At 43.8% G+C, this 120,972-nt stretch overlaps 2 protein-coding genes across 4 annotated transcripts; both read left to right on the top strand.

The window, feature by feature from the left end:
- The first annotated feature begins 30,709 nt into the window (after positions 1 to 30,709).
- On the top strand, positions 30,710 to 58,383 carry LOC124011305 (magnesium transporter protein 1). The gene is made up of 10 exons (XM_046324534.1): positions 30,710 to 30,870; positions 31,466 to 31,635; positions 33,105 to 33,222; positions 37,151 to 37,291; positions 38,988 to 39,128; positions 39,231 to 39,320; positions 45,245 to 45,308; positions 45,411 to 45,485; positions 57,984 to 58,074; positions 58,147 to 58,383. Exons 1-10 carry the CDS (start codon positions 30,781 to 30,783, stop codon positions 58,160 to 58,162), a joined length of 996 nt encoding a protein of 331 aa, XP_046180490.1. The 5' UTR covers positions 30,710 to 30,780; the 3' UTR covers positions 58,163 to 58,383.
- Positions 58,384 to 80,190: 21,807 nt separating this feature from the next.
- LOC124011285 (cyclic nucleotide-gated cation channel-like) lies at positions 80,191 to 118,943 on the top strand. 3 transcript variants are annotated; one of them, XM_046324506.1, is made up of 13 exons: positions 80,192 to 80,547; positions 80,677 to 80,725; positions 81,087 to 81,202; positions 86,919 to 87,029; positions 87,469 to 87,648; positions 87,848 to 87,955; positions 104,251 to 104,357; positions 104,615 to 104,874; positions 107,171 to 107,380; positions 116,008 to 116,286; positions 116,635 to 116,849; positions 116,960 to 117,191; positions 117,703 to 118,941. In XM_046324506.1, the coding sequence occupies exons 3-13, from the start codon at positions 81,087 to 81,089 to the stop codon at positions 117,922 to 117,924; spliced, it is 2,040 nt and encodes a 679-aa protein (XP_046180462.1). In that variant the 5' UTR covers positions 80,192 to 80,547; positions 80,677 to 80,725; the 3' UTR covers positions 117,925 to 118,941. The 3 variants fall into 3 exon arrangements, with proteins under 3 accessions (XP_046180463.1, XP_046180462.1, XP_046180461.1); XM_046324505.1 differs by having other exon boundaries at positions 80,192 to 80,725; XM_046324507.1 differs by lacking the exon at positions 87,848 to 87,955 and having other exon boundaries at positions 80,191 to 80,725; positions 117,703 to 118,943.
- Positions 118,944 to 120,972: the final 2,029 nt, after the last annotated feature.

Here is a 120,972-nt window from a genome sequence, read left to right as displayed (position 1 = left end):
GTAGATCTACCTGGTCTGTCATTTTATAATAGAGACAGTAGATCTATCTGGTCTGTCATAATATAATAGAGACAGTAGATCTAGCTGGTCTGTCATAATATAATAGAGACAGTAGATCTAGCTGGTCTGTCATAATATAATAGAGACAGTAGATCTACCTGGTCTGTCATAATATAATAGAGACAGTAGATCTAGCTGGTCTGTCATAATATAATAGAGACAGTAGATCTAGCTGGTCTGTCATTTTATAATAGAGACAGTAGATCTAGCTGGTCTGTCATAATATAATAGAGACAGTAGATCTAGCTGGTCTGTCATAATATAATAGAGACAGTAGATCTAGCTGGTCTGTCATAATATAATAGAGACAGTAGATCTAGCTGGTCTGTCATAATATAATAGAGACAGTAGATCTAGCTGGTCTGTCATAATATAATAGAGACAGTAGATCTAGCTGGTCTGTCATAATATAATAGAGACAGTATATCTACCTGGTCTGTCATTTTATAATAGAGACAGTAGATCTACCTGGTCTGTCATAATATAATAGAGACAGTAGATCTAGCTGGTCTGTCATAATATAATAGAGACAGTAGATCTAGCTGGTCTGTCATAATATAATAGAGACAGTATATCTACCTGGTCTGTCATTTTATAATAGAGACAGTAGATCTAGCTGGTCTGTCATAATATAATAGAGACAGTAGATCTAGCTGTTCTGTCATAATATAATAGAGACAGTAGATCTACCTGGTCTGTCATAATATAATAGAGACAGTAGATCTAGCTGGTCTGTCATAATATAATAGACACAGTAGATCTAGCTGGTCTGTCATAATATAATAGTGACAGTAGATCTAGATGGTCTGTCATAATATAATAGAGACAGTAGATCTAGCTGGTCTGTCATAATATAATAGAGACAGTAGATCTAGCTGGTCTGTCATAATATAATAGAGACAGTAGATCTACCTGGTCTGTCAAAATATAATAGAGACAGTAGATCTAGCTGGTCTGTCATAATATAATAGAGACAGTATATCTACCTGGTCTGTCATAATATAATAGAGACAGTAGATCTAGCTGGTCTGTCATAATATAATAGAGACAGTAGATCTAGCTGGTCTGTCATAATATAATAGAGACAGTAGATCTACCTGGTCTGTCAAAATATAATAGAGACAGTAGATCTAGCTGGTCTGTCATAATATAATAGTGACAGTAGATCTAGCTGGTCTGTCATAATATAATAGAGACAGTAGATCTAGCTGGTCTGTCATAATATAATAGAGACAGTAGATCTAGCTGGTCTGTCATAATATAATAGAGACAGTAGATCTAGCTGGTCTGTCATAATATAATAGAGACAGTATATCTACCTGGTCTGTCATAATATAATAGAGACAGTAGATCTAGCTGGTCTGTCATAATATAATAGAGACAGTAGATCTAGCTGGTCTGTCATAATATAATAGAGACAGTAGATCTAGCTGGTCTGTCATAATATAATAGAGACAGTAGATCTAGCTGGTCTGTCATAATATAATAGAGACAATAGATCTAGATTGTCTGTCATAATATAATAGAGACAGTAGATCTACCTGGTCTGTCATAATATAATAGAGACAGTAGATCTAGCTGGTCTGTCATAATGTAATAGACAGTAGATCTAGCTGGTCTGTCATAATATACTAGATACAGTAGATCTAGCTGGTCTGTCATAATATAATAGAGACAGTAGATCTACCTGGTCTGTCAAAATATAATAGAGACAGTAGATCTATCTGGTCTGTCATAATATAATAGATCAAATCAAATCAAATTTATTTATATAGCCCTTAGTACATCAGCTGATATCTCAAAGTGCTGTACAGAAAATAGAGACAGTAAACAATGCAGGTGTAAAAGCACGGAGACAGTATATCTACCTGGTCTGTCATTTTATAATAGAGACAGTAGATCTAGCTGGTCTGTCATAATGTAATAGAGACATTCGATCTAGCTGGTCTGTCATAATGTAATAGAGACATTCGATCTAGCTGGTCTGTCATAATACAATAGAGACAGTAGATATAGCTCGTCTGTGATAATATAATAGAGACAGTAGATGTAGCAGGTCTGTTATAATATAATAGTGACAGTAGATCTAGCTGGTCTGTCATAATATAATAGAGACAGTAGATCTAGCTGGTCTGTCAAAATATAATAGAGACAGTAGATCTAGCTGGTCTGTCATAATACAATAACGAGAATAGATCTAGCTGGTCTGTCATTTTATAATGGAGACAGTATATCTAGCTGGTCTGTCATAATATAATAGAGACAGTAGATCTAGCTGGTCTGTCATAATATAATAGAGACAGTAGATCTAGCTGGTCTGTCATAATATAATAGAGACAGTAGATCTAGCTGGTCTGTCATAATATAATAGAGACAGTAGATCTAGCTGGTCTGTCATAATATAATAGAGACAGTAGATCTAGCTGGTCTGTCATAATATAATAGAGACAGTAGATCTAGCTGGTCTGTCATAATATAATAGAGACAGTAGATCTAGCTGGTCTGTCATAATATAATAGAGACAGTAGATCTAGCTGGTCTGTCATAATATAATAGAGACAGTAGATCTAGCTGGTCTGTCATAATATAATAGAGACAGTAGATCTAGCTGGTCTGTCATAATATAATAGAGACAGTAGATCTACCTGGTCTGTCATAATATAATAGAGACAGTAGATCTACCTGGTCTGTCATAATATAATAGAGACAGTAGATCTAGCTGGTCTGTCATAATATAATAGAGACAGTAGATCTAGCTGGTCTGTCATAATATAATAGAGACAGTAGATCTAGCTGGTCTGTCATAATATAATAGTGACAGTAGATCTAGCTGGTCTGTCATAATATAATAGAGACAGTAGATCTAGCTGGTCTGTCATAATATAATAGAGACAGTAGATCTAGCTGGTCTGTCATAATATAATAGAGACAGTAGATCTACCTGGTCTGTCATAATATAATAGAGACAGTATATCTACCTGGTCTGTCATAATATAATAGAGACAGTAGATTTAGCTGGTCTGTCATAATATAATAGAGACAGTAGATCTAGCTGGTCTGTCATAATATAATAGAGACAGTAGATCTAGCTGGTCTGTCATAATATAATAGAGACAGTATATCTACCTGGTCTGTCATTTTATAATAGAGACAGTAGATCTAGCTGGTCTGTCATAATATAATAGAGACAGTAGATCTAGCTGGTCTGTCATAATATAATAGAGACAGTAGATCTAGCTGGTCTGTCATAATACAATAGTGAGAATAGATCTAGATGGTCTCTCATTTTATAATGGAGACAGTAGATCTACCTGGTCTGTCATAATATAATAGAGACAGTAGATCTAGCTGGTCTGTCATAATGTAATAGAGACATTAGATCTAGCTGGTCTGTCATAATACAATAGAGACAGTAGATCTAGCTGGTCTGTGATAATATAATAGAGACAGTAGATCTAGCTGGTCTGTCATAATATAATAGAGACAGTAGATCTAGCTGGTCTGTCATAATATAATAGAGACAGTAGATCTAGCTGGTCTGTCATAATACAATAGAGACAGTAGATCTAGCTGGTCTGTCATAATAAAATAGAGACAGTAGATGTAGCAGGTCTGTTATAATATAATAGTGACAGTAGATCTAGCTGGTCTGTCATAATATAATAGAGACAGTAGATCTAGCTGGTCTGTCAAAATATAATAGAGACAGTAGATCTAGCTGGTCTGTCATAATACAATAGTGAGAATAGATCTAGATCGTCTCATTTTATAATGGAGACAGTATATCTACCTGGTCTGTCATAATATAATAGAGACAGTAGATCTAGCTGGTCTGTCATAATGTAATAGAGACATTAGATCTAGCTGGTCTGTCATAATATAATAGAGACAGTAGATCTACCTGGTCTGTCATTTTATAATAGAGACAGTAGATCTAGCTGGTCTGTCATAATATAATAGAGACAGTATATCTACCTGGTCTGTCATTTTATAATAGAGACAGTTGATCTAGCTGGTCTGTCATAATGTAATAGAGACATTCGATCTAGCTGGTCTGTCATAATACAATAGAGACAGTAGATATAGCTGGTCTGTCATAATATAATAGAGACAGTAGATCTAGCTGGTCTGTCATAATACAATAGTGAGAATAGATCTAGATGGTCTCTCATTTTATAATGGAGACAGTATATCTACCTGGTCTGTCATAATATAATAGAGACAGTAGATCTAGCTGGTCTGTCATAATGTAATAGAGACATTCGATCTAGCTGGTCTGTCATAATACAATAGAGACAGTAGATATAGCTCGTCTGTGATAATATAATAGAGACAGTAGATCTAGCTGGTCTGTCATAATATAATAGAGACAGTAGATCGAGCTGGTCTGTCATAATATAATAGAGACAGTAGATCTAGCTGGTCTGTCATAATACAATAGAGACAGTAGATCTAGCTGGTCTGTCATAATAAAATAGAGACAGTAGATCTAGCTGGTCTGTCATAATACAATAGAGACAGTAGATCTAGCTGGTCTGTCATAATAAAATAGAGACAGTAGATGTAGCAGGTCTGTTATAATATAATAGTGACAGTAGATCTAGCTGGTCTGTCATAATATAATAGAGACAGTAGATCTAGCTGGTCTGTCAAAATATAATAGAGACAGTAGATCTAGCTGGTCTGTCATAATACAATAGTGAGAATAGATCTAGATCATTTTATAATGGAGACAGTAGATCTAGCTGGTCTGTCATAATATAATAGAGACAGTAGATCTAGCTGGTCTGTCATAATATAATAGAGACATTCGATCTAGCTGGTCTGTCATAATATAATAGAGACAGTAGATCTACCTGGTCTGTCATTTTATAATAGAGACAGTAGATCTAGCTGGTCTGTCATAATATAATAGACACAGTAGATCTAGCTGTTCTGTCGTAATATAATAGAGACAGTATATCTACCTGGTCAGTCATAATATAATAGAGACAGTAGATCTAGCTGGTCTGTCATAATTTAATAGAGACAGTAGATCGACCTGGTCTGTCAAAATATAATAGACACAGTAGATCTAGCTGGTCTGTCATAATATAATAGAGACAGTAGATCTAGCTGGTCTGTCATAATGTAATAGACAGTAGATCTAGCTGGTCTGTCATAATATAATAGAGACAGTAGATCTAGCTGGTCTGTCATAATGTAATAGACAGTAGATCTAGCTGGTCTGTCATAATATACTAGACACAGTAGATCTAGCTGGTCTGTCATAATATAATAGAGACAGTAGGTCTACCTGGTCAAACAACCGATTGGCAGGACCTCCTTTCGGGTACGGTTCAATAGCTTGAGCTCGTCTCACGGTATCCTCAACTTGCCACGAGATCGGAGCCACGATCTTAGCAGCAGGAAGGACAGGCATGTCCGTGTCATCTCGAATGGCAGGAGCGTAGACTCGGGACAGGGCATCCGGTTTGAGATTCTTCGACCCGGGCCGATAGGTGAGGATAAACTGGAATCGATTGAAGAAAAGAGACCATCTAGCTTGTCTAGAGTTCAACCGCTTCGCCTGCTGGATATACTCCAGATTTTTGTGGTCCGTAAGCACTTGAAACGGGTGAGAAGCCCCCTCGAGCCAGTGTCTCCATTCCTTCAATGCCATCTTAACCGCTAGGAGTTCACGATCCCCCACATCGTAGTTCCTCTCAGCCGGGGTAAGCCGGTCTGAGAAGAAAGCGCACGGATGAAGCTTCTTGTCTTCACCCCTCTGAGACAGGACAGCTCCAACACCAACCTCTGAGGCGTCTACCTCCACCACAAACGGTTCATCCGTAGTCGGTAGTATCAGGATGGGAGCAGAGAGGACACGCTGCTTGAGTCCTTGGAAGGCCGTCTCAGCTTCTCTTCCCCACAAAAACCTTGCATTGCCACCCTTGGTTAAAGCTGAGAGAGGGGCTGCCACCAAGCTGAAGTTCTTGATGAACTTGCGGTAAAAGTTAGTGAAGCCCAGGAAACGCTGAACTTCCTTAACGGATTTGGGGGTGGGCCAATCCGCTACCGCCCCTACCTTCCTGGGGTCCATTTGGACTCGACCGGGTTCCACTACAAATCCCAGGAATTGTACTCGGGATGAATGGAATTCACATTTTTCCGGCTTAACGTACAGATGGCTGTCTAGGAGGCGTTTGAGTACTTGTCTGACATGCTTAGTGTGATCTTGAAGAGAGCTCGAAAAGATGAGGATGTCATCCAAGTAAACGAACACAAATATGTTGAGCATATCCCTAAGCACATCGTTTATGAGCGCTTGGAACACCGCTGGGGCGTTGGTCAGGCCGAAGGGCATCACCAAGTATTCATAGTGACCAGTAGGCGTGTTGAAAGCGGTCTTCCACTCGTCACCAGGTCTGATCCGCACAAGATGGTATGTGTTCCGCAGGTCAAGCTTAGTGAAAACAACTGCTTCCTGGAACAGCTCGAAGGCTGTGGCCATAAGGGGTAGCGGGTAATGGTTACGGACGGTTATGGCATTGAGTCCCCGGTAGTCGATGCAAGGATGTAATCCACCGTCTTTCTTGGCCACAAAGAAAAACCCTGCTCCCGCCGGGGAGGTGGATGGACGCATGAGGCCTGCTTCCAGAGCGTCCTTGATGTAGGTATCCATAGCAGCTCGTTCGGGTGGAGATAGGGAAAAGATCCGACCCCTGGGGGGGCAAGTGCCCGGAAACAGTTCGATGGGGCAATCATAAGGTCTATGGGGTGGTAGCATGGTGGCCCTCTGTTTGCTAAATACCAGTTTGAGGTCATGGTAACACTCGGGAACTCGGGTCAGGTCGATGGATTCTAAAGACTCGGGAGTAGAACTCGGGAATTCGGGAAAATACAAGTAGCTTGGCACGTAGGACCCCACTGCTTGATAGTGCCCACAGACCAGTCGATGTGAGGGTTATGGCTGTGAAGCCAGGGGTATCCAAGGACGAGAGGGAACTCTGAACAGGAGATCAAATGAAAGTTCATCAATTCCTGGTGTTGTGAAACTGAAAGTCGCAAGGAGGTAGTGACATGAGTGACAAGTCCAGATCCCAAAGGGCTTCCATCCAATGTAGTAACCCTCATGGGGTCACTTAGAGGTTCAGAGGGAACGCCATTCTCCTTCGCCCAGACACCATCCATGAAGTTACCTGCGGCTCCAGAGTCTACCAAGGCTTGAAGTTGAAGCTTGTGGTTGTCCCAGGAAAGGGTGACTGGAATGAGCAGACGGGAGTTGGACGGATGGGAGGAGGTTATGTTTCCCGTTACAGTTCCCCCCCCCGGTCTGTACGGGACAGAGCGTTTCCCTGGAGCCCGGGACACGTGGAACGGAAATGGCCCGGTTTGCCGCAATATAGACAGCGTCGCTCCCTCATCCGGCGGTCTCTCTCAGCCTGGGAGATGCGTCCAATCTGCATGGGTTCCGGTGGAGCCAGCGAGGATAAAGGTGGGGACTCGGAGCTGGGACTGATAGGGGCTAGAGGTCTACGGTTGAGTTCTCTCTCTCTCAGACGCTGGTCAATGCGTGAGGCCAACTTGATCAGGGACTCGAGATTGTCTGGTGGTTCCCGAGTGGCCAGTTCATCTTGGATAGTGTCGGAAAGGCCTTTCAGAAAGCACACTGTGAGCGCCTCGTTGTTCCAGCCACTCGCTGCTGCCACCGTGCGGAACTGGATGGCATAGTCCTTCACGCTGCGCCGACCTTGGAGGAGAGTCAGGAGCTGTTTGGCTGAGTCAGAACCACTGCTTGGGCCTTGAAACACTCGTTTGAATTCCTCAGCAAAGGCAGAGTAGCTGGCACAGCAGGAACTATGGGCATCCCACACAGCAGTAGCCCAGGCCAGGGCTTTTTCCGACAGCAGGGTGATGCTATATGCGATCTTAGACCGGTCGGTGGGGAACGACGAGGGTTGCAGCTCGAAGGAGAGAGAACATTGGGTGAGAAACCCTTTACAAGCACTTGGATCACCTGAGAACCGTTGGGGAGGTGGAAGACGAGGTTCAGCCAGAGGGTTAACTGCCATGGGTACGTGAATCTGAGGTACTGGGACGGGAACTATTGCCGGGGTAAGTCGATCAGATATCTGCTTTCTGGAAGTCAGCATCTCCGACAGAAGATGAGAATGTCTAGCCATTAAGGCCTCTTGCTGAACCAGGGCGGCTTCGTGGCGTTGGACAGTCTCCTGGTGGTGGGACAGCATGGCAACAAGGTCCTGGGAACTGGCTGCCTCTGGGTTCATTATTGGCTCTGTGTTTCTGTCAGGACCCGGTTACAAACCCGGGTCTCCGGAGTGAGAAACAGTCACTTAACCAACTGAGCCACAAATAGCCAGCAGAACCCAGAAGATGAGGCAGACACAGCAGTACTTGAGACAGTGTATTTAATGAAGTAAAAAGTGAAGTTCTTCAGGAAAACATGTAACTCCACAACCTCAAAAGGAATTCCACAAGAACAAAGGTAATCCTCCAAGACAAAAAGGTAAATCCACAAGGTGGAAGGTAAAGCACAAAAAGCCTCAAAAGATACTCAAAAACAAACAAACAAGAACAAAAACAGAATTCCACAAGAGAGTCCACCGGGATCAACAAGAGTTCACAGAGTACTAGGGCTGGGTGCTAACATACAAACACAGAGCAAAGAACTGAGGAAAACAAAGGGTTTAAATACAATCAGGGGAAACGAGGCACAGGTGTAAATAATAATAATATATAATAAAATAATAATATATGCCATTTAGCAGACGCTTTTATCCAAAGCGACGTACAGTCATGTGTGCATACATGCTACGTATTGGTGGTCCCGGGAATCGAACCCACTACCCTGGCTTTACAAGCGCCATGCTCTACCAACTGAGCTACAGAAGGACCACATTAATAATGGGGATCAAGGGAAAACAAAAGGTCAAAAGGCACAATGGGGGCATCTAGTGACCAAAAACCGGAACAACCCTGGCCAAATCCTGACAACAGAGACAGTAGATCTAGCTGGTATGTCATAATATGATAGAGACAGTAGATCTAGCTGGTCTGTCATAATATAATAGAGACAGTAGATCTGGCTGGTCTGTCATATTATAATAGAGACATTAGATCTAGCTGGTCTATCATAATCTAATAAAGACATTAGATCAAATCAAATCAAATCAAATCAAATTTTATTTGTCACATACACATGGTTAGCAGATGTTAATGCGAGTGTAGCGAAATGCTTGTGCTTCTAGTTCCGACAATGCAGTGATAACCAACAAGTAATCTAACTAACAATTCCAAAACTACTGTCTTATACACAGTGTAAGGGGATAAGGAACATGTACATAAGGATATATGAATGAGTGATGGTACAGAGCAGCATACAGTAGATGGTATCGAGTACAGTATATACATATGAGATGAGTGTGTAGACAAAGTAAACAAAGTGGCATAGTTAAAGTGGCTAGTGATACATGTGTTACATAAGGATGCAGTCGATGTTGTAGAGTACAGTATATACATATGCATATGAGATGAATAATGTAGGGTAAGTAACATTATATAAGGTAGCATTGTTTAAAGTGGCTAGTGATATATTTACATCATTTCCCATCAATTTCCATTATTAAAATGGCTGGAGTTGGGTCAGTGTCAATGACAGTGTGTTGGCAGCAGCCACTCAATGTTAGTGGTGGCTATTTAACAGTCTGATGGCCTTGAGATAGAAGCTGTTTTTCAGTCTCTCGGTCCCAGCTTTGATGCACCTGTACTGACCTCGCCTTCTGGATGATAGCGGGGTGAACAGGCAGTGGTTCGGGTGGTTGATGTCCTTGATGATCTTTATGGCCTTCCTGTAACAACGGGTGGTGTAGGTGTCCTGGAGGGCAGGTAGTTTGCCCCCGGTGATGCGTTGTGCAGTCCTCACTACCCTCTGGAGAGCCTTACGGTTGAGGGCGGAGCAGTTGCCGTACCAGGCGGTGATACAGCCCGCCAGGATGCTCTCGATTGTGCATCTGTAGAAGTTTGTGAGTGCTTTTGGTGACAAGCCGAATTTCTTCAGCCTCCTGAGGTTGAATAGGCGCTGCTGCGCCTTCTTCACGACGCTGTCAGTGTGAGTGGACCAATTCAGTTTGTCTGTGATGTGTATGCCGAGGAACTTAAAACTAGCTACCCTCTCCACTACTGTTCCATCGATGTGGATAGGGGGTGTTCCCTCTGCTGTTTCCTGAAGTCCACAATCATCTCCTTAGTTTTGTTGACGTTGAGTGTGAGGTTATTTTCCTGACACCACACTCCAAGGGCCCTCACCTCCTCCCTGTAGGCCGTCTCGTCGTTGTTGGTAATCAAGCCTACCACTGTTGTGTCGTCCGCAAACTTGATGATTGAGTTGGAGGCGTGCGTGGCCACCAGTCGTGGGTGAACAGGGAGTACAGGAGAGGGCTCAGAACGCACCCTTGTGGGGCCCCGTGTTGAGGATCAGCGGGGAGGAGATGTTGTTGCCTACCCTCACCACCTGGGGGCGGCCCGTCAGGAAGTCCAGTACCCAGTTGCACAGGGCGGGGTCGAGACCCAGGGTCTCGAGCTTGATGACGAGCTTGGAGGGTACTATGGTGTTGAATGCCGAGCTGTAGTCGATGAACAGCATTCTCACATAGGTATTCCTCTTGTCCAGGTGGGTTAGGGCAGTGTGCAGTGTGGTTGAGATTGCATCGTCTGTGGACCTATTTGGGCGGTAAGCAAATTGGAGTGGGTCTAGGGTGTCAGGTAGGGTGGAGGTGATATGGTCCTTGACTAGTCTCTCAAAGCACTTCATGATGACGGAAGTGAGTGCTACGGGGCGGTAGTCGTTTAGCTCAGTTACCTTAGCTTTCTTGGGAACAGGAACAATGGTGGCCCTCTTGAAGCATGTGGGAACAGCAGACTGGTATAGGGATTGATTGAATATGTCCGTAAACACACCGGCCAGCTGGTCTGCGCATGCTCGGAGGGCGCGGCTGGGGATGCCGTCTGGGCCTGCAGCCTTGCGAGGGTTAACACGTTTAAATGTCTTACTCACCTCGGCTGCAGTGAAGGAGAGACTGCATGTTTCCGTTGCAGGCCGTGTCAGTGGCACTGTATTGTCCTCAAAGCGGGCAAAAAGTTATTTAGTCTGCCTGGGAGCAAGACATCCTGGTCCGTGACTGGGCTGGATTTCATCTTGTAGTCCGTGATTGACTGTAGACCCTGCCACATGCCTCTTGTGTCTGAGCCATTGAATTGAGATTCCACTTTGTCTCTGTACTGACGCTTAGCTTGTTTGATAGCCTTACGGAGGGAATAGCTGCACTGTTTGTATTCAGTCATGTTGCCAGACACCTTGCCCTGATTAAAAGCAGTGGTTCGCGCTTTCAGTTTCACGCGAATGCTGCCATCAATCCACGGTTTCTGGTTAGGGAATGTTTTTATCGTTGCTATGGGAACGACATCTTCGACGCACGTTCTAATGAACTCGCACACCGAATCAGCGTATTCGTCAATATTCCCATCTGACGCAATACGAAACATGTCCCAGTCCACGTGATGGAAGCAGTCTTGGAGTGTAGAGTCAGCTTGGTCTGACCAGTGTTGGACAGACCTCAGCGTGGGAGCCTCTTGTTTTAATTTCTGTCTGTAGGCAGGGATCAGCAAAATGGAGTCGTGGTCAGCTTTTCCGAAAGGGGGGCGGGGCAGGGCCTTATATGCGTCGCGGAAGTTAGAGTAACAATGATCCAAGGTTTTACCACCCCTGGTTGCGCAATTGATATGCTGATAAAATTTAGGGAGTCTTGTTTTCAGATTGGCTTTGTTAAAATCCCCAGCTACAATGAATGCAGCCTCCGGATAAATGTTTTCCAGTTTGCAAAGAGTTAAATAAAGTTCGTTCAGAGCCATCGATGTGTCTGCTTGGGGGGGGATATATACGGCTGTGATTATAATCGAAGAGAATGCGGTCTACATTTGATTGTGAGGAATTCTAAATCAGGTGAACAGAAGGATTTGAGTTCCTGTATGTTTCCTTCATCACACCATGTCCCGTTAGTCATGAGGCATACGCCCCCTCCACTCTTCTTACCAGATAGATGTTTGTTTCTGTCGGCGCGATGCGTGGAGAAACCCGTTGGCTGTACCGCCCTGGATAGCGTTTTCCCAGTAAGCCATGTCTCCGTAAAGCAGAGAACGTTGCAGTCTCTGATGTCCCTCTGGAATGCCACCCTTGCTCGGATTTCATCAACCTTGTTGTCGAGAGACTGGACATTGGCAAGAAGAATACTGGGAAGTGGTGCGCGATGTGCCCTTTTTCGGAGTCTGACCAGAACACCGCCGCATTTCCCTCTTTTTCGGAGTCGTTTCCTTGGGTCGCTGCATGCGATCCATTCTGTTGTCCTGTTTGTAAGGCAGAACACAGGATCCGCGTCGCGGAAAACATATTCTTGGTCGTACTGATGGTGAGTTGACGCTGATCTTATATTCAGTAGTTCTTCTCGACTGTATGTAATGAAACCTAAGATGACCTGGGGTACTAATGTAAGAAATAACACGTAAAAAAACAAAAAACTGCATAGTTTCCTAGGAACGCGAAGCGAGGCGGCCATCTCAGTATAGACCTTAGATCTAGCTGGTCTGTCATAATATAATAGAGACAGTAGATCTAGCTGGTCTGTAATAATATAACAGAGACAGTAGATCTAGCTGGTCTGTCATAATATAATAGAGACAGTACATCTAGCTGGTATGTCATAATATAATAGAGACAGTAGTTATAGCTGGTCTGTCATAATATAATAGAGACAGAGACAGTATATCTAGCTGGTATGTCATAATATAATAGAGACAGTAGATCTAGCTGGTATGTCATATTATAATATAGACCTTAGTTCTAGCTGGTCTGTCATAATACAATAGAGACAGAAGATCTAGCTGTTCTGACATAATATAATAGAGACAGTAGTTATAGCTGGTCTGTCATAATATAATAAAGACAGAGACAGTAGATCTAGCTGGTATGTCATAATATGATAGAGACAGTAGATCTAGCTGGTATGTCATAATATAATATAGACCTTAGTTCTAGCTGGTCTGTCATAATACAATAGAGACAGAAGATCTAGCTGTTCTGACATAATATAATAGAGACAGTAGATCTAGCTGGTCTGTCATATTATAATAGAGACAGTAGATCTAGCTGGTATGTCATAATATAATAGAGACCGTAGATCTAGCTGGTCTGTCATAATATAATAGAGACAGTAGATCTAGCTGTTCTGTCATAATATAATAGAGACAGAGACAGTAGATCTAGCTGGTCTGAAATATTATAATAGAGACAGTAGATCTAGCTGGTCTGCCATAATATAATAGAGACAGTAAATCTAGCTGGTCTGTCATAATATAATAGAGACAGTAGGTCTAGCTGGTCTGTCATAATATAATAGAGTCATTAGATCTATCTGGGCTGTCATAGTATAGTAGAGACAGTAAATCTAGCTGGTCTGTCATAATATAATAGAGACAGTAGATCCAGCTAGTCTGTAATAATATAATAGATACAGTAGATCTAGCTGGTCTGTCATAATATAATAGAGACAATAGATCTTGCTGGTCTGTCATAATATACAAGAGACAGTAGATCTAGCTGGTCTGTCGTAATATAATAGATACAGAGACAGTAGATCTAGCTGATCTGTCATAGTATAATAGAGACAGTAGATCTAGCTGGTCTGTCATAATATAATATAGACAGTAGATCTAGCTGGTCTGTCATAATATAATAGAGACAGTAGATCTAGCTGGTCTGTCATAATATAATAGAGACAGCAGATCTAGCTGTTCTATCATAATATAATAGAGACAGTATATCTAGCTGGTCTGTCAAAATACAATAGAGACAGTAGATCTAGCTAGTCTATCATAATACAATAGAGCCCGTAGATCCAGCTCGTCTGTCATAATACAATAGAGACCGTAGATCTAGCTGGTATGTAATATTATAATACGACAGTAGATCTAGCTGGTATCTCATAATATAATAGAGACAGTAGATCTAGCTGGTCTGTCATAATATAATAGAGATATAGAGACAGAGACAGTAGATCTAGCTGGTCTGTCATAATATAATAGAGATATAGAGGCAGAGACAGTCGATCTAGCTGGTCTGTCATAATATAACCAGAGAGGTAGCACTCCTCGCAACTTTACAGGCAGCATTTCGCTCCACACACCCAACCAGGAATACATTCAAGGCAAGTAAATTACATAGTACACCCTACTGTACATGTAGATATATATACATACATTTTTACTACTTTTTGCACCTTTTATTTCAATTTTAATTAATTAATATATTCTCCTCCCTGCTACCTGATGAAGCCGAGTAAGGCAGAAACGCATCGTATCTGGGACTCCTCTAGATCACCAATCCACCATCCTTCTAAGACACTTTTTTGAAGATACCCACCAGCACCCCCAACGGACGAGAACCTTTTTTCTCCAAGTACTCTGGGGACCCCGACCTTGGCGACTCCCCCGCAGCGATTACACCCTAAGCAATTAGGCCCTTCCATACACCAAGCAAGAAGACAGGAGGATATGGATAGACCGGACTCCTTCGGGACCTCTCGGGGTTCTGTTGGCAGACCAATCGGCTCAACCCTCCCAGCCCCACAAAAACAGGAGACTCGCATACCGCGCTGGACGACTATCTACCCCAGTTTAGAATTGGATTGGCAGTATGTTCAGTAGCGCGTGTTTCATCCTAGCGGGTTGGCGCAGTTAAGTCCTCGAAAAGTGGGGCTTTTGGGTCAGGCACTGCGGCTGGAGGACTCGCGTCGGCTGTGTAATCCTTGGGGTGCCCAGATAATGTCTGGCGGAGAATTGGATCCCACAGAACAATTTTTCACTGGGGGACCTCTTACCCCGCAGTACTAAGCCTGGACAACCGAACCACTTTTTTACCTAGACTACGGAGAAAAAAAATTGCTGTCTTGGGTTGACATACCACTGGAACACTACGATCCTGGAAGGGAGTAGCTCCACGGGTCACTATCGCCCAAACCACTGAATTACCTACGACTGAGATGGTTGGTATGGACACATGGCAATCAACTTCTACTACTGGCAGACGTACGATACGAAAACCAGAGAAGATTTGCCTGATCCTCAACCCTCCATACACCTACCCAAACACAGGACGGAACTCCAAGGGCGGATGCATGACAACCGTAGAGAGAGCTTGCCTTCTGGGTTTTTGTCTGCTCAAACCACTGGTAGTTTAAAGACTAACCACTCGACATGGACACATGGCAACCACTGAAGTCCGGACCTGCACAAGGTACGCAACTCAATGGTTTTGCCTGATCCTATGCCAAGTATACCCATACAGACCAGCTGGATAGACTAGACATGGATTAATTCAGAGTTAGGATCCTGGAAGGGAATAACTCTTAATTACACACATGATTGAAAACATCCAGGACCAAAAGACTGACGAACACTGAAGTAAATACATAGACAACGTGGAGCTAAAAAATAAGGATCCGAAAGAGAGTGAACTCCTAGGTTGCACTATGCTTTCCACTTAGACATCATGACCATACCACTCGACATGGACACATGGCAACCAACCGAGGACCGGACCTGCATAAGGTACGCAACTCAAGGGTTTTGCCTGATCCTAAGTCGAGTTGACAGACCTAACTAAACCTAACCTTAACCATTCTGAAAAACTATACCTTACCCTAAACCTAACCCTAAGCTTAACCATTCTAAAAACCATACCTAACCCTAAAGACAGATAGTCTTTAAACCCAACCAACGGGTTAATCTACAAGTGGGCAACCATGGGGCCTACTACTTTGGCCGGCCGCGCCTGGACCCCTCCGGCCCGCGCATATATGATGTGGAGTGCACACCCCTCCCTTCCCCCCCTTCGGTTTCCACGTGTCAGAGATGGAAGTGGATCAACCGACTCAAAACTAGAAACCTAACCCTAACCCCTAACCCTAACCCTAACCCCGTAACCCTAACCCTAACCCATTAAAAGGGCACACCTACAAACGGAACTCATAACCCACTTCCAGGAGCACCCCGTCACACACCTTACCATATCAGGGATACAGTCACATATAGGCTGGACCTGTGGGCAGCGAAAGATGGTAGAACGGGAGTGGATCCAGCACCTACAGACAATAACGCCAAATGGCCTGAACGAGTGGTTTTAGAAAATGGGTTTTAACAGACAGGAAAATGGATGGAGAAGAACATGGTTTTATTAATATTTTATTTTTACTCTCTATATATTTATGGTTTGTTTGGTTTTAGTTTGGCACTTCCTCTTTTAGGTTTTTCCTTTCCTTTAAAAAAACAATAAAACCATTTAAATGCACAATATGGCGTTTATGTTCATATTTAACAACACTATGGTTGAATAAATCTCTCACCACATCGACTTCTGCACTGCCACCCAGAAAAAGAGGCAACTTGGAGCTTACCTCAGTTTTATTTATGGTCTTAGGAGGACATCTACGGGCCTTTTTAAGTACTACACCTATTATATCAGATCATCAGAAATGGGAGGGATAAACAGGAGATAGGCCTGTGCACCGTAAAACGAACTAGTTGAAACGAAACACATTTATATTCAAAACCTAACCCTAGCCCGTGCCATCCCTGGGTTGTCCCTCTACAAGCATAGCACTGCCCTCAGGTGCTGGCTTCTGCTCCCCGTGTGGCGTGTTGCTCCTCCGCTGTCCACGGGTCATACACATCTGGACACACCGGGAGAGCAATAGCGCTTGTGAATCACAGCAACATATAACATTGAATCACTCTTCTCTCCCCCAACAGTTATTATTTTTTATTTCTTTGATTTGTCTCATTGTGCTAGAGGGATCGAATTGTATCCATATATAGAACTACACATAACAACTAAGGAAATAAAAAAGTACAGAATAATAGAAAATGTAATAGAACTGAACAGAGTAACAAGACGGGGACAGAATAGGGAGGGAAAGTTAGGGAAGTAAAGTATCAGAGAGGGAAATATTGGGATAAATGAGGGACTATCATGACAAAGGATATTTAGCTGATAGAAGATCTGACTGGGAATATCGTTAGGTTAATTTAGAACAAAGTCTGGAAACTAAACGGAAAAGCAAACAGAAGAAAGAGGAGCTCAACATATAAGCTCTTGTAAGGCCATACATTTCCCGCCTTTGAGTATCTCCCGCTGGTAAATTGAACCAATAGATAACAGAAAGATAGAAACGCCCAATTTGGGCACAGTGGCTGGGTCTCTCCCTCCTAATTCCGCCCATTTTAAAAAGGTACGGGGGTTCTCGGTCGAGGAAAAGATCCCTCTGAAGAAGCAGAAAGTTCTGCGAAACGTCAGGGCTTTGCAAACAGGACTTCACAGTGGATTTTAACATTGCTTGGCTTTTAATCACCTTTTTGATTTTAACCAATATAATTAAAAGTTACGTTTTAGAATTAAGATGTGGAGGGGTAAGCGGGAGCTCATTGTCTAAAGGTGCACAGACACTTGGGGAAACAATTGGGATTTTAAACCTGTGGGACCAGATCATTTAACAGGATTGGACCCAGAAAGGACAACGGATTACCGCCCCAGCCTTTGAATTCGGGAACGCTAAGAAACAATCGGTACACCTCATCTCCATCTCCATATCGCAATAACCCGGTCTACAAAGAACACGGCGAAAGAACAACGGATCACAGCCCCAGCCCTGGAATTCGGGAACATCAAGAAACAACCATAACCTCATCTCTACCTTCATACTTCAATAAACCCGGCAGACAAAATAACAAGGCGGTAAGGACTGGCTCTGAGCAGCACAAAAAGTATCGTGCTGTTCAGGCCTTCACATCTTCTATTTCTAAATATAGCATTGCCCTGCTTTTTTGAATTACACTGTTCGGTCCTCCTCGACTGAGAACAACCTGATTGTAGTGTATTAACTAGGAAGCGCAGTATTTAGGTATTTTAGCCTCAGGGTTTAGTAACAATGCAGGCATTAATGCATTTAAAGACCTAGTCATGATAGGATACCACAACCCCAAACCCAACCCTACGCATACAGACGGCCTGGCCTATACGAACCCCCAGATGAGGAGACAAGACAGACTTGCCAAACTGTACTTTAAATTAATACAGGCAACCCACCACATGGAGGTGGTGGAAAAAGCACTTAAAAACCAGACATTCCCCACTGGCATGATGAGACAGGTGCATTGTGTCACCAACTTTATCAAACCATCTTCACCCACAGACAACTCCACAACACCAGTGGATGCAAAACAACATGAATATACTACAGGCACATTACCAGGCAATCACCTACACCATTACACAACAAATAAACACACCCAACACTCTGGCACCGACAATTGCAACAGGCTGGGCACATAAGAGGTACAAACATAAATTGACACTCACCACTATCATTAGAGTCGAAACCACCTTGAAACCCCCTGAGGCCACGTCCTCTCCCCAACAAACAACTATACAGACCAACACAATAGGAGACCAACCACATACATTTCCAGCAATAGAACACACCCCACTACAAATTTCCCGACCAACGATACTAACTTCAATTCCAAACCCAGTGCCCCTTCTCTCCTCAGCAGAGGAATTTCCACCTCTATCAAAACCTTGCCCCCTGCCAAAAAAACAACCATCATACCTACAGACACTCACTGGGAAAACAACCGACCCTGAGTGAAACCTATAACCTTCACACACAGACTCTTTCTTCACTCCCTACCCTCAACATCCACTCTCGCTGATTCCTCCCTTTCCAATCAAAAAGGAGAGGTAAACATAGCAACTGGAAAGGAGAAATGGAGAAGTCCAGTGGGCCCCCCTACTCCTAAAGCAGTCACCCCTACTCCTAAAGCAGTCACCCCTACTCCTAAAGCAGTCACCCCTACTCCTAAAGCAGACACCCCTACTCCTAAAGCAGTCACCCCTACTCCTAAAGCAGTCACCCCTACTCCTAAAGCAGTCACCCCTACTCCTAAAGCAGTCACCCCTACTCCTAAAGCAGTCACCCCTATCATAGCCCAGGTTCACCACACAGCCAACAGTCAAACAGAAACTTGTACACTTACAGCTACACCCATCAAACAAAACACTAATGCAAAGGAGCACAGAGTAATGTATCAATATTACTTAGGGACATAATTACATCTGCTCCTCTTTCACCCACAGGAGGCGCCAGGCAAGGGGTACAGACAAGGACAGGGAAACTCAAGGGGCACATGACGATGATTAAAGGGCAAGACAATGGGCAACACCACAAAGCTCCCAAATCCGAACCCCCACAAAAAACTAATATAGCTGTGCCTCTGCCTGTCCAGGGTCCCTGTACAACTGGCGCCTCAAAATACCCACCATCACCCCCACCACAGCCCCATCTCCAACCCCAACCACAGCCTAAACCCACACACCCTTCCCAAAAACCCTTCTATCACAAGGCTAGGCCGAACTACAAGGTTGCAGATTGGAACATTGAGGGACACACACCAACACTCATCATAGGAGACTCAAACCTCAACCGGATCCCACCATTCAATAACCCCAACATCCAGGTAGACAGTTACCCAGGGGCAACATTCTATCATTTCATAAATGTACTGGAGAAAACCCCCATACACACAGACACAGCGACTGTTGTTATCTCGGTGGGCTTGAACAATAAAGACCATGACCCATTCCAAACATCACTAAAACAGCTGGCAGGTATGCACAAGGAGGCAAAGAAAACATTTCCAAACGCAACAATATACATTCCTGTCATCAGCCATTCACCTCTTCTTACCCCACAGCAGAAGAGAAACCTTAAGCGCATCAACGCTTACATCACCACTAACTTCCCAACCCTATTAGAGATCCCACAAGACACATTTCACACAGCAACAGATCTCATACACTGGACATCCACCACAGCAGACCTCATCTTTCAACACTGGTGTAGACAGTTAAATTTACATTAACCACAAGCCACAGTCTGGATAGAAATCATTTTTCTTGCAATCTCTCTCCTTCCCCAATAACCAGTGCAGATCCCCCACCAAGGGGAGCAGCGGACCGGTCAACAACTAATATCATGAATCTTTCCAAATCTTTCATACCCACAGCAGCACAGGTAAAGCTCCTGGAGAGAGGGTTGACATTCATCCCTCACCCAAACAAATTTGATTGGGAGGAATTTCAAAGGGACACCCACAAATACCATAGAAGACTTAAACTGTTGGACTATTTTGACTACAACACAGATGACAATCACCTACCATTTACTTTACCATCTACCTGGGAACCTAAAACCTCCCAGATAGATGGTAGAATCAGGAGACTAATCAGAATAGACAAAAACACACTTCACAACCATCAGACTCACACAGTTCCTCCTGGCAGACCGATTGTCTCAGACTGCAATAGTGAATCCTATAACATTTCACAATATATAGATCATCATATCAACCCTCTCTCCACTAGGCACCCCAGCTTCCTCAGGGACACCTACCACTTCATGGAGAGGATTGGACCCATAGTTGTTCCCTCCCATACACACATATTCACGATAGATATTGATAGCCTATACACCAACATAAATACAGCAACAGGAATACAAGCAATTAGAAACATCTTTAAGAGATACCCAGACAACACTAGACCGGACAAAGAAATATTACAACTATCAGAAATCAGCCTGACTAGCAATGACTTTTTATTCAATGATCATTATTACCTGCAGGTGGAGGGAACAGCTTTGGGCAAAACATTTGCACCTGCTTACGCCAATATATACATGGCTGAATGGGAGAGAGGGTATGAGATGAAATTTGGGATCTCTAGCCCTTCGGGAAGTATTTTTAATCATTTTTTGAAAATTTCAGAACTGGGCCGAAAAAATGACAGAGTCCCCACTTTTCACAGCCGTGCACCTGGTGATTGAAAATCGGCACCTGGTAACCCAAAAATATAATTACAGTTCTAAATGCACTTACCGGTGTTCCAGATATTCATGCCAACTATGTGAGCACCCTACTACGGCCCTCTATCCATGGGGGGCCGTCCTGAGTGCTTTATGGACGGTTTAAAATATTCTGATGGATGCGGATTGTGATATACATCCGTGCAACTGGTGATTGAAAATAGGCACCTGGTAACCCAAAAATCTAAATACGGTTCTAAATACATTTACCGGTACTCCATACCTAAGGGAACATTTTGACATTTGCCATATGGTTAGTGAGAAAGTCCACATTGCAAATGTACGGTCCCTTACTAGACATCCACCAACGTTTCTAAAATTCGCGGACGGCGGCGGGCCGTGCAGCAGGGCCGGATCTTCCGGGAAGTCATCAAACGAAGTCTCTCGGACATTCGGTTTCAGTTTTCTAAAATGTTCAAATTTTGGTCATTTTTCCGCTGTCCCGGTAAATCTCACAAGAAGGCGAGTGGAATCATATTGCAAATGTTCAAAACATCACCAATCACGACGTGGCCTTTTCTCCTAAATGGAAAATACTTTGAAGATGAAACTTGGTGAGCATAGGTTTGGCATAATGGGCAGTTGGCCCTGAACAAGATGGCGTCGAGGCCTCAACGGTTTTTGAGTGATGGCCATTCTTCTGGGATTAAAGATAAAAAAATGAAAATATAGCTCAAATTTTTCCGCTTCACGTCAAAGTAAATGAAAACCTACGGTGTCAATAAAAAATGAACCAGCCATTTATCTATTGTAATTTAAGAGAAATCGTACAATGTACAATTGGTGATGTTTAAAAAAAAGTTACAGATCCAGATCCAGTTGCAGCGTGTTCAGACGAATCTTTTTGAAGTGTGTTTCCGAGCTCTGCGAGATTTCTGTGATTTTCTGTGATTTTCCGAAAGAACACACACTCATTCAACCCTCTGTAAATATGTCAGTTCTGAACATAAAGACTTAAAACTCAATATACTGTACTATAAGTGCCTACCCAAAGGAGGATATGTGTTCACTTTCAGCTTCCTGTGTAAAGCGGAAGTGCCTTAAAATGGTGTCATAGGTGCTGTTTCGACTCATTCACACACACACACACACACACACACACACACACACACACACACACACACACACACACACACACACACACACACACACACACACACACACACACACACACACACACACACACACACACACACACACACACACACACACACACACACACACACACACACCATGCTGGTCATTTGAACATCTTGGCCATGTTCTGTTAAAATCTCCACCCGGCACAGCTAGAAGAGGACTGGCCACCCCTCATGGCCTGGTTCCTCTCTAGGTTTCTTCCTAGGTTTTGTCCTTTCTAGGGAGTTTTTCCTAGCCACCGTGCTTCTACACCTGCATTGCTTGCTGTTTGGGGTTTAGGCTGGGTTTCTGTACAGTACTTTGTGACATCAGCTGATGTAAGAAGGGCTTCATAAATCCATTTGATTGATTGAGTATAGGGTGACACATTGTGTTGCGACACTAGTACCGGTAGTTATAGGGATATTAGAGCGTTAACTGTCTGCTTGTTCAGTTCAGTTTTTAGCTCATGTCTTGAACTCTGGTTCAGTCTGTACTCAGCTTAACTGATGGGAGGACTTTGACTAAGAGGGAAAGGAGCAGGGCCACGGGGCATGGTTCCCATTAGGTCCACGCTTTTCTCAATGAGAGATATTTCAGTCAGGTAGAGGTCATTATGTTAGATTAGTATGGCTCATATTCTGGTTGTCTGCCCACTAGCCATTGGCATTGCCTTGGACTGAGTGTGGCGGATTGTACCGAGGACACAGTGTATTGTAACACCTTTCAGTATATTGTACCCTTTCAGACAATTTTTGTGAACTCAGTCGATTCACTTAATGTTTGGTGCAGTGTGAACTCTCCAAAGGAAATTTCTCTGCAAAGGACTCCTCAAAACAGCCACAAACCCAACTGAGAACATCTGGAGAGGTGGTTGGAGTTCGGTTCGCTTGTCATTATTCCTGCACCACATACTACACTACTGGAACAACGTTTCCTCAGCCATTGTCATGGTTCCACCTGTCACCAGAGGGCAGCAGAGACCGTCCTGGAGATGTTAACGACACTCAGGTTGTCATGGTTCCACCTGTCACCAGAGGGCAGCAGAGACCGTCCTGGAGATGTTAACGACACTCAGGTTGTCATGGTTCCACCTGTCACCAGGGGACAGCAGAGACCGTCCTAGAGACATTAACGACACTCAAGTGTGTCCTATGTACTCAGTATGATGTCACTGTTAATTAAAAGAGGTGTGTTTTCTGTTTTCCATTGCTGAAGCTTGAATTGTTTACAGTGTGCATTTGTTTCCTGAGGGAGTTTTTGAGACTTAGCGTTTGTTGTTTTTCAAGTGTACTGTGATCCTGTGACTACGGTTTCTCAGTAAAGTATTACGTTTAAGGAAAATATATGAATGTTCTGATGAGGTGATAAGGGAACTATATGAATGGTCTGATGGCTAGGTGGTAAGGGAACTATATGAATGGTCTGATGAGGGGGTAAGGGAACTATATGAATGTTCTGATGAGGGGTAAGGGAACTATATTTTTATTTTTTATTTTTTTATTTCACCTTTATTTAACCAGGTAGGCTAGTTGAGAACTAGTTCTCATTTGCAACTGCATTTACATTACATTGACATTACATTTAAGTCATTTAGCAGACGCTCTTATCCAGAGCGACTTACAAATTGGTGCATTCACCTTATGACATCCAGTGGAACAGTCACTTTACAATAGTGCATCTAAATCTTAAAGGGGGGGGTGGGTGAGAGGGATTACTTATCCTATCCTAGGTATTCCTTAAAGAGGTGGGGTTTCAGGTGTCTCCGGAAGGTGGTGATTGACTCCGCTGTCCTGGCGTCGTGAGGGGGTTTGTTCCACCATTGGGGGGCCAGAGCAGCGAACAGTTTTGACTGGGCTGAGCGGGAGCTGTACTTCCTCAGTGGTAGGGAGGAGAGCAGGCCAGAGGTGGATGAACGCAGTGCCCTTGTTTGGGTGTAGGGCCTGATCAGAGCCTGGAGGTACTGAGGTGCCGTTCCCCTCACAGCTCCGTAGGCAAGCACCATGGTCTTGTAGCAGATGCGAGCTTCAACTGGAAGCCAGTGGAGAGAACGGAGGAGCGGGGTGACATGAGAGAACTTGGGAAGGTTGAACACCAGACGGGCTGCGGCGTTCTGGATGAGTTGAAGGGGTTTAATGGCACAGGCAGGGAGCCCAGCCAACAGCGAGTTGCAGTAATCCAGACGGGAGATGACAAGTGCCTGGATTAGGACCGGCGCCGCTTCCTGTGTGAGGCAGGGTCGTACTCTGCGGATGTTGTAGAGCATGAACCTACAGGAACGGGCCACCGCCTTGATGTTGGTTGAGAACGACAGGGTGTTGTCCAGGATCACGCCAAGGTTCTTAGCGCTCTGGGAGGAGGACACAATGGAGTTGTCAACCGTGATGGCGAGATCATGGAACGGGCAGTCCTTCCCCGGGAGGAAGAGCAGCTCCATCTTGCCGAGGTTCAGCTTGAGGTGGTGATCCGTCATCCACACTGATATGTCTGCCAGACATGCAGAGATGTGATTCGCCACCTGGTCATCAGAAGGGGGAAAGGAGAAGATTAATTGTGTGTCGTCTGCATAGCAATACTAGGAGAGACCATGTGAGGTTATGACAGAGCCAAGTGACTTGGTGTATAGCGAGAATAGGAGAGGGCCTAGAACAGAGCCCTGGGGGACGCCAGTGGTGAGAGCGCGTGGTGAGGAGACAGATTCTCGCCACGCCACCTGGTAGGAGCGACCTGTCAGGTAGGACGCAATCCAAGCGTGGGCCGCGCCGGAGATGCCCAACTCGGAGAGGGTAGAGAGGAGGATCTGATGGTTCACAGTATCGAAGGCAGCCGATAGATCTAGAAGGATGAGAGCAGAGGAGAGAGAGTTAGCTTTAGGATGCAGAGAGGGAGGAGAGGAGGGTTGAGGAGGCAGAATCAGGAGATAGGTTGGAGAAGGTTTGAGCAGAGGGAAGAGATGATAGGATGGAAGAGGAGAGAGTAGCGGGGGAGAGAGAGCGAAGGTTGGGACGGCGCGATACCATCCGAGTAGGGGCAGTGTGGGAGGTGTTGGATGAGAGCGAGAGGGAAAAGGATACAAGGTAGTGGTCGGAGACTTGGAGGGGAGTTGCAATGAGGTTAGTGGAAGAACAGCATCTAGTAAAGATGAGGTCGAGCGTATTGCCTGCCTTGTGAGTAGGGGGGAAGGTGAGAGGGTGAGGTCAAAAGAGGAGAGGAGTGGAAAGAAGGAGGCAGAGAGGAATGAGTCAAAGGTAGACGTGGGGAGGTTAAAGTCGCCCAGAACTGTGAGAGGTGAGCCGTCCTCAGGAAAGGAGCTTATCAAGGCATCAAGCTCATTGATGAACTCTCCGAGGGAACATGGAGGGCGATAAATGATAAGGATGTTAAGCTTGAAAGGGCTGGTAACTGTGACAGCATGGAATTCAAAGGAGGCGATAGACAGATGGGTAAGGGGAGAAAGAGAGAATGACCACTTGGGAGAGATGAAGATCCCGGTGCCACCACCCCGCTGACCAGAAGCTCTCGGGGTGTGCGAGAACACGTGGGCGGACGAAGAGAGAGCAGTAGGAGTAGCAGTGTTGTCTGTGGTGATCCATGTTTCCGTCAGTGCCAAGAAATCGAGGGACTGGAAGGAGGCATAGGCTGAGATGAACTCTGCCTTGTTGACCGCAGATCGGCAGTTCCAGAGGCTACCGGAGACCTGGAACTCCACGTGGGTCGTGCGCGCTGGGACCACCAGATTAGGGTGGCCGCGGCCACGCGGTGTGGAGCGTTTGTATGGTCTGTGCAGAGAGGAGAGAACAGGGATAAACAGACACATAGTTGACAGGCTACAGAAGAGGCTACGCTAATGCAAAGGAGATTGGAATGACAAGTGGACTACACGTCTCGAAAGTTCAGAAAGTTAAGCTTACGTAGCAAGAATCTTATTGACTAAAATGATTAAAATGATACAGTACTGCTGAAGTAGGCTAGCTGGCAGTGGGTGCGTTGTTGACACTACACTAATCAAGTCGTTCCGTTGAGTGTAATAGTTTCTGCAGTGCTGCTATTCGGGGGCTAGCTGGCTAGCTAGTAGTGTTGTTTACGTTACGTTGCGTTAAAAGAACGACAATAGCTGGCTAGCTAACCTAGAAAATCGCTCTAGACTACACAATTATCTTTGATACAAAGACGGCTATGTAGCTAGCTATGTAGCTAGCTACGATCAAACAAATCAAACCGTTGTACTGTAATGAAATGAAATGAAAATGTGATACTACCTGTGAATGCGACCGGGTTGTGAGTCTATTCGGTAGACGTTGGCTAGCTGTCGGCTCGACCTGGCCAAGATAAAGCATAGCAGTGTGAACAGTCAACACAGAGTTACACATGGAGTAAACAATTAACAAGTCAATAACACAGTAGAAAAAAGTCGTTATACATTGTGTGCAAAAGGCATGAGGAGGTAGGCGAATAATTACAATTTTGCAGATTAACACCGGAGTGATAAATGATCAGATGGTCATGTACAGGTAGAGATATTGGTGTGCAGAAGAGCAGAAAAGTAAATAAATATAAACATTATAGGGATGAGGTACGTAATAGGGATGAGGTACGTAAAATTGGGTGGGCTATTTACCGATAGACTATGTACAGCTGCAGCGATCGGTTAGCTGCTTCTGTAGCTCAGTTGGTAGAGCATGGCGCTTGTAACGCCAGGGTAGTGGGTTCGATCCCCTGGACCACCCATACATAGAATGTATGCACACATGACTGTAAGTCGCTTTGGATAAAAGCGTCTGCTAAATGGCATATATTATTATTATTATTATTATTACAGATGGCAGATGTTTGAAGTTGGTGAGGGAGATAAAAGTCTCCAACTTCAGCGATTTTTGCAATTCGTTCCAGTCACAGGCAGCAGAGAACTGGAACGAAAGGCGGCCAAATGAGGTGTTGGCTTTAGGGATGATCAGTGAGATACACCTGCTGGAGCGCGTGCTACGGGTGGGTGTTGCCATCGTGACCAGTGAACTGAGATAAGGCGGAGCTTTACCTAGCATGGACTTGTGGATGACCTGGAGCTAGTGGGTCTGGCGATGAATATGTAGCGAGGGCCAGCCGACTAAAGCATACAGGTCGCAGTGGTGGGTGGTATAAGGTGCTTTAGTAACAAAACGGATGGCACTGTGATAAACTGCATCCAGTTTTCTGAGTAGAGTATTGGAAGCTATTTTGTAGATGACATCGCCGAAGTCGAGGATCGGTAGGATAGTCAGTTTTACTAGGGTAAGTTTGGCGCCGTGAGTGAAGGAGGCTTTGTTGCGGAATAGAAAGCCGACTCTAGATTTGATTTTAGATTGGAGATGTTTGATATGAGTCTGGAAGGAGAGTTTACAGTCTAGCCAGACACCTAGGTACTTATAGATGTCCACATATTCTAGGTCGGAACCATCCAGGGTGGTGATGCTAGTCGGGCGTGCGGGTGCAGGCAGCGAACGGTTGAAAAGCATGCATTTGGTGTTACTAGCATTTAAAGAGCAGTTGGAGGCCACGGAAGGAGTGTTGTATGGCATTGAAGCTCGTTTGGAGGTTAGATAGCACAGTGTGGTGTCGTCTGCGTAGAGGTGGATCAGGGAATCGCCCGCAGCAAGAGCAACATCATTGATATATACAGAGAAAAGAGTCGGCCCGAGAATTGAACTCTGTGGCACCCCCATAGAGACTGCCAGAGGACCAGACAACATGCCCTCAGATTTGACACACTGAACTCTGTCTGCAAAGTAGTTGGTGAACCAGGCAAGGCAGTCATTAGAAAAACTGAGGCTACTGAGTCTGCCGATAAGAATATGGTGATTGACAGAGTGGAAAGCCTTGGCCAGGTCAATGAAGACGTCTGCACAGTACTGTCTTTTATCGATGGCGGTTATGATATCGTTTAGTACTTTGAGCGTGGCTGAGGTGCACCCGTGACCGGCTCGGAAACCAGATTGCACAGCGGAGAAAGTAAGGTGGGATTCGAGATGGTCAGTGATCTGTTTGTTGACTTGGCTTTCGAAGACCTTAGATAGCCAGGGCAGGATGGATATAGGTCTGTAACTGTTTGGGTCCAGGGTGTCTCCCCCCTTTGAAGAGGGGGGTGACTGCGGCAGCTTTCCAATCCTTGGTGATCTCAGACGATATGAAAGAGAGGTTGAACAGGCTGGTAATAGGGGTTGCGACAATGGCGGCGGATAGTTTCAGAAATAGAGGGTCCAGATTGTCAAGCCCAGCTGATTTGTACGGGTCCAGGTCTTGCAGCTCTTTTAGAACATCTGCTATCTGGATTTGGGTGAAGGAGAAGCTGCGGAGGCTTGGGCGAGTAGCTGCGGTGGGGGGGGGGGGGGGGGGGGGGCTGTTGGCCGAGGTTGGAGTAGCCAGGAGGAAGGCATGGCCAGCCGTTGAGAAATGCTTGTTGAAGTTTTCGATAATCATGGATTTATCGGTGGTGACAGTGTTTCCTAGCCTCAGTGCAGTGGGCAGCTGGGAGGAGGTGCTCTTGTTCTGCATGGACGTTACAGTGTCCCAGAACTTTTTGGAGTTGGAGCTACAGGATGCAAAATTTCTGCCTGAAGAAGCTGGCCTTTGCTTTCCTGACTGACTGACATATGAATGGTCTGATGAGGTGGTAAGGGAAATATGAGGGATTTTATAACTTCAGGCTTTTTTGTTTCTTGAGTAAATTTGTGTGATAAAAAAAAATGTATTACTATTTTACATATTTTAAGTAGACACTAAAATAATGTAACTTTGATTTCAGCTTTCACATGTTTATATATATATATATTTATTTAATGTCCGGATTTCACTGAGCTTTTGTCTTGTCTCACACCCAGACTTTTGATATTCTGTTACGGATTACACAATGTTGAGAATTTGAAAATATTTAATGAAAACAATTAGCTATCTAAATGTTATGTACATAGCATGTCAGATTAATAAAGATATCTAAATGTTATGTACATAGCAGGTCAGATTAATAAAGCTATCTAAATGTTATGTACATAGCGGGTCAGATTAATAAAGCTATCTAAATGTTATGTACATTGCAGGTCAGATTAATAAAGCTATCTAAATGTTATGTACATAGCAGTTCAGATTAATAAAGATATCTAAATGTTATGTACATAGCGGGTCAGATTAATAACGCTATATAAACATTATTTACTTAGCAGGTCAGATTAATAACGCTATATAAACATTATTTACATAGCAGGTCAGATTAATAAAGCTATATAAACATTATTTACATAGCGGGTCAGATTAATAAAGCTATATAAATGTACATAGGAATAAGTACTCTATTGTTGTACACAACAGCTGTCTCACAGTATCGCCTCATTAACATCACACTGAACAACATGACCAATTTTGGAGTTTTACAACATTTTTAGACATCGAGTCACCCAAGAACTGTGAAGTCAGTGTAGAACAAGGGTGTCAAACTCATTCCTCGGAGGGCTTGGTGTCTGCAGGTTTCAAATATTTCAATTAAGCACTAGACAACCATTTGTGGGGAGTTCCTTACTAATTTCATCAATCAAATACAAGGAAGGAGTGAAAACGGTGGTGGTCCTTCTGTAGCTCAGTTGGTAGAGCATGGCGCTTGTAACGCCAGGGTAGTGGGTTCGATCCCCGGGACCACCCATACGTAGAATGTATGCACACATGACTGTAAGTTGCTTTGGATAAAAGCGTCTGCTAAAATGGCATATATTATATTATTAAAACCCGCAGACACTCGGCCTTCCCTGTTATGAGTTTGACGCATGCTGTAGAACAGGAAGTGACAGTGTAAAAAAGGAAGTGACAGTGGAACAGAATATGACATGAAAGAGGGTTTGGTAGGTTCCAAGAGGGTTCCACCTTCAAGAAAAGTCTGTGAATTTGTCGAAATAGGAAAGTGTTTTGTATTCTGGTCATTACCGCAACGGCGATAACTCATTTAGATTGTCCACTATTTGAATAAAGATGGATTGATTTATTACACAAAGACACACCAATGCCAATACCACATTCTGATGTTAATTAATTGAATATTTTCAAAGTGACACGGATGTAGAAGAACTGAACATGTGATGTTATAAAACGTGATGACCTGTGTCTTCTCCTTAAACCCTTGTTGGTTTGCTGTTCAATGAACTTGTCTCAAATCTTTGTTTTTAACGTTTCAGAGTGAACTATTTGAAACGTTTAAAAACAGTACTCATTTTGAATGCACCCCAAATCTTACTTCATACACTCAAGACTCATTTTCAAAGATGGTGGATAAATAAGATTGTTTACTCCGGCCGTTTACCATTGAAAATAATTGTGAGCATTTATTTATGTCCTGTGAGCATGCTTTCCCTCATGAGCTCACGGTTCCTTCATTACAATAAGGAGATTGCCCCACCCCAATCAGAAAAAATCGGAAGTAGGGTGTCTCGCTTTCTTTACAGTCTCTGCCCCTATCACGCCATTGGCTCTTGAGGCGGAAAATCGACCAATCGGAATGTTACAGAGAATCCTTCAATCCGTGGTCAGTCGATTGACGGAAGCGCCTCTGTGAAAGATGATTAAAATGTATCTAAAAGTTTTGTATTCGTTGTTGTTGATGTTGAGTTTCTATGGAATCCCTTCAACCGGACAGAAGAAAAAGGAGGTATTTTATTCTCAGCGCACGGTGTCATAATCATTACACTAGCTAGCAGGCTAACGTTAGCTCATGGGTCTAGGAGAGATGGGTTTAGCTAGCTAGCCATGAACTTTTAGGAAGGAACCGGTTACCTAGCTAGTTTGTATCGTCAGTATGCTTCATATATAAGTATCTAGCTCATTGAAATAACTAACACGTCACATATTGCCGTGTCTATGTTCTACTTGGTCTAGAACTTTGACCCTTCCTGCAGCTATAATCCGCATCATTCCTAAACGTTGTTAGCACTTCCGGGTGAGGAAGGTGCCCTCTTTCGTCTCGAGCTAGGTAGATACATTAGAGACTTGTTCTCTGAGAGGGTGGGCCAGTTGATGGACTGGGCTGGTATTAAGACCCTGATCTCTAACCCCTCTTCTCTCTCCCTCCAGACCCTGCTGTCTGAGTGGGTGGGCCGGTATAACACCCGGACCTGTAACCCCTAACCTCTTTGCCCTCTTCTCTCTCCCTCCAGACCCTGCAGTCTGAGTAGGTGGGCCAGCTGATGGACCAGGTCGCTATACGACTCTGACCTCTAACCCCTCTTCCCCTTTTCTCCCTCCAGACCCTGCTCTCTGAGAAGGTGAGTCAGCTTATGGACTGGACAGGGAAGAGAGCTGTGATCCGTATGAACGGGGAGAAGTTTCGTCGCTTTGTGAAGGCTCCTCCCAGGAACTACTCTGTGGTCATCATGTTCACCGCCCTGCAGCCACAGAGACAGTGTGGCGTCTGCAAGTAACTTATCTACAAATTGTTACACCAGATAATGTGATTTAATCAAAGGTGTTTGGTATCCATTACTGGGAGTTACAGGGTGGGTACAGTTTGGTGTAGTGGAGGGAATTTTCTACCAACCTTGGCGATACTGTATTTGTCCACGATTCGTGCAAACATGAGTCTCATAAAATGTCTGTCTCCAGTGCAGGGGTTTCATTTGAATTGGGGTGACAGGTGGGTGTCACATGTCATGATACTCACCTGTCTCGATCAATGAGAGAAGACTTGAAATAGACAAGATGACAGCGTACACATTGTTGGATTATTTTATGGAGCCAAAAAATAATTTATTCAAACAAACCGTCTGCCAGTCAGTAACCGAGACAATTTGTAGTCTGCCGGTCCATTACCGAGACAATTTGTAGTCTGCCGGTCCATAACAGAGACAATTTGTAGTCTGCCGGTCCATAAGAGACAATTTGTAGTCTGCCGGTCCATAACAGAGACTGTGTGTAGTCTGCCAGTCAGTAACAGAGACTGTGTCTAGTCTGCCAGTCAGTAACAGAGACTGTGTCTAGTCTGCCAGTCAGTAACAGAGACTGTGTCTAGTCTGCCAGTCAGTAACAGAGACTGTGTGTAGTCTGCCGGTCAGTAACAGAGACTGTGTGTAGTCTGCCGGTCCGTAACAGAGACTGTGTGTAGTCTGCCGGTCAGTAACAGAGACTGTGTGTAGTCTGCCGGTCAGTAACAGAGACTGTGTCTAGTCTGCCGGTCAGTAACAGAGACTGTGTCTAGTCTGCCAGTCAGTAACAGAGACTGTGTCTAGTCTGCCAGTCAGTAACAGAGACTGTGTGTAGTCTGCCAGTCAGTAACAGAGACTGTGTAGTCTGCCAGTCAGTAACAGAGACTGTGTGTAGTCTGCCAGTCAGTAACAGAGACTGTGTGTAGTCTGCCAGTCAGTAACAGAGACTGTGTGTAGTCTGCCGGTCCATAACAGAGACTGTGTGTAGTCTGCCAGTCAGTAACAGAGACTGTGTGTAGTCTGCCAGTCAGTAACAGAGACTGTGTGTAGTCTGCCAGTCAGTAACAGAGACTGTGTGTAGTCTGCCAGTCAGTAACAGAGACTGTGTCTAGTCTGCCAGTCAGTAACAGAGACTGTGTCTAGTCTGCCAGTCAGTAACAGAGACTGTGTGTAGTCTGCCAGTCAGTAACAGAGACTGTGTCTAGTCTGCCAGTCAGTAACAGAGACTGTGTCTAGTCTGCCAGTCAGTAACAGAGACTGTGTGTAGTCTGCCAGTAAGGGGTCACATGTTAGTTTTACACATGGATGGGGAAAATGCATGTCCTAATATGCCTTTGTGGTACGCCCAGTACGCCAGACTTTTGTGACTAGTCTATTAGTTCCATTGTTCTGGACACACTAAATCATTGGTATCTGAAATATTGAAAGGTATTTGACATGCTGTGTGTGTCCACCCCCACTACAGACAGGCTGACGAGGAGTACCAGATCCTAGCTAATTCCTGGCGTTACTCCAGTGCCTTCACCAACAAGGTCTTCTTCGCTACCGTCGACTTTGATGAAGGATCTGACGTCTTTCAGATGGTATAACTATTCTAACTATATCTCTTTTAGTTTATTTCACCCTTCATGTGTTATTTAGAGCCAGGCTTTAAGCTGTCCATTAGAGCCTAACGGTTGGCATTGGTAAACCAGCCTGATCTCGACAGCTCACGTTCTTTAAGTGAAACTACACTTGACAGCAGCTCTGTCTGGTGACTCTACCTGACTGGATCATTACAACATGAACCTTCTGGAACACTGCTTTAACTGGTGCATATCAACTCAGTAGTGCAAGTTCTCCCACAGGCCTGTAATTTTCATCATAGGTACACTTCAACTATGACAGACAAAATTAGAAAAAAATCCATAAAATCACATTGTAGTATTTTTTAATTTGCAAATAATGGTGGAAAATGATGATGATGAAATGATGAAAATTACAGGCCTCTCTCATCTTTTTAAGTGGTAGTACTTGCACAATTGGTGGCTGACTTAATACTTTTTTGCCCCACTATATAACTACTACTATATTCATATATACTACATATAAAACTACTACTATATTATTATATAACTACTATTATATTCATATAAAACTATGACTATATTCATACATACTACTACTATATTCATATATACTACATATATAACTACTACTATATTCATATACACTACATATTTAACTACTACTATATTCATATATACTACATATATAACTACTACTATATTCATATACAATACAGATTTAACTACTACTATATTCATATATATAACATATATAACTCCTACTATATTCATATATACTAAAGTTTGAACTACTACTATATTCATATACTACTATATTCATATATACTACATATTTAACTACTATATTCATATATACTACATATTTAACTACTACTATATTCATATACACTACATATTTAACTACTACTATATTCATATATACTACATATATAACTACTACTATATTCATATACAATACAGATTTAACTACTACTATATTCATATATATAACATTACATTACATTTAAGTCATTTAGCAGACGCTCTTATCCAGAGCGACTTACAAATTGGTGCATTCACCTTATGACATCCAGTGGAACAACCACTTTACAATAGTGCATCTAAATATTTTAAGGGGGGTGAGAAGGATTACTTTATCCTATCCTAGGTATTCCTTAAAGAGGTGGGGTTTCAACCTTCGCCAGGACAGCGGAACTCCTACTATATTCATATATACTAAAGTTTGAACTACTACTATATTCATATACTACTATATTCATATATACTACATATTTAACTACTATATTCATATATACTACATATTTAACTACTACTATATTCATATACACTACATATTTAACTACTACTATATTCATATATACTACATATATAACTACTACTATATTCATATACAATACAGATTTAACTACTATTATATTCATATATATAACATATATAACTCCTACTATATTCATATATACTAAAGTTTGAACTACTACTATATTCATATACTACTATATTCATATATACTACAGATTGAAATACTACTATATTCATATATACTACATATTTAACTACTACTATATTCATATATACTACATATTTAACTACTACTATATTCATATATACTACAGATTGAAATACTACTATATTCATATATACTACATATTTAACTACTACTATATTCACATATACTACATTAATATAGTAGTAGTGTATATATGTAGTATGTATGAAATAGTAGTAGTTATATACACTGCTCAAAAAAATAAAGGGAACACAGAAACAGACTCCATGAGGGTGGTATGAGTGCCCAACGTCCACAGGTGGGGGTTGTGCTTACAGCCCAACACCGTGCAGGACATTTGGCATTTGCCAGAGAACACCAAGATTGGCAAATTCGCCACTGGTGCCCTGTGCTCTTCACAGATGAAAGCAGGTTCACACTGAGCACACGTGACAGTCTGGAGATGCCGTGGAGAACGTTCTGCTGCCTGCAACATCCTCCAGCATGACCGGTTTGGCGGTGGGTCAGTCATGGTGTGGGGTGGCATTTCTTTGGGGGGCCGCACAGCCCTCCATGTGCTCGCCAGAGGTAGCCTGACTGCCATTAGGTACTGAGATGAGGTCCTCAGACCCCTTGTGAGACCATATGCTGGTGCGGTTGGCCCTGGGTTCCTCCTAATGCAAGACAATGCTAAACCTCATGTGGCTGGAGTGTGTCAGCAGTTCCTGCAAGAGGAAGGCATTGATGCTATGGACTGGCCCGCTCGTTCACCAGAGCTGAATCTAATTGTGCACATCTGGGACATCATGTCTCGCTCCATCCACCAACGCCACGTTGCACCACAGACTGTCCAGGGGTTGGCGGATGCTTTAGTCCAGGTCTGGGAGGAGATCCCTCAGGAGACCATCCGCCACCTCATCAGGAGCATGCCCAGGCGTTGTAGGGAGGTCATACAGGCACGTGGAGGCCGCACACACTACTGAGCCTCATTTTGACTTGTTTTAAGGACATTACATCAAAGTTGGATCAGCCTGTAGTGTGGTTTTCCACTTTAATGTTGAATGTGACTCCAGATCCAGACCTCCATGGGTTGATACATTTGAATACCATTGCTAATTTTTGTGTGATTTTGTTGTCAGCACATTCAACTATGTAAAGAAAAAAGTATTTAATAAGAATATTTCATTCATTCAGATCTAGCATGTGTTATTTTAGTGTTCCCTTTATTTTTTTGAGCAGTGTATGTCATGTAGATGAATATAGTAGTAATTAAATCTGTAGTGTATGCGAATATAGTAGAAGTTATATATGAATATAGTAGTAGTCATATGCAGTGTATATGATTATAGTAGTAGTTATATATGTAGTGTATATGAATATAGTAGTAGTTATATATGAATATAGTAGTAATTATATATGTTACATATCTTATTTGTGTATATAGTTGTAGTTACATATCTTATTTGTGTATATAGTAATAGTTATATATCTGTGTTATTTGTGTATATAGTAGTATTTATTTATATGTGTTATTTGTGTATATAGTAGTATTTATTTATCTGTGTATATAGTAATAGTTATATATCTGTGTTATTTGTGTATATAGTAGTATTTATTTATCTGTGTATATAGTAATAGTTAAGTAGTATTTGTGTATATAGTAGTATTTATTTATCTGTGTATATAGTAATAGTTATATATCTGTGTTATTTGTGTATATAGTAGTATTTATTTATCTGTGTATATAGTAATAGTTATATATCTGTGTTATCTGTGTATATAGTAGTATTTATTTATCTGTGTATATAGTAATAGTTATATATCTGTGTATATAGTAGTATTTATTTATATGTGTTATTTGTGTATATAGTAGTATTTATTTATGTGTATATAGTAGTAGTTAAGTAGTATTTGTGTATATAGTAGTATTTATTTATCTGTGTATATAGTAATAGTTAAGTAGTATTTGTGTATATAGTAGTATTTATTTATCTGTGTATATAGTAATAGTTATATATCTGTGTTCTGTGTATATAGTAGTATTTATTTATCTGTGTATATAGTAATAGTTATATATCTGTGTATATAGTAGTATTTATTTATATGTGTTATTTGTGTATATAGTAGTATTTATTTATATGTGTATATAGTAGTAGTTAAGTAGTATTTGTGTATATAGTAGTATTTATTTATCTGTGTATATAGTAATAGTTAAGTAGTATTTGTGTATATAGTAGTATTTATTTATCTGTGTATATAGTAATAGTTAAGTAGTATTTGTGTATATAGTAGTATTTATTTATCTGTGTATATAGTAGTAGTTAAGTAGTATTTGTGTATATAGTAGTATTTATTTATCTGTGTATATAGTAATAGTTAAGTAGTATTTGTGTATATAGTAGTATTTATTTATCTGTGTATATAGTAGTAGTTATATATCTGTCTTTGTCTCCCCAGTTGAATATGAACTCGGCTCCCTCCTTCATCCATTTCCCTGCTAAAGGGAAGCCTAAGAAGTCTGACTCCTATGAGCTGCAGGTCAGAGGCTTCGCTGCAGAACAACTGGCCCGCTGGGTCGGGGACCGCACTGACGTACAGGTAGCCCCTCCTGACCTCTCACCTCTTTACCTTTCACCTCTCACGCTAGGTATTTGCGTAATGTATTAGTCTGTGTTTATCTGAGTAGATGTGGGTGATCAGGTGTGTATTTTTTAAATTTGTTTTTATTTCAACTTTAATTAACCTGGTTGGCCAGTTGAGAACAAGTTCTCATTTACAACTGTGATCTGGCCAAGATAAAGCAAAGCAGTGCGACAAAAACAACAACGCAGAGTTACACATTGGATAAACAAACGTACAGTCAATAACACAATAGAAAATAAATCTATATACAGTGTGAGCAAATGTAGTGTCGTGTCTTTGGCTATGCCGGATTAAGTTATTTGACATGCTATTCCATAAAATAATTTCTCCGTAATTAATATTACCTGATTGAGCTAATCATGTAAATGTAATTAACTAGAGAGTCAGGGCACCACAAAATAATATTTATAGAGCTGTTATCTTCCGAATAAACTCTTAAAGACCTAGTAATATTTTACATCAATAGCAGTCAGTATTAATCGTCATCTTAATTCAGTCTCATCTGAAAGTTGTAAATTCTTAGTTATCTGCACGAACCTTGGTTAACAAGTTGAATCAGCAATACAAAATTGGGTTTAATTATTTATTTACTAAATACCTAACTAATCACTCAGAATTACACATAATTAATCATAACTTGATTACAAATGACGTCATAAAGGAAAAAGTCCCTAGCGGGCGGAAAAGATATGACAGCTTGTTACACAAAAGAAAAGGGGCTGGGTGAAAGTGAAAGAGCGGAAAGACTGAGAAACAAAGGGTGAAGCTGTGCTAACGTAAATACAGTATCTTATGCATTCTAAATTACCGCCAATTTGGAAAAGGAAAATGCAATAAATATTTACTCTGAGCTGCGCTTCAGTAGGTTGGTGGTAAATGGAAGGCCATGTTGCCCAACCTAGTCCTTTGCAGAAGGTCTCTGATTGTCAATTGGATAAGTTGTAGTAACGTCGTTGTGTGATAGACGGGATACTCTGTCTGTTCCTTCCTAACCCTCGTTTGCCGCGCCTGTTGCTAACTCAACGGCTAGTAGGTATCACTTCTGTAGTGAATAAGAGTTCAAAGTTCAAACCATTCGCAACCAAAGCTCACGCTGATGTTGGCTTCGTTCTGTAGTTATTATCTGAACCATTCTGACATCGGACCATCGTCCTCACGTCCTCGGAACAGGAGGTTATATTGTCGTCAAGGGATTATATAGGAAGGGAGAGGAGGGCGTGTTTGAAAAGTTTTATAGCCCTTGTCCCTTCCCAGGGGCGGGCCACTGATTAAGCAGAGCCCTATCTTATGAAAACCCAAATCTCACATTTTAGAAGCTTAAATCACATTTCATCCCATCATGAATAATTTCATATTCAAACATTTAAATTGAACAACAATTCCATGTGAATCCGATAACTCTGATGTGTAGACTTTCCACTGTAGAGTTTGTCATCTTATCATTGATGAGAATGTCTCAGATGACAACCAAACTGACATCATATTCATTAAGTACCAACGCATATGTTCCATTGGTCGGATTACCAGAATATAGTTAATTTCCTACCCCCAGGCCAACGTCATGACAGTAGTAAGATTAGGAAGGTAAGGCACTACAATATGTATGTGTGTGTGTGTCAGTCTGTTTGTGTGTGTGTCTCTCTCTGTGTAGATCCGTGTGATCCGTCCTCCTAACTATGCGGGGCCGTTGATGCTGGGGTTCCTGCTGGCAGTGATAGGAGGACTGGCTTACCTCCGCAGAAACAACCTGGAATTCCTCTACAACAAGAACGTCTGGGCCTTCTCTGCTCTGGTAGGAACACACTGGTTCATTATGTAGCTGACTATCAAAGTTATGGATGAATCATCATCATCAAAGTGTTGAGTCATTGTCAACGGTTTACGTTCTCTCTAGTGTTTCTGCCTGATCATGACTTCAGGTCAGATGTGGAACCACATTAGAGGACCTCCCTACGCCCACAAGAACCCCACCACTGGACAAGTGGTGCGTCCCTCTCTCTCTCTATAGATATATCTCAACTTCTTATGGCTGGGGGGCAGTATTGAGTAGCTTGGATGAATAAGTTGCTCAAAGTAAACGGCCTGCTCCTCAGTCTCAGTTGCTAATATATGCATATTATTATTAGTATTGGATAGAAAACACTCTAAAGTTTCTAAAACTGTTTGAATGATGTCTGTGAGTATAACAGAACTCATATGGCAGGCAAAATCCTGAGGGGAAATCAAAACAGGAAGTGAGAAATCTGAGCTTGGTATGTATTCATCACAGTTCCCATTGAAATCCCCTTGGGATATTAATGATGTTGCACTTCCTAGGGCTTCCACTAGATGTCAAATATCTATAGAAATTTGAATGAGACTTCTACTGTGTTGTGGGACTGAATGAGAGCAGAATGTATCAGGTGTCTTGCAGTCAGCCAATTTCTGATCATGCGCATTCCTCATTGTATCCACTTGCGTTCCATTGCTCATCAAGACGCAAAGGAATACTCCGGTTGGAACTTTATTGAAGCTATATGTTAAAAACATCCTAATGATTGATTCTGTACTTAGTTTGAAATGTTTCTTCGACCTGTAATATAACTTTTAATTTTTTTTGTCCGCCGTAACGCGCTAACAAAAGGAGGTATTTGGACATAAATAATGGACATTATCGAACAAAACAAACATTTATTGTGGACCTGGGATTCCTGGGAGTGCTTTCTGATGAAGATCATCAAAGGTAAGGGAATATTTATCATGTAATTTCTTGTTTATGTTGACGCCAACATGGTGGCTATTTTTACTATTTTTCTGAGCGCAGTCTCAGATTATTGCATTGTTTGCTTATTCCGTAAGGTTTTTTGAAATCAGACACAGCGGTTGCATTTAAAAAAATATATATTATTATTATTTTTTACCTTTATTTTACTCGGCAAGTCAGTTAAGAACAAATTATTATTTTCAATGACGGTCTAGGAACAGTGGGTTAACTGCCTGTTCAGGGGCAGAACGACAGATTTGTACCTTGTCAACTCGGGGATTCGAACTTGCAACCTTTCGGTTACTAGTCCAACGCTCTAACCAGTAGGCGACACTGCCGCGCATTAAGGACAGGTATATCTATAATTCCATGTGTATAACTTGTATTATCATCTACATTTATGATGAGTATTTCTGTTGAATGATGTGGCTATGCAAAATCACTGGATGTTTTTGAAACTAGTGAATGTAACACGCCAATGTAAACTCATATTTTGATATAAATATGAACTTTATCAAACAAAACATACATGTATTGTTTGATAAAAAGCGCCCTGCACTTTCACTGGCTGTTGTAATATCATCCCGGTAACGGGATGTCAGCCCAAAGCTTAACCCCACTGTTGGACTAGTGGTACATCCCTCTCTCTCTCTATAGATATCTCTTAACATAACCCCACTGTTGGACTAGTGGTACGTCCCTCTCTCTCTATAGATATCTCTTAACATAACCCCACTGTTGGACTAGTGGTACGTCCCTCTCTCTCTCTCTCTATAGATATCTCTTAACATAACCCCACTGTTGGACTAGTGGTACGTCCCTCTCTCTCTCTCTCTCTATAGATATCTCTTAACATAACCCCACTGTTGGACTAGTGGTACGTCCCTCTCTCTCTCTATAGATATCTCTTAACATAACCCCACTGTTGGACTAGTGGTACGTCCCTCTCTCTCTCTATAGATATCTCTTAACATAACCCCACTGTTGGACTAGTGGTACGTCCCTCTCTCTCTATAGATATCTCTTAACATAACCCCACTGTTGGACTAGTGGTATGTCCCTCTCTCTCTCTATAGATATCTCTTAACATAACCCCACTGTTGGACTAGTGGTACGTCCCTCTCTCTCTCTCTCTATAGATATCTCTTAACATAACCCCACTGTTGGACTAGTGGTACGTCCCTCTCTCTCTCTCTCTCTATAGATATCTCTTAACATAACCCCACTGTTGGACTAGTGGTATGTCCCTCTCTCTCTCTATAGATATCTCTTAACATAACCCCACTGTTGGACTAGTGGTACGTCCCTCTCTCTCTCTCTCTATAGATATCTCTTAACATAACCCCACTGTTGGACTAGTGGTACGTCCCTATAGATATCTCTTAACATCTCTCTCTCTCTCTCTCTATAGATATCTCTTAACATAACCCCACTGTTGGACTAGTGGTATGTCCCTCTCTCTCTCTATAGATATCTCTTAACATAACCCCACTGTTGGACTAGTGGTACGTCCCTCTCTCTCTCTCTCTATAGATATCTCTTAACATAACCCCACTGTTGGACTAGTGGTACGTCCCTCTCTCTCTCTATAGATATCTCTTAACATAACCCCACTGTTGGACTAGTGGTACGTCCCTCTCTCTCTCTATAGATATCTCTTAACATAACCCCACTGTTGGACTAGTGGTACATCCCTCTCTCTCTCTATAGATATCTCTTAACATAACCCCACTGTTGGACTAGTGGTATGTCCCTCTCTCTCTCTATAGATATCTCTTAACATAACCCCACTGTTGGACTAGTGGTACGTCCCTCTCTCTCTATAGATATCTCTTAACATAACCCCACTGTTGGACTAGTGGTATGTCCCTCTCTCTCTCTATAGATATCTCTTAACATAACCCCACTGTTGGACTAGTGGTACGTCCTCTCTCTCTCTCTCTATAGATATCTCTTAACATAACCCCACTGTTGGACTAGTGGTACGTCCCTCTCTCTCTCTATAGATATCTCTTAACATAACCCCACTGTTGGACTAGTGGTACGTCCCTCTCTATAGATATCTCTTAACATAACCCCACTGTTGGACTAGTGGTACATCCCTCTCTCTCTCTATAGATATCTCTTAACATAACCCCACTGTTGGACTAGTGGTACGTCCCTCTCTCTCTCTATAGATATCTCTTAACATAACCCCACTGTTGGACTAGTGGTACGTCCCTCTCTCTCTATAGATATCTCTTAACATAACCCCACTGTTGAACTAGTGGTACGTCCCTCTCTCTCTCTATAGATATCTCTTAACATAACCCCACTGTTGGACTAGTGGTATGTCCCTCTCTCTCTCTATAGATATCTCTTAACATAACCCCACTGCTGAACTAGTGGTACGTCCCTCTCTCTTTCTCTCTCAATTCAATTTCAATTAAATTTAAGGACTTTATTGGGAACTTTGCCAAAGCAAGTGAAATAAAACATTGAAAATGAACAGTCTCTCTATCAAATCAAACTTTATTTTTCACATGCGCAGGTCTACAGGTGTAGACCTTACCGTGAAATGCCCTTATTTATTAAATAGACAAATAGATAAAAGTAAAAATAAGAATATAAAGTAACACAATAAGAATAACAATAAGGCTATATACAGGGGGTTCCGGTACCAAGTCAGTGTGCGGGGATATAGGTTAGTACATTTGTTCATGTAGGTAGGGGTGAAGTCACTATGCATAGATAATAAACAGTGAGTAGCAGCAGTGAAAAACAAATATGGGTGGGGGTCAATGTAAATAGTGCTGGTAGCCATTTGATTAGTTGTTCAGCAGTCTCATGGCTTAGGGGTAGAAGCTGTTAAGGAGCCTCTTGGTCCTAGACATAATAATAATAATAATATATGCCATTTAGCAGACGCTTTTATCCAAAGCGACTTAGTCATGTGTGCATACATTCTACGTATGGGTGGTCCCGGGGATCGAACCCACTACCCTGGCGTTACAAGCGCCATGCTCTACCAACTGAGCTACAGAAGGACCCTCCGGTACTGCTTTTAAAAATTATTATAATAATTTTTTTAACCTTTTATTTAACTAGGCAAGTCAGTTAACTTCTTATGGCTTGGATCCCGTTAACAACAGCCAGTAAAAGTGGAGGGCACCAAATTCAAAACAACAGAAATCTCATAATTAAAATTCCTCAAACATATAATTATTTTACACCATTTTAAAGATTAACTTGTTGTTAATCCCACCACAGTGTCCGATTTCAAAAAGGCCAGAGCCTAGTCACAAAAACACACACAGCCATTTTTCACAAAAAGCACAAAAAAGCACAAAAAGCAGAAATATAGATAAAATGAATCACTAACCTTAGATGATCTTCATCAGATGACACTCATAGGACTTGTTTTGTTCGATAAAGTTCATATTTATATACAAAAATCTGAGTTTACATTGGCACGTTATGTTTAGTAGTTCCAAAACATCAGGGGATATTGCAGAGAGCCACATAAATTTACAGAAATACTCATAATAAACATTGATCATGCATGGACTTAGAGATACACTTTTCCTTAATGCAACCGCTGTGTCAGATTTTTTTTTTAAAATTACGGAAAAAGCAAATCATGCAATAATCAGGGTACGGCGCTCAGACAACAAATCAAGCCATACAGATATCCGCCACGTTGGAGTCAACAGAAGTCAGAAATAGCGTTATAAATATTCACTTACCTTTGATGATCTTCATCAGAATGCACTCCCAGGATTCCCAGTTCCACAATGTTTGAATTGTTTGGTAAAGTCCATCATTTATGTCCAAATACCTCCTTTTTGTTTGCGTGTTTAGCCCATTAATCCAAATGCTCAAAGCGCGATCGCTTAGTTCAGACGAAAAGTCAAAAAAGTTATATTACAGTTCTGGGAAACATGTCAAACTATGTATAGAATCAATCTTTATGATGTTTTTATCATAACTTTTCAATAATGTTCTACCCGGAGACTTCCTTTGTCTTCAGAAATGCAAAGGAACTCAAGCTAACTCTCACGTGAATGCGCGTGATCAGATAATGCCTCTCTGCCAGACCACTGACTCACTCCCCTCCCATTCCCCCCTCCTTTTACAGTAGAAGCGTCAAACACGGTTCTAAAGATTGTTGACATCTAGTGGAAACCTTAGGAAGTGCAATTTGAACCCATAGACACTGTGTATTCGATAGCCAAAGAGTTGAAAAACTACAATTCTCAAATTTTCCACTTCCTGGTTGGATTTTTTTTGCCTGGCATATGAGTTCTGTTATACTCACAGACATTATTCAAACAGATTTAGAAACTTCAGAGTGTTTTCTATCCAAAATGTACTAATAATATGAATATATTATCAACTGGGCCTGAGTAGCAGGCAGTTTACTCTGGGCACCTTATTCATCCAAGCTACTCAATACTGCCACCAGCCATAACAAGTTAAGAACAAATTCTTATTTTCAATGACGGCCTAGGAACAGTGGGTTAACTGTCTTGTTCAGGGGCAGAAAGACCGATTTTTACGTTGTTAGCTCGGTGATTCGATCTTGCAACCTTCCAGTTGCTACTTCAATGCTCTAACCACTAGGCTACCTGCCACCCCGGTAGAAGAGAAAACAGTCTATGACTTGGGTGACTGGAGTCTCCGACAATTTTATGGGCTTTCCTCTGACACTGCCTATTATATACAGTGGGGAGAACAAGTATTTGATACACTGCTGATTTTGCAGGTTTTCCTACTTACAAAGCATGTAGAGGTCTGTCATGTAGAGGTCTGTCATTTTTATCATAGGTACACTTCAACATTGTATGATTTTTTAAGGAATTAATTTGCATTAATAATTTTTTGGGATTGTTTGTCCTCGGAATTTTGCCTGCCATATCAGTTCTGTTATATTCACAGACATTATTTTAACAGTTTTAGAAACTAGACTGTTTAGAGTGTTTTCTATCCAAATCTCCAAATTATATGCATATCCTAGCTTCTGGGCCTGAGTATCAGGCAGTTTACTTTGGGCACGCTTTTCATCTGGACGTGGAAATACTGCCCACTACCCAAGACAGGTTAATAACTGTGTGTGTATGTGTGTGTTAATAACTGTGTGTGTTAACTGTGTGTGTGTGTTCATCACTGTGTGTGTGTTGTTTCAGAGTTATATCCACGGCAGCAGTCAGGCCCAGTTTGTAGCAGAAACTCACATTGTGCTGCTCTTCAGTATCCTTTACACACCTCAGTCTGACCCCTGACCTCTAACCCTGTATGAGAGCCTCTCATTGGCTACAGCTTCACTCTGTGACCCTTAACCTCCTGTCCCAGACTCTGCTGTTACCATGGGGATGGTGCTGTTGCACGAGGCGGCCACGTCAGATATGGACATTGGCAAGAGGAAAAGTATGTATCTAGATATCTCTCCCTCTCCTCTCTGCCTGTCTCTCTCCTTTCTCTCGATCTCTGTCTATATTTCTCTCTCTCTCTGTCTATATCCATCTTTCTGTCTCTCTCTTTCAATTGAATTCAAAGTGTTTAATTGGCATGTGAAACACACTACATGACCAAAAGTATGTGGACACCTTTTCAAATGAGTGGATTCGACTGTTTCAGCCACACCCGTTGCTGACAGGTGTATAAAATCGAGCACACATTCATGCAATCTCCACAGATAAACATTGGCAGTAGAATGACCTTACTGAAGAGCTCAGTGACTTTCAAGGTGGCACCGTCATAGGATGCCACCTTTCCAACAAGTCAGTTGGTCAAATTTCTGCCCTACAATGGTCAACTGGTCAACTGTAAGTGCTGTTATTGTGAAGTGGAAATGTCTAGACCAGTTGTTCCCAAACGTTTTATAGTCCCGTACCCCTCTAGCACCAGGGTCAGCTGTACCCCCTCTAGCACCAGGGTCAGCTGTACCCCCTCTAGCACCAGGGTCAGCGCACTCTCAAATGTTGTTGTTTGCCATCATCGTAAGCCTGCCACACACACTATACGATATATTTATTAAACATAAGATTGAGTGTGAGTTTGTCACAACCCGGCTCGTGGGAAGTGACAAAGAGGTCTTATAGACCAGGGCACAAATAATAATATCATAATAATCAACATTTTTGCTCTTTATTTAACCATCTTACATATAAAACCTTATTTGTTTATCAACAATTGTGAATAACTCACCACAGATTAATGAGAAGGGTGTGCTTGAAAGGATGCACATAACTTGTATTGTCAGAGAGTCTCAGGATTAAATCACTTTCCACACACAGTCTGTGCCTGTATTTATTTGTCATGCTAGTGAGGGCCGAGAATCCACTCTCACATATGTACGTGGTTGCAAAGGGCATCAGTGTCTTAACCGTGTGATTGGCCAAGGCAAGAAACTCTGAGCGTAGCCCTAACCAGAAACCTGGCTGTGGCTTCTGATTAAATTCAGTTTTCACAGAACCGCTTGTTTCAATTTTGTTGAGTCTCTCTTGTTCCCATATTGGTAAGTGTACTGGACGCAGGGCATGAAAGGGATAACGAATCCAGTTGTTTCTGTTTCGGGAAAGTACATGCGCAACCAACTCACTCAGGTGCTTCGCTATATCACATTTGACATTGTCTGTAAGCTTGAGTTCATCTGCACACAAAAAAAACTTACAGTGATGTAAAGACCTGTGTGTTGTCTGTGTTAATGCAGACAGAGAAGAGCTCCAACTTCTTAATCATAGCTTAAATTTTGTCCCTCACATTGAATATAGTTGCGGGGAGTCCCTGTAATCCTAGATTCAGATCATTCAGGAAAAAACGTCTCCCAGACAGGCCAGTCGTGTGAGAAACTCAAGCACTCAGACAAGTGAAAATGATGGTCAGTAAAGAAAACTTTAAGCTCGTCTCTCAATTTAAAAAAATTGTCAATACTTTGCCCCTTGATAACCAGCGCACTTCTGTATGTTGTAAAAGTGTTACATGGTCGCTGCCCATATCAGCGCATAGTGCAGAAAATACACGAGAGTTCAGGGGCCTTTGTTTAACAAAGTTAACTATTTTCATTGTGGTGTTCAAAACGTCTTCCAAGCTGTCAGGCATTCCCTTGACAGCAAGAGCCTCTCGGCTGATGCTGCAGTGGACCCAAGTGGCGTCGGGAGCAACTGTTGCAGGCATGTTACCACTCCACTATGTCTCCCTGTTATGGCTTTGGTGCCGTCAGTACAGATACCAACATGAGCAGCAGCTATGTTTGGCTACATACGGACCGTTTTTGGAATTTCCATGAGAGAGTAATGGTTAATGTGATTGGATGAGTAACGGTTAATGTGATTGGATGTTCATTATTTGACCAGGCTACCTGTATTTGACATTGTTGTTATTTCGATGAACACTGGATGGTTTCATTGTATTTTTGGCAGTGAAACGAGGCTACTGAGGCGAGAGAAAAAAACTCACCCAAATGGGTAGCCCCGTTGGAAAATATAAATGGACTGTTTGAAGATGTGAAGAAGAAAAACAATTGTGTTTAAATTTTATTTTAAATCTTTTATGTGAATCACATTTCATTTTGGCGGAACACCTGGGCCACAGAACGCGACCGCCGACTGCTGAACCACGTAAAAATCCAATGTCCTCATTTGTAACACCCATAACAGAGTTCCAAACTGCCTCTGAAAGCAACGTCAACACAATAACTGTTCTTTGGGAGCTTTGCGAAATGGGTTTCCATGGCTGAACAGCCGCACACAAGCCTGAGATCACCATGCCCAATGCCAAACATCGGCTGGAGTGGTGTAAAGATCGCCGCCATTGGACTCTGGCGTTCTCTGGAGTGAAGAATCACGTTTCACCCTCTGACAGTCCAACGGACAAATCTGGGTGTGGGAGATGCCAGGAGAATGCTACTTTCCCCATCGTGCCAACTGTAAAGTTTGGTGGAGGAGCAATGATGTGCATAATCCATCTTTGTAGCAACAGTTTGGGGAAGGCCCTTTCCTGTTTCAGCATGGCAATGCCCCCGTGCACAAAGCAAGGTCCATACAAAATGGTTTGTCGAGATCAGTGTGAAAGAACTTGACTGGGCTGCACAAAGCCCTGACCTTAACCCCATCGATCACCTTTGGGATGAACTGGAACACCAACTGTGAGCCAGGCCTAATCACCCCCAACATCACTGCCCGACCTCACTAATGCTCTTGTAGCTGATGGAAGCAAGTCCCCGCAGCAATGTTCCAACATCTCGTGGAAAGCCTTCCCAGAAGAGTGGAGGCTGTTACAGCAGTAAAGGCCTTGATTTTGTAAGGAGATGTTTGACGAGTAGGTGTCCGTGTACTGAGATGTTTGATGAGTAGGTGTCCGCGTACTGAGATGTTTGATGAGTAGGTGTCCGCGTACTGAGATGTTTGATGAGTAGGTGTCCGCGTACTGAGATGTTTGATGAGTAGGTGTCCGCGTACTGAGATGTTTGATGAGTAGGTGTCCGCGTACTGAGATGTTTGATGAGTAGGTGTCCGCGTACTGAGATGTTTGATGAGTAGGTGTCCGCGTACTGAGATGTTTGATGAGTAGGTGTCCGCGTACTGGGATGTTTGATGAGTAGGTGTCCGCGTACTGAGATTTTTGTCGTACTTCTGGTCATGTTGTGTATTCGTGTTTTTTTCTCCATTAATAATAACATATTGTAAGAATTATTCTTCCACTTTGACAGAATATGTTGTGTAGATCTGACACAAAAAATGACACCCATTTTAATCACACTTTGTATTACAACAAAATGTGGAAAATGTCAAGGTTTCTGAATACTCTCTGAAGGCACTGTATATTTCTAAAGCTCTGTTTTTATTTCTCTACCTCTTTTGAAGTAGCTGGTCCCACTAGACTTGATGAGTATGTGTCACAGGTGTGCTGGAACTAACTGTCTCTCTCTCCCCCTCTCTGTCTCTCGCTCCCCCCCTCTCTCTCTCTCTCCCCTCTCTGTCTCTCTCTCCCCCCCCTCTCTCTCTCTCCCCCTCTCTGTCTCCCCCCCTCTCTCTCTCCCTCTCTCCCTCTGGCTCTCTCTCTCTCTCTCCCCCCTCTCTCTCTCTCCCCTCCCCCCCCCCCCCCTCTCTCTCTCTCTCCCCTCTGGCTCTCTCTCTGTCGCTCCTTCCCCCTCTCTCTCTCTCTGCCTCTCTCTCTCCTCTGTCTCTCTCTCTCATCTTTCTCTCCTTTCTTCTCTCTCTCTCATCTTTCTCTCCTTTCTTCTCTCTCTCTCTTATTTTATATATATATATATATAAATATGGCATGGGATACATCTGTTAACATTGCCAAAGCAAGTGAGGTAGATAATATATAAAGTGAAATAAACAATAAAAATTAACAGTAAACATTACACATACAGAAGTTCCAAAACAATAAAGACATTACAAATGTCATATTATATATATACAGTGTTTTAACAATGTACAAATGGTTAAAGGACACAATATAAAATAAATAAGCATAAATATGGGTTGTATTTACAATGGTGTTTGTTCTTCACTGGTTGCCCTTTTCTCGTGGCAACAGGTCACAAATCTTGCTGCTGTGATGGCACACTGTGGAATTTCACCCAGTAGATATGAGATTTGATCAAAATTGGATTTGTTTTCGAATTCTTTGTGGATCTGTGTAATCTCAGGGAAATATGTCTCTAATATGGTCATACATTGGGCAGGAGGTTAGGAAGTGCAGCTCAGTTTCCACCTCATTTTGTGGGCAGTGAGCACATAGCCTGTCTTTTCTTGAGAGCCATGTCTGCCTACGGCGGCCTTTCTCAATAGCAAGGCTATGCTCACTGAGTCTGTACATATCTTTCCTTAATTTTGAGTCAGTCACAGTGGTCAGGTATTCTGCCGCTGTGTACTCTCTGTGTAGGGCCAAATAGCATTATAGTTTGCTCTGTTTTTTTGTTCATTCTTTCCAATGTGTCAAGTAATTATCTTTTTGTTTTCTCATGATTTGGTTGGGTCTAATTGTGCTGCTGTCCTGGGGCTCTGTAGGGTGTGTTTGTGAACAGAGCCCCAGGACCAGCTTGCTTAGGGAACTCTTCTCCAGGTTCATCTCTCTGTAGGTGATGGCTTTGTTATGGAAGGTTTGGGAATTGCTTCCTTTTAGGTGGTTATAGATTTTAACGGCTCTTTTCTGGATTTTGATAATTAGTGGGTATCGGCCTAATTCTGCTCAGCATGCATTATTTGGTGTTCTACGTTGTACACTGAGGATATTTTTGCAGAATTCTGCGTGCAGAGTCTCAAATTGGTGTTTTGTGAAGTCATTGGTTGGTGAGCGGACCCCAGACCTCACAACCATAAAGGGCAATGGTCTCTATGACTGATTAAAGTATTTTTAGCCAAATCCTAATTGGTATGTTGAAATTTATGTTCCTTTTGATGGCATAGAATGCCCTTCTTGCCTTGTTTCTCAGATCGTTCACAGCTTTGTGGAAGTTACCTGTGGGTCTGTATTTGTGGTCCTGGTGACTGGACCTTTTTTGGAGCACCATTATTTTGGTCTTACTGAGATTTTCTGTCAGGGCCCAGGTCTGACAGAATTTGTGCATAAGATCTAGGTGCTGTTGTAGGCCCTCCTTGGTTGGTGACAGAAGCACCAGATCATCAGCAAACAGCAGACATTTGACTTCGGATTCTAGTAAGGTGAGGCCGGGTGCTGCAGACTTTTCTAGTGCCCGCGCCAATTCGTTGATATATATGTTGAAGAGGGTGGGGCTTAAGCTGCATCCCTGTCTCACCCCATGACCCTGTGTGAAGAAATGTGTGTGTTTTTTGCCAATTTTAACCGCACACTTGTTGTTTGTGTACATGGATTTTATAATGTCGTATGTTTTACCCCCAACACCACTTTCCATCAGTTTGCATAGCAGACCCTCATGCCAAATTGAGTCGAAGGCTTTTTTGAAACCATCAAAGCATGAGAAGACTTTGCCTTTGTTTTGGTTTGTTTGGTTGTCAATTAGGGTGTGCAGGGTGAATACATGGTCAGTTGTACGGTAATTTGGTAAAAAGCCAATTTGACATTTGCTTAGTACATTGTTTTGATTGAGGAAATGTACGAGTCTGCTGTTAATGATAATGCAGAGGATTTTCCCAAGGTTACTGTTGATGCATATTCCACGGTAGTTATTGGGGTCAAATTTTGTCTCCACTTTTGTGGATTGGGGTGATCAGTCCTTGGTTCCAAATATTGGGGAAGATGTCAGAGCTAAGGATGATGTTAAAGAGTTTTAGTATAGCCAATTGGAATTTGTTGTCTGTATATTTGATCATTTCATTGAGGATACCATCAACACCACAGACCTTTTTGGGTTGGAGGGTTTTTATTTTGTCCTGTAACTCATTCAATGTAATTGGAGAATCCAGTGGGTTCTGGTAGTCTTTAATAGTTGATTCTAAGATCTGTATTTGATCATGTATATGTTTTTGCACTTTATTCTTTGTTATAGAGCCAAAAAGATTGGAGAAGTGGTTTACCCATACATCTCCATTTTGGATAGATAATTCTTCGTGTTGTTGTTTGTTTGGTGTTTTCCAATTTTCCCAGAAGTGGTTAGAGTCTATTGATTCTTCAATTACATTGAGCTGATGTCTGACATGCTGTTCCCCCTTTTTTCCATAGTGTATTTCTGTATTGTTTTAGTGATTCACCATAGTGAAGGCGTAGACTCGGGTTTTCCAGGTCTCTATGTTTTTGGTTGGACAGGTTTCTCAATTTCTTTCTTAGATTTTGCATTCTACATCAAACCATTTGTCATTATTGTAAATTTTCTTCAGTTTTCTATTTGAGATTTTTAGATTTGATAGGGAAGCTGAGAGGTCAAATATACTGTTAAGATGTTCTACTGCCAAGTTTACACCTTCACTATTACAGTGGAACGTTTTACCCATGAAATTGTCTAAAAGGGATTGAATTTGTTGTTGCCTAATTGTTTTTTGGTAGCTTTCCAAACTGCATTTCTTCCATCTATAGCATTTCTTAATGTTACTCAGTTCCTTTGGCTTTGATGCCTCATGATTGAGTATTGCTCTGTTTAAGTATCTCACCATACCTTCTCTTCTATGCAATCTGGTTTCAGAACTGGTCATGGGTGCACCTCAGCCACGCTCAAGGTCCTAAACGATAACTTAACCACCATCGATAAGAAACATTACTGTGAAGCCGTATTCATTGATCTGGCCAAGACTTTCTACTCTGTCAATCACATCCTCATCGGCAGACTCGACAGCCTTGGTTTTCAAATGATTGCCTCGCCTAGTTCACCAACTACTTCTCTGATAGAGTTCAGTGTGTCAAATCGGAGGGTCTGCTGTCCGGACCTCTGGCAGTATCTATGGGGGTGCCACAGGGTTCAATTCTTGGACCGACTCTCTTCTCTGTATACATCAATGAGGTCGTTCTTGCTGCTGGTTAGTCTCTGATCCACCTCTACGCAGACGACACCATTCTGTATACTTCCGGCCCTTCTTTGGACACTGTGTTAACAACCCTCCAGGCAAGCTTCAATGCCATACAACTCTCCTTCTGTGGCCTCTAATTGCTCTTAAATACAAGTACAACTAAATGCATGCTCTTCAACCGATCGCTACCTGCACCTACCCGCCTGTCCAACATCACTACTCTGGACTGCTCTGACTTAGAATACGTGGACAACTACAAATACTTAGGTGTCTGGTTAGACTATAAACTCTCCTTCCAGACCCATATCAAACATCTTAAATCTAGAATTGGCTTCCTATTTCGCAACAAAGCGTCCTTCACTCATGCTGTCAAACATACCCTTGTAAAACTGACCATCCTACCAATCCTTGACTTTGGCGATGTCATTTACAAAATAGCCTCCAATACCCTTCTCAACAAATTGGTTGCAGTCTATCACAGTGCAATACGTTTTGTCACCAAAGCCCCATATACTACCCACCATTGCAACCTGTACGCTCTCGTTGGCTGGCCCTCGCTTCATACTCGTCGCCAAACCCACTGGTTCCATGTCATCTACAAGACCCTGCTAGGTAAAGTCCCCCCTTATCTCAGCTCGCTGGTCACCATAGCATCTCCCACCTGTAGCACACTGTAACGGTTTTGACTTGAGGTTATTATTTATAGGGGTGCCAGGTAGGTTGTGCCTACCAGAGAAAACATTGGTTTGTCCTTTTAGTTTGGGTGGGAATGAGTCCCATCTGGTCCGTCAAGTAAGTAACCCAGTATTAAACATACCATCAATATATAAATTATTTTACCACAGAACTTTAAAGCGTATCAACTCTTACTAAGTCCTCAACTACAACTAACTACATAAATCATCACAGTATACCTCACATCAAAACAAATTAAATACCGTATACAAAAAGGTTGTAGTCAGTCGGTCAGTTAGACAATCCAATCCGCCAATAGATTTCCAGCGGAGAAAGGCCACGAAGAACGGAGAGGTGTAGTCTAGGGACGCAAAGAGTGGATCCGATCCTGGGTAAACTCTATTAGGCTACAAAACACACGTTTAACGGCAACAAAACAACCGGAATAGAGAAGCTTCGGAACTGAGGGTTGAACACATCCTCATTCACGTCTCCATCACAACCCCACTTTTGCGCAGCTGATGCTGGTTATTTAATTGGGAATTAAAGGGAAAGCACTCTATTGGAAGGAGAAGCACTGAGACGGTTCAGAAAAATTTGGAGCCGTCACAACACGCTCCAGCAGGTATATCTCTCTAGTCACCCCCAAAACCAATTCTTTCTTTGGCCGCCTCTCCTTCCAGTTCTCTGCTGCCAATGACTGGAACGAACAACAAACATCTCTGAAACTGGAAACACTTCTCTCCCTCACTAGCTTTAAGCACCAACTGTCAGAGCATCTTACAGATTACTGCACCTGTACATAGCCCACCTATAATTTAGCCCAAACAACTACCTCTTTCCCTACTGTATTTAATTAATTTATTTATTTTGCTCCTTTGCACCCCATTATTTTTATTTCTACTTTGGACATTCTTCCATTGCAAATCTACCATTCCAGTGTTTTACTTGCTATATTGTATTTACTTTGCCACCATGGCCTTTTTTTTGCCTTTACCTCCCTTATCTCACCTCATTTGCTCACATCGTATATAGACTTGTTTATACTGTATTATTGACTGTATGTTTGTTTTACTCCATGTGTAACTGTGTCGTTGTTTGTGTCGACCTGCTTTGCTTTATCTTGGCCAGGTCGCAATTGTAAATGAGAACTTGTTCTCAACTTGCCTACCTGGTTAAATAAAGGTGAAATAAATACAAATAAAAGAGTAGACTGTGATTTTGCTGTGGTCTGATAGGGGTGTCAGTGGGCTGACTGTGAATGCTCTGAGAGACTCTGGGTTGAGGTCAGTGATAAAGTAGTCTACAGTACTACTGCCAAGAGATGAGCTATAGGTGTACCTACCATAGGAGTCCCCTCAAAGCCTACCATTGACTATGTACATACTCAGCGTGCGACAGAGCTGCAGGAGTTGTGACCCGTTTTTGTTGGTTATGTTGTCATAGTTGTGCCTAGGGGGGCATATGTGGGAGGGAATGCTGTCACCTCCAGGCAGGTGCTTGTCCCTGTGTGCTGAGGGTGTCAGGTTCTTGTCCGGTTCTGGCATTTAGGTCGCCACAGACTAGTACATGTCCCTGGGCCTGGAAATGATTGATTTCCCCCTCCAGGATGGAGAAGCTGTCTTCATTAAAGTATGGGGATTCTAGTGGTGGGATATAGGTAGCACACAGGAGGACATTTTTCTCTGTTAGGATAATTTCCTTTTCAATTTCTAGCCAAATGTAGAATGTTCATGTTTTGATTCATTTAATGGAGTGAGTTAGGTCTGCTCTATACCAGATTAGCATACCTCCTGAGTCCCTTCCCTGTTTCACACCTGGTAGTTTGGTGGATGGGACTACCAGCTCTCTGTAACCTAGAGGGCAACCAGTGGGTCCGTCTCCTCTATACCAGGTTTCTTGCAGGATGACAATGTCTGTATTACCGATTTCTTTGGTGAAGTCCAGGTTTCTGCTCTTCAGGCCAAAGGCAGATGACCTCAGGCCTTGGATATTCCAGGATGATATAGTGAAGGCTTTTTGTTCCATAGAGTGTCCAATGTTGTTGGTCGTGGTTTGGCCTCAGGCCAGTAAGAGCCTGCTGAGCATCTGGTACATGCCATTGGCTTAGGCGAGTGTGAGAGTGGGGGTTGGGACTGTTTGCCCGCTCACTACCTGGGTGTATGTGTGGCTTCCATGTTGAGGCCCTCTTTGCGGGGGTGGGGTGCATGGGGTGGGCAGGAGTGGCATAGGTCTGATCTGAGGGGGCCTAAATGGGGTGTGGGCATGGTTGACGCGGGGGGGGTGTTGATTGGATGGGGTGGGGGTGTGGATGTGTCTGGGGGTGCGGTGGTCTGGATGTAATTCCTCTTGGCGTTGGTCCTCTATGTGTAGGTCCAGGGGGGGGTCCTGCAGGTCTGGGAGGGTGTCTCGCTGGTCTGAGTGGGGTGTCTATTGATCTGTTGCTCCTGTGTGAAGTGTTGGGGATACGTTTGAGAGCGATGTCCTTTCAGGCTAAGGTGGGCACTGCTGCCTTGTAGAGGTGGACCTGGTCATAGAGGCTGTTCAAGTCCAGGGTGGAGTGGTGGGCCAGGAAAACATTTGGTTTTGAGGCACAGTCACGGGAAATACTTGCGTTTACCCACTGTATTGTGGCAGGGTGGAAGTATTTTCGTGTTAGCAGGGTGGAGATAACCACTTGTGCGTTGGGGAAAGTAGAAGAAGCCTTTTCAATCACCCCCTTCAGTGCTGTGGCCACCCTTTCCTGCTGTGCTCTCAGGTCGTTTGTGCCTCCTGTGTATTATCATGTGACTGGGTGAGCTTAGTTGGTCCTCAGACAGAAGGTTGAGGGTGCGCTGGCTGTTTGGACATCAGAGTTTAAACACAATGTGTTTGGAAAAAGTATTTTTTCTTCTATATATTTCCCATTTGAGTCCATAAGTAGTACAATCTGTGTCTTGTGTTTGTCCTCAGTGGGTGTGGGGGGGTTGTCAGAAGGACTATCAGGGTGGCTGACAGGGGGGGTGCTCAGAGGGGGTGAGAGCCTCTGGGCTTGGGGTTCTTCATTTGTCTGTTCTGCTGTGATGTCGACTCTATGGTCAGGGTCTGGTGTGGACTGTTCTGCTGTGGTGTCGAGACTTTTGTTGGGTGCTGAGGTGGGCTGTTCTGCTGGCTTCTCTGTGGGGGTGGCCACCTTTCTAGTGGGTTGTTCTCTGTCACACGCCGTCCCTCTCCTCCGTCCCCGTCACCCTCTCCTCCGTCCCCCTCACCCTCTCCTCCGTCCCCCTCACCCTCTCCTCCGTCCCCCTCACCCTCTCCTCCGTCCCCCTCACCCTCTCCTCCGTCCCCCTCACCCTCTCCTCCGTCACCCTCTCCTCCATCCCCCTCACCCTCTCCTCCGTCCCCGTCACCCTCTCCTCCGTCCCCGTCACCCTCTCCTCCGTCCCCGTCACCCTCTCCTCCGTCCCCGTCACCCTCTCCTCCGTCCCCCTCACCCTCTCCTCCGTCCCCCTCAACCTCTCCTCCACCAGCAGTCTGATCCTCCCCTCTAGTGCTCTGTTCTTCTCCTGCTCCTGCTCTTTCTCCTGTTGAAGTTGTCTCACCACTGTCCAGGGTGCAGATATGTCTCTCTCCACCTCCAGCATTCTGGGTCTGGTTAAGGGGGTGTTGTTGTGCTGGACTGTTGTCTGGGTCTGTGCTGACTGGAGTGTAATCACCTGCTGGTCCAGCTCCACCTGCCTTACCTCCAGCTGGGTGAATTTATCCTTCATTTCAATGAGGGAGTAGTAATATGTGCTGGGAGGTTGACTCTCCGCTGGGGGTTGCTCGTCTGTGGGGTTACATAATGAAGAGGTCTGGTCTGACCCGCTCGGGGTGGGGGTATCTTTGTCAAGGGAGAGGTTCTCCTGCTGGGCTGATTCTTTAATATGGTGAAAGTCCAGCTGAAACTTTTTGGGGTTACCCTGTACCAGTACTGTTCCGGACTTATAGAGGTTTATATTAGCTGACTCAGAGTCCTCGTTGTCAAGTGTTGAGTTTCCACCCCTCGTTAACCCCCCCTCTCTTAACAAAGGGGTAGTGTGCTAATATAACACTGTGCCATGCCAGAGGATGGTTTGTGTGGAAGATAAGGTTGCTGATGTTCCAATTTTTGTAATAGTCAGCAAAAAGTGTCTCTTGATTTTCCATAAGGATCTTCATTTTGTAATCTTTTCTTGCCTTATTATTCTTTACATGCACAGGGTACTGTATTTTAATTACCTCTGAACAGCAGGAGGGAGCTTCTAAGGCCTCTCCATTTGGTTGGGGTAGACTGTGTGACTCTCCTGCCATTGTTGGGCTAATGGGCTTTGACACCTCTCACTTGACACGTCAGTGCTAGTTGAAGCTGTATAAAGTTGGCAGAATTATGTTAAAATTCAGTCCTTATAAAGTAATGTTGTGTATTTTTCTTCTTGGCTTTTGGAAATAAAATATAGTTTCAGACTAAACATTACTCACTCAGTTCCAGGTTGGATGGTGTTTTCAGGTTTCTGTTGTTTTCCAGAGAATTTGCTGTATATGTATATCATCCTTGGTAGTTGTGAACCTTCCAGGTGATTCCGTAATTCCGTCCAAAATCAGGTTGTAGGTTTTAAGTTTTGATGTGGAGTGGGGTATATGTTGTAGAGGGTAGAATCCAGTATGTGTTCCTGACAAAAAATAAAAGTTTATCTAACTCCTAATCTATCTTTTTTAAAGAAAATAAAATGCTGAAAAATGCAGGAGCTCATCTGATCGTGACCTCTGCTCTGCTCTCTCTCTCTCCTTTCCCCCTATCTGTCTCCTCTGTTTCTAGTCATGTGTGTAGCAGGGATCGGTCTGGTGATGCTCTTCTTCAGTTGGCTGCTGTCCATCTTTAGAGCTAAATACCATGGATACCCTTACAGGTAATAAATAAACACACACACACACACACCTACTTTTCACTCCGTTGTCTGACTAACTGTTTGTGTTTCCAGTTTCCTGTTGAGTTAGAGAGCTGGGAGGAAGAAGCCTGGAAGCTCCATAGTACCTCGGACGCCTCACACACCAGAACACTGTTCATCTGGGGTTATCTCCTCTTCTGTTGCTGGAAACTACCAGGAAGACATTGTTTACATTGACATTCACAAAGTTCACAATGTCTTTTTATTAATAAATACTGTACATGAATATAAACATAATCCATTAAATGTAGATATGAAGGTGACCATTGACAGCAGCAGCAGACGGGTCATAACAGTTAGTCAGTGTTCAACATGGTGGTGAGATGGAAGGAGGGGAGGGGCATGAGGATGTTCTATCTACATGGAGGAGGGGGGTTAAGGATGTTCTATCTACATAAAGGGGAGGGGGTTAAGGATGTTCTATCTACATGGAGGAGGGGGCTAAGGATGTTCTATCTACATGGAGGAGGGGGTTAAGGATGTTCTATCTACATGGAGGAGGGGGTTAAGGATGTTCTATCTACATGGAGGAGGGGGTTAAGGATGTTCTATCTACATGGAGGAGGGGCATGAGGATGTTCTATCTACATGGAGGAGGGGAGGGGCATGAGGATGTTCTATCTACATGGAGGAGGGGGTTAAGGATGTTCTATCTACATGGAGGAGGGGGTTAAGGATGTTCTATCTACATGGAGGAGGGGCATGAGGATGTTCTATCTACATGGAGGAGGGGAGGGGCATGAGGATGTTCTATCTACATGGAGGAGGGGGTTAAGGATGTTCTATCTACATGGAGGAGGGGGTTAAGGATGTTCTATCTACATGGAGGAGGGGGTTAAGGATGTTCTATCTACATGGAGGAGGGGCATGAGGATGTTCTATCTACATGGAGGAGGGGAGGGGCATGAGGATGTTCTATCTACATGGAGGAGGGGGTTAAGGATGTTCTATCTACATGGAGGAGGGGGTTAAGGATGTTCTATCTACATGGAGGAGGGGGTTAAGGATGTTCTATCTACATGGAGGAGGGGCATGAGGATGTTCTATCTACATGGAGGAGGGGAGGGGCATGAGGATGTTCTATCTACATGGAGGAGGGGGTTAAGGATGTTCTATCTACATGGAGGAGGGGGTTAAGGATGTTCTATCTACATGGAGGAGGGGCATGAGGATGTTCTATCTACATGGAGGAGGGGAGGGGCATGAGGATGTTCTATCTACATGGAGGAGGGGGTTAAGGATGTTCTATCTACATGGAGGAGGGGGTTAAGGATGTTCTATCTACATGGAGGAGGGGGTTAAGGATGTTCTATCTACATGGAGGAGGGGCATGAGGATGTTCTATCTACATGGAGGAGGGGAGGGGCATGAGGATGTTCTATCTACATGGAGGAGGGGGTTAAGGATGTTCTATCTACATGGAGGAGGGGGTTAAGGATGTTCTATCTACATGGAGGAGGGGCATGAGGATGTTCTATCTACATGGAGGAGGGGAGGGGCATGAGGATGTTCTATCTACATGGAGGAGGGGGTTAAGGATGTTCTATCTACATGGAGGAGGGGCTAAGGATGTTCTATCTACATGGAGGAGGGGGTTAAGGATGTTCTATCTACATGGAGGAGGGGGTTAAGGATGTTCTATCTACATGGAGGAGGGGCATGAGGGTGTTCTATCTACATGGAGGAGCGGAGGGGCATGAGGATGTTCTATCTACATGGAGGAGGGGGTTAAGGATGTTCTATCTACATAGAGGAGGGGGTTAAGGATGTTCTATCTACATAGAGGGGAGGGGGATAATGATGTAATATCTACATAGAGGGGGATAATGATGTAATATCTACATAGAGGGGAGGGGGATAATGATGTAATATCTACATAGAGGGGGATTAATGATGTAATATCTACATAGAGGGGGGATTGATGATGTAATATCTACATAGAGGGGGATTAATGATGTAATATCTACATAGAGGGGGATTAATGATGTAATATCTACATAGAGGGGGGATAATTATGTAATATCTACATAGAGGGGGATTAATGATGTAATATCTACATAGAGGGAGAGGGATTCATGATGCAATATCTACATAGAGGGAGGGGCATAAGGATGTACTATCTACATAGAGGGGGATTCATGATGTAATATCTACATAGAGGGGAGGGGATTAATGATGTAATATCTACATAGAGGGGAGGGGGATTCATGATGTAATATCTACATAGAGGGGGTTAATGATGTAATATCTACATATAGGGGGATTAATGATGTAATATCTACATAGAGGGGGATTCATGATGTAATATCTACATAGAGGGGAGGGGATTAATGATGTAATATCTACATAGAGGGGAGGGGGATTCATGATGTAATATCTACATAGAGGGGAGGGGGATACGGATGTTCTATCTACATAGAGGGGAGGGGCATAAGGATGTTCTATCTACATAGAGTAGGGGAGGGGCGTAAGAATATTATATCTATATAGAGGGGGTATAAGGATGTTCTATCTACATAGAGGGGAGGGGGATACGGATGTTCTATCTACATGGAGGAGGGAGGGGTGATAAGAACGTTTTATCTACATGGGGGAGGGGCATAAGGATGTTCTATCTACATAGAGGGGAGGGGATAATGATGTAATATCTACATAGAGGGGAGGGGGATAAGGATGTTCTATCTACATAGAGGGGAGGGGCATAAGGATGTTCTATCTACATAGAGGGGAGGGGCATAAGGATGTTCTATCTACATAGAGTAGGGGAGGGGCATACGAATATTATATCTATATAGAGGGGGTATAAGGATGTTCTATCTACATAGAGGGGAGGGGATACGGATGTTCTATCTACATGGAGGAGGGGAGGGGTGATAAGAACGTTTTATCTACATGGGGAGGGCCATAAGGATGTTCTATCTACATAGAGGGGAGGGGGATAATGATGTAATATCTACATAGAGGGGAGGGGGATAATGATGTAATATCTACATAGAGGGGAGGGGGATTAATGATGTAATATCTACATAGAGGGGAGGGGGATAATGATGTAATATCTACATAGAGGGGAGGGGGATAATGATGTAATATCTACATAGAGGGGGGAGGGGCATGAGTATGTTCTATCTACATAGGGGAGGGGCATGAGGATGTTCTATCTACATGGAGGAGGGGTTAAGGATGTTCTATCTACATAGAGGGGGATAATGATGTAATATCTACATAGAGGGGGCATTAATGATGTAATATCTACATAGAGGGGGCATTAATGATGTAATATCTACATAGAGGGGGATTAATGATGTAATATCTACATAGAGGGGGATTAATGATGTAATATCTACATAGAGGGGAGGGGGATTAATGATGTAATATCTACATAGAGGGGGATTAATGATGTAATATCTACATAGAGGGGAGGGGGATAATGATGTTATATCTACATAGAGGAGAGGGGGATTCAGATGTTCTATCTATATGGAGGAGGGGAGGGGTGATAAGAACGTTTTATCTACATGGGGGAGGGGCATAAGGATGTTCTATCTACATGGAGGAGGGGGTTAAGGATGTTCTATCTACATAGAGGGGGATAATGATGTAATATCTACATAGAGGGGGCATTAATGATGTAATATCTACATAGAGGGGGATTAATGATGTAATATCTACATAGAGGGGGATTAATGATGTAATATCTACATGGAGGGGGGATTAATGATGTAATATCTACATAGAGGGGAGGGGGATAATGATGTAATATCTACATAGAGGAGAGGGGGATACGGATGTTCTATCTACATAGAGGAGGGGAGATAAGGATCTATATGGAGGAGGGGAGGGGTGATAAGAACGTTTTATCTACATGGGGGAGGGGCATAAGGATGTTCTATCTACATGGTGGAGGGGAGATAAGAATGTTCTATCTACATAGAGGAGGGGAGATAAGGATGTTATATCTACATGGAGGAGGGGTGATAAGGATGTTCTATCTACATAGAGGAAGGGGGATAAGGATGTAATATCTACAGAGAGGAAGGGGGATAAGGATGTAATATTTACATAGAGGAAGGGGGATAAGGATGTAATATCTACATAGAGGAAATGGAGGAGGGGATATTGATCTGCAGTGTTTGTTCTGCTATATGCATCTAAAGCTCTGTGTTGGTCTATGGTTCTATCGTGTCTTACTGGTCTAGTGTGTTCATGATCAGTACAGACTTGGTTAGAGAACGGAGAGGGTCTGTAACTGAGCGTTGCGGTTAGAGAACGTGGAGGATCTGTAACTGAGTGTTGGGGTTAGAGAACAGAGAGGGTCTGTAACTCAGTGTTGGGGTTAGAGAACAGAGAGGGTCTGTAACTGAGTGTTGGGGTTAGAAAACGGAGAGGGTCTGTATCTGAGTGTTGGGGTTAGAGAACGGAGAGGGTCTGTAACTGAGTGTTGGGGTTAGAGAACGGAGAGGGTCTGTAACTAGGTGTTGGGGTTAGAGAACGGAGAGGGTCTGTAACTGGGTGTTGGGGTTAGAGAACGGAGAGGGTCTGTAACTGGGTGTTGGGGTTAGAGAACGGAGAGGGTCTGTAACTGGGTGTTTGGGTTAGAGAACAGAGATGGTCTGTAACTGGGTGTTGGAGTTAGAGAACAGAGAGGGTCTGTAACTGGGTGTTGGGGTTAGAGAACAGAGAGGGTCTGTAACTGGGTGTTGGAGTTAGAGAACAGAGAGGGTCTGTAACTGAGTGTTGGGGTTAGAGAACGGAGAGGGTCTGTAACTGGGTGTTGGGGTTAGAGAACGGAGAGGGTCTGTAACTAGGTGTTGGGGTTAGAGAACGGAGAGGGTCTGTAACTAGGTTTTGGGGTTAGAGAACGGAGAGGGTCTGTAACTGGGTGTTGGGGTTAGAGAACAGAGAGGGTCTGTAACTGGGTGTTGGAGTTAGAGAACAGAGAGGGTCTGTAACTGAGTGTTGGGGTTAGAGAACGGAGATGGTCTGTAACTGAGTGTTGGGGTTAGAGAACGGAGAGCGTCTGTAACTGAGTGTTGGGGTTAGAGAACGGAGAGGGTCTGTAACTGGGTGTTGGGGTTAGAGAACGGAGAGGGTCTGTAACTGGGTGTTGGGGTTAGAGAACGGAGAGGGTCTGTAACTGGGTGTTGGGGTATGGAGGGTTATGTGATATCTGACTGAGCTGCTGTATGTCTCTGTCTGTCTCAGGTGGTGATGATCCATTAAAGTGCCTTAATGACTATTCCGCCTCCTGTGGATGTTTCCAGTGTTCTGTCTCCTCACTACAGTCCTGACAAATTTGCATTGTACCAGAATGACAGCCCAAACAGCACAACCCGTCATTCTGTTACCTAACTTTGCATCTCCACTGTTCTTCAAGTAAATATGTTTTTGTGAACTGTTCAGTGGAAAGTGTTCAAAGTAGTCCTTGTGCAAACAGTTGTATAGTTTGTTCAATTTTCAAATCATTGATTTAAAGTGAAAAATGTGATTGTCTGTGTCATTCTGTTACTGTGGAATATACCATTAACGTCTTGCGTCGAGCCATCCCGGATCCGGTATCGTGACTACAGCCTCAAGCTCATTACCATAACGCAACGTTAACTATTCATGAAAATGAAATGAAATGAATCTATTTGCTCTCAAGCTTAGCCTTTTGTTAACAACACTGTCATCTCAGATTTTCAAAATATGCTTCTCAACCATTGCAAAACAAGCATTTGTGTAACAGTATTGATAGCTAGCGTAGCATTTAGCGTTAGCATTCAGCAGGCAACATTTTCACAAAAACCAGAAAAGCATTCAAATAAGATCATTTACCTTTGAAGAACTTCGGATGTTTTCAATGAGGAGACTCTCAGTGTCATGTTTTGTCATTGATTATCATGTCTTGTCCCTGTGCTTCCCCTTCTATTCGTTTCCCTCTGCTGGTCTTATTAGGTTCTTTCCCTCTTTCTATCCCTCTCTCTCCCCCTCCCTCTCTCACTCTCTCGCTCTCTCTTCTCTCTATCGTTCCGTTCCTGCTCCCAGCTGTTCCTATTCCCCTAATCAATCATTTAGTCTTCCCACACCTGTTCCCGATCCTTTTCCCTGATTAGAGTCCCTATTTCTCTCCTTGTTTTCCGTTCCTGCCCTGTCGGATCCTTGTCTATTGTTCACCGTGCTGTGTCTATGTATCGCCCTGTCGTGTCGTGTTTCCCTCAGATGCTGCGTGGTGAGCAGGTGTCTGAGTCTGCTACGTTCAAGTGCCTTCCCGAGGCAACCTGCAGTTCTTGATCAAGTCTCCAGTCTGTTCTCGTCATTACGAGTAGAATTATGCCTTTTGATTGTAAAGTTACTTTACTGGATTAAAAACTCTGTTTTCGCCAAGTCGCTTTTGGGTCCTCATTCACCTGCATAACAGAAGGATCCGACCAAGGAATGGACCCAGCGACTACAGACGCTCGTAACACTGCCGTCGAGATCCAAGGAGCCATGCTCGGCAGACACGAGCAGGAATTGTCTGCTGCTCGCCATGCCGTGGAGAACCTGGCCGCTCAGGTTTCCGACCTCTCTGGACAGTTCCAGAGTCTTCGTCTCGTGCCACCTGTTACTTCCTGGCCTGCCGAGCCTCCAGAACCTAGGGTTAATAACCCACCTTGCTACTCCGGGCAGCCCACTGAGTGCCGCTCCTTTCTCACCCAGTGTGATATTGGGTTCTCTCTCCAACCCAACACATACTCTAGCGAGAGAGCTCGGGTTGCTTACGTCATTTCACTCCTTACTGGCCGGGCTCGAGAGTGGGGCACAGCTATCTGGGAGGCAAGGGCTGATTGTTCTAACAATTACCAGAACTTTAAAGAGGAGATGATTCGGGTTTTTGACCGTTCAGTTTTTGGTAGGGAGGCTTCTAGGGCCCTGGCTTCCCTATGCCAAGGTGATCGATCCATAACGGATTACTCTATAGAGTTTCGCACTCTTGCTGCCTCTAGTGACTGGAACGAGCCGGCGCTGCTCGCTCGTTTTCTGGAGGGACTCCACGCAGTGGTCAAAGATGAGATTCTCTCTCGGGAGGTTCCTTCCAGTGTGGACTCTTTGATTGCTCTCGCCATCCGCATAGAACGACGGGTAGATCTTCGTCACCAAGCTCGTGGAAGAGAGCTCGCGTCAACGGTGTTTCCCTGCTCCGCATCGCAACCATCTCCCTCCTCTGGCTCAGAGACTGAGCCCATGCAGCTGGGAGGTATTCGCATCTCGACCAAGGAGAGGGAACGGAGGATCACCAACCGCCTGTGCCTCTATTGCGGATTTGATGGACATTTTGTCAATTCATGTCCAGTAAAAGGCCAGAGCTCATCAGTAAGCGGAGGGCTACTGGTGAGCGCTACTACTCAGGTCTCTTCATCTAGATCCTGTACTACTATGTCGGTCCATCTACGCTGGACCGGTTCGGGTGCTACATGCAGTGCCTTGATTGACTCTGGGGCTGAGGGTTGTTTCATGGACGAAGCATGGGCTCGGAAACATGACATTCCTTTCAGACAGTTAGACAAGCCTACGCCCATGTTTGCCTTAGATGGTAGTCATCTTCCCAGTATCAGATTTGAGACACTACCTTTAACTCTCACAGTATCTGGTAACCACAGTGAGACTATTTCTTTTTTGATTTTTCGTTCACCTTTTACACCTGTTGTTTTGGGTCATCCCTGGCTAGTATGTCATAATCCTTCTATTAATTGGTCTAGTAATTCTATCCTATCCTGGAACGTTTCTTGTCATGTGAAGTGTTTAATGTCTGCCATCCCTCCCATTTCTTCTGTCCCCACTTCTCAGGAGGAACCTGGCGATTTGACAGGAGTGCCGGAGGAATATCATGATCTGCGCACGGTCTTCAGTCGGTCCCGAGCCAACTCCCTTCCTCCTCACCGGTCGTATGATTGTAGTATTGATCTCCTTCCGGGGACCACTCCTCCTCGGGGTAGACTATACTCTCTGTCGGCTCCCGAACGTAAGGCTCTCGAGGATTATTTATCTGTGTCTCTTGACGCCGGTACCATAGTGCCTTCTTCCTCTCCGGCCGGGGCGGGGTTCTTTTTGTTAAGAAGAAGGACGGTACTCTGCGCCCCTGCGTGGATTATCGAGGGCTGAATGACATAACGGTTAAGAATCGTTATCCGCTTCCCCTTATGTCATCAGCCTTCGAGATTCTGCAGGGAGCCAGGTGCTTTACTAAGTTGGACCTTCGTAACGCTTACCATCTCGTGCGCATCAGAGAGGGGGACGAGTGGAAAACGGCGTTTAACACTCCGTTAGGGCATTTTGAGTACCGGGTTCTGCCGTTTGGTCTCGCCAATGCGCCAGCTGTTTTTCAGGCATTAGTTAATGATGTTCTGAGAGACATGCTGAACATCTTTGTTTTTGTCTATCTTGACGATATCCTGATTTTTTCACCGTCACTCGAGATTCATGTTCAGCACGTTCGACGTGTTCTACAGCGCCTTTTAGAGAATTGTCTCTACGTGAAGGCTGAGAAGTGCTCTTTTCATGTCTCCTCCGTTACTTTTCTCGGTTCCGTTATTTCCGCTGAAGGCATTCAGATGGATTCCGCTAAGGTCCAAGCTGTCAGAGATTGGCCCGTTCCAAGGTCACGTGTCGAGTTGCAGCGCTTTTTAGGTTTCGCTAATTTCTATCGGCGTTTCATTCGTAATTTCGGTCAAGTTGCTGCCCCTCTCACAGCCCTTACTTCTGTCAAGACGTGTTTTAAGTGGTCCGGTTCCGCCCAGGGAGCTTTTGATCTTCTAAAAGAACGTTTTACGTCCGCTCCTATCCTCGTTACTCCTGACGTCACTAGACAATTCATTGTCGAGGTTGACGCTTCAGAGGTAGGCGTGGGAGCCATTCTATCCCAGCGCTTCCAGTCTGACGATAAGGTTCATCCTTGCGCTTATTTTTCTCATCGCCTGTCGCCATCTGAGCGCAACTATGATGTGGGTAACCGCGAACTGCTCGCCATCCGCTTAGCCCTAGGCGAATGGCGACAGTGGTTGGAGGGGGCGACCGTTCCTTTGTCGTTTGGACAGACCATAAGAACCTTGAGTACATCCGTTCTGCCAAACGACTTAATGCCCGTCAAGCTCGTTGGGCGTTGTTTTTCGCTCGTTTCGAGTTTGTGATTTCTTACCGTCCGGGTAGCAAAAACACCAAGCCTGATGCCTTATCCCGTCTGTTTAGTTCTTCTGTGGCTTCTACTGATCCCGAGGGGATTCTTCCTTATGGGCGTGTTGTCGGGTTGACAGTCTGGGGAATTGAAAGACAGGTTAAGCAAGCACTCACGCACACTGCGTCGCCGCGCGCTTGTCCTAGTAACCTCCTTTTCGTTCCTGTTTCCACTCGTCTGGCTGTTCTTCAGTGGGCTCACTCTGCCAAGTTAGCTGGTCATCCCGGTGTTCGAGGCACTCTTGCGTCTATTCGCCAGCGCTTTTGGTGGCCGACTCAGGAGCGTGACACGCGCCGTTTCGTGGCTGCTTGTTCGGACTGCGCGCAGACTAAGTCGGGTAACTCTCCTCCTGCCGGTCGTCTCAGACCGCTCCCCATTCCTTCTCGACCATGGTCTCACATCGCCCTAGACTTCATTACCGGTCTGCCTTTGTCTGCGGGGAAGACTGTGATTCTTACGGTTGTCGATAGGTTCTCTAAGGCGGCACATTTCATTCCCCTCGCTAAACTTCCTTCCGCTAAGGAGACGGCACAAATCATCATCGAGAATGTGTTCAGAATTCATGGCCTCCCGTTAGACGCCGTTTCAGACAGAGGCCCGCAATTCACGTCACAGTTTTGGAGGGAGTTCTGTCGTTTGATTGGTGCGTCCGTCAGTCTCTCTTCCGGGTTTCATCCCCAGTCTAACGGTCAAGCAGAGAGGGCCAATCAGACGATTGGTCGCATACTACGCAGCCTTTCTTTCAGAAACCCTGCGTCTTGGGCAGAACAGCTCCCCTGGGCAGAATACGCTCACAACTCGCTTCCTTCGTCTGCTACCGGGTTATCTCCGTTTCAGAGTAGTCTGGGTTACCAGCCTCCTCTGTTCTCATCCCAGCTTGCCGAGTCCAGCGTTCCCTCCGCTCAAGCGTTTGTCCAACGTTGTGAGCGCACCTGGAGGAGGGTGAGGTCTGCACTTTGCCGTTACAGGGCACAGACTGTGAGAGCCGCCAATAAACGCAGGATTAAGAGTCCTAGGTATTGTTGCGGCCAGAGAGTGTGGCTTTCCACTCGCAACCTTCCTCTTACGACAGCTTCTCGTAAGTTGACTCCGCGGTTCATTGGTCCGTTCCGTGTCTCCCAGGTCGTCAATCCTGTCGCTGTGCGACTGCTTCTTCCGCGACATCTTCGTCGCGTCCATCCTGTCTTCCATGTCTCCTCTGTCAAGCCCTTTCTTCGCACCCCCGTTCGTCTTCCCTCCCCCCCTCCCGTCCTTGTCGAGAGCGCACCCATTTACAAGGTACGTAGGATCATGGACATGCGTTCTCGGGGACGGGGTCACCAATACTTAGTGGATTGGGAGGGTTACGGTCTTGAGGAGAGGAGTTGGGTTCCGTCTCGGGACGTGCTGGACCGTTCGCTTATTGATGATTTCCTCCGTTGCCGCCAGGGTTCCTCCTCGAGTGCGCCAGGAGGCGCTCGGTGAGTGGGGGGGTACTGTCATGTTTTGTCATTGATTATCATGTCTTGTCCCTGTGCTTCCCCTTCTATTCGTTTCCCTCTGCTGGTCTTATTAGGTTCTTTCCCTCTTTCTATCCCTCTCTCTCCCCCTCCCTCTCTCACTCTCTCGCTCTCTCTTCTCTCTATCGTTCCGTTCCTGCTCCCAGCTGTTCCTATTCCCCTAATCAATCATTTAGTCTTCCCACACCTGTTCCCGATCCTTTTCCCTGATTAGAGTCCCTATTTCTCTCCTTGTTTTCCGTTCCTGCCCTGTCGGATCCTTGTCTATTGTTCACCGTGCTGTGTCTATGTATCGCCCTGTCGTGTCGTGTTTCCCTCAGATGCTGCGTGGTGAGCAGGTGTCTGAGTCTGCTACGTTCAAGTGCCTTCCCGAGGCAACCTGCAGTTCTTGATCAAGTCTCCAGTCTGTTCTCGTCATTACGAGTAGAATTATGCCTTTTGATTGTAAAGTTACTTTACTGGATTAAAAACTCTGTTTTCGCCAAGTCGCTTTTGGGTCCTCATTCACCTGCATAACACTCAGATAGCAAATGTTCAGTTTTTCCTGAAAGATGATTTGTTTAGGACAAATCGCTCCGTTTTCTGCGTCACGTTTAGCTACGGAAAAAACCTGTATCCAGGATTGTGTAAATCTATCCACAAGCTCATTAGCATAACACAACGTTAACTATTCATGAAAATTGCAAATGAAATTAAATTAATCTATTTGCTCTCAAGCGTAGCCTTTTGTTAACAACACTGTCATCTCAGATTTTCAAAAATTTGTTTCTCAAGCATAGCAAACTAGCATTTGTGTAACAGTACTGATATCTAGCGTAGCATTTAGCGTTAGCATCAGCAGGAAACATTTTCACAAAAACCAGCTGTCGTCTGGCCTGGAAGCGTTTAGTCAACTTTAACCCCTTAGGACTGGCTGTTGTCTGGCAGCGTTTAGTCACCTTTAACCCCTAGGGCTTGCTGTCGTCTGGCCCTGCAGCGTTTAGCCATCTTTAACCCCTGGACTGGCTGTCGTCTGGCACGGCAGCGTTTAGACACCTTTAACCCCTAGGACTGGCTGTCATCTGGCCCTGGCCCTGAAATGGAACCCCCAAGAAGAGAAGAAACAGACTGACCCAGAACCCCCAGGAGGAGAAGAAACAGACTGACCCAGAACCCCAGGAGGAGAAGAAACAGACTGACCCAGAACCCCAGGAGGAGAAGAAACAGACTGACCCAGAACCCCCAGGAGGAGTTGTGGTGATCAACTGGTGTGACTGTATATCTGTGTATATATCTCCTCCTGACTCAACAGAATTACACAATTTATTTTTAAAGGGGGCCTGAACTTCCTTATTTAGCCTTGGTTTCAATTATCCTCATCAGGAAGTGCGGCTGAGAACCAGATGTGGGTCTTGGATGCGTGGCTTTGATGTGGGTATCTCTTGTGTGTGTTTGAAGTTGGGAAGAGTTTGGACATTCACTCTGCCAAAACAATTTGTTACTCACCCTTTTACAGATAACTAACAGTCTAACCAGGTCTTGGCTGGAAGTAGTTAGATAGTAAATAAGTCAACTTCTGTCATGTATTGTATTGTCATGTCTTGTCCCTGTGCTTTCTCTTCTCTTCGTTTCCCCCTGCTGGTCGTATTAGGTTTCTTTCTCTCTCTTTATCCCTCTCTCTATCGTTCCGTTCCTGCTTCCAGCTGTTCCTCATTCTCCTAACGACCTCGTTTACTCTTTCACACCTGTCCCCTATTTTGCCCTCTGATTAAGTCTCTATTTCTCTCTCTGTTTCTGCTTCTGTCCTTGTCGGATTCTTGTTTGCTGTTTGCTTTGCCTTTGTTCCGTCCAGTTGTATTCTGCCTCGTCATCAGATACTGCGTGTGAGCAGGTGTCTCTCCTCTACGGCCCGCGCCTACCCGAAGGGACCTGCAGTCTGTTGCCGCTAGCCCTGCAACTCTCCTCAACAACTAGAAGGGGGACTCTCCTGTTAAACTAGAGGATTTGTGTTTTCCCTGTTTGGACTTCCCCTGTAATGATTGAGGATTTATGTTTTCCCTGTTTGGACATTAAAAGACTCTGTTTCCGTTATATCAAATCAAATCAAATCAAATTTATTTATATAGCCCTTCGTACATCAGCTGATATCTCAAAGTGCTGTACAGAAACCCAGCCTAAAACCCCAAACAGCAAACAATGCAGGTGTAAAAGCACGGTGGCTAGGAAAAACTCCCTAGAAAGGCCAAAACCTAGGAAGAAACCTAGAGAGGAACCGGGCTATGTGGGGTGGCCAGTCCTCTTCTGGCTGTGCCGGGTAGAGATTATAACAGAACATGACCAAGATGTTCAAATGTTCATAAATGACCAGCATGGTCAAATAATAATAAGGCAGAACAGTTGAAACTGGAGCAGCAGCACAGTCAGGTGGACTGGGGACAGCAAGGAGCCATCATGTCAGGTAGTCCTGGGGCACGGTCCTAGGGCTCAGGTCCAGCATGGTTGAATAATAGTAAGGCAGAACAGTTGAAACTGGAGCAGGAGCATGGCCAGGTGGACTGGGGACAGCAAGGAGTCCTCTATCCTATATCACTTTTGGGTCCTCACTCATCTGCATAACAACTTCTTTCACCAATTATCTTCAGCTGTCCGGTGGAAAGCGACCATGGGAAAGTGGAGGTTTTTAAGTCACTGAAATTCGCAGCTATTGACATTTAATAAAATTGTCATTGAGGAATTTAGTGATGGTCCCTATCTAGCGTGATGTTTTGTAGGGGAGACGTGTGTTACCACTGGGTGTGTTTAGTAGGGTAGACGTGTGTTACCACTGGGTGTGTTTAGTAGGGGAGACGTGTGTTACCACTGGGTGTGTTTAGTAGGGGAGATGTGTGTTACCACTGGGTGTGGGGAGACGTGTGTTACCACTGGGTGTGTTTAGAAGGGGAGACGTGTGTTACCACTGGGTGTGTTTAGTAGGGGAGACGTGTGTTACCACTGGGTGTGTTTAGAAGGGGAGACGTGTGTTACCACAGGGTGTGTTTAGTAGGGGAGACGTGTGTTACCACTGGGTGTGTTTAGAAGGGGAGACGTGTGTTACCACTGGGTAACACTGGGTATATATATATATATATATATATATATATATATATATATATATATATATATATATATATATATATATATATAAAACAAAATTTCAGCTAACCTAATCAAATTAAAATCAAAAAGAAAAATGATTTAACCCCTATGGTCATAGGAAAATAGACTTAAAGCAGCATACCCTTAGTTAAAAGCAATGCCCCTCTCCCTCTTCACAGTGGTCCAAATTACAAATATGGCTAAGAAACGTATTTACCAATTACACAAAATTATCTTGAAGGCAGTATTACAATGACCATAAATTCATTATCCAAATGGCTTTCCAATGCGGGTGATCAAGCCACAACGGAAAGTCATCAGCAGGTCATAGGTCATACAAAACCCTTCAAAGCAGTGTTTTTCACTATATTAAACAAATTGCAAACAATAGTCAACTAGTTACAACATTTTTGTATGTCCATGTCCCCAGAACATTCCTTTATCAAAAGAATTAGCGTGTGTAATGAAAACTCAGAAAATAAAAACTCATTAAAATCCCATGTGGTGAGTGCCCCTTTAAAATACCTTTGCACTAAAACAAACAACTTCCAGGCCCTTTTCAATGTGGTAGTTTATGGCCTCAATCTCACTCACTCTCCCCAAGAGTATAGTCCCTGGAAACATTCCAAAGAGAGACAGTGAAATACCCATTTTCCCGGAGAAAACACAAAACACTCTTAGTTAGTATTCATTACACTACATCGATTCAGAAACTCAAACGTGAACTATAAACCAAACCTAATGATAATTCCACTGTACCTCAAATCATTAATAATTTTTTTAATCAACATCAATGTATATGTATGATACAATGTTTAATTAAGTTAAATCAACTCCTAAAAAAACCTTTAATCAGCAATCTAATAATGTCAAACTGTTGATATAAATTTAGTAAAAACGATCCTGATTTTTTAAAACAAATCTAAAATCTTTCAAAAGTCGGCGCTGTCTCATCAGCGTAAAAATCAAAACAAACGTATTATTTTTTTCCCACTCATATCCACAAAGCTTTCATTCCCCAAAGGTCAATACTGTTCAGCACGTCCATTAATGATCTTCCTTTATTCTGTACAGGGTCTGAAGTTCCAATGTATGCAGATGATACAGTGATAAATTCATGCAAATAACAAACTACACACGAACTCACTACTATAATGGTTCAGATGACAAAATTGCTCAGAGACTCATGTTTACATCTCAATAAAATAAAACATAGTCTGCATTTTCCTCGAAAAACAACTACTGATGTAAAGAGCTCCTGGTGGTATCTGATTTAAGTGCCAAGGCATCATACTTGATTCCAACCTTTCTTTTAAAAAGCAAACTATAAAGGAACTCAAATAACCAAATTCAACCAAGCTAATTTCCCAAAACATATGAAATTGTTTTGACTATTGCGGTAACAACACTATAATTCAAATCTATGATACTCCCCCACTTAACATATTAGTTTACTAGTTTGGCCCAATCTTGCTTTTCAACATTCATACTGTTAGTGTTTCATACTGGAGAGGGAATGCAAAACAACGACGCTGGACAGAGTGGAATCAGGTGAATCAAAAAGGCTGTTTATTGGTCAAAGATATCTTGTCCTGCCGTTTATCGTGCACGGACCTAAGGAATGTGACTCCTGTGAGGAGTCAGAATAGTTAGGCTGCTCAGCCAGAGTTTACAGCAGAATGTATACACAGAATAATGTAGGTGGAGTCTCGTCGTGTTGATCTTCTGACTGGTCCTGAAGAGTTGGAGGCGGGCCTTGCTCTAGCCAGAGCAGGAGCCCCATTGGTGCACAGCAAAGTCCTTTGCTCTTGGCACCCGACCAGTAGGGGGGGGTAGAGTGTGAGTGTACAGTGCTCATGAAATGTATGTGTGTCAAGGAAACGTAGATATTGGTCATGTCTGCTTTAGGCTCAGGTGTTTCCTGTCTTTGCAGGAGTGCATGCAAGGGTCAATGTCAGTGAGATAGCTTGGCACTTCTAAGCTTGTTAGTGTTGCAGGCTGCTCTTTGTAGTTTACAGGGGAGTATATTTGCGTGATGGCAGCTGTGTGTCCTTCGGATAATCATGTTATTGCAAGTAGGCTCTAAACTTGACTGAGGACACTGGGCCCAGAGTTATCTGAGGGCATCCGGTTTAACCAGAGCTTTGGTCTGCTAGTAACGCTTTATATTTGATTATTTATATAACAATACCAATTCAGTCTTCTGCCAACAGGCTCTCATACTACTCAATCCAGCAATCACCTTTAATGACCTGACATTGTTCCACATAATGGAAACATACTATAATGTTAGACTACATGAACTTTCCTGCTCAAATGAACTGGTGTTACTTAAACAATCAAACCAAGAATCAATAACCATCAGAATCCATTCTCACAATGTCTTACTCACTCACAACCTTCAGATCTCTCTTTCTTACAGCCAAATAAACCCAATCAACATCTGGCAATCAAAATTGTACTGCTAGAGGTACAGAAAAAGAGTGTACCTGAACAACGGTCAAAACAATTAGAGTAAGGTTATTGTATATTCAAACTAATAACGCAAATGTACATTATTCTACAACAATCTACCTGCCTCCAGCAACTTACCCTGACAATTAGTAGCCAACATAGCAACTAACTTTCTTCCATACTTTATTTTTTTCCCATTCTGCAAAAATATATAACCCCTCTCATTTCAACATTTTTCCTTACCTCTATGTGAGATTAAAAGGTTAGGTTAGACTACTGCAATGCTCTATTTTCCGGCTACCCGGATAAAGCACTAAATAAACTTCAGTTAGTGCTAAATACGGCTGCTAGAATCCTGACTAGAACCAAAAAATTTGATCATATTACTCCAGTGCTAGCCTCTCTACACTGGCTTCCTGTCAAAGCAAGGGCTGATTTCAAGGTTTTACTGCTAACCTACAAAGCATTACATGGGCTTGCTCCTACCTACCTCTCTGATTTGGTCCTGCCGTACATACCTACACGTACGCTACGGTCACAAGACGCAGGCCTCCTAATTGTCCCTAGAATTTCTAAGCAAACAGCTGGAGGCAGGGCTTTCTCCTATAGAGCTCCATTTTTATGGAACGGTCTGCCTACCCATGTCAGAGACGCAAACTCGGTCTCAACCTTTAAGTCTTTACTGAAGACTCATCTCTTCAGTGAGTCATATGATTGAGTGTAGTCTGGCCCAGGAGTGGGAAGGTGAACGGAAAGGCTCTGGTCGTTTGGCACCACGAACCGCCCTTGCTGTCTCTGCCTGGCCGGTTCCCCTCTTTTCACTGGGATTCTTTGCCTCTAACCCTGTTACTGGGGCTGAGTCACTGGCTTGCTGGGGCTCTCTCGTGCCGTCCCTGAGAGGGGGTGCGTCACCTGGGTGGGTTGATTCACTGTTGTGGTCGGCCTGTCTGGGTCCCCCCCTTGGGTTGTACCGTGTCGGAGATCTTTGTGGGCTATACTCGGCCTTGTCTCAGGATGGTAAGTTGGTGGTTGAAGATTTCCCTCTAGTGGTGTGGGGGCTGTGCTTTGGCAAAGTGGGTGGGGTTATATCCTTCCTGTTTGGCCCTGTCCGGGGGTGTCCTCGGATGGGGCCACAGTGTCTCCTGACCCCTCCTGTCTCAGCCTCCAGTATTTATGCTGCAGTAGTTTATGTGTCGGGGGGCTAGGGTCAGTTTGAGCAACGAACCAGGATGGTAAGTTGGTGGTTGAAGATTTCCCTCTAGTGGTTGTTTATCTGGAGTACTTCTCCTGTCCTATTCAGGTGTCCTGTGTGAATCTAAGTGTGTGTTCTCTAATTCTCTCCTTCTCTCTTTCTTTCTCTCTCTCGGAGGACCTGAGCCCTAGGACCATGCCCCAGGACTACCTGACATGATGACTCCTTGCTGTCCCCAGTCCACCTGGCCATGCTGCTGCTCCAGTTTCAACTGGCCTGGGCCCTAGGACCATGTCCCAGGACTACCTGACATGAGGACTCCTTGCTGTCCCCAGTCCACCTGGCCATGCTCCTGCTCCAGTTTCAACTGTTCTGCCTTACTATTATTCAACCATGCTGGTCATTTATGAACATTTGAACATCTTGGCCACGTTCTGTTATAATCTCCACCCGGCACAGCCAGAAGAGGACTGGCCACCCCACATATGCTCTCTCTAATTCTCTCTTTCTTTCTCTCTCTCGGAGGACCTGAGCCCTAGGACCGTGCCCCAGGACTACCTGACATGATGGCTCCTTGCTGTCCCCAGTCCACCTGACTGTGCTGCTGCTCCAGTTTCAACTGTTCTGCCTTATTATTATTTGACCATGCTGGTCATTTATGAACATTTGAACATCTTGGTCATGTTCTGTTATAATCTCTACCCGGCACAGCCAGAAGAGGACTGGCCCCCACAGAGCCCCGCCCACATTCCAGCAACTGATGAACAGAGTACTTCAACCCCACCAGCAGTACCCAGTTACCTATCTGAATGATATCATCATCCACAGCTGTTACTGTAATTGAATTATTCCAATATGTTTTAATTAATTGATCACCACTTAGATGACAGTTCTAATTAACAGAAAACCTAGGAATGCATTCGTTGCTTTATCTAAAACACCCCAGAGCTCAGTTTCGTCGGTTCAACCATAGGTTAACGAACCTATCTGTTTACTTAACCCACTCCTCTCCAGACTAGTTTGGAATGGTAATCTGTCAGGATTTGGCCAGGGTTGTTCTGGTTTTTGGTCACTAGATGCCCCCATTGTGCCTTTTGACCCTTTGTTTTCCCTTGATGCCCATTATTATTTCCACCTGTGCCTCGTTTCCCCTGATTGTATTTAAACCCTTTGTTTTCCTCTGTTCTTTGCTCTGTGTTTGTATGTTAGCACCCAGCCCTAGTACTCTGAGAACTCTTGTTGATTCCCGTGGACTCTCTTGTGGAATTCTGTTTTTTGTTCTTGTTTGTTTGTTTTTTGAGTATCTTTTGAGGCTTTTTGTGCTTTACCTTCCACCTTGTGGATTTACCTTTTTTGTCTTGGAGGATTACCTTTGTTCTTGTAGGATTCCTTTTGAGGTTGTGGAGTTACATGTTTTCCTGAAGAACTTCACTTTTTACTTCATTAAATACACCGTCTCAAGTATTGCTGTGTCTGCCTCATTTTCTGTGTTGTGCCTGACTATTTGTGGCTCAGTTGGTTAAGTGACTGTCTCTCACTCCGGAGACCCGGGTTCGTAACCGGGTCCTCACAGTAATCGTTATATTTAATTACTCCTTGTTCATGCCACATAATCCCTTCTTATGAACTCATATTGTTAATCAGATATAATAAAACAGAGTATAAGTTTACTTAGTTACAGTTCTATTTAAAATTAGGATATTGTTTAGTCATTTATTCATAATATTCCTAACAACAGCCAAGGTCGGGAGGATGTGCCAGGTCTCGACGGGCTCACCGGCCAGGACTAATTGGGACTGATTGGGAGTTGGTGAGTAATCAAGGGAAGATTGCTCACCAGCTGTGCAAGGCCCATAAAGCTGCCAGAAGGGCAGCACACAGGAAGAGTGGGGGAAGAAAGGACACCCATATAGTTGGGGACGGTTGCAGAGGTATGAGGTGGGAGTTCAGTTTTTGTGCCCGACAGGATACAGCGAAGCCCAGAAGACGGTATCCCGGAGAGGGTCTCATGGGGGATACAGTAAGAACCGGTGCCCAGAAGACGGTATCCCGGAGAGGGTCTCATGGGGGATACAGTAAGACCCGAAGCCCAGAAGACGGTATCCCGGAGAGGGTCTCCAGAAGATGGTATCCCGGAGAGGGTCTCATGGGGGATACAGTAAGACCCGGAGCCCAGAAGACGGTATCCCGGAGAGGGTCTCATGGGGGATACAGTAAGACCCGGAGCCCAGAAGGTGGTATCCCGGAGAGGGTCTCATGGGGGATACAGTAAGACCCGGAGCCCAGAAGACGGTATCCCGGAGAGGGTCTCATGGGGGATACAGTAAGACACGAAGCCCAGAAGACCGGTATCCCAGAGAGGGTCTCATGGGGAGACCTATCCTTTTCTTTTTGATTTATTATTTAAATAAACACCCTTGAAACTGAGCTAATCCTTCTCTGTCTGTGTCTGATCTGTGTAAACGTCTTGACCAAACCCCCTGGTCTGCCACAATATGTAACTACTACTATATTCATATATACCTACTACTATATCATATATACTATATATATATATATAATGTTGTGTCTTTGGCTATGCCGGATTAATTGCTATGACATGCTATTCTATAAAATAATTTATCCGTAATTAATATCACCTGATTGAGCTAATCATGTACTACTAGAGAGTCCTTCCTAACCTGCGTTTGCAGCTGCAGTCGCTAACTCAACGGCTAGGAGGTATCACTTCTGTCGTGAATAAGAGTTCAAAGTTCATTCCATTCGCAACCAAAGCTCATGCTTATGTTGGCTTCGTTCTGTAGTTTTATCTGAACCATTCTGACATGGGATCGTCATCCTCACATCATAAACCAACCCCCAACGTCATGACAATAACTATTACTATATTCATATATACCTACTACTATATCATATATAATACATATATAACTACTATAATGTTCATAAACACTACCATTCATAAGTTTGGCGTCACTTGATATAACCATGCATTTATCAGCTACCTGTATCTCTAATATAACCATGTATTAATCAGCTACCTGTATCTCTAATATAACCATGTATTAATCAGCTACCTGTATCTCTAATATAACCATGTATTTATCAGCTACCTGTATCTCTAATATAACCATGTATTTATCAGCTACCTGTATCTCTACTATAACCATGTATTTATCAGCTACCTGTATCTCTAATATAACCATGTATTTATCAGCTACCTGTATCTCTAATATAACCATGTATTTATCAGCTACCTGTATCTCTAATATAACCATGTATTTATCAGCTACCTGTATCTCTAATATAACCATGTATTTATCAGCTACCTGTATCTCTAATATAACCATGTATTTATCAGCTACCTGTATCTCTAATATAACCATGTATTTATCAGCTACCTGTATCTCTAATATAACCATGTATTTATCAGCTACCTGTATCTCTAATATAACCATGTATTTATCAGCTACCTGTATCTCTAATATAACCATGTATTTATCAGCTACCTGTATCTCTAATATAACCATGTATTTATCAGCTACCTGTATCTCTAATATAACCATGTATTTATCAGCTACCTGTATCTCTAATATAACCATGTATTTATCAGCTACCTGTATCTCTAATATAACCATGTATTTATCAGCTACCTGTATCTCTAATATAACCATGTATTTATCAGCTACCTGTATCTCTAATATAACCATGTATTTATCAGCTACCTGTATCTCTACTATAACCATGTATTTATCAGCTACCTGTATCTCTAATATAACCATGTATTTATCAGCTACCTGTATCTCTACTATAACCATGTATTTATCAGCTACCTGTATCTCTAATATAACCATGTATTTATCAGCTACCTGTATCTCTACTATAACCATGTATTTATCAGCTACCTGTATCTCAATTAGAACCATGTATTAATTAGCAGATCTGAACATGAAACAGAACACTCTGAATGGAATTTCTGCACTTAGTCCACACACACATACACATTACCAAACGTTCTCCGCACTTCACACACTTCAAACAAGCTTCCTGAATAATGATGAGCTCATGGTACAATAGGACAGGAGGTGGGAGGGGGTTGAACACACAGACAGAATGTTGGAAGACCACCACTCAAAGGAGATGGAGCGATGGAGAGAGACGGATGGATGGAGGGAGAGGGAGGGAGGGAGGGATGGATGGATGGAGGGAGGGAGGGAGGGATGGATGGAGAGAGAGAGAAAGCATTTGTCTTAGTTGAACTGAGATGAAGGGAGGCGTGTGGTGTGTTTCTGTTTGGAGTGGCATATGATTACCCTCTCATTTCCTCTCAGCTCTTCCCACTCTCTCCATCTCTTCGTCTCTCCATCTCTTCGTCTCTCCATCCTTCCATCTCTCCCCTCCTCCCTCTCATCTCTCCCCTCCTCCCTCTCATCTCTCCCCTCCTCCCTCTCATCTCTCCCCTCCTCCCTCTCATCTCTCCCCTCCTCCCTCTCATCTATCCCCTCCTCCCTCTCATCTCTCCCCTCCTCCCTCTCATCTCTCCCCTCGTCCCTCTCATCTCTCCCCTCCTCCCTCTCATATCTCTCCTCCTCCGTCTCATCTCTCCCCTCCTCCCTCTCATCTCTCCCCTCCTCCCTCTCATCTCTCCCCTCCTCCCTCTCATCTCTCCCCTCCTCCCTCTCATCTCTCCCCTCGTCCCTCTCATCTGTCTGTGTTTGTATTTCACAGAAGTAACCTGTTGCATTCAGGGGCAGACTGACATATAGGCAGACCTCTATAGCATATACACACATCTAAACTGACAGACTTTTTCAACACACACACACATTCACACAGCTATGGAGAGAGACAGATGATTTAGTCTGTGGTTTACTATTCAATGTTAGTACACAGCGAGTTGGTTTTGAGGTTGTGTGGCTGGTTGACTGGCTGGGACGGCACAATCTAGTGTCTAGCATTCTACAGGGACGGAGGACAACAGGAAGGTGAAGCCTCTCTCCTTCTCTCCTCTCTCCCTCTCTCCTCTCCTCTCTCCTTCTCTCCTCTCTCCTTCTCTCCTTCTCTCCCTCTCTCTCCATCTCCCTTTCTGTCCCTCACTCTCTCTCATTCTACAGGGACGGAGGACAACAGGAAGGTGAAGCCTGAAAAAGACCAAATGTGAAGGTATTTGTCTAGGGTTCCTCACTTCACACTTCTCTCTTCATCCCACTAGTCCTTTCCTCTTTACCTCTGTCTCTCTCTCTCCTTCTCTCCTCTCTCCTTCTCTCCTCTCTCCCTATCTCCCTTTCTGTCCCTCACTCTCTCTCTTTCATCTCTCCCTCTCATTTTCTATCCTCTTCTCTCCTCCCCCCCATCTTTCTCCTCCCTCTCTCTCCTTCGTTACTCATAGCATTCTTTGTTTCTGTGACCAGGCGGTTGCTATGGTGGCCAAGGTTGTCTCCATGGTGATGGTAGCTTGTTGGTTACGTTTGGTTATGTTTCTGGACAATCCATGTCCTGGCTGACCTTCACACTGTGTGTCTAGATGACGGGGCAGGTGTTGGGTGAGGGTACTGAGCTGGCGTCTCAGAGGCTGTCAGTGAAGACATGGCTGGACGAGGAATGCGAGAGAGCAGACAGCAACCTGAGTCATCTGAGTCGGTATGAACACACACACACAAACACACACACACACACACACGCACGCACGCACGCACGCACGCACACACACACACACACACACATTTATTTTCCAGCAGCACACCATCCCATTTTCCACCACTGGCTTGCCAGTGACCAGTGTTCCACTATTAAAGTGACCTGTGTTCCATATATATTTACAGCAGCAGCCTCTGAGAGGCAGGGTAACTGGGTGTTTAACATAGCTACTAACAGGATGTCTGTCAGGTCAGGTGTTTAACATAGCTACTAGCAGGATGTCTGTCAGGTCAGGTGTTTAACATAGCTACTAGCAGGATGTCTGTCAGGTCAGGTGTTTAACATAGCTACTAGCAGGATGTCTGTCAGGTGTTTAACATAGCTACTAGCAGGATGTCTGTCAGGTCAGGTGTTTAACATAGCTACTAGCAGGATGTCTGTCAGGTGTTTAACATAGCTACTAGCAGGATGTCTGTCAGGCGTTTAACATAGCTACTAGCAGGATGTCTGTCAGGTGTTTAACATAGCTACTAACAGGATGTCTGTCAGGTGTTTAACATAGCTACTAGCAGGATGTCTGTCAGGTGTTTAACATAGCTACTAGCAGGATGTCTGTCAGGTGTTTAACATAGCTACTAACAGGATGTCTGTCAGGTGTTTAACATAGCTACTAACAGGATGTCTGTCAGGTGTTTAACATAGCTACTAGCAGGATGTCTGTCAGGTCAGGTGTTTAACATAGCTACTAGCAGGATGTCTGTCAGGTCAGGTGTTTAACATAGCTACTAGCAGGATGTCTGTCAGGTCAGGTGTTTAACATAGCTACTAGCAGGATGTCTCAGGTCAGGTGTTTAACATAGCTACTAACAGGATGTCTGTCAGGTGTTTAACATAGCTACTAGCAGGATGTCTCAGGTCAGGTGTTTAACATAGCTACTAGCAGGATGTCTATCAGGGTGTTTAACATAGCTACTAGCAGGATGTCTCAGGTCAGGTGTTTAACATAGCTACTAACAGGATGTCTGTCAGGTCAGGTGTTTAACATAGCTACTAACAGGATGTCTGTCAGGTGTTTAACATAGCTACTAGCAGGATGTCTGTCAGGTCAGGTGTTTAACATAGCTACTAACAGGATGTCTGTCAGGTGTTTAACATAGCTACTAACAGGATGTCTGTCAGGTGTTTAACATAGCTACTAACAGGATGTCTGTCAGGTGTTTAACATAGCTACTAACAGGATGTCTGTCAGGTGTTTAACATAGCTACTAGCAGGATGTCTGTCAGGTGTTTAACATAGCTACTAGCAGGATGTCTGTCAGGTCAGGTGTTTAACATAGCTACTAACAGGATGTCTGTCAGGTCAGGTGTTTAACATAGCTACTAGCAGGATGTCTGTCAGGTGTTTAACATAGCTACTAGCAGGATGTCTGTCAGGTCAGGTGTTTAACATAGCTACTAACAGGATGTCTGTCAGGTCAGGTGTTTAACATAGCTACTAGCAGGATGTCTGTCAGGTGTTTAACATAGCTACTAGCAGGATGTCTGTCAGGTGTTTAACATAGCTACTAACAGGATGTCTGTCAGGTGTTTAACATAACTACTAGCAGGATGTCTGTCAGGTCAGGTGTTTAACATAGCTACTAACAGGATGTCTGTCAGGTGTTTAACATAGCTACTAACAGGATGTCTGTCAGGTCAGGTGTTTAACATAGCTACTAACAGGATGTCTGTCAGGTGTTTAACATAGCTACTAGCAGGATGTCTGTCAGGTCAGGTGTTTAACATAGCTACTAACAGGATGTCTGTCAGGTCAGGTGTTTAACATAGCTACTAGCAGGATGTCTGTCAGGTGTTTAACATAGCTACTAACAGGATGTCTGTCAGGTGTTTAACATAGCTACTAGCAGGATGTCTGTCAGGTGTTTAATATAACTACTAGCAGGATGTCTGTCAGGTCAGGTGTTTAACATAGCTACTAGCAGGATGTCTGTCAGGTGTTTAACATAGCTACTAGCAGGATGTCTGTCAGGTGTTTAACATAGCTACTAACAGGATGTCAGGTCAGGTGTTTAACATAGCTACTAGCAGGATGTCTGTCAGGTCAGGTGTTTAACATAGCTACTAGCAGGATGTCTGTCAGGTCAGGTGTTTAACATAGCTACTAACAGGATGTCTGTCAGGTGTTTAACATAGCTACTAGCAGGATGTCTGTCAGGTGTTTAACATAGCTACTAGCAGGATGTCTGTCAGGTGTTTAACATAGCTACTAACAGGATGTCTGTCAGGTGTTTAACATAGCTACTAACAGAATGTCTGTCAGGTGTTTAACATAACTACTAACAGGATGTCTGTCAGGTCAGGTGTTTAACATAGCTACTAGCAGGATGTCTGTCAGGTCAGGTGTTTAACATAGCTACTAACAGGATGTCTGTCAGGTCAGGTGTTTAACATAGCTACTAGCAGGATGTCTGTCAGGTCAGGTGTTTAACATAGCTACTAGCAGGATGTCTGTCAGGTGTTTAACATAGCTACTAACAGGATGTCTGTCAGGTGTTTAACATAGCTACTAGCAGGATGTCTGTCAGGTCAGGTGTTTAACATAGCTACTAGCAGGATGTCTATCAGGTGTTTAACATAGCTACTAGCAGGATGTCTGTCAGGTCAGGTGTTTAACATAGCTACTAACAGGATGTCTGTCAGGTCAGGTGTTTAACATAGCTACTAACAGGATGTCTGTCAGGTGTTTAACATAGCTACTAACAGGATGTCTGTCAGGTCAGGTGTTTAACATAGCTACTAGCAGGATGTCTGTCAGGTGTTTAACATAGCTACTAGCAGGATGTCTGTCAGGTGTTTAACATAGCTACTAACAGGATGTCTGTCAGGTGTTTAACATAGCTACTAGCAGGATGTCTGTCAGGTGTTTAACATAGCTACTAGCAGGATGTCTGTCAGGTGTTTAACATAGCTACTAGCAGGATGTCTGTCAGGTCAGGTGTTTAACATAGCTACTAACAGGATGTCTGTCAGGTCAGGTGTTTAACATAGCTACTAGCAGGATGTCTGTCAGGTGTTTAACATAGCTACTAGCAGGATGTCTGTCAGGTCAGGTGTTTAACATAGCTACTAACAGGATGTCTGTCAGGTCAGGTGTTTAACATAGCTACTAGCAGGATGTCTGTCAGGTGTTTAACATAGCTACTAGCAGGATGTCTGTCAGGTGTTTAACATAGCTACTAACAGGATGTCTGTCAGGTGTTTAACATAACTACTAGCAGGATGTCTGTCAGGTCAGGTGTTTAACATAGCTACTAACAGGATGTCTGTCAGGTGTTTAACATAGCTACTAACAGGATGTCTGTCAGGTCAGGTGTTTAACATAGCTACTAACAGGATGTCTGTCAGGTGTTTAACATAGCTACTAGCAGGATGTCTGTCAGGTCAGGTGTTTAACATAGCTACTAACAGGATGTCTGTCAGGTCAGGTGTTTAACATAGCTACTAGCAGGATGTCTGTCAGGTGTTTAACATAGCTACTAACAGGATGTCTGTCAGGTGTTTAACATAGCTACTAGCAGGATGTCTGTCAGGTGTTTAATATAACTACTAGCAGGATGTCTGTCAGGTCAGGTGTTTAACATAGCTACTAGCAGGATGTCTGTCAGGTGTTTAACATAGCTACTAGCAGGATGTCTGTCAGGTGTTTAACATAGCTACTAACAGGATGTCAGGTCAGGTGTTTAACATAGCTACTAGCAGGATGTCTGTCAGGTCAGGTGTTTAACATAGCTACTAGCAGGATGTCTGTCAGGTCAGGTGTTTAACATAGCTACTAACAGGATGTCTGTCAGGTGTTTAACATAGCTACTAGCAGGATGTCTGTCAGGTGTTTAACATAGCTACTAGCAGGATGTCTGTCAGGTGTTTAACATAGCTACTAACAGGATGTCTGTCAGGTGTTTAACATAGCTACTAACAGGATGTCTGTCAGGTGTTTAACATAGCTACTAACAGGATGTCTGTCAGGTGTTTAACATAGCTACTAGCAGGATGTCTGTCAGGTGTTTAACATAGCTACTAACAGGATATCTGTCAGGTGCCTTTTGACCTTTTGTTTTCCCTTGATCCCCATTATTATTTGCACCTGTGCCTCGTTTCCCCTGATTGTATTTAAACCCTTTGTTTTCCTCTGTTCTTTGCTCTGTGTTTGTATGTTAGCACCCAGCCCTAGTACTCTGAGAACTCTTGTTGATCCCGATGGACTCTCTTGTGGAATTCTGTTTTTTATTCTTGTTTGTTTGTTTTTTGAGTCTTTTGTCTTTTTGAATCTTTTGAGGCTTTTTATGCTTTACCTTCCACCTTGTGGATTTACCTTTTTTGTCTTGGAGGATTACCTTTGTTCTTGTAGGATTCCTTTTGAGGTTGTGGAGTTACATGTTTTCCTTAAGAACTTCACTTTTTACTTCATTCATTTACTTCACCGTCTCAAGTACTGCTGTGTCTGCCTCATCTTCTGGGTTCTGCCGACGATTTGTGGCTCAGTTGGTTATGTGACTGTTTCTCACTCCGGAGACCCGGGTTCGCAACCGGGTCCTGACAGTCTGTCAGGTGTTTAACATAGCTACTAGCAGGATGTCTGTCAGGTCAGGTGTTTAACATAGCCTCTATCAGGATGACTAGTAGGGGTTCAATGTATTCAATGTACAAGCTGTTTGGCAGTCTGATGGCTTGGGGGTAGAAGCTGTTCAGCAGTCTGATGGCTTGGGGGTGGAAGCTGTTTGGCAGTCTGATGGCTTGGGGCAGAAGCTGTTTGTCAGTCTGATGGCTTGGGGGTGGAAGCGGTTTGGCAGTCTGATGGCTTGGGGTGGAAGCTGTTCAGCAATCTGATGGCTTGGGGGTGGAAGCTGTTTGGCAGTCTGATGGCTTGGGGGTAGAAGCTGTTTGGCAGTCTGATTGCTTGGGGGTGGAACCTGTTTGGCAGTCTGATGGCTTTGGGGTGGAAGCTGTTTGGCAGTCTGATGGCTTGGGGGTAGATGCTGTTTGGCAGACTGATGGCTTGGCGGTAGAAGCTGTTTGGCAGACTGATGGCTTGGGGGTAGAAGCTGTTTGGCAGACTGATGGCTTGGGGGTAGAAGCTGTTTGGCAGTCTGATGGCTTGGGGGTAGAAGCTGTTTGGAAGTCTGATGGCTTGGGGGTGGAAGTTAAGGAGCCTTTTGGACGTGGACCTGTGCTCCGTTATGGCTTGCCGTGTCGTAGCACAGAGAATTATGACGGATGAATGGAGTCTTTGAACATTTTGGGGGCCTTCCTCTGAGTGTGCAAGCTGTCATCAGGCAAAAGTTGGCTGCTTTGAAGAACCTAAAATCTGAAATATATTTGATTTGTTTAACACTTCTTTTGGTTACTACATGATTCCATATGTGTTTTTTCTTAGTTGGTATGTCTTCACTATTATTCTACAATGTAGAAAATTGTAAAAATAAAGAAAAACCCTTGAATGAGTAGGTGTGTCCAAACTTTTGACTGGTACACAGGATGTTTAATAGGATGTCTCTCAGGTACACACACACACACACACACACACACACACACACACACACACACACACACACACACACACACACACACACACACACACACACACACACACACACACACACACACACACACACACACACACACACACACACATTTCTTAATCCTTCATGTGTGCGTGTAGAGGCCAGTCTATGTGTGATGACACGTCGTCAGAACTACAACGGATGGCTGTCATTGACCGGAGAGGACTCACCTCCCAGAACTCCTTCAGAGGGAGAGGAGCCATGTCAAGGTGACACAAAACACTGCCATGTTGTCTGTTATATTCACATATAACGTTTATAAAAGGAACAAAATTACAGACACAACATGTAAAGTGTTAGTCCAATGTTTCATGAACTGAATTTTAAAATCCTGAGGAGTATTTATGTCTGTAGTAAAGCCCTTTTTGGGAACTAATTCTGATTGGCTGAGCCTGGCTCCCCAGTGGGTGGGCCTATGCTCTCCAAGGCCTACCAATGGCTGCGCCCCTGCCCAGTCATTGAAATCCATAGAGTCGGGCCTAATGAAATTATTTCAATTGACTGATTTCCTGAAATGAACTGTGTTTTATCATTTTTGCTTCGGTATAAATAATATGTCAATATTTTCTAACATAGTACAATGCAATGTTATGTCACAATATCCTAATATACATGTGTGTTTGTGTGTGTGTTTCTGTGTGTTTCCAGGTTGGTCAGCATGGTGGTGACTTTGAGAGAGTGGGCTCATAAGAGTTTGGTTGAGGAGCAAGAGAGACCTGATTCGTTCCTGGAAAGGTTCCGAGGCCCTGATCTGCAGGCTCCGCCCAGCAGGATCAGCCAATCACGACCGGATGCTGAGCCCACTGACCACAACGACCACATACACACGTATGATACTCCGCATGATTTCCTAATTTCTGATTTACTACAAATAGTGACAATTCATACCACCAGTCAGCTGACAAACACAGCAAAGCAATTCCACTCTTCCGCTCTCTCTCCCACTCTTTCTTTCTCTCTCTCTCCCTACCCCTCTCTGTCACTCACTCCCTCTCTGCCTCTCACTTCCTCTCCCCCCTTCCTGCAGTAAGAGTCCAGTTATGTTGATATTATCTCCAGCTGATAATATCTATTACCACTGGCTCCTGATCATCTCGACTGCTGTGCTCTACAACTGGTGCCTCCTGGTGGCCAGGTATGGCAGCACACTTCTCTTCTTTTGTACAACATCATTGCTGTGAGACTGCTGAGTCATTTTACGTAGGTCAGGAATGAATCCAAGGCAATTTTTCAGAGCAGCGCGCTAGACAGCTGACAATCAAGGCATTTTGCTCCACCTTTAAAAGTCTGTTAGGGACGTTATTTATACTGAACAAAAATATAAAAGCAACATGCAACAATTTCAAATATTTTTCAGAATTACAGTTCACATGAGGAAATCAGTCAATTTATATAAATTCATTAGGCCCTAATCTATGGATTTCACATGATTAGGCAGTGGTGTAGCCATGGGTGGGCCTGGGAAGTAGCCAGACCCACCCACTGGGGAGCCAACCCCAGCCAATCAGAATTCATTTTTCCCCACAAAAGGGCTATATTTCAGCATTCACACCCCCCTCCTTGATGATCACGCAGCTGTGTGTAATGATCATGCTGTTTAATCATCTACATGCCAAGTGGCTGGATTATCTTGACAAAGGATCAAATGTTCACTAACAGGAATGTAATCAAATTTGTGTACAACATTTTAGACAAATAAGCTTTGTGTATATGGAAGATTTTGGGGATTTTTTACATTTCAGCTCATAAAACATGGGACCAGCACTTTACATTGTAGCAAGATCAAGGGTGTGGGGTTTCCACGTCACCAAGTTCAATAACAAAACAGGCACCATTAGCATAAATAGAATGCAAAGGGGAAGTTTATTAGGGATTTTGGTACTGTGATCACCTGGTTTAGATGTGCCTTCCACTCACTCTCATGGATCACAAAATCATCAATGTACGCCACCGCATACTTCCGATAGGGTCAGAGAACCATGTCCATCAACCTCCGGGGCCCTTTGCAGTTCAAAGAGCAGCTTTTTATAAGGGAACAGACCATCTGGGGTGGCGAAAGCAGTTTTCTACCATGCCTTGAGAGCTAAGGGCACCTGTCAATAATCCTTTGTCAGGTCGAGCGTGCTGATCAATGGGGCGGTCCCTAGCCATTCTATTAGTTCATCAAGTCGGGCATGGGGTAGGCATCAAACTTTGAGATTTAATTTACCTTCCTAAAATCATTACAGAATCGATCATTTCCGGCACCGACAGAGATGGCCGCCTCGCTTCGCGTTTCTAGGAAACTATGCAGTTTTTTTTTTTTTTTACGTATTATTTCTTACATTAGTACCCCAGGTCATCTTAGGTTTCATTACATACAGTCGAGAAGAACTACTGAATATAAGAGCAGCGTCAACTCACCATCAGTACGACCAGGAATATGACTTTCCCGATGCGGATCCTGTGTTCTGCCTTCCACCCAGGACAACGGAATGGATCCCAGCCTGCGACCCAAAACAAAGACGTCGTAAAAGAGGGAATCGTAGCAATCTTCTGGTCAGTCCCTACACCCAAACAAGGGCACTGCGTTCATCCACCTCTGGCCTGCTCGCCTCCCTACCACTGAGGAAGTACAGCTCCCGCTCAGCCCAGTCAAAACTGTTCGCTGCTCTGGCCCCCCAATGGTGGAACAAACTCCCTCACGACGCCAGGACAGCGGAGTCAATCACCACCTTCCGGAGACACCTGAAACCCCACCTCTTTAAGGAATACCTAGGATAGGATAAGTATTCCCTCTCACCCCCCCCCTTTAAGATTTAGATGCACTATTGTAAAGTGACTGTTCCACTGGATGTCATAAGGTGAATGCACCAATTTGTAAGTCGCTCTGGATAAGAGCGTCTGCTAAATGACTTAAATGTAAATGAAATGTAAATGTCTCTGGAGACGGGCACATCGCGCACCACTCCCTAGCATACTACTCGCCAATGTCCAGTCTCTTGACAACAAGGTTGATGAAATCCGAGCAAGGGTAGCATTCCAGAGAGACATCAGAGACTGTAACGTTCTTTGCTTCACGGAAACATGGCTCACTTGAGAGACGCTAACGGTATCGGTGCAGCCAGCTGGTTTCTTCATGCATCGCGCCGACAGAAACAAACATCTTTCTGGTAAGAAGAGGGGCGGGGGCATATGCTTTATGGTTAACGAGACGTGGTGCGGTCACAACAACATACAGGAACTCAAGTCCTTCTGTTCACCTGATTTAGAATTCCTCACAATCAAATGTTGTCCGCATTATCTACCAAGGGAATTCTCTTTGATTATAATCACAGCCATATATATTCCCCCCAAGCAGACACATCGATGGCCCTGAACGAACCTTATTTGACTCTTTGCAAACTGGAAACCACATATCCTGAGGCTGCATTCATTGTAGCTGGGGATTTTAACAAGGCTAATCTGAAAACAAGACTCCCTAAATTGTATCAGCATATCGATTGCGCAACCAGGGCTGGTAAAACCTTGGATCATTGCTATTCTAACTTCCGCGACGCATATAAGACCCCACCCTCCTTTTGGAAAAGCTGACCACGACTCAATTTTGTTGCTTCCTGCCTACAGACAGAATCTAAAACAAGAAGCTCCCACGCTCAGGTCTGTTCAACACTGGTCCGACCAATCTGATTCCACGCTTCAAGACTGCTTCGATCACGTGGATTGGGGTATGTTCCGCATTGCGTCCAACAACAACATTGACGAATACACTGATTAGGTGAGCGAGTTCATTAGAAAGTGCATTGATGATGTCATTCCCATAGCAACGATTAAAACATTCCCAAACCAGAAACCGTTGATTGATGGCAGCATTCGCCTGAAACTGAAGGCACGAACCACTGCTTTTAACCAGGGAAAGGTGCCCGGAAACATGACCGAATACAAACAGTGTAGCTATTCCCTCCGCAAGGCAATCAAACAAGCTAAGCCTCAGTATAAAGACAAAGTAGAGACACAATTCAATGGCTCAGACACAAGAGGTATGTGGCAGGGTCTACAGTCAATCACGGATTACAAGAAGAAACCCAGTCCAGTCACGGACCAGGATGTCTTGCTCCCAGGCAGACTAAATAACTGTTTTGCCCACTTTGAGGACAATACAGTGCAACTAACACGGCCCGCAACCAAAACCTGCAGACTCTCCTTCACTGCAGCTGACATGAGGAAAACATTTAAACGTGTTAACCCTTGCAAGCCTGCAGGCCCAGACGACATCCCCAGCCGCGTCCTCAGAGCATGGTCTGTGGTCTGTAGGTGGAGGAGTCTCACAGTGTCAGTCAGGTTCAGGGACCGGGCGAAGTCAGGTCGGATCAAGGTCACCATACTCCCGGAGTCCAAAAGTGCTGTGGTGTCCTTTCCGTTGGCTCTTACCCGGGTGACAGGGGAAGGACCACACTTCTCAGCCCAGCATGCCCTCAGTAAGCCACAGCGACGCCCGGTGGCTACCTCACTGGCTGAGGCTGAAGGAATTGGGACATTGCGGGCTGGACAGTTCCAGGCGATGTGTCCCAGCTCACCACACTCGTAGCACTTCCTGCCAAGTTCAGGAAGGGGCGTCATCTCAGGGAGCTGCCTGTCGGTGTCCCCCATCCTTGGCTGGGGTTACGGCCTTGTCCGCATTCCTTATCCGCTCCTTTGGGTGAGTGGAGGGTCCTGCCCTCCATGGTTTTCCACTGCGCAGGACCTCCAAAGCCACTTCCTGTCCTTCAACCGGTTCCACCAGCTGATCTGCACTCTGTGGGTTAACTTGGCTGGCTAACTGGGAGCTTCGACTGGGATAGAGCGTATACATTTATCTATGACCACTTTCTCGATGGTTGTGAGTGTCAGGGGTTCAGCAATTGGCTCTTGGTCAGCCTAATTAGATCAAGCATTTGTGATCAGGGATGTTGTACGATCATACGCCCAATCATGGAATCGTTGTGCCCTGCTTATCAGGGTGTAGCCATATCTGCACATGATTTCCTTTTCAGCACATCTTAACCCGTCGCCTGGTCAGCTGTCAGATCAACTCCCTGAATGCTTGGAGAAAAAGACCAAATGACCCTAAATAATAATTAAAACAAAGTGGACAGCAGAGAACATGCCTAACCTGCTGTTCTTCGGTTTGCAAGAATTACATGGCAAAGTAGCCAGAAGGTTGTAGCATATCACCGCTGACAAGGGTAGGGGTGAAAAGATAGCCACTATAAAGCACTACTTAAATCTTTCAACTTATTTGCATCTGAGAAAAAAATTGCCTTTTATAAACATATTTCATGCAATTCTACATGACTAGAGGCAAGCAGAATCTATTTTAATACCACAACAGAGCATGACAACAAGTGAGCACATGCTGCAGCACCAGAGGCGTTTTGATTTCTATTCATGCAGTTGTGAAAAAGAGTCTAAGTTTGGAACAGTGCTGAAGTTATCTGATGCCGTGTCTGAATCCTGGCTTAGGAAGGTCATTGATCTTCACCTTTCTCAGCAAAGTACGTTCATCTCTAGAAGACAGAACGAGTCTCCTTCCTGAGCGGTATGACGGCAGCGTGGTCCCATGTTGTTTATACTTGCGTACTATTGTTTGTACAGATGAATGTGGTACATTCAGGCGTTTGGAAATTGCTCCCATGGACAAACCAGACCTCATATAGCCATTCTTACATCAACTGATATCTCAAAGTGCCGTACAGAAACCCATTCTAAAAAAAACAAACAGCAAGCAATGCAGGTCTAGAAGCACGGTGGCTAGGAAGAACTCCCTAGAAATGCCAAAACCTAGGAAGAAACCTAGAGAGGAACCAGGCTATGAGGTGTGGCCAGTCCTCTTCTGACTGTGCCGGGTGGAGATTATAACAGAACATGGCCAAGATGTTCAAATGTTCATAAATGACCAGCATGGTCAAATAATAATCACAGTAGTTGTCGAGGGTGCAGCAAGTCAGCACCTCAGGAGTAAATGTCAGTTGTCTATTCATAGCTGATCATTTAGATTATCTCTACTGCTCCTGCTGTCTCTAGAAAGTTGAAAACAGCAGGTCTGGGACAGGTAGCACATCCGGTGAACAGGTCAGGGTTCCATAGCCGCAGGCAGAACAGTTGAAACTGGAGCAGCAGCACGGCCAGGTGGAATGGGGAAAGCAAGGAGTATTCATGCCAGGTAGTCCTGAGGCATGGTCCTAGGGCTCAGGTCCTCCGAGAGAGAGAATGAGAGAAAGAGAGAATTAGAGAGAGCATACTTACATTCACACAGGACACTGGATAAGACAGGATAAGTACTCCAGATATAACACACTGACCCTAGCCCCCAACACATAAACTACTGCAGCATAAATACTGGAGGCTGAGACAGGAGGGGCCAGGAGACACTGTGGCCCCATCTGATGATACCCCCGGACAGGGCAAAACAGGCAGGATATAACCCCAGCCACTTTGCCAAAGCACAGCCCCAACACCACTAGAGGGATATCTTCAACCACCAACTTACCCTCCTGAGACAAGGCCAAGTATAGCCCACAAAGATCTCCGCCACGGCACAACCCAAGGGGGGGCGCCAGCCAAGACAGGAAGATCACGTCAGTGACTCAACCCACTCAAGTGACGCACCCCTCTTAGGGACAGCATGGAAGAGCACCAGTAAGCCAGTGACTCAGCCCCTGTAATAGGGTTAGAGGCAGAGAATCCCGGAGGAGAGAGGGGAACCGGCCAGGCAGAGACAGCAAGGGCTGTTCGTTGCTCCAGAGCCTTTCCATTCACCTTCACACTCCTGGGCCAGACTACACTCAATCATATGACCTACTGAAGAGATGAGTCTTCAGTAAAGTCTTACAGGTTGAGACCGAGTCTGCGTCTCTCACATGGGTAGGCAGACCATTCCATAAAAATGGAGCTCTATAGGAGAATGCCCTGCCTCCAGCTGTTTGCTTAGAAATTCGAGGGGCAATTAGGAGGCCTGCGTCTTGTGACTGTAGCGTACGTGGAGGTATGTACGGCAGGACCAAATCGGAAAGATAGGTAGGAGCAAGCCCATGTAATGCTTTGTAGGTTAGCAGTAAAACCTTGATATCAGCCCTTGACTTAACAGGAAGCCAGTGTAGAGAGGCTAGCACTGGAATAATATCATCACATTTGTTGGTTCTAGTCAGGATTCTAGCAGCCGTATTTGGGCACTAACTGACGTTTATTTAGTGCTTTATCCGGGTAGCCGGAAAGTAGAGCGTTGTCTAACCTAGAAGTAAAAAAAGCATGGATTAATTTTTCTTCGTAATTTTTGGACTGTAAGTTTCTGATTTCTGCAATGTTACGTAGATGGAAAAAAGCTGTCCTTGAAACAGTCTTGATATGTTCGTCAAAAGAGAGATCAGGGTCCAGAGTAACACCGAGGTCCTTCACAGTTTTATTTGAGACGACTGTACAACCATCAAGATTAATTGTCAGATTCAACAGATCTCTTTGTTTATTGGGACCGAGAACAAGCATCTCTGTTTTGTTCGAGTTTAAAAGTAGAATGTTTGCAGCCATCCACTTCCTTATGTCTGAAACACAGGCTTCTATCAAGGGCAATTTTGGGGCTTCACCATGTTTCATTGAAATATGCAGCTGTGTGTCATACGCATACCAGTGAAAGTTAACATTATGTTTTCGAATGACATCCCCAAGAGATAAAATATATTGTGAAATCAATAGTGGTTCTAAAATGGAACCTTGAGGAACACTGAAATTTACAGCTGATTTGTCAGAGGACAAACCATTCACAGAGACAAGCTGATATCTTTCCGACAGATAAGATCTAAACCAGGCCAATCTCTCCAAAAGAATGTGGTGATCGATGGTATCAAAAGCAGCACTAAGGTCTAGGAGCACGAGGACAGATGCAGAGCCTCGGTCTGACGCCATTAAAAGGTAATTTACCACATTCACAAGTGCAGTCTCAGTGCTATGATGGGGTCTAAAACCAGACTGAAGCATTTGGTATACATTGTTTGTCTTCAGCGAGGCAGTTAGTTGTAGTGCAACAGCCTTTTCATTTTTTTGAGAGGAATGGAAGATTTGATATAGGCCCATAGTTTTTTATATTTTCTGGGTCAAGGTTTGGCTTTATCAAGAGAGGCTTTATTACTGCCACTTTTAGTGAGTCTGGTACACATCTGGTGGATAGAGAGCCGTTTATTATGTTCAACATAGGAGGGGCAAGCACAGGAAGCAGCTCTTTCAGTAGTTTAGTTGGAACAGGGTCCAGTATGCAGCTTGAAGATTTATATGCATGATTATTTTCATCATTGTGTCAAGAGATATAGTACTAAAACACTTGATCCTAGGTCCTGGCAGAGTTGTGCAGACTCAGGACAGCTGAGCTTTGGAGGAATATGCAGATTTAAAGAGTCTGTAATTTTCTTTCCAATGATCATGATATTTTCCATTTTCCTCAAAGAAGTTCATGAATTTATTACTGCTGAAGTGAAAGCCATCCTCTCTTGGGTAATGGTGCTGTAACGGGATTCTTCTGTTGAAGGAGAGGCGGACCAAAACGCAGTGTGGTTATTTGGATACATCTTTAATAAAGATGACAATAGAACAATATACAAAAACGTGACAAAACCAAACCAGCCCTATCTGGTGCAACAAACACAGAGACAGGGACAATCACCCACAAACCCCAACACAGAACAGGCTACCTAAATATGGTTCCCAATCATAGACAATGACTAACACCTGCCTCTGATTGAGAACCATATCAGGCCAAACACAGAAACAGACAAACTAGACACACAACATAGAATTCCCACTCAGATCACACCCTGACCAAACAAAACATAACAACATACAAAGCAAACTATGGTCAGGGTGTGACAGTAATACAGTGTACCTGTTACAGGTGCTTTTTAGTTACCTTTGTGACGGTATCAAAAAGAAATGTAGGATTGTTTTCCTCAATTACGTTGTAAAAATAGGATGATCGAGCAGCAGTGAGGTCTCTTCAATACTGCACGGTACTGTCAGAAGACTTCCCGTTTGGTGTGGACCCATTTTCGTTCCAATGTTCTGGAAGCTTGCTTCAGAGCTCGGGTATTTTCTGTATACCAGGGAGCTAGTTTCTTATGACAAATGTTTTTAGTTTTTAGGCGTGCAACTGCATCTATGGTATTGCACAAGGTTAAATTGAGATCCTCAGTTAGGTGGTTAACTGATTTTTGTCCTCTGACATCATTGGGTAGGCAGAGGGAGTCTGGAAGGGCATCAAGGAATCTATGGGTTTTCTGAGAATTTATAGCACGACTTTTGATGCTCCTTGGTTGGGGTCTGAGCAGATTATTTGTTGTGATTTCAAACGTAATAAAATGGTGGTCCGATTATGAGGAAAAACATTAAGATCCACAAAATGTATTTCATGGGACAAAACTAGGTCCAGAGAATGACTGTGAGGGTGAGTAGGTCCAGAGACATGTTGGACAAAACCCACTGAGTCGATGATGGATCCGAAAGCCTTTTGGAGTGGGTCTGTGGACTTTTCCATGTGAATATTAAAATCACCCAAAAAATATATGACTAAAAGGTTCCGATAGGAATTCAGGGAACTCAGTGAGGAATGCTGTATATGGCCCAGGAGGCCTGTAAACAGTGTAGTGGCTAATCGGTTCAAATATGACACAACCAAGAACTTTGTGAAAATCAATATAGACTTTTAATACACCAGTATCATAAGCCAGAGCGCCCCGCGGGACCCACACCTTTTCCAGCGCCCTGGCTCCAGTATTTATCCACATTTTACATATGAGCCCATCCCACATGCAAAATTAGTTTACATTCCAATCCGTGCATCGTGCTTGTTCAGCTCAATATTGCTCTGCTTTCCATCAGATTATAATGATAACAAGACCTTTGCTTTGTTCCTGCACTTAGCTAAATGCATTCTTTTGTTTGTGTATTATCTAGGATCAGCAGACTGTGTCTCCTCAGTTTCTAGCGTGTCCAGCTATACTAAAAATAGTGTACATTCCTCTTGTTTACAGCCCTATGCTTTGGCTCTGCACTTAGCTCAATATGTTACTATGTATGTGTGTCTTTATCTCAGAGCAACAGACTATTTGTCTTCTCTGTCATTCCTTCTGCATCTCTACGTCCTAAAAATATGCAAACTATGTCTATTGGTCATCAGTTAGTCATTTGACTGACCCCCTCCTTTGTTATATCCCTCTGGCCTTGGTATGTCCAGCTATCCTGGCAGCTATGTCACCTTTCCTTCATGTAGTCTGTTTTTAGTGTTCAGCTATTCTATACATCTTATGCATTTGTCTATGTATTATATTTGCAACCACAAATGTAGCTAAAAAAGTGTTTGAGTAAAAGCTGAGCTTTGGAGGAATACGCAGATTTAAAGAGTCCGTAATTTTCTTTCTAATGATCATGATATTTTCCTCAAAGAAGTTCATGAATTTATTACTGCTGAAGTGAAAGCCATAGGAAAAACATTAAGATCCACAACATTTATTCCATGGGACAAAACTTGTTCTTGTTTTGGAGCGGTCATGGGTGCACCTCAGCCATGCTCAAGGTCCTAAACGATATCATAACTGCCATCAATAAAAGACAGTACTGTGCAGCTGTCTTCATCAACCTGGCTAAGGCTTTCGACTCTGTCAATCACCACATTCTTATCGGCAGACTCAATAGCCTTGGCTTCTCAAATGACTGCCTCGCCTGGTTCACTAACTACTTCTCAGATAGAGTTCAGTGTGTCAAATCGGAGAGCCTGATGTCCGGACCTCTGGCGGTCTCTATGGGGGTGCCACAGGGTTCAATTCTCGGGCCGACTATTTTCTCTGTATACATCAATGATGTCGCTCTTGCTGCTGGTGAGTCTTTGATCCACCTCCACGCAGACGACGCCATTCTGTATACTTCTGGCCCTTCAACAGACACTGTGTTAACAAACCTCCAAACGAGCTTCAATGCCATACAACACTCCTTCCATGGCCTCCAACTGCTCTTAAACGCTAGTAAAACTAAATGCATGCACTTCAACCGATCGCTGTCCGCACCTGTATGTTTGTTTATTTCATTTGTAACTCTGTGTTGTTGTTTTTGTCGCACTGTTTTGCTTTATCTTGGCCAGGTCGCAGTTGTAAATGAGAACGTGTTCTCAACTGGTCACCTGGTTAAATAAAGGGGAAATATTATTATTTAATTATTTATTTAAATCTACCAACTTTAAAAATGTAGCTCAACAGAACCAGTTTGATTGGATTCTTAACACATTAGGTAGGCCTGTATGCACATTTTATATATTAACATTTTCTAATACATTCCTTGATATTGTTGTTACAAAATAGATGTATGGTGACTGTGATCAGGGCATGGGAATATAAGAGCATCTGATAGGCTAAATTAACAAAGCATGCTTAGCTTACCACATGGGAATATAAGAGCATCTGATTGGTTAAATTAACAAAGCATGCCTAGCTTACCACATGGGAATATAAGAGCATCTGATAGGCTAAATTAACAAAGCATGCTTAGCTTACCACATGGGAATATAAGAGCATCTGATTGGTTAAATTAACAAAGCATGCTTAGCTTACCACATGGGAATATAAGAGCATCTGATAGGCTAAATTAACAAAGCATGCTTAGCTTACCACATGGGAATATAAGAGCATCTGATAGGCTAAATTAACAAAGCATGCTTAGCTTACCACATGGGAATATAAGAGCATCTGATTGGTTAAATTAACAAAGCATGCTTAGCTTACCACATGGGAATATAAGAGCATCTGATTGGTTAAATTAACAAAGCATGCTTAGCTTACCACATGGGAATATAAGAGCATCTGATTGGTTAAATTAACAAAGCATGCTTAGCTTACCACATGGGAATATAAGAGCATCTGATAGGCTAAATTAACAAAGCATGCTTAGCTTACCACATGGGAATATAAGAGCATCTGATAGGCTAAATTAACAAAGCATGCTTAGCTTACCACATGGGAATATAAGAGCATCTGATAGGCTAAATTAACAAAGCATGCTTAGCTTACCACATGGGAATATAAGAGCATCTGATAGGCTAAATTAAGAAGACATGCATAAATCACCACATGATTCTCAAACAAAAGACTGGCCAAACCTGTGTTTCTAAAAGTTAATTCAAATGCAACTATAGTTAGATCAACCAATACATCATGAGTAGTCTAGTTATAGTTAGATCAACCAATACATCATCACTAGTAGTCTAGTTATAGTTACATCATCACTAGTAGTCTAGTTATAGTTACATCATCACTAGTAGTCTAGTTATAGTTACATCATCACTAGTAGTCTAGTTATAGTTACATCATCACTAGTAGTCTAGTTATAGTTAGATCAACCAATACATCATCACTAGTAGTCTAGTTATAGTTACATCATCACTAGTAGTCTAGTTATAGTTACATCATCACTAGTAGTCTAGTTATAGTTACATCATCACTAGTAGTCTAGTTATAGTTACATCATCACTAGTAGTCTAGTTATAGTTACATCATCACTAGTAGTCTAGTTATAGTTAGATCATCACTAGTAGTCTAGTTATAGTTTCATCATCACTAGTAGTCTAGTTATAGTTACATCATCACTAGTAGTCTAGTTATAGTTACATCATCACTAGTAGTCTAGTTATAGTTACATCATCACTAGTAGTCTAGTTATAGTTAGATCAACCAATACATCTGTCATGATTTCCACTAAAGGTGTCTCCTCTCCCTGTTCGGGCGGTGCTCGGCGGTCGTCGTCGCCGGTCTACTAGCTGCCAACCATCCTTTTTTATTTTCATTTGGTTATGTCTGTCTTATGTGCCACCTGTGTTCTATTTTATTTGGGTATTTAGGGGGGTGGTATTTAAATCTCGTCATTTCTTCCGAGTTTTGTGCGGGATTGTTTCGTTTGCTGTCGTTCTGTTCTGGGCTGCGTTTTAGGTTCTGTTGTACAGGTGGTTTGAGGCTACTGTGTTAGTCCTGTTTTTCATGCTCTTTAGACCTTGTTTATTAAACTCCCTTTTCGGAAACTTGCTTTCTCCTGCGCCTGACTCCACACCCAGATCTCCTTTTGGAGAGATCTGACAACATCATCATGAGTAACTCATGATGATGTATTACTTTGTTGCTTTTGAAGCGCTTTGAGATTATTATGAAAAGCGCTATAGAATCAAATCAATGTTTATTTGTCACGTGTGTCGAATACAACAGTTGTAGACCTTACAGTGAAATGCTGAATACAACAGTTGTAGACCTTACAGTGAAATGCTGAATACAACAGGTGTAGTAGACCTTACAGTGAAATGCTGAATACAACAGTAGTAGACCTTACAGTGAAATGCTGAATACAACAGTTGTAGACCTTACAGTGAAATGCTGAATACAACAGGTGTAGTAGACCTTACAGTGAAATGCTGTATACAACAGTTGTAGACCTTACAGTGAAATGCTGAATACAACAGTTGTAGACCTTACAGTGAAATGCTGAATACAACAGGTGTAGTAGACCTCCCAGTGAAATGCTGAATACAACAGGTGTAGTAGACCTTACAGTGAAATGCTGAATACAACAGGTGTAGTAGCATACTATTGAGGTAGTATGTACATGTAGATAAGGTTAAAGTGACTATGCATATATGATGAACCGAGAGTAACAGTAGCGTAAATAGAGGGGTTGGCGGGTGGTGGGACACAATGCATATATTATTATTATTATTAATATTATTATAATATGTCAAAAAGGTACGCAATCCACAGTAAAAAGAGTCCTATATCGACATAACCTGAAAGGCCGCTCAGCAAGGAAGAAGCCACTGCTCCAATACCGCCGTAAAAAAAGCCAGACTATGGTTTGCAACTGCACATGGGGACAAAGATAGTACTTTTTGGAGAAATGTCCTCTGGTCTGATGAAACAAAAATAGAACTGTTTGTCCATAATGACCATCGTTATGTTTGGAGGAAAAAGGGGGAGGCTTGCAACCCAAAGAACATCATCCCAAACGTGAATCACAGGGGTGGCAGCATCATGTTGTGGCGGTGCTTTTCTGCAGGAGGGTCTGGTGCACTTCACAAAATAGATGGCATCATGAGGTAGGAAATTTACGTGGATTTATCAAAGCAACATCTCAAGACATCAGTCAGGAAGTTAAAGCTTGGTCGCAAATGGGTCTTCCAAATGGACAATGACCCCAAGCATACTTTCAAAGTTGTGTCAAAATGGCTAAAGGAGAACAAAGTCAAGGTATTGGAGTGGCCATCACAAAGCCCTGACCTCAATACTATAGAAAATGCATGGGCAGAACTGAAAAAGTGTGCGTGAGCAAAGAGGTAACCTGACTCAGTTACACCAGCTCTGTCAGGAGGCCTTACACCAGCTCTGTCAGGAGGAATGGGCCAACATTCACCCAACTTATTGTGGGAAGCTTGTGGAAGGCTACCTGAAATGTTTGACCCAAGTTAAACAATTTAAAGGCAATGCTACCAAATACTAATTGAGTGTATGTAAACTTCTGACCCACTGGGTATGTGATGAAAGAAATAAAAGCTGAAATAAGTCATATCTACTATTCTTCTGACATTTCACGTTCTTAAAATAAAGTGGTGATGCTAACTGACCCAATTCAGGTAATTGTACTAGGATTAAATGTCAGGATTTGTGAAAAACTGAGTTTAAATTTATTTGGCTGAGTTATATTTAACCACCGACTTCAACTGTGTATATACATCTTTTCTGAAAGGCCTCAGAGTCTGCAACACCACTAAGCATCGGCACCACCAAGCAAGGAGCACCATGAAGACCAAGGAGCTTTCCAAAAAGGTCAGGGACAAAGTTGCGGAGAAGTACAGATCGGGGCTGGGTTATAAAAACACTTTGAACATCCCAAGGAGCACCATTAAATCCATTATTAAAATATTGAAAGAATATGGCATCACAACAAACCTGTCAGGTGTGCGTTACTGGTAGCGAAGTCAGGTGCAGGAGAGCAGAGAGTTGTGAATAGGCGCACACTTTAATTTTATTTTTTTTATTTTATTTTACCTTTATTTAACCAGGCAAGTCAGTTAAGAACACATTCTTATTTTTAATGACAGCCTGGGAACAGTGGGTTAACTGCCTGTTCAGGGGCAGAACGACAGATTTGTACCTTGTCAGCTCGGGGGTTTGAACTCACAACCTTCCGGTTACTAGTCCAACACTCTAACTAGGCTACGCTGCTCTAACCACTAGGCTACGCTGCTAATGAGGCAGGAGAAACCAACAGATGGACGCAACTGCGTCTAAACCTCCAGCCCATAGACAAAAGTGAAAAATGCGCAAAAACAGTCACAATCATTTATGTTTAACAATAAACATGTGAACAAACACGGTAAAAGCAAACCAGTCAACAATAAACACTTAACACAAACAATTCCACACAAAGACAAGAGCAATAAATATATGTAGATTGATTGGGGAATGAAAACCAGGTGTGCAGAGAACAAGACAAAACAAATGGATAAATGAAAAACGGAGCGGCGATGGCTAGAAAGCTGGTGACGTCGACCGCCGAACTCTGCCTGAACAAGGAGAGGAGCCGACTTTGGCGGAAGTCATGATACCTGCCAAGAGAGTGCCGCCCACCAAAACTCACAGACCAGTCAAGGAAGGCATTAATCAGAGAGGCAACAAAGAGACCAAAGATAACCCTGAAGGAGCTGCAAAGCTCTACCGCGGAGATTGGAGTATTTGTCCATAGGACCACTTTCAGCCGTACACTCCACAGAGCTGGGCTTTACGGAAGAGTGGCCAGAAAAAAATAATTGCTTAAAGAAAAATATAAACAAACACATTTGGTGTTCGCCAAAAGGAATGTGGGAGACACCCCAAACATATGGAATAAGGTACTCTGGTACTCTACGCTGGCGCAACCCCAACACCTCTCATCAACCCAAGAACACCATCTCCACAGTGAAGCATGATGGTGGCAGCATCATGCCGGGGACATGTTTTTCATCAGCATGGACTGGGAAACTGGTCAGAATTGAAGAAATGATGGACGGCGCTAAATACAGGGAATTTCTTGAGGGAAACGTGTTTCAGTCTTCCAGAGATTTGTGACAGGGACATAGGTTCACCTTCCAGCAGGACAATGACCCTGAGCATACTGCTAAAGCAAAGCTTGAATGGTTTATCAATCCAATTGAGAATCTGTGGTATGACTTAAAGATTGCTGTATATCAGCGGATCCCATCCAACTTGAAGGAGCTGGAGCAGTTGTGCCTTGAAGAATGGGAATAATTCCCAGTGGCTGGATGTGCCAAGCTTATAGAGACATACCCCAAGAGACTTGCAAAAGGTGGCTCTCCGAAGTATTGACTTTGGGGGGGATGAACAGTTATGCACGCTCAAGTCTTATTTCTTGTTTGTTTCATAATAAAAAATATTTTGCATCTTCAAAGTGGTAGGCATGTTGTGTACATCAAATGATATTAACAGCCCCCCAAAAATCTATGTTAATTCCAGGTGGTAAGGCAACAAAATAGGAAAAATGCCAAGGGGGGGGTGAATACTTTGGCAAGCCACTGTAACCTAGGCCTATGGCCTATAGTAATCAACACCACACTAACATAACTTGATACTGAGTGTCCAGCAGAGAATCAGGGATTGGGGGCATCATCGAGCACACATGAGATACAATAACAAGCAACTCATTATTAACCCTTTAGCGATATGACATTAAATCTAAATTCAATTTTAAAATGGATGACCCTCCCCCATTTTCCTCTGGGTAATTGTGTACATTTCGACCACTCCCTTTTCGTCAACAATATATATGGATTTGAAGCTACCCCACCTAGCATCAGACTGACTGGTTCATTCTTTACTCCTTAAAGATATGTAGAGACAGTAATGTAGCGACAGTAATGTAGCGACAGTAATGTAGTGACAGTAATGTAGTGACAGTAATGTAGTGACAGTAATGTAGTGACAGTAATGTAGGTGATGTAGTGACAGTATTGCTTTGACAGTAATGTAGTGACAGTAATGTTGTGACAGTGTTGTTGTGACAGTAATGTAGTGACAGTAATGTTGTGACAGTAATGTAGTGACAGTATTGTAGTGACAGTATTGTAGTGACAGTAATGTAGTGACAGTATTGTTGTGACAGTATTGTTGTGACAGTATTGTAGTGACAGTAATGTTGTGACAGTATTGTAGTGACAGTATTGTAGTGACAGTAATGTAGTGACAGTAATGTTGTGACAGTGTTGTAGTGACAGTATTATAGTGACAGTAATGTAGTGACAGTAATGTAGTGACAGTAATGTTGTGACAGTGTTGTTGTGACAGTATTGTAGTGACAGTATTGTAGTGACAGTAATGTAGTGACAGAATTGTTGTTGAGTGTTCTGTGCAGGGCATGTTTTGACGAGCTTCAGACGAGTGGTGCCATCGTGTGGCTGGTGTTGGACTACCTGTGTGACGGTCTCTACATCTTGGACACAGCCGTCAGGCTACGCACAGGTCAGAGGTCAATTCTCCACAATTTGTTTCTGTCGTGTTTCTGTTCTCTTTCATTGATTCCTCACGTCCCCTGTTCTCACCTCCTGAAAGAGTCTGTCTGCCTACCCTGAGTCTGTCTGCCTACCCTGAGTCTGTCTGCCTTCCCTGAGTCTGTCTGCCTTCCCTGAGTCTGTCTGCCTACCCTGAATCTGTCTGCCTACCCTGAATCTGTCTGCCTACCCTGAGCCTGTGCCTAACTCTACCTGTTTGTTTATCAGGTTTCCTGGAGCAGGGTCTGTTGGTGAAGGACCTCTCTAAGCTGAGAGACAGTTATCTGAAGACGGTTCAGTTTAAACTAGACCTGTTGTCTATCCTGCCTACTGACCTGTTCTACCTATCTCTGGGAATACACACTCCTCTCCTCCGCTTCAACAGACTGCTGCGGTTCAACCGCATGTTCGAGTTCTTCGACCGTACAGAGACCAGGACCAGTTACCCCAACGCCTTCCGCATCACTAACCTGGTCCTTTACATACTGGTACGTGCACACACACACGCACACACACACACACTGGTGAGAGATATGTGGTACACACAAAAACACATTTACACATACAAGCATGCATGTGTAACCAAGTTGAATTAGTTAAACTAACAGCTCAGCTAAAAATACCACCACCTGCGCCATTTTTTGGTGGCGCAGCTGTCTAAAGTGTTTCAAACAGGGTGATCACATGGGTTTGCGAGGCTGAGGATTCAACATGGCATACCAGTTTGGGCTCATCAGGAAGGAAGCTATACTGATAAGCAAACAGCATTAAACCAGTATATAAACACACACAGACTCTAACATCAAAAAGGAGCTGATCGTGGACCACAGGAAACGGGGGGGCGAGCACACCCATATCCACATCAATGGGGTTGTATTCGTTTCTCAGTGTCCACATTATTAAGGAATTATCATGGTCCACACACACCCACACAGTTGTGAAGAGGGAACAACAGCGCCTCGTCCCGCTCACGAGGCTGAACATTTTTGCATGGGCCCTCGGATCTTCACAAGATTCTACAGCTGCATCTTGACTAGCTGCGCCACCGCTTGGTATGGCAACTGCAATGCACCCAACCGTAAGGCGCTGTTGTGACAGTAATGATGTGACTTCAAAGGGTGGTGTGAACGGCCCAGTACATCACTGGGAAGGTGGTCTGTGGACGGCCCAGTACATCACTGGGAAGGTGGTCTCTGAACGGTCCAGTACATCACTGGGAAGGTGGTGTGAACGGCCCAGTACATCACTGGGAAGGTGAACGGCCCAGTACATCACTGGGAAGGTGGTCTGTGAACGGCCCAGTACATCACTGGGAAGGTGGTCTCGGAACGGTCCAGTACATCACTGGGAAGGTGGTGTGAACGGCCCAGTACATCACTGGGAAGGTGGTGTGAACGGCCCAGTACATCACTGGGAAGGTGGTGTGAACGGCCCAGTACATCACTGGGAAGGTGGTGTGAACGGCCCAGTACATCACTGGGAAGGTGGTCTGTGAACGGCCCAGTACATCACTGGGAAGGTGGTGTGACATCGGCCCAGTACATCACTGGGAAGGTGGTACATGTGGGAAGGTGGTGGCCCAGTACATCACTGGGAAGGTGGTACATCACTGGGAACGGCCCAGTACATCACTGGGAAGGTGGGTGAACGGTCCAGTACATCACTGGGAAGGTGGTGTGAACGGGCAGTACATCCAGTACATCACTGGGAAGGTGGTCTGTGAACGGCCCAGTACATCACTGGGAAGGTGGTCTGTGAACGGCCCAGTACATCACTGGGAAGGTGGTCTCTGAACGGTCCAGTACATCACTGGGAAGGTGGTGTGAACGGTCCAGTACATCACTGGGAAGGTGGTGTGAACAGCCCAGTACATCAGTGGGAAGGTGGTGTGATCGACCAAGTACATCACTGGGAAGGTGGTGTGAACAGCCCAGTACATCACTGGGAAGGTGGTCTGTGAACGGCCCAGTACATCACTGGGAAGGTGGTGTGAACGGTCCAGTACATCACTGGGAAGGTGGTGTGAACGACCCAGTACATCAGTGGGAAGGTGGTGTGATCGACCCAGTACATCACTGGGAAGGTGGTGTGAACGGTCCAATACATCACTGGGCCCGAGTTCCCTTCCATCCAGTACCTCTATACCAGGAGGAGAGTCCAGCCACCCAACAGGACCCTGAACAGCTTCTACCCCCAAGCCAGAGACCGCTAAATAGCTCATCAAATGGCTTCCTCGGACTACCTGCATTGACCCTTTTTCCAGCTAACTCTTTTACACTGACTCTACCCACACACTCACACATACATACACACATACATATACTGACACCCCAACACACACACACTTGAGTAATTTAGCAGACCCTCTTATTCAGAGTGACTTACAAGTGCGATTAGGGTTAAGTGCCTTGCTCATGGGCACATCGGCAGATTTTTTACAAACCAGCAACCTTTCGGTTACTGGCCCAACACTCCTGACCGCTAGGCTACCTATCATTGGATTTAGGGTAAAAGTTGGATGAAAAAAATACTGAAATGCGTTGATGACTTTTTGCAAATCCAATGAGTAATCTAATACCCTGAGTCTGTCTGCCACTGATTCAACGTTATCACATAGATTTGAGGGGTTGAATTGTCTAGGAATCAATCTTGATTCAACCATTTTTTGCCCAGTGGGTTGTTGGAAAAGGACTCATAAGTTATCTTTTCCTGTTAGTCTGTTAGTCTGATTACCTGTTGACTAATTCATGTTGATTTGATTTAAACCTGCTGTCTCTCCTCCAGGTGATCATCCACTGGAATGCCTGTATGTACTACTCCTTCTCCAAGGCCCTGGGACTGGGGTCTGACTCCTGGGTGTATCCCAACCAGACAACTCTGTCACGGGGTTACATCTACTGCCTCTACTGGTCCACCCTCACCCTCACCACCATAGGAGAGACACCGCCACCCGTACGAGATGAGGAGTTCCTCTTTGTGGTCTTTGACTTCCTGGTGAGTGTATAATGTAACCGTATACCATATACCCTATTCCATAGATAGTGTACAGTTTATTTCTGACAAGGAACCAATTGACCTAGATAGTGGATTACTTTATGTCTGACATGGAACCCTATCCCCTAGATAGTGCACTACTTTGTCTGACATGGAACCCTGTTCCCTAGATAATGCACTACTTTGTCTGAAATGGAACCCTGTTCCCTAGATAATGCACTACTTTGTCTGACATGGAACCCTGTTCCCTAGATAGTGCACTACTTTGTCTGAAATGGAACCCTGTTCCCTAGATAGTGCACTACTTTGTCTGACATTGAACCCTATCCCCTAGATAGTGCACTACTTTGTCTGACATTGAACCCTGTTCCCTAGATAGTGCACTACTTTGTCTGACATGGAACCCTGTTCCCTAGATAGTGCACTACTTTGTCTGACATGGAACCCTGTTCCCTAGATAGTGCACTACTTTGTCTGACATTGAACCCTATCCCCTAGATAGTGCACTACTTTGTCTGACATGGAACCCTATCCCCTAGATAGTGCACTACTTTGTCTGACATTGAACCCTATCCCCTAGATAGCGGACTACTTCGTCTGACATGGAACCCTATCCCCTAGATAGTGCACTACTTTGTCTGACATTGAACCCTATCCCCTAGATAGTGCACTACTTTGTCTGACATTGAACCCTATCCCCTAGATAGCGGACTACTTTGTCTGACATGGAACCCTGTTCCCTAGATAGTGCACTACTTTGTCTGACATGGAACGCTGTTCCCTAGATAGTGCACTACTTTGTCTGACATTGAACCCTATCCCCTAGATAGCGGACTACTTTGTCTGACATGGAACCCTGTTCCCTAGATAGTGCACTACTTTGTCTGACATGGAACCCTGTTCCCTAGATAGTGCACTACTTTGTCTGACATGGAACCCTGTTCCCTAGATAGTGCACTACTTTGTCTGACATTGAACCCTATCCCCTAGATAGCGGACTACTTTGTCTGACATGGAACCCTGTTCCCTAGATAGTGCACTACTTTGTCTGACATTGAACCCTATCCCCTAGATAGAACCCTATCCCCTAGATAGCGGACTACTTTTTTAATGCGGTGGCTAATGACATTTGTGATTTGTTTGATCTTAAAGTGTGGAGATATCCAACACTTGTTATATGATGAATCTGTAAAGTCTCAAAGTAACATTTCGCTTGTTTGCAATGTATGCTGGGTAAATGTGGTTCCAAACATTGGAATGCTGGACACAAGCAGGGATGATGAGTGAAATCTAGATGAGATAGTCGATGTATGGTGGGCACAGAAGATGACATGTTTGACTGCTTCAATCAGAGGTCTTCACTTTATCCATGTGAACGCACAGAGCCTGCTGCCAACATTAGAGGAATTAATGCTCCTGGCTTCTAACACCCGGGCTTCAGTAGTTGCTGTGACTGAGAATTGATGGGTCAACTGAGGACAATGCGGTTGAGCCACCAGGTTTTAGTATTTATAGAATTATCTGAAACTGAAACGGTGGCAGTGTGTTTTTACTAGGAAGAATGTGCATTTTAACCCTCGTTCAGATCTGAAAATGGATGGTCTTGAGATTGTATGTGTAGAAACACTTCTTCCTGAATGTCGTCCTGTACTTGTTGCTCTGTGCTATCGGCCTCCTAAGCAGAATAATTTCCATGGTTGGATTGAATTGCTGTGATCACAATGTATTGACTGATAGAGAATGTATTCTGCTTGGTGGTTTTAATACAGATGTGCAGTTCCCACCACAGAGACGTACACTAGTAAATGCCCTGACTTTAATCAGTTATTTGGACTAAAACAACTGATTGTTGAGCCACCCGGATGTGTATTAACAGTAAATTAACTTTGGATTTGATTATTGTATCAGACCAAGAGAATATCTGTCAGTCAGGAGTCTTAAATATTGGTTTTAGTGATTATATGGTATCCTGCTGTACCCGTAAGACATCCAACATGCTACTTGAGCCAGGTAATAACTACTTGAAGGTACGGTTCATGACACAATACTCAATGGAACGTTTTGTAGAAGGACTTGGTAATTTGGATTGGTCTCATGTACTGTGATGTCACGTACCTCAACTAACCTGTACCCCCACACACTGACTTGGTACTAGTGCCCCCTGTATATACACTCATTATTGTTATGTTACTGTGTCACTTTTTATGATTTTTTACTTTAATCTATTGGGTAAATATTTTCTTAACTCTTCTTGAACTGCACTGTTAATAAGTATTTCACGGTTGTTGTATTCGGCGCATGTGACAAATTAAAGTTTGATGTTGATCAAGCTTGGTATCTTTTTAAAGATCTGTTTCTGTCTGCACTCGACTCTCTGACTCCAATGAAACCAATTAGAATCAAACAGCGGTCAGGGAAATGGATCACTTGGAAGATCTTAGACCTCATAAGGAAAAGGGAATAACCACCTGGCCAGATTCAGAAGGACAAATCTATTTCAAGATTATGATGGTTACAGTAACTGTAGAAACCAGGCAAGATACAAAATGGATAAGGCCAAATATTAACATTACATAGACACTGTGAATGACTCCTTACATCAGCCTCGTAAAATGTGGAACATTTTCAAAGACATTGGCTCAAAAGCTCCCCAAACGGTAAAATCCTGTAGTATTGGCCTGGATATTGATGATGTTTCATGTTATGACCAGGCAAAGGTTGCTAATTACTAGTGGTACATTTCCCAAGCATCTCAAAACAGCCCGGATGGTTCCACTCCACAAGAAGAGAAGTAAAACAAATGTAGGAAACTACAGGCCTGTGTCAATCCTCAGAACCTCATCCAAAGTTGTTGAGAGATGAGTTTTTAATCAACTTGAAGGATACCTTCTGGAGAACCATCTTCTTTATGAACTCCAGTCTGACTTTAGAACAGCTCATTCCACTGATACCTTATCCACCTTTCTGACCACATTAAGCAGGAAAGTGAGAAGTGAAACTATACAGCTATGGTCATGCTAGAGTTGTGGAAAGATTTTGACACTATGGACCAATGATATTCTCCTGATGCAACTGAAATGCATGGGTCTAAATGATGTAGCAGTGAATTGGTTTAGGTCTTATCTGACCAACAGAAAACAAGTATGTAATGTTGGTGATGTCAGAGGCCAAAGAAATATCCTGTGGAGTACCACAGGGATCCATTTTAGGGCCTCTCTCATTTTTAATATATGTTAATGATATGCCAGATACAGTTAAGTCCTGCTTTGCTGCCATGCTGGTATCAGGGAAGGACACAGTTTACATAGAGGAGACCCTGAGCAAGGGATTGCATTTTGTTAGAGGTGGGTTGACTGACAACAAATTGTCACTGCATTTGGGATAAACTGAACCAATTTTGTTTGGAACAAAATGTAGATTGCTTAGGGCTGACAAGATAAAGGTAAACTGTTTAGGCAAGGATAATGAATCTTAAACAAGTGTACATTATCATAGTTTCCCTCTAGATCAATCCCTTTCTGGAGACATTACATTACATTTAAGTCATTTAGCAGACGCTCTTATCCAGAGCGACTTACAAATTGGTGCATTCACCTTATGACATCCAGTGGGACAGTCACTTAACAATAGTGCATCTAAAACTTAGGGGGGTGAGAGGGATTACTTATCCTATCCTAGGTATTCCTTAAAGAGGTGGGGTTTCAGGTGTCTCCGGAAGGTGGTGATTGACTCCGCTGTCCTGGCGTCGTGAGGGAGTTTGTTCCACCATTGGGGGCCAGGGCAGAACAGTTTTGACTGGGCTGAGCGGGAGCTGACTTCCTCAGTGGTAGGGAGGCGAGCAGGCCAGAGGTGGATGAACGCAGTGCCCTTGTTTGGGTGTAGGGCCTGATCAGAGCCTGGAGGTCTGAGGTGCCGTTCCCCTCACAGCTCCGAGGCAAGCACCATGGTCTTGTAGCGGATGCGAGCTTCAACTGGAAGCCAGTTACGTGAGAGAACTTGGGAAGGTTGAACACCAGACGGGCTGCGGTGTTCTGGATGAGTTGAAGGGGTTTAATGGCACAGGCAGGAGCCCAGCCAACAGCGAGTTGCAGTAATCCAGACGGGAGATGACAAGTGCCTGGATTAGGACCTGCGCCGCTTCCTGTGTGAGGCAGGGTCGTACTCTGCGGATGTTGTAGAGCATGAACCTACAGGAACGGGCCACCGCCTTGATGTTGGTTGAGAACGAAGGGTGTTGTCCAGGATCACGCCAAGGTTCTTGGCGCTCTGGGAGGAGGACACAATGGAGTTGTCAACCGTGATGGCGAGATCATGGAACGGGCAGTCCTTCCCCGGGAGGAAGAGCAGCTCCGTCTTGCAGAGGTTCAGCTTGAGGTGGTGATCCGTCATCCACACTGATATGTCTGCCAGACATGCAGAGATGCGATTCGCCACCTGGTCATCAGAAGGGGGAAAGGAGAAGATTAATTGTGTGTCGTCTGCATAGCAATGATAAGAGAGACCATGTGAGGTTATGACAGAGCCAAGTGACTTGGTGTATAGCGAGAATAGGAGAGGGCCAAGAACAGAGCCCTGGGGGACACCAGTGGTGAGAGCGCGTGGTGAGGAGACAGATTCTCGCCACGCCACCTGGTAGGAGCGACCTGTCAGGTAGGACGCAATCCAAGCGTGGGCCGCGCCGGAGATGCCCAACTCGGAGAGGGTGGAGAGGAGGATCTGATGGTTCACAGTATCGAAGGCAGCCGATAGATCTAGAAGGATGAGAGCAGAGGAGAGAGTAAGTCGCTCTGGATAAGAGCGTCTGCTAAATGACTTAAATGTAATGTAAATGAGAGAGTTAGCTTTAGCAGTGCGGAGCGCCTCCGTGATACAGAGGAGAGCAGTCTCAGTTGAATGACTAGTCTTGAAACCTGACTGATTTGGATCAAGAAGGTCATTCAGAGAGAGATAGCGGGAGAGCTGGCCAAGGACGGCACGTTCATGAGTTTTGGAGAGAAAAGAAAGAAGGGATACTGGTCTGTAATTGTTGACATCGGAGGGATCGAGTGTAGGTTTTTTCAGAAGGGGTGCAACTCTCGCTCTCTTGAAGACGGAAGGGACGAGCCAGCGGTCAGGGATGAGTTGATGAGCGAGGTGAGGTAAGGGAGAAGGTCTCCGGAAATGGTCTGGAGAAGAGAGGGGGGATAGGGTCAAGCGGGCAGGTTGTTGGGCGGCCGGCCGTCACAAGACGCGAGATTTCATCTGGAGAGAGAGGGAGAAAGAGGTCAGAGCACAGGGTAGGGCAGTGTGAGCAGAACCAGCGGTGTCGTTTGACTTAGCAAACGAGGATCGGATGTCCGACCTTCTTTTCAAAATGGTTGACGAAGTCATCTGCAGAGAGGGAGGAGGGGGGAGGGGCGGAGGATTCAGGAGGGAGGAAAAGGTGGCAAAGAGCTTCCTAGGGTTAGAGGCAGATGCTTGGAATTTAGCGTGTAGAAAGTGGCTTTAGCAGCAGAGACAGAGGAGGAAAATGTAGAGAGGAGGGAGTGAAAGGATGCCAGGTCCGCAGGGAGGCGAACTCCATTTCCGCTCGGCTGCCCAGCCCTGTTCTGTGAGCTCGCAATGAGTCATCGAGCCACGGAGCGGGAGGGGAGGACCGAGCCGGCCTGGAAAGGGGATAGGGGACATAGAGAGTCAAGGGATGCAGAGAGGGAGGAGAGGAGGGTTGAGGAGGCAGAATCAGGAGATAGGTGGGAGAAGGTTTGAGCGGAGGGAAGAGATGATAGGATGGAAGAGAGTAGCGGGGGAGAGAGAGCGAAGGTTGGGACGGCGCGATACCATCCAGTAGGGGCAGTGTGGGAGGTGTTGGATGAGACGAGAGGGAAAAGGATACAAGGCAGTGGTCGGAGACTTGGAGGGGAGTTGCAATGAGGTTAGTGGAGGAACAGCATCTAGTAAAGATGAGGTCAGCGTATTGCCTGCCTTGTGAGTAGGGGGAAGGTGAGAGGGTGAGGTCAAAAGAGGAGAGGAGTGGAAAGAAGGAGGCAGAGAGGAAAGAGTCAAAGGTAGACGTGGGGAGGTTAAAGTCGCCCAGAACTGTGAGAGGTGATCCTCAGGAAAGGAGCTTATCAAGGCATCAAGCTCATTGATGAACTCTCCGAGGGAACCTGGAGGGCGATAAATGATAAGGATGTTAAGCTTGAAAGGGCTAGTAACTGTGACAGCATGGAATTCAAAGGAGGCGATAGACAGATGGGTAAGGGGAGAAAGAGAGAATGACCACTTGGGAGAGATGAGGATCCCGGTCCTGACCAGACGCTCTCGGGGTGTGCGCGAACACGTGGGCGGACGAAGTGAGAGCAGTAGGAGTAGCAGTGTTGTCTGTGGTGATCCATGTTTCCGTCAGTGCCAAGAAGTCGAGCGACTGGAGGGAGGCATAGGCTGAGATGAACTCTGCCTTGTTGAGCAGATTGGCAGTTCCAGAGGCTACCGGAGACCTGGAACTCCACGTGGGTTGCGCGCTGGGACCACCAGAGTAGGGTGGCCGCGGCCACGCGGTGAGGAGCGTTTGTATGGTCTGTGCAGAGAGGAGAGAACAGGGATAAACAGACACATAGTTGACAGGCTACAGAAGAGGCTACGCTAATGCAAAGGAGATTGAATGACAAGTGGACTACACGTCTCGAATGTTCAGAAAGTTAAGCTACGTAGCAAGAATCTTATTGACTAAAATGATTAAAATGATACAGTACTGCTGAAGTAGGCCAGCTGGCAGTGGGTTTTGTTTGACACTACACTAATCAATCGTTCCGTTGAGTGTAATAGTGTCTGCAGTGTTGCTATTCGGGGGGCTAGCTGGACAAGATAAAGGTAAAGCTGGCTAGGAACCTAGAAAATCGCTCTAGATACACAATTATCTTTGATACAAAGACGGCAAGTAGCTACGATCAAACAAATCAAACCGTTGTACTGTAATGAAATGAAGTGAAAATGTGATACTACCTGTGAATCGGGAAGTTGAGTTCATACAGAAGACCCTTTCTAGCAGAGTCACCTACGAGACCTGATTGCTTCTCAAAAGATTTCTAAAATGGCGAACAAATTTACATTTTGATATCGTAACACTAGATATTTCAACAACAAAGTTAAGAAACTGCTTGTCTCAACCTTGATTCACTGTCAACTTGATTATGCCTGCTCTGCATGGTATGCTGGGCTATAAAACAGCTGAAAAAGAGAATGCAGGCCATACAAAATAATATTATCAGGTAAATGCTGAATGTCCCCCACCCCTAGGACCCATATAATGTTATCAGGTATATGCTGAATGCCCCCCCAGGACCCACATAATGTTATCAGGTATACGCTGAATGCCCCCCCCCCCGAGGACCCACAAAATGGTATCAGGTATATGCTGAATGTCCGTCCGACCCCAGGACCCACATAATGTTATCAGGTATACGCTGAATGTCCCCCCCCCAGGACCCACATAATGTTATCAGGTATATGCTGAATGCCCCCCACCCCTAGTACCCATATAATGTTATCAGGTATACGCTGAATGTCCCCCCCAGGACCCACATAACATTATCAGGTATATGCTGAATGTCCGTCCGTCCCCCAGGACCCACATAATGGTTTCAGGTATATGCTGATTGTCCGTCCCCCCACATAGGGGTGCAAGACCCACATAGGGGTACAGGAGGTGGGCTAACCCTAACCCTTTGTAGTCCTTTGGACCAACTTAATTATATGTATGATATCATAAATTATCGTACCCCAGGTTATATGAAAAATTACATTGACATGGTCCATAACCAACACAATACCAGATCTAGTGTTATGTCTTGTAAAATCCCAAGAGTAAACACTACAGCGAGGAGCAGGTTTTTCTATACAGGCATTTGTCTATGTAATAGCTTCCTCTTCCTCAAGCAAAGATAAAGTAGAAATAGCTTTAAAAAGCAGGCAAAGGTTTTCATTTGGACAATGTTGTCTCAGTAAGAGAAACCACTCCACTGCCCCTTGTGCCCCTACTGCTGGTCAGGTGTATTCATATGAATGACAGGTATGATGGGCAATTATAGATTATTTTTTAAGGTCGAAATGTGAAATGAATATGGTTGATTTTTAAGGTTAGGGACAATTACAGCGAATAGTGACACTTTTAAACATGTCAATATAAATGAATGTATTTATGTTTATTTCTAATTTAGTCTGGCTTTTTAATCATTATATGTGTTATTGTTTTTACCATCGACGACCACTTTGGAAACAACCGTGTAAATTAATACATTCAAGTGATATCCTCTGGGTCCACATTGTATATTTTGTCATATGTCTGTTACTCAAAATTAATAATATTAAAATCAATATCCTAGATGGTGCTCTGTATTCCCTAGATAGTACACCTTATTCCCCAGATCAGATATACTCTTCAGAAAAAGTGTTCCAAAATGGTCCTTTTTGTTTCCAGGGAGAACCCTCTGTGGAAACTTTCACATATTGGGTGTCTTAATCCTAGAATATTAACATATTGGGTGTCTTAATCCTAGTATATTAACATATTGGGTGTCTTAATCCTAGTATATTAACATATTGGGTGTCTTAATCCTAGAATATTAACATATTGGGTATGTTTATTTTAGGTGGGCGTGTTGATCTTCGCCAGCATCGTGGGGAACGTTGGAGCCATGATCTCCAATATGAACGCTACGCGGGCAGAGTTCCAGAGCCGCATTGACCAGGTGAAACACTACATGCAGTTCAGACACGTCAGCCGTGACCTGGAGCACCGTGTCATTCGCTGGTTCGACTACCTCTGGACCAATCAGAAGGCGGTAGACGAACAGGAAGTTCTGAAGAGCCTGCCCAATAAACTGAGGGCTGAGATCGCTATCAATGTGCACCTGGAAACTTTAAAGAAGGTAGAACACACACATGCACAGACACACACGCACACACACCCACAAACACATACTCGCACACACTTGTTGTCCCATCTCCTCGCCTCCCTCTCTTTCTCTCTCCCCGTCTCCCGAGGTGTGCAACTTCCATGACTGTGAGGAAGTAGAGTTGGTATTGAAGCTGTTTCTGCTTCTCTCTTTCTCTCTCTCTCTCTCTCTCTCTCTCTCTCTCTCTCTCTCTCTCTCTCTCTCTCTCTCTCTCTCTGCCTCTCTCACGGCCTCTCCCTCGGACTGCCTGCCTGCCTCTCTCCTCCTCTCTCTTCTCCTCCTCTCTCTCTCTCTGTTCCCCCCTCTCCCCCACTCCTCTAGGTGCGTATCTTCCAGGACTGTGAAGCAGGCCTACTAGTAGAGTTGGTATTGAAGCTGCGTCCCCAGGTCTTCTCTCCAGGAGATTATATCTGTCGTAAAGGAGATATTGGGAAGGAGATGTACATTATTAAAGATGGCCGCTTGGCGGTGGTGGGAGATGATGGAGCTACTCAGCTGGCCATGCTCACTTCAGGAAGCTGCTTCGGGGAGATCAGGTAGGTGGGGGTGGGGGAGTGGGGGTGGGAGTGTGTTGCACGACTGTGAGTGTTTCTGTCTAATTGTTGTTACATAAATACCATAATGTTTGTGTGTTTTCCTCTGTCAGCATCCTGAACATCCGGGGCAGTAAGATGGGAAACAGGAGAACAGCTAACATCCGTAGCCTTGGTTACTCTGACCTGTTCTGTCTGTCTAAAAGAGATCTGACCGAGGCACTCAGCGACTTCCCTCATGCTAGAACCCAGTTGGAGCAGAGGGGGCGGGATATCCTCAGGAAGGAGGGGCTACTGGATGAAGTGGGAGGAGATAGCCTGGGAGTGGAGGAAATGGAGGAGAAGGTGTGTGTTTGTTTGTTTGTAAGGAAGCACAACATGCATAGCAAGATGATTGAGGTGGACACAATAAAGAACTATTTGTTTCCTGAATGGCCCCATAGGACTCTAACCTCAAGGAATGCCCCCATAGGACTCTAGCCTCAAGGAATGCCCCCATAGGACTCTAGCCTCAAGGAATGCCCCCATAGAACTCTAGCCTCAAGGAGTGTCCCCATAGGACTCTAACCTCAAGGAATGCCCCCATAGGACTCTAGCCTCAAGGAATGCCCCCATAGAACTCTAGCCTCAAGGAGTGCCCCCATAGAACTCTAGCCTCAAGGAGTGGCCCCATAGAACTCTAGCCTCAAGGAATGCCCCCATAGGACTCTAACCTCAAGGAGTGCACTGCTAAGAGTATACGGAATACTAATTTTCCTCATGGGCCTCACATGGAAGAGTGTGTGAACAGAGTGTTTGAACTGGGTACAGAATTATAATTCTAATCAACATCATCTTAACTACTGTCCTCTTATAGGTGGAGAAGTTGGAGGCGTGTGTGGATCGTCTCCAGACGCGGTTGGCACGTTTACAAATGGAGTATGCCACCGCGCAGCAACGTCTGAAGCAGCGAATCACGGCTCTGGAACACAGCGTCGGCACCACGGTTACCGTCGGAAGCGGTTTCCTGTCCGACGCCGATGGCAATGAGAGTGGCGGTGACGACGGAGCACGCAGTGAGATCAACATCAGACTGTGATAACAACGCTGTATCGCCATAGAGACAGCTGGAAGAGCGTTTATCTTATTTGCTCTGTTTTATTTAGTTAGATTGAATATTTTGTGGCAGATTTGATATCTGTTGTTGTTGTTGTTTTCGTCTGTCAGCAGGATGTCGCTGTGTTTAATGATGGTGTAACGCTGAGTCTACCTATAAGCTACTGTATGTTCAACAATGTAAAAACAAAACTGTCTCTTGAAAAACATGTTGAACAAATTATTTCACCTTAAATTCCTGTTAATGACAACCCAAATAATAACTTCCAATATATTTTTTTAACTTGATGGTTATTTTTTTAAATACCAGGCGGTTGAGAAGTCAACAGGAAATAACAGAGCTCTCTACCAGGCGGTTGAGAAGTCAACAGGAAATAACAGAGCTCTCTACCAGGCGGTTGGGAAGTCAACAGGAAATAACAGAGCTCTCTACCAGGCAGTTGAGAAGTCAACAAGAAATAACAGAGCTGTGATACAGCCTGGATTTGAACTGGGGAATGTAGTGATGCCTTTTGCACTGAGATGCAGTGCCTTAGACCACTGCTCCACACACATATCAGTACATACACACAAGTAGGTGTTAGAGGAATTCTAAATTCCTATATGTTTTGTAGCCAAAACCAAATTCACACTATCTATTTCATAATAAGTTGTAAATTTATCATTTGCATGAAATAGATAGAGACCAGAGTCTTAAAAACAAGTTCAGCATTTATTCTTGATGAGTACTGACCCAAAATACAAAGACCATTTCATTTGAAAGAGAAGATCAAAATGACGTCATCAGTTCTCACACTTTCTCCGATCCACACAATAGCGCAGTGTCTTCAGGTCTGGAGATTGTCTTCTACTCCCCTCATAAAACAAACATTCCAATCTGTCTAAAAGATATACTCTTCTCCACTAATGCAACATCAAAGAACATTTTTATCTGTCTAAAGAGATATACTCTCCTTCTCCCTTAAGTGACTTCATCTGCGGTTGCTGATGGGTATATGGTTGAATCATCAGTATACATAGACACACATGCTTTGTTTAATGCCAGTGTCAGGTCATTGGTAAAAAATAGAAAAGAGTAGAGGGCCTAGAGAGCTGTCCTGCGGTACACCCCACTTTACATGTTTGACATTAGAGAAGCTTCCATTAAAGAAAACCCTCTGTTCTATTAGATAGCTCTCAATCCACGATATGGCAGAGGTTGAAAACCCATAACACACGCTTTCTCATTATTGACCATAGGTTATAGTATATTGTCGACAATTCAATAATACTTTTCACCAAAATAAGTATATAAAAAAATAAAAGTACCTTATTCTTAGTCTACCTTTTATTGACATATCAACCACTTGTTTGAGCAAAGATTATTTTTTTATCTATCTTTTTTTCTTTTTAGTCTTTTAAATTTGTACTTTTTATTTCAATATTCATACTCTTCAAGGTCTCTACTAACAGGAATGGTTTTGCTAGCACAGACTGGAATATGTTCTGGGATTCTTCAAATGGCATTGAGCAGTACATCACATCAAGCACTGGCTTCATCAATAAGTGTGTCGACGACTTTGCACACACAGTGACTGTACGTACATACCCCAACCAGAAGCCATGGATTACAGGCAAGATTCGCACTGAGCTAAAGGGTAGAGCTGCCGCATTCCGACAAACCATCAAACAGACAAAGCGTCAATATAAAACTAAGATCGAATCGTACAACACCGGCTCCTATTCTCGTCGGATGTGGCAGGGCTTGCAAACTATAACAGACTACAAAGGGAAGCACAAACGAGAGCTGCCCAGTGACACGAGCCTACCAGACGAGATAAATAACTTCTATGTTCGCTTCGAGGCAAGTAACACTGAAACATGCATGAGAGCATCAGCTGTTCCGGACGACTGTGTGATCCTGCTTACCGCAGCCAATGTGAGTAAGACCTTTAAACGGGTCAACATTCACAGAGCCGCAGGGACAGATGGACTACCAGGACGTGTACTCCGAGCATGAGCTGACCAACTGGCAAGTGTCTTCACTGACATTTTCAACCTCTCCCTGACTGAGTTTGTAATACCAACATCCTTCAAGTAGACCACCATAGTATTCTTGGGCACAGGGACGAAGGTAACCTGCCTAAATGACTACCGACCCATAGCCATGAAATGCTTTGAAAGGCTGGTCATGACTCACATCAACACCATTATCCCAGAAATCCTAGACACTCCCCAACAGATCCACAGATGATGCATTCTCTATTGCACTCCACACTGCCCTTTCACAACTGAGAATGCTATTAATTGACTACAGCTCAGCGTTCAACACCATAGTGTCCTCAAAGCTCATCACTAAGCTAAGCTTCTTATGGCTAGGGGTTCCGCTCGACAACATTCCGCTGAAAAGGCAGCGTGCGAAATTCAAAAATATTTTTTGGAAATATGCAACTTTCACACATTAACAAGTCCAATACACCAAATGAAAGATAAACTTCTTGTCAATCTCCCCATCTACTAATCTGGTACGGGTATACCAATAAATTGGAGTGATCCAATATAGTGAAACATAATGAAGGTTATTTATGTAACCACGGTAATGAGATATATGAATCACTCAAATCCTCTATGGTGCTAGAGGCGCCTCAATGATGTGGAGAACGTGTGTCGCTGCCATTGGGTCTATACATAGGGGCGGACCTAACCGTGACACAGGTGTACATGGGAGTAAATCGGTAAGTCCTCACGGCGGATGTATCCCCCCTCCGGGGAGTAACACATATATAATGGAGTGGTCCATATAGCTCACATAACCTTGGTTACATACGTAACCTTTGTTTTACATCACTAAATAATGATGACCAATACAGATTAAACTGGTTTTACTTTACTAAACAATGATGACCAATACAGATTAAACTGGTTTTACTTTACTAAACAATGATGACCAATACAGATTAAACTGGTTTTCCTTTACTAAACAATGATGACCAATACAGATTAAACTGGTTTTACTTTACTAAACAATGATGACCAATACAGATTAAACTGG

This window comes from Oncorhynchus gorbuscha, linkage group LG23 (genome assembly GCF_021184085.1).
Source record: "Oncorhynchus gorbuscha isolate QuinsamMale2020 ecotype Even-year linkage group LG23, OgorEven_v1.0, whole genome shotgun sequence".
Taxonomy (NCBI): Eukaryota; Metazoa; Chordata; class Actinopteri; order Salmoniformes; family Salmonidae; genus Oncorhynchus; species Oncorhynchus gorbuscha.
This window is presented reverse-complemented; position numbering and strand designations above follow the sequence as displayed.

Bases quoted from the DNA above. Each gene is read 5' to 3' on its own strand.
- LOC124011285 (XM_046324506.1), top strand. From the start codon at position 81,087: ATGACGGGGCAGGTGTTGGGTGAGGGTACTGAGCTGGCGTCTCAGAGG. The intron at 104,875-107,170 runs GTACGTGCACAC...TCTCTCCTCCAG, and splicing joins ACCTGGTCCTTTACATACTG to GTGATCATCCACTGGAATGC. The intron at 107,381-116,007 runs GTGAGTGTATAA...TGTTTATTTTAG, and splicing joins TTGTGGTCTTTGACTTCCTG to GTGGGCGTGTTGATCTTCGC.
- LOC124011305 (XM_046324534.1), top strand. From the start codon at position 30,781: ATGATTAAAATGTATCTAAAAGTTTTGTATTCGTTGTTGTTGATGTTG. The intron at 31,636-33,104 runs GTAACTTATCTA...CCCCCACTACAG, and splicing joins AGACAGTGTGGCGTCTGCAA to ACAGGCTGACGAGGAGTACC. The intron at 45,309-45,410 runs GTATCCTTTACA...CTCCTGTCCCAG, and splicing joins TCACATTGTGCTGCTCTTCA to ACTCTGCTGTTACCATGGGG.